This window comes from Rattus rattus, chromosome 1 (assembly GCF_011064425.1).
Source record: "Rattus rattus isolate New Zealand chromosome 1, Rrattus_CSIRO_v1, whole genome shotgun sequence".
NCBI classification, from domain to species: domain Eukaryota; kingdom Metazoa; phylum Chordata; class Mammalia; order Rodentia; family Muridae; genus Rattus; species Rattus rattus.
In genome coordinates this window covers 75,561,035-75,705,213 of record NC_046154.1, presented here as the reverse complement: position 1 = coordinate 75,705,213, position 144,179 = coordinate 75,561,035, and positions in this window count along the sequence as shown.

Genomic DNA, 144,179 nt, shown 5'->3' with positions numbered 1-144,179 from the left:
AGTCTCTTTAGACAATACCAAAAAATAGTCAAATTTTTTGCCAAAAAAAAAAAATAAAAAAAACAAAGAAACAAAACACATACTAAAATTCTTCCCCTTAAAAGCTTCCCCTTTGGCCAGATCCTCAAAGTTTAAATAAACTTCAGTAACATTGTCTTAATGCTTCTACTAGAGTGAAGCCCCAATTAAAGAATTCCACTGCTTTCCAAAGTCCAAAATTACGCCTTCCTCCAAACGAGGCCTATCACAGTAATATCACAGTTATTGTCTTAATTAGGTTTTCCATTATTGTGAAGAAATACCATGACAAAAGAGACTCTTATTAAAGAAAAACATTTTTCTGGGGTTAGATGACAATTTCTGTAGTCCATTCCATTATCATCATCACAGTTAGTAGCATGGTAGTTTGTAGACAAGCATGGTGCTGGTGGAGCATAGAGTTAGATCTCTTGATGTTAAGGCAGAGAGGCGGAAACTCCCTCCCACAGGCAGCCAAGAAGAAGTCTCTTCTGCACTGTGTGGATCCTGAGCATAGGACCTCAAAGCACACCCACAAAGTGACACACTTCCTCCAATAAGTCCACACCTAATAATGTAACTTCCAATTGGTCACATGTATTCAAATGCCACATTTTACTATTTTTATGTGACTGATATTAACAAAACATATGCTGGCCAAACAATCGTGTGATTTTATATGCCTTATAATTTTATCTTTTATCAACATGGTAGATTGGAACTATAAATGCAAAACTTTAAAAGTATGTATCTTTAGTAGAAATTCAAGAACACTTGAAAATATATAAATGTAAATTAAAACTGTTGGCTTTTACATGGGTCCTTTTGTTCAAGAGTATGTAGCAGTGAAGTGATGTTGCGAGTTTGGATGCCATTTGAACTGGATAACAGAGATTTCCTTCCTTATTTTTCCTACTAACAGATGGTCAGTATGAAGCTGTGGTCCAAATAATTTCTAGTAAACCATTACCTCCCTCAATCTGAATAAGATGCTTGAATAGACACTCGACTGACATGTCCATTCCCAGCAGAGAGACAAGTATGTGGCAAGGGCTCTTAGACTTATTCCTACTAGAACTCTGCATCTGAATGCTCATTCTTTAAATAATGGTTTCATTTTGACAGGTGCTAATAGCTTTAGGTGCATTACTAACACATGTACACTGGTTGGAGACAGGTAGACTGTAAGTGAACATTATCTCTTGTTAGTGATGGGATCAGTGAGAGTTTCTTCAACTAAGCTTCCAATCAATTGATGTTGGCAAAAGAGTAAAGGAGATGGATCCACTTTCAGAGTCAGCCATTCTCTCCTCGTTGACCTATATGTTAAATAGCGTTGAGATTGTCTGCACAATTAAAGACTTCAAAGATATATGATCAAGCTTTTGCTTTTAATGTATTGGTTTATAGATTAAACGGTTGCAATCTCATTTACTTGGGCCCAATTTTCTCATTTTATTTCAGTTCTTAAATGACTAAAAGAAAAGCTAAGAAGAAAGCAGTTTACCACATTAATGAAACACTTGCAATTTGATTTACCAGTATGATAGATGGAAGGAAGAGGCTATTACATCATGATGCATTTATCATCTTGCACAAATCCTCCCCTAAACAAAATTAACTCTGAACTATTTCCAGTGAGGTTTCTAAAATGACTAGCCTTGCCAACACAGGAATCTGATTCATAAATAACATTGGTAGAAAAAAGTCACCAAGTGCTATACAAACACAGCTTCAGGATTCACTGAAATGTGAAACACGCCATGAAATGGCACCCTCAGATGTGTAAGGCATTCATCTGCACAGCAGTGCTTACCTTATCATCAGAAGTGATCAGATTTTCAGATTACTTTTATATCTGAACATGAAAGGAATAAGAAACAAACAGGCATGTTAAACAGCAGCCAAGTTAGAGTTCCTGCTACCATCTTATTATATTTAAGAATGTTCATGATCGACACGCATGAGAGTAAGAACAGCCCTTGCATTCCCATCTAATGTTCATTATAAGGAAAGATTTAGCAAGCTGCAATTGGCATATGATCCTTTTCTTCCTGATAATCAATAAATCTTCTCCACTTTAGCATCACTGGATATAGAATCATTATACAAACACACCTGTCACTGTCTATAAAAGTGTCTCCAGAATATGTCCTGTAAAGAGGGGGGACCTACCCTAAGTGTAGATAGGACAAAGTCTGCATGCACAACTGAGTAAAAGGAGAAAGCAGGCTTAGTGCCATCACATATCTGTCTGTCTTTCTAAGTTCTGAATGCAACGTGACTGGGACTATTCATCTTGCCACAATGTCTCTCTTTTCACGATAGATTCTATTTTCTCTAAAGCTAAGCTAAAAATAAATGCTGCCAAGTTACTTCTTGTCAACCATGTGATCAAATCAAGGGAAAAAGTAACTAATTCATCAAACAAGGAAGAGAAACTTATAGACCACACTAGAAGGAATGTTTTCATAGCTAAAGGTGAGTCCGAAGGGTAGTTCACACAAGACAGAAGGAAGAAGACATAAAGATATGTGCCCTGTGAAGGGGATTGGTTATAAGGTAGAGCCAAAGGATGTTAAAATGATGCTAGAATCCAAAGAACAACTGACATTATGCTACAGAATTTAATTCTGAGAACCACAGGACCATAGAGACAAACTTTAAAAATTAAGATGATGTTAAGATTGAAGCTTAAACAAACTACTGAAAATTATGATAGAGCTCAAACTGCTGCTATTCATGGGAATACTACTAAAGAATAATTTAATCTATATATTTGACTTCTAAATTTGCTCAAGGGTTAAAAAAATCTGCATAGACTCCTCACAGGCCAAATTTCACCTGTATGTGTATTTGTGCGTAGCTATCTAGGAAGATGGAAGTACAGAATCTGTTTACTAGTTCAAAATTGCAGATTGTCTGGGAGAGACAAATAATTAAACAGAGAATTATCATGGGGATGAAGTAATTGTCTTAAGGCAAGTAATATAAAATCAGAAAATAAATTAGCATATTTGCATATTGGCAGCGTTTTGTGAACTGATACAAAACTGGAGGATATTCCCAAATTTAAAATGTCAAGAAACAGTATTTATAAAAACATTTAAAAAAAGTCCTTTTTAAGATGCCAGTGCAGAATTTATTCTTAAAAATCTATTATTATTCTTGTAGCAGAGGGTATCTTCTTTGAAGTAATATGCATAATAGATTGAAGAAAATTTAAGAAAATAATTTCTTGAATATTTCAGTTATATAATTTTCCCCCTGATTTAAAATAATCAGTAGCTTTAGAGGGCTATGGGCACCATAGGGAGGAAAATAAGAAGATATAAAATTATGTGCTTAATCCAGTGATGAGAGATTTATTGTTTAGGTCATCAGCAAGTGAGGAGACAGTTTGGGACCTCCAAAGATTCTAGCCTTGGAAGGAGGCTTTCAGGCCTGTAACTTTTTATTCCCCTTTTACACCATGAAAAGAAAATATACCATTGCCTGAAAGCAATGGCATATATGAGGATGCAATAAAAGTAAGAAAATGGTTATGAGAATGAATAGGAAACTGTTACTGATAGAGGTGGCAAGAAGTGGCAGTCACGAAGATGGGAGAGACCTGGGATAAGGGAGGCACCCGAGAGTAGAAGGGTGCCTATTAGAACAATAGACCTTAACTGTCACTCGCAGGATTGGGGATATGGAACCTGAAGAAGCCACCTCCTGTAGCCAGGCAGAAATCCCAGTGGATTGATAGGGACATCACAACCAACACCACCCCCTCACACACAACACACACACACACACACACACACACACACTGCCTTTGACACGCACACGCACTTTACGCACACACACACACACACACACACACACACACACACACACACACACACACACACACACACACACAATTTTTAACCCAAAATATATCCTGTCTACAAGAAATACAGAGACGAGTTCGACCAGAGACTATGGGAATGGCCAAGCAATAACCAGCTCAACCTGAGACCCATCCCATGGACAAACACCAATCCATGACACTATTAATGATACTCAGTTATACTTGCAGTCAGGAGTCTGGCATGGCTGTTTTTTGAAAGGTTCCACCCAGCAGCTGACTCAAATGGATGCAGAGATCCACAGACAAACAGCGGACAGAACTAAGGAACTCTTATAGAAGGGTTGAGGGAAGGATTGCAGGCCCTGAAGGAGACAGAAACTTCACAGGAAGACCAACAGAATCAACTAACATGAACTCTTGGGGCTATCAGAGACTGAAATACCAACCAGAGTACATATGGTCTGGACCTAGTCCCATTTCCCCTACAAGTGCAGCTTGGTCATCATGTGGGGCCCAAACAACTGGAGCAGGGATTATTCCAAAAGCATTTGCTGCCTGTCGGGTATGATCTTCCAGCTGAGTTGCCCTGTCTGATCTCAGTGGGAAAAGATGCGCCTAGTCCTGCAGAAACTTGATGTGCTAGGGTGGGGGTAAACCTCACTCCAACTCGAGGGGCCTCCCCGCACTCTCAAAGGAGAAGGGGCAGGGGAAAGAATTTTCCGGAGAGGAGACAAGGAGGGTAGCAGTGTTCAGATATTAAGTGCATAAATAAAAAAATAACAAAATAAAAGGAAAGAAAATAAAAGCAAGAAGAGGCATGTAAACACTACAGGTGGGCCAAATGAACTAACCACTTTCTAGTCTTAATCCAGTCTTATAATATGTGGGTTTTAACCATATGTGGGGCTGAAGAGACTTAACCACCTTTTTCAGAAATTGACTCTAGTTTCTTTCTTTTTTTTCCAAAGCTTTCTTCTCATTTCTTTTTTTTTATTTTTTTATTGGATTTTTTTTAATTTACATTTCCCAGTTTCCCATTCATGAACCCCCTATAACATATACCCCGCCCACTTCTTCTATAAGGTTGCCCCCCCCAAACAACCACCATTCCCTGCCTCCATTCCTTGGCATTCCCCTACACTGGGGGGTCCAGCTTTGGCAGGACCAAGGGCTTCTCCCATCCTCTGCTACCTATGCAGCTGGATCCATGGGTCAGTCCATGTGTACTTTTTGGGTGGTGGTTTAATCTCTGGAAGCTCTGATTGGTTGGTATTGTTCTTATGCAGTTACATATCCCTTCAGCTCCTTCAATTCTTTCTCTAAGTCTTCCGATGGGGACCCTGTTCTCAGTTCGATGGTTGGCTATTAGCATTCACCTCTGTATTTGTCAGGCTCTGGCAGAGCCTCTCTGGAAACAGATATATCAGTCTCCTGTCAGCATGCACTTCTTGGCATCAGCAATATTGTCTCGATTTGGTGCCTGTATGAATATGAGCTGAATCCCCAGGTGGGGCTTCAGTCTCTACTCCAAACTTTGTCTCCATTTCTTCTCCTAGGAATACTTTTGTTCCCCTTTTAAGAACTGACACATCCACACTTTGGTCCTCCCACTTCTTGAGCTTCATGTGGTCTGTGGATTGCGTTTTCGGCAACTCGAACTTTTGGGCTAATATCCACTTATCAGTGAGTTTGTTCTTTTGTGTTTGGGTTAACTCACTCAGGAAGATATTTTCTGGCTCCATTCAATTCCCTAAGAATGTCATGAAGTCATTGTTTTTAATAGCTGAGTAGTATTTCATTGTGTAGATGTGCCACGTTTTCTGCATCCATTCCTCTGTTGAAGCACATCTGGGTTCTTTCCAACTTTTGGTCATTATAGATAAGTCTGTTAGGAAGATAGTGCGCATATATCCTTGTCATATGTTGGAGCATCTTTTGTGTATATGTCCAGGAGTGGTCTAGCTGGGTCCCTGGTAGTACTAGGTCCAGTTTTCTGAGGAAATGCCAGTCTGATTTCCAGAGAAGTTGTACCAGTTTGCAATTCCAACAACAATGGAGGGGTGTTCCTCTTTCTTAACATACTTGCCAGCATCATTGTCACCTGAGATTTCCATCTTAGCCATTCTGACGGGTGTGAGGTGGAATCTTAGGGTTGTTTTGATTTGCATTTCCCTGATGACTAAGGATGTTGAACATTTCTTTAGGTGTTTCTCAGACATTCAATATTCCTCAGCTAAGAATCCTTTGTTTAGCTCTGTATCCCATTTTTTAATATGGTTATTTGATTGTCTGGAGTATAACATAAGGTTTTATATATATTGGATATTAGCCTTCTATCAGATGTACGATTGTTAAAGATCTTTTCCCAATCTGTTGGTTGCTATTTTGTCCTAATTATAGTGTTCTGTGCCTTACAGAATCTTTGCAGTTTTATGAGGTCCTATTTGTCGATACTTCGATACTTTTTTATAATAAATATATTGTTTTCAGAATGAAAAATTTTCATTATGTTCTTAAATATCTTATATAGAGAAATTTAAGACAAGTTATTTAAAATAACTATTTAATTCCAGAATATCATAAAAAGATGTGGGTTTGGGGATGGTATGAAGAACAATATATAGATATCAAAGATGTCTGTCCTCTTGTATCTTCTTTAATTATAGAAACATAATTAACAAGTTTAATGAACTAAAACAAAACTTGTATACATATATTAAAGGATATTTGGTAGGACCTCTCTGAGGATATTATATTCACAGCAGGAACTTAAATGATAATGAATACTGGGATGACTGTCAAAATTCATACTTATGAGCACTTTTAAGGTAGGAATCCCTTGCCGATAAATTCTTAGTTATTAACTTTAACAGTTTAACATTATTTATGCTATGTTTTAAAATAAGGTTAGTTATTCTGATTGTTGACATATAGACAAAAAAAAAAAAGAAACCTATCCTCTCCAACTTTTTCTCATAAGGTTTTGAAAGACTATGATAGTTAACACTTGAATTAACAATTTTACATGTGATGATATTGATTTATATCCCTAATATCTTAAAACAATTCGGGTGTAACATAATGGCATCTATAAAAGGTCAATTTCTGAACACGTGTCTCCAGTGGTGTTTTGTTCAGGAAGATTTCCCGAGTGCCCAAGTGTTTGAGGATTTTTCCCACTTTCTTTTCTATTAATTTCAATGTATATGGTTTTATATGGAGGTCCTTGACCCACTTAGACTTAAGCTTTGTACAGGGTGATAAGAATGTGTCAATTTGCATTCTTCTACATGCTGACCTCCAGTTGAACCAGCACCATATGTTAAAATGCTATATTTTTTCCGCTGGATGGTTTTAGCTCCTTTGTCAAAGATCAAGTGATGATAGTTAAGTGGGTTCATTTCTGGGTCTTCAATTCTATTCCATTGATTCACTTGCCTCTTTCTGTTCTAATACCATGCAGTTTTTATCACTATTGCTCTGTAATATACCTTGAAGTCAGGGATGGTGATTCCCCCAGAAGTTCTTTTATTGTTGAAGATACTTTTTGCTATCCAGGGTTTTTTGTTATACCAAATGAATATGCACATTTCTCTTCCTACCTCTATGAAGAATTGAGTTGGAATTTTGATGTAGATTGCATTGAATCTGTACATTGCTTTTGGCAAAATGGCCATTTTTACTATATTAATCCTGCCAATCCATGAGCATGGGAGATCCTTTCATCTTCTGAGTTCTTCGATTTCTTTCTTCAGCGACTTGAGGTTCATGCCATACAGATCTTTCACTTGCTTGGTTAGAGTCCATAGAAGTATTTTATGTTATTTTTTGACTATTGTCAATGGTGTCATTTCTCAAAAATTCTTTCTCAGCTTTTTATCCTTTGAGTAGAGGAAGCTTCCTGATTTGTTTGAGTTAATTTTATGCCCAGCCAAATTGCTGAACTTGTTTATCAGGCCTAGTAGCTCTCTGGTGGAACTAAGTAAGGGTCACTTAAGTATACTATCATATCATCTGCAAATAGTGATATTTTCACTTTTCCCCTTCCAATTTGTATCCCTTTGACATCCTTTCTGACATCTTTCTGATCCTTTCAATATAGTACTGACTTCGAGTACTATATTAAATAAGTAAGAAGAGAGTGGGGAGCCTTGACTAATCTGATTTTAGTGGGATTACTTCAAGTGTCTCTCCATTTAGTTTGATGTTGGCTACTTGTCTGCTGTATATTGGATTTACTATGTGTAGTTATGTGCCTTGAGTTCTTGATCTTTCCAAGACTTTTCACATGAAGAGGTGTTGAAGTTTGTCAAATGCTTTCTCAGCATCTAAGGAGATGATCATGTGGTTTTATTCTTTGAGTTCATTTACATAGTGTATTCCATTGATGAATATCCATCTATTGAACCATCCCTGCATGTCTGGGATGAAGTCTACTTGATAATGGTAGATAATCATTTTAATATGTTCTTGGATGTGTTTTGCATGAATTTTATTGAGTATTTTTGTGTTGATATTCATAAGGAAAATCATAAGGAAAAGAGTCTGAAGTCCTCTTTCTTTGTTGGGTCTTTGCGTGGTTTAGGAATAAGTGTAATTGTGGCTTCATAGAAGGAATAGTATAGTGTTACTCTTTGTTTCTATTTTGCAGAATACTTTGGACCATACTGGTATTAGGTCTTCTATGAAGGTCTGATAGAAATCTCCACTAAATCCGTCTGTTCCTGGGCTTTATTGTCTGGGAGATTTTAATAACTGCTGATTTAACTTTGGTACTTTGTATCTGTCTAGAAAGTTATCCATTTCCTCCAGATTTTCCAGTTATGTTGAAAATAGGCTTTTGTAGTAGGATTTGATGATTTTTTTTAATATCCTCAGATTCTGTTGTTATGTCTCCCTTTTCATTTCTTATTTTGTTAATTCAGATAATCTCTCTGTGTCCTTTAGTTAGTCTGGCTAAGGGTTCATCTATCTTGTTGATTTTCTCAAAGAACTAGCTCCTGGTTTTGTTGATTATTCCTATAGTTCTTTTTATTTCTACTTGGTTGATACCAGCCCTGAGTTTGATCATTTCCTCCTGTCTACTCCTTTGGTTGTATTTGCTTCTTTTTGTTCTCAAGCTCTTAGTTGTGCTATCAAGCTGCTCATGTATGCTTTTTCCAGTTTCTTTTTGGAGGCACTCGGAACTATGAGTTTTCCTCTTAGCACTGCTTTCATTGTACCCCATAACTTTGGGTATGTTTTGTGCCATCATTTTCATTAAATTCTAAAAAGTCTTTTATTTCTTTCTTTATATCTTCCTTGACCAAGTTATTATTGCGTAGAACACTGTTCAACTTCCATTTCTATGTGGGCTTTCTGTTGTGATTTTTTTGTTTGTTTGTTTTGTTTTGTTTTGTTATTGATGACCGGCCTTAGTCCATGGTGATCTGCTAGGATGCATGGAATTATTTCATTCTTCTTATATTTATTGAGACTCATTTTTCGACTGATAATATGCTCAATGTTGGAGAAGTTACAATGAGATGCTGAGAAGAAGGTATATTCTTTGGTTTTCAGATGAAATGTTTTATAAATATCTGTTAAATTCATTTGGTTTCTAACTTGTGTTAGTTTCTCTATGTCTGTGTTTATTTTCAGTTTCAGTAATCTATCCATTGATGTGAGTGGGTGTTGAAGCCTCCCACTATTATTGTGTGGGATGTGTGTGTGCTTTGAGCTTTAGTAAGCATTCTTTTATGAATGCAGGTGCTTTTGCATTTAGACCATAGATATTCAGGATTGAGAATTCATCTTGGTGAATTTTTACTTTGAGGAATATGCAATGTCCTTCCTTATGTTTTTTGTTAACTTTTGGTTGAAAGTCGATTTTACTCAATGTTAGAATGGCTACTCTATCCTGTTTCTTTGGACCATTTGCTTGGAAATTTGTTTTCCAGTCTTTTACTCTCAAGTAGTGTCTGTTCACTGAGGTGTGTTTCCTGTATGCAGGAAAATACTGGGCCCTCTTTTTTATCCAGTCTAGTAGTCTATGTCTTTTAATTGGGGAATTGAGTCCATTGGTGTTAAGAGATATTAAGAAATAGTGATTGTTGTTTCCTGATAATTTTGTTGTTAGAGGTGGAATTAAGTTTGCATGTCTCTCTTCTTTTGGGTTTCTTGCAAGAAGATTACTTTCATGCTTTTTCTAAGGTGTAATTTTCCTCCTTGTTTTGGAGTTTTCCATCTGTTATCCTTTGTAGTGCTGGATTTGGGGAAATATCTGTTGTCAACTTTGTTTTGACATGCAATACCTTATTTCTCCATATATGTTAATTGAGAGTTTTCCTGGCAATAGTAGCCTGGGCTGGCATTTGTGGTTTCTTAGGATATGTATGACATCTCCCCAGTATCTTCTGAATTTCATAGTTTTGCATGAGAAGTCTGGTGTAATCCCGATAAGTCTGCCTTTATATGTTACTTGATCTTTTTTCCTTACTGCTTTTAATATTTTTTCTTTGTTTTGTGAATTTGGTGTTTTGAGTGTTTGGTGTTTTGACTATTATGTGATGGGAGGAATTTTTTTCTGGTCCAATCTATTTTGAGTTCTGTAGGCTTCTTTTATGTTTATGGGCATCTTTTTATTTAAGTTGGAGAAGTTTTATTCTATACTTTTGTTGGAGATATTTACTAGCTCTTTAATTTGGGAATCTTTACTCTCTTCTATACCTAATATCCTTAGGTTTGATCTTCTCATTGTGTTCTGAATATCATGGATGTTTTTGGTTAGAAAAATTGCATGTTTTACATTTTGTTTTCCAGTTGTGTCAATGTTTTCTATGGTATCTTATGTCTCTGAGATTCTCGCTTCTATCTCTTGTATTCTGTTGGAGATGTTTCTGTCTATGACTCCTGACCTCTTTCTTAGGTTTTTCATCTCCAGGGTTGTCTCCCTTTGTGATTTCTTTATTGTTTCTATTTTCATTTTTAGATCCTGGATAGTTTTGTTTAGTTCATTCACCTATTTGGTTGTATTTTCCTGTAATTCTTTAAGGGATATTTTTGTTGTTTGATATATTTGTTGTTTTCTCTTTAAGGGCTTCTTCCCTTTTACCTGTCCTCTAGTATATTTCTTTAAGGGAGTTATTTATGTCCTTCCTACAGTTTTCTATCATTATTATGAGATGTGATTTTAAATCTGAATCTTCTTTTCCAGTGTGTTGGGGTATCCAGATCTTGCAGTAGTGGGAGAACTGGGTTCTGATGATGCCAAGTTGCCATGGTTTATCCCCCTTCCCTGTTTCCCCTTTATAAGCCCCCTATCCCCTCCTCTCCCCTGTCTGTAGGAGGGTGCTCCCCAGCGGCCCACCTATTCCTGTCTCAGCAGCCTTGTCTTCCTCTATCCTGTGTCATCATGCCTCCACAGTGCCAAAAGCATCCCCTCCTAGTTATGCCAGATAAAGCTATCCTCTGCTATATATCGTGCTGGAGCCATGGGTACCCCCTGTGTATGCTTGGGTTGTTGCTGTAGTCCCTGGGAGTTTTGGGGGTTCCGGTTGGTTAATATTCTTGTTCTTCCTATAAGGTTGAAAATCCCTCAGCTCCTACTGTCCTTGTCCTAACTTCCCTATTACAGTCCCTATGTTCAGCCCCTATGTTTTTGGCTGTGTATATCAGTATCTGTATTGGTATAGCTCTGGCAGAACCTCTCAGGGGACAGCTATACCTGGCTCCTGTAAGTAAGCACTTTTTGGCACCAGCAATGGTGTCTGGATTTGGTGTCTGCAGATGGGGTAGTCCCTTGGTGGTGTGGTCTCTGGATGTCCTTTCCTTCAGTTTCTGCTCCACTCTTTGTCCCTGCATTTCCTTTCCACAGGAGGAATTATGGATTAATATATTTGAGGTGGTAGGTGGCCTTATCCCTCAATTGGGGTCCATGCCTATGCACTCAATATGGTCTCTCAATATGCTGCATAAAATTTAGCTTGCTTATTTATCATTTTCATAATATCTAGTCCATTATTCAATTTCAAAAAGATGAACTACCTGCCAGTCACAGAAAGTACTGATTTATGTATATTTACATTTAATATACCTGCAGTACTTAACATAAACTATATTTGTAATAAACTGGGAAACTGAGGCTAAGACCTGCTCCATTTTATGGAATAATACATAGCAAGTGCATGCATTAATATGACTCTCTTGTTCACTTTGTCTTTCATTAGCCTACCTTGTAATTGCTTCATTCACAGAATAATGGTGACAGAAACTCCCTAAATCATTTTTATCATATCTATAGCTTAAGATTTTTTCCATCTCCTTGACATTTTTCAAAATGTACATTTTTAACCATTTCTCACTCTATCTTTAATAAGCTCTAACACTAAAGATGTAAAATCTATTCAAACTTCATTGTATACATCACAATGTTTTTCCCATTAAGAGGGACAATCTAAAAAGTTTGGACTCAAGTTCAGTCATGACAGTAGCTCTCAACCTTTCTAATGCTGCAACCTTTTAATAGAGCTCCTTATGTTTATCATAAAATTATTTTTGTTGCTAATCCATAGTTGTAATTTGTTACATTATGAGTCATAATATAAGTATTGGACAAGCATCCCTGTAAAATTTTGAGAACCACTGAGCTATCTATGACTTACAGAAAAAAGAATGCGAGGTGTTTATAGATTTAAGTTGATTTTTTTCTTATTAAGTGAATATCTGAGTACTGAGTGATGCAAAAACCAACATAGATGCTCAGATAATACTTGGCATAGCTGATATATGTAAAATTTCATTATACTGAAAACAGGCACATGAACAAATCTATTGGCACAGAAGTTTCTGAGAAGTGCATGCATTCTTCATGGTAGCATGTTACTTAAATGACTGACCATAAGAGTGATGGTCAAGAACACTGAGGAACACTACTGTAATTTGTGACTCAGTAGGGCTGATCCTTCACCTTCATTTCAAACCTAGGAATATGAGTCACAATGGTTTAATTAAAAGGCTAGCAGTCATTTGCTAGCTCTTTTGTCTCTTATCTTCCTACCGTTGGTTCTCTACCATGAGGGAAAAATTATTTCTGATGGTCTTAGGAAATGAGATATCACTTAGTAGCAAAATTACAGTTATGAAGTCATAACAGAAATAAATTGATGATTGAGGTTTCAAAATCTGACAGAAATGTGTGTTTTCTATGGTCATCACCCACGGGTTAAGAACTGCTGCTTTCTATAGTACATTTTACTGTGTGGCCTAATAGATCTATCTGCCATCTAATACAAAGGTTATTTGCAAATGTAGATATGGCGCCAAATCAATCAGGTGTAAGACAATTAAAGAATCCCTCAGTAAAGGGGAACAACTATGAAACCAGAACGAATGTAGTCATTAAATCTAAGCTTGATTCCAAAAGAAAAGATTGTTTTCACCAAGAAAAAGATGATATACTTTTAAGGTATATGAGGTAGAGATAGATATGAACATCATGTCAAAAAGGTAACCAAACATCACAGTTTTTTATCATAAATGCATTGACAAATTATCAATAGTGAATTGGCATATCTGTCATCTAGAATTATAAAGGGAGAATTTGAAGCTGAGAAAGACTCATGAAAGTCATACTTGTGAAAATCCTGGCATTCTAGTCATAGATTAGTGTTTCAGTGTGTCTAATCGTGCTGCCAAAGCCTGATTTAAGATTCCGTGTATCGAGAAGAGACTGCTCTCTGCACACATTACTGATTCCAGAGGAAAACACCAAAACCCATCTGGAACCCTGGTGCATAGAGGCTCCCGGAAGGAGCGGCACAGATCTTCCTGGTTGCTGCCACCGTGGAGAGCCCGTGGGCAGCACCCCGCGAGCAAACTTGAGCCTTGGGTCCACAGGTAAGACCAACTTTTCTGCTGCAAGAAAGCGGCCTGGTGATCTCGGGACACACGGAGGCAGAATTCCTCTAGGACCTGGCACGTCCTGTGTTTACCGGAAGTCCCACACCCGAGGAGCCCGGCCTGCAGCAGCTCTCTGCTCCCAGAACCCGTGGGAGAGAGACCTCACAGCCTGGTCAGGTGGGCACTCCTGAGGCTGCAGAGCGGAAGAGACCACCAACACTGCCCACCCCTGCCCATATCCCTGGCCCAAGAGGAAACTGTATAAGGCCTCTGGGCTCCCTTGGGAGAGGGCCCAGGAGCGGCAGGACCCCTGCCTGAGACACCGCCGGAACCTGAAGGAAACAGACCTGATAAACAGTTCTCTGCACCCAAATCCCGTGGGAGGGAGAGCTAAACCTTCAGAGAGGCAGACACGCCTTCGAAACCAGAAGAGACTGCTCTCTGCACACATTACTGATTTCAGAGGAAAACACCAAAACCCATCTGGAACCCTGGTGCACGGAGGCTCCCGGAAGGGGCGGCGCAGATCTTCCTGGTTGCTGCCACCGCGGAGAGCCCGTGGGCAGCACCCCGCGAGCAAACTTGAGCCTCGGGACCACTGGTAAGACCAACTTTCCTGATGCAAGTGACCTGCCTGGTGAACTCAAGACACAGGCCCACAGGAACAGCTGAAGACCTATAGAGGGGAAAAACTACACGCACGAAAGCAGAACACTCTGTCCCCATAACTGGCTGAAAGAAAACAGTAAAACAGGTCTACAGCACTCCTGACACACAGGCTTATAGGACAGTCTAGCCACTGTCAGAAATAGCAGAACAAAGTAACACTAGAGAAAATCTGATGGCGAGAGGCAAGCGCAGGAACCCAAGCAACAGAAACCAAGACTACATGACATCATCGGAACCCAATTCTCCCACCAAAACAAACATGGAATATCCAAACACACCAGAAAAGCAAGATCTACTTTCAAAATCATATTTGACCATGATGCTGGAGGACTTCAAGAAAGACGTGAAGAACTCCCTTAGAGAACAAGTAGAAACCTACAGAGAGGAATCGCAAAAATGCCTGAAAGAATTCCAGGAAAACATAAATAAACAAGTAGAAGCCCATAGAGAGGAGACACAAAAATCCCTGAAAGAATTCCAGGAAAACACAATCAAACAGTTGAAGGAATTAAAAATGGAAATAGAAGCAATCAAGAAAGAACACATGGAAACAACCCTGGATATAGAAAACCAAAAGAAGAGACAAGGAGCTGTAGATAAAAGCTTCACCAACAGAATACAAGAGATGGAAGAGAGAATCTCAGGAGCAGAAGATTCCATAGAAATCATTGACTCAACTGTCAAAGATAATGTAAAGCGGAAAAACCTACTGGTCCAAAACATACAGGAAATCCAGGACTCAATGAGAAGATCAAACCTAAGGATAATAGGTATAGAAGAGAGTGAAGACTCCCAGCTCAAAGGACCAGTAAATATCTTCAACAAAATCATAGAAGAAAACTTCCCTAACCTAAAAAAAGGGATACCCATAGGCATACAAGAAGCCTACAGAACTCCAAATATATTGGACCAGAAAAGAAACACCTCCCGTCACATAATAGTCAAAACACCAAACGCACAAAATAAAGAAAGAATATTAAAAGCAGTAAGGGAAAAAGGTCAAGTAACATATAAAGGCAGACCTATCAGAATCACACCAGACTTCTCGCCAGAAATTATGAAGGCCAGAAGATCCTGGACTGATGTCATACAGACCCTAAGAGAACACAAATGCCAGCCCAGGCTACTGTATCCTGCAAAACTCTCAATTAACATAGATGGAGAAACCAATATATTCCATGACAAAACCAAATTTACACAATATCTTTCTACAAATCCAGCACTACAAAGGATAATAAATGGTAAAGCCCAACATAAGGAGGCAAGCTATACCCTAGAAGAAGCAAGAAACCAATTGTCTTGGCAACAAAACAAAGAGAAGAAAAGCACACAAACATAACCTCACATCCAAATATGAATGTAACAGGAAGCAATAATCACTATTCCTTAATATCTCTCAACATCAATGGCCTCAACTCCCCAATAAAAAGACATAGATTAACAAACTGGATACGCAACGAGGACCCTGCATTCTGCTGCCTACAGGAAACACACCTCAGAGACAAAGACAGACACTACCTCAGAGTGAAAGGCTGGAAAACAACTTTCCAGGCAAATGGTCGGAAGAAGCAAGCTGGAGTACCCATTCTAATATCAAATAAAATCAATTTTCAACTAAAAGTCATCAAAAAAGATAAAGAAGGACACTTTATATTCATCAAAGGAAAAATCCACCAAGATGAACTCTCAATCCTAAATATCTATGCCCCAAATACAAGGGCACCTACATACGTAAAAGAAACCTTACTAAAGCTCAAAACACACATTGCACCTCACACAATAATAGTAGGAGATTTCAACACCCCACTCTCATCAATGGACAGATCATGGAAACAGAAATTAAGCAGAGACGTAGACAGACTAAGAGAAGTCATGAGCCAAATGGACTTAACGGATATTTATAGAACATTCTACCCTAATGCAAAAGGATATACCTTCTTCTCAGCTCCTCATGGTACTTTCTCCAAAATTGACCATATAATTGGTCAAAAAACGGGCCTCAACAGGTACACCACGGCCTAAAGCTGGTCTTCAATAACAATAAGGGAAGAATGCTCACATATACGTGGAAATTGAACAATGCTCTACTCAATGATAACCTGGTCAAGGAAGAAATAAAGAAAGAAATAAAAAACTTTTTAGAATTTAATGAAAATGAAGGAACAACATACCCAAACTTATGGGACACAATGAAAGCTGTGCTAAGAGGAAAACTCATAGTGCTGAGTGCCTGCAGAAAGAAACAGGAAAGAGCATATGTCAGCAGCAGCTTGACAGCACACCTAAAAGCTCTAGAACAAAAAAAGCAAATACACCCAGGAGGAGTAGAAGGCAGGAAATAATCAAACTCAGAGCTGAAATCAACCAAGTAGAAACAAAAAGGACCATAGAAAAGAATCAACAGAACCAAAAGTTGGTTCTTTGAGAAAATCAACAAGATAGATAAACCCCTAGCCAGACTAACGAGAGGACACAGAGAGTGTGTCCAAATTAACAAAATCAGAAATGAAAAGGGAGACATAACTACAGATTCAGAGGAAATTCAAAAAATCATCAGATCTTACTATAAAAGCCTATATTCGACAAAACTAGAAAATCTACAGGAAATGGACAATTACCTAGACAGATACCAGGTACCGAAGTTAAATCAGGAACGGATAAACCAGTTAAACAACCCCATAACTCCTAAGGAAATAGAAGCAGTCATTAAAGGTCTCCCAACCAAAAAGAGCCCAGGTCCAGACGGGTTTAGTGCAGAATTCTATCAGACCTTCATAGAAGACCTCATACCAATATTATCCAAACTATTCCACAAAATTGAAACGGATGGAGCACTACCGAATTCCTTCTATGAAGCCACAATTACTCTTATACCTAAACCACACAAAGACCCAACAAAGAAAGAGCACTTCAGACCAATTTCCCTTATGAACATCGGACTTAAAAATACTCAATAAAATTCTGGCAAACCAATCCAAGAGCACATCAAACAATCATCCACCATGATCAAGTAGGCTTCATCCCAGGCATGCAGGGGATTGTTTAATATCGGAAAACCATCAACGTGATCCATTATATAAACAAACTGAAAGAACAAAACCACATGATCATTTCATTAGATGCTGAGAAAGCATTTGACAAAATTCAACACCCCTTCATGATAAAAGTCTTGGAAAGAATAGGAATTCAAGGCCCATACCTAAACATAGTAAAAGCCATATACAGCAAACCAGTGGCTAACATTAAACTAAATGGAGAGAAACTTGAAGCCATCCCACTAAAATCAGGGACTAGACAAGGATGCCCACTCTCTCCCTACTTATTCAATATAGTTTTTGAAGTTCTAGCCAGAGCAATCAGACAACAAAAGGATGTCAAGGGGATACAGATCGGAAAAGAAGTCAAAATATCACTATTTGCAGATGATATGATAGTATATTTAAGTGATCCCAAAAGTTCCACCAGAGAACTACTAAAGCTGATAAACACCTTCAGCAAAGTGGCTGGGTATAAAATTAACTCAAATAAATCAGTAGCCTTCCTCTACACAAAAGAGAAACAGGCCGAGAAAGAAATTAGGGAAACGACACCCTTCATAATAGACCCAAATAATATAAAGTACCTCGGTGTGACTTTAACCAAGCAAGTAAAAGATCTGTACAATAAGAACTTCAAGACACTGAAGAAAGAAATTGAAGAAGACCTCAGAGGATGGAAAGACCTCCCATGCTCTTGGATTGGCAGGATTAATACAGTAAAAACGGCCATTTTACCAAAAGCGATCTACAGATTCAATGCAATCCCCATCAAAATACCAATCCAATTCTTCAAAGAGTTAGACAGAACAATTTGCAAATTCATCTGAATAACAAAAAACCCAGGATAGCTAAAACTATCCTCAACAATAAAAAAGGACTTCAGGGGAATCACTATCCCTGAACTCAAGCAGTATTACAGAGCAATAGTGATAAAAACTGCATGGTATTGGTACAGAGACAGACAGATAGACCAATGGAACACAATTGAAGACCCAGAAATGAACCCATACACCTATGGTCACTTGATTTTTGACAAAGGAGCCAAAACCATCCCATGGAAAAAAGATAGCATTTTCAGCAAATGGTGCTGGTTCAACTGGAGGTCAACATGTAGAAGAATGCAGATCGATCCATGCTTATCACCCTGTACAAAGCTTAAGTTCAAGTGGATCAAGGACCTCCACATCAAACCAGATACACTCAAACTAATAGAAGAAAAACTAGGGAAGCATCTGGAACACATGGGCACTGGAAAAAATTTCCTGAACAAAACCCCAGTGGCTTATGCTCTAAGATCAAGAATCGAAAAATGGGATCTCATAAAACTGCAAAGCTTCTGTAAGGCAAAGGACACTGTGGTTAGGACAAAACGGCAACCAACAGATTGGGAAAAGATCTTTACTAATCCTACAACAGATAGAGGCCTTATATCCAAAATATACAAAGAACTCAAGAAGTTAGACCGCAGGGAAACAAATAACCCTATTAAAAATGGGGTTCAGAGCTAAACAAAAGAATTCACAGCTGAGGAATGCGAATGGCTGAGAAACACCTAAAGAAATGTTCAACATCTTTAGTCATCAGGGAAATGCAAATCAAAACAACCCTGAGATTTCACCTCACACCAGTGAGAATGGCTAAGATCAAAAACTCAGGTGACAGCAAATGCTGGCGAGGATGTGGAGAAAGAGGAACACTCCTCCATTGTTGGTGGGGTTGCAGACTGGTACAACCATTCTGGAAATCAGTCTGGAGGTTCCTCAGAAAATTGGACATTGAACTGCCTGAGGATCCAGCTATACCTCTCTTGGCATATACCCAAAAGATGCCCCAACATATAAAAGACACGTGCTCCACTATGTTCATCGCAGCCTTTATTTATAATAGCCAGAAGCTGGAAAGAACCCAGATGCCCTTCAACAGAGGAATGGATACAGAAAATGTGGTACAACTACACAATGGAATATTACTCAGCTATCAAAAACAACGAGTTTATGAAATTTGTAGGCAAATGGTTGGAACTGGAAAATATCATCCTGAGTGAGCTAACCCAATCACAGAAAGACATACATGGTATGCACTCATTGATACGTGGCTATTAGCCCAAATGCTTGAATTACCCTAGATGCCTAGAACAAATGAAACTCAAGACGGATGATCAAAATGTGAATGCTTCACTCCTTCTTTAAAAGGGGAATAAGAATACCCTTGGCAGGGAAAAGAGAGGCAAAGATTAAAACAGAGACTGAAGGGACACCCATTCAGAGCCTGTCCCCATGTGGCCCATATATATACAGCCACCCAATTAGACAAGATGGATGAAGCAAAGAAGTGCAGAAGTGTAGATCGCTCCTGAGAGACACAGCCAGAATACAGCAAATACAGAGGCGAATGCCAGCAGCAAACCACTGAACTGAGAATAGGACCCCCATTGAAGGAATCAGAGAAAGAACTGGAAGAGCTTGAAGGGCCGAGACCCCATATGTACAACAATGCCAAGCAACCAGAGCTTCCAGGGACTAAGCCACTACCTAAAAGACTATACATGGACTGACCCTGGACTCTGACCTCATAGGTAGCAATGAATATCCTAGTAAGAGCACCAGTGGAAGGGGAAGCCCTGGGTCCTGCTAAGACTGAACCCCAGTGAACTAGACTGTTGGGGAGGGCGGCAATGGGGAGGTGGGGAGGGAACACCCATAAGGAAGGGGAGCGGGGAGGGGATGTTTGCCCAGAAACCGGGAAAGGGAATAACACTCGAAATGTATATAAGAAATATTCAAGTTAATAAAAAAAAAAGATTCCGTGTATCGTATTTTACAGCATTAGGTAACTGGGGATCACATGTCTTCTCTTATTCTAGAAACCAGGGACAATGGTGAATATATTAATAGTCGTGAAATCTTGAATATTTTTAAGATAAGTGTAAAAATAACTGTTGTAAAGGTGAGGTAAAGTGAGAATAAAATTCTTTATTTAAAAATATATTTATTATTCATGTATCATTATAATTAGGGCTTAAATGTGCATTCTAGAATAGTCCATAGCAACTGAGCACTTTTGTATAAGATTCACACAGAACTAATTCGATCCTGAAAATGAATCTATTTTACTGAAACTGGAAATGATATATTTAAATGTACCTAAAATTCTAGTGTGCTGCACTTTTTGTTTAATACCTTGACACAATATGCTTGAACTAATCTTTCCTAAACTGATTATAATTTCAGTGACATCAGCACATTTGTCATGTACTTCATTGTGAAATGAATATAATATATATTTGTATTTATATACTTATCAAAGTGAATTTTAACAAGGGCTGCCTTGTGAAGTAAATGTACATATATATTTGTTAATTAATATATATATATATGAATGAGTACAGGCTAAATCTCACTATGTTTCATTAAAACCATTAAATAGATTATTTCAATTACTACGGTTCCTTCAGATTGTGCTCCTCTCAGAAGACTTTTATATACCTCGATATCTTCAAGTATAAACGTAGCTAGTAAGAACATCTCATCCTTAACAATATTCTAATTTTTGTTAAATCATATATGTATGGTTTAGAGCATGCTCAGAACACAGAGAGCAATAAAAGTGATGGTTGCCTCTACTTTCATTCCTAAATCCTCTTCGGTGTCCTGAAAAATCCTTAAAGCTCTCAATTTCATCTAATACTTGGGTATGAAGATTCTGAGTACCCTACAATAAAAGGGAAAATTGTTAATCTTTCAAAAGGAGGTGTTAAAGAAAGTGGAAAAACTTTCATTCTCAGAATGAAGGACTTCAAATGGGAAAACTTAGATTATATTCAGCTGAACAATCTGAATATAATCTTTTGGAGAGGTACGGTTGCATTATGATTAAATGCAATTGACACAATAGCACATTCCTAAGCTTTTAACAAAAGGGTTTATTAGATGACTTCCCCATGACAGTATTGTATGAATTAAAATAAATCTGTGATGGATATTTCACAATCAAGTTTGCAGTTCAAATGTCTTTGCCCTATTTAACCACTACTACTCCTAGCCTGCCTTCCCTACTTTGATGTACTTACTCTACTTAGAATAGATTCCAATCACATGGCTTGAAGTAGAAACATAGTTCTACTTTGGAGGGTCTTTGTGTGGTTTAGGTATAAGCATAATTGTGGCTTCAAAGAACAAATTAACTAGTGTTCCTTCTGTTTATATTTTGTGCAATAGTTTGAAGAGACTTGGTATTAGGTCTTCTTTGAAGCTCTGATATAATTCTGTAGTAAACCCATCTTGCCCTGGGTCTTCCTTGGTTGGGAGAGTTTTAACAACTGCTTCTACTTTTTTTCACAGGTTATGGGACTATTTAGATAGTATAACTGATCCTGATTTAACTTTGGTGCCTGGTATGTGTCTAAAAATTGGCAATTTCCTCCAGATTTCCAGTTTTGTTGAGTATATGCTTTTGTAGTAGGATCTGGGGTTTATTTGAATTTCCTCAGTTTCTGTTGTTGTATCTCCCTTTTCATTTCTGATTTTGTTAATATGATACTGTCTCTGTGCTCTCTGGTTAGTCTGGACAAGGACACATGCTTCACTATGTTCATAACAGCCTTATTTATAACAGCCAGAGATGGAAAGAACCCAGATATCCTTCAACAGAGCAATGGATACAGAAAATGTGGTACATTTGTACAATGGAGAAAAACACAGCTATTAAAAACAATTACTGCATCCAATTTTTAGGCAAATGGATGGAAGTAGGAAATATCATCCCGAAGGTGGTAATAAAGTCACAGAAGAACACATGTGGTATGCACTCACTGATAAGTGTATATTAGCCCAAAACATGGAATAACTAAGAAAAAAAATCACAAATCATATGAAGTTCAAGAAGAAGGAACACCAAAATGTAAATGCTTCTTTCCTTCTTAGAAGGGAGAACAAAATACTCAAGGAAGGAAATACAGGGACAAAGAGTCAAGGAAAGACTGAATAAAATGTCATCCAGAGACTGCCCCACCTTGGGATCCATCCCATATGCAGCCACCAAATTCAGTCACTATTGCTGATGCCAAGTGCCAAGCAGACAGGAGCCAGATATGGGTGTCTCCTGAGAGGCTCTGTCATAACCCTACTGATACAGATGAGGATGCTTGCAGCTAACCATTGGACTGAACAAGGGGACCCCAGTGAACAAGTTAGAGAAAAGACTGAAGTAGCCAAAGGGGTTTACAACCCCATAGGAAAAGCAACAATATCAATCACCAGACCCTACCAGAGCTTCTAGGGACTAAACCACCAAACAATGAGTACACATGGAGGGACCTATGGCTTCAACTGCATATGTACCAGAGGATGGCATTGTCCAGCATCAATAGGAGGAAAAGCCCTTGGTCCTGTGAAGGCTTGTTTCCCCAATGTACGGGAATGCCAGAGCGTTGAGGTGGGAGTGGGTAGGTGGAAGTAGGAGCATCCTCATAGAAGCAAGGTGAGGGGGGTGAGGGAGGGGGATTGGCTAACATTTGAAATGTAAATGCATAAAATATCCAAAAAATTTAAAAAGTTGTGTTGGTAACCTTGGTGATTTATTATAGTGTAACAGCTATCCATTCTCTCCTAGGACTTCAGAAGCTTGTCTTGAAGAGTTTTACAGGAGATACTAATTTTCTTTGAAATATTAGTTATTCATTTTTCAAAAGCTCTGGCATCATTTCTAATAAGATGTAACTGAACTAAATAAGTAAGCTATTTGATTAGCAAATGTTAATTTACTAAAAATGTGTTCTGTTATTCTTTGCAGACAGGGAGGCAAGACACTGATTATTTTCAACGCTCATTACTTGACGCTATCTTCCTCCTCTTCCTCCCCCTTCCTCCTCCTTCACTAATATTCCTATGCCTATGTTTCTGCTATAAAAATAACCTCACTAAAAGGATTAATGAGCTTCTTGCATAAGGCAATTAGATCCAGAAGTCAAATCGACACAAGAATAATTTTTTCCCAACTATGTAACCTTTGATTTAGGAGAAACTTCAGGGGAACTAGAGGCCTGATAGGTTACAGGTGCCCTGATGAGTAGGCTGAGATATGTACTGTGAGAAGGGTCCTGTGGAACAGACCTAACAGGCCAAGATGGAGACATGTCTGTGAGACAGGCAAAGTAGAAAAGAGGATCGAAAATTGGAATGAGGAAACAAACAAAAAAACCAACCAACCACACAAACAAAGAAACACCCCAAATTCTTGTTGAGCAAAGACAACACATAATGCATGGTAAAACTGACAGAATGGGAGAATATCACAAGAATAGAAATTAACAATTCTATAAAGCACAGCTTTTTTCCAGGCCAATCTCACTTTAATTTCTGCAAAATATGAGTCTGATTTCAGATTGTCATCAGCATTGCACTTTTCTTTAATGTTCTGTGAGGTAAACGAGGACAACAGCAATATCCTATATTGTTTCGGGAGACCTTGGATTCCCCTGATCAACAATGAAAGGTAGGTTTCCTATGATAGTGTTATTGTTAGAATAAACATGACTCTTGGGGAAAGAATTACCATCCAAAGGGGTAATTTAGTCATCCCCTTCTCTCTCTCTCTCTCTCTCTCTCTCTCTCTCTCTCTCTCTCTCTCTCTCTCTCTTTCTCTCTCTCTCTCTCTCGGTGTGTTTTGTGTCTGAGTATCACATATTTACATATGCTTAATATTATAAAAACTATACATAAATTTGTAAGTCAACATAAAATAGTATGCTCCCATATATTTCTTCATACATCCTCAGTGTTGTATATCTCTCCATTCCCCTTTGTATTACCTACCATATCATCTGAAGGTAGTAGGTAAGATGACAAAGAGGAAAGCAATCAATAGTCATAACAAGCTGTAAAGCCTATGAATCACAACCATGACTACTCCAGCAAGTTATTTCCAATAGTATAATAGTTAACAGTTGGGTAATTGAACACTTAACATTCTATCAATAAGAGGGTATTCATGCCTGGTTCTATACAACTAGTCATCTCATAGACCCTTATTAGAAGGTACTAATCTTATTTTACCCAAACTAGTATAATTTCTAATTGTATTACAAATACTTATCTACATACACAAAGATAAGAGTAGCTCTCATATCTCATTAAAGTTGCTTCTTTTGAGCAGACTGAAATCATTCCTGGAATCTGCAGGTGGTCAAGATGTGGAAAATAATTCATTACGGGGTACCCAGACAAAGTTGATATATCTATGATACATATAGTATACTTGATGCTCAGGAAGCAATGTGAACTAGCAGGCAGAAGGATTGAAAGGGTCAGAATAACAGAAAATCTGCTATCAGATAGATCCTTCCAGATATAATAGGCAAGCTCTACCCAAAAAGACTTATGTAATGACAGAACTAACTAATATGTCAATATAGATGGGGGAAATCACACATTGTCCTATACCTAGATACAGAGCTACAAGACATTAAGGGCTAATGAAGGAGAGAAAATTATTCTCTATGAAAGAGCCCCCTATCTGTTAATCATTTCATACTGATCAAAGCTAAACATACATATATGCTTCACTAAGTGGACTCAGCAGGAATATGGTGTGTGCACGGTTATGTGGGTAGGTTTGTGTGTGTGTGTGTGTGTGTGTGTGTGTGTGTGTGTGTGAGTTTATGGGTGTATGTGTTTGTGTGTGTATGTGTGTGTGTGCATTTATGTGAGTAAAACAATGATAAATAATGGAAGATAATAAATTTGAGAGGGGGGGTTGGGGATTTAGCTCAGTGTTAGAGCGCTTGCCTAGGAAGCGCAAGGCCCTGGGTTCGGTTCCCAGCTCCGAAAAAAAAGGAACCAAAAAAAAAATAATAAATAAATTTGAGAGGGAATGGTAGGCACAGAAAACATCAGAGTAGGGAGGGAGATATACACATGATGTGAATGCAGTTGTCAGGTATGTAAGTATAAAGAGAGAAAGAAAGTGAAGTAGGACAAAGAAAAACACACCTGTGCCTGTTCTTAAGTTTCTCAACAATCATTTACATAGTGGCATAATTCATTCATGTGCAAAAAACCACTTTTTGTATTTGATGTGCTATTGAATCAAGTTAATTAATTGAATATAATTAATCACTTAAATCAAGTTAATCAGATGGAATTTTTGTTTATCTAAAGCGTATCTTTATAACTTCCAAATATATATACATATATATATGTATATACATACACATATATGTGTGTATATATTGTTTTTATTAGAAATACACTTGAAAATTAGCTTTATGAAAGTTAAAACCAATGCGAAGAACAAATGACAGCAAAAAAAGCATCTCTCAAGTTTGTGTCGCTGCAAAATGAGGCAAACAAGAGGTCCAGTTAGATCAATCAAATCAAGCATTATTGTATTAATTATTGGGCTTTGTGAGGGGAGCAGAAGACAAAGTGGTCAGCTGTAAACAATAATGCCTGTAAGGGAGAGAGAGCTAAGCAGGTCCTTCCTGCACAGTGCATGCAGTGATAATAGATGGAGGGTAGTAACAGAAGCTGAAAGATGCAATGATTGCTTAAAGAGGTGGGTCAGGAAAAGATTTACAGGACACTTGGTGCCTCCGGGCATTAGCATCGTGGGCATAATTGGAAAAAATGGGTTTCAGGATCCACTGCAGCAAAGAGAAGGACAAAGACACAATCTAAAGGTCATAGGGAGACTTCATTTGGCTTAGAACCACATAAACAATTTGATACCAGGTAAAATATGGATCTTGAACTCGTGAAAGTAAATTATGTGGCAGTTTTATGTTCCATGGCAAATTTATTCTATGACAAAGTATCATTCTTTTTCCAAAATTGGCATGGATATTGTCATTACAAATGCATAAAATATGAGATTTGTCTTGTGTGCTATATCATGCATGCTATCCCAAGCCAGGGAAAGCTGAGGCATAAGGATGACCACAATTTTGAGGTCAACTTGGATCATATAGTAAATTCTAGACCATAGAAGTACATACTCAATCGAAACCAAAACAAACACTGAGAAAACTTATGTCTATTTGAATATTTAACATACATTGACAACCAAAAGATAAGTGTTAAAAATCCCAGGTATTTTTCCCCAAATCTAAGAAAGCATTTGCTTAAATAATATTTAGCATTGACAAAAGACAACCCATTACCTTAAAAAGAAAATAGCTACATAGTCATTCTCTTCTGACATTCTTCTCACTATTTGTTTTCCTTTAGACTTTCAGACCATCCCTTGTATAAATCAGTTCTTTGATGTGCTGTTTTTAACATGCTTTAACTGAATTGATTGTTATTTCTCCCTAAGAGCTTTTTTCTAGGCATTTGGGTAAGTCAGTACATTGTCTTGGACCTTATACATTTTTTTGCTATATTAACTTATTGTATAGTTTGTTTTCCTCACATATGCTAATATCTCCATGAGATTAGTTTCATATTTCACTGTTGTGGATCTGTGTGTCACAGAAGCAAGTCTTTTTAGGGTAAAGCCACTAGAGAGATGGTGTTGTGTTGCATGCCCAGATCTCTTACATTTTTTATGAGGAAATGTTACCATCAGTCCACAGGGCTTCCCTTCTAGTTAGGGAAAGAGTGGGAATAAAAATGTAGCCCTTGATAAGTCATGATGGACAGTGGGTAAGGACTCATCACAGGTATCTCTTGTCTTGGCTGTTCACCTAGGAATTTAAATACTCTACTATCTTCATTTTCTGGGTGGGTTAGTAACCTTAAGCATAGTCAGACATGTTTGAGCACACCCTTACTTCCATCTCTGTGGGAAGGGTGGGCTGAGGCAAGTGGACCTCTGTGGGTTTGAGACCAGCCTGGTCTACAGAACAAGCTTCAGGACGGGAGGCTGGATAGAGAGATCTTGGATCAAAACAAAGAAAGCAATCAAGCAAACAACAATAAATGAATAAATAAATAAATAAATAAATAAATAAATAAATAAATAACCTACACCCTGAGGTGAGTCAGAAGCAGTTCTGTAATTCCAACCCTGTAATGTGTATGTAGCTCCTGGGATAAGATCTGCAAGCCCCCTTGCTCAGCTCCTGCAGTCTGAATAACTTGTGCTTCTCTAGTTTCCTCTCTCCCCTTTTCCGTCCTCCTTGGATAGGTCTGTTCCTTCCTTAATTATTTCAGTATTTAATTTTATCATTCTCTCCTTTAGTTCTCCATACACCTTTTGACATTAGCTGCAGGGTATGTAATTTTAAAACTGAAATATCACAGATGCTTTATCGTGGAAAAGCTCCCTGTGGCTCGCTATGTCTATGGAGAGTATTAGCAAGAGTAGAAACCAGTACCAGATCGGTAATTAAGAATTAATACTTGAAGCCTGCCATTTATGTCTTCAGGCGTAGTTTAATAACATTTATTTCTGGAGAAAAAGTTATGCATTCTGGATATATCCAAAGGCTTTCCAGACACAAACAACAAACATTCTTAAGGCAATAGCGGAAGAAAACAACAACAACAACAGCAATGTAACTATAACTAAAGGTGGAATCCTATTGCTACATCTTTAAACATGTATTGCTATACCTAAAAAATCTCCCACCTAATGAATAACTAATGATAACATGATAGAAGTTTAACTTTACAAAATATAGACTATTCAAATTGTTATTTTGAGATTTGTTCTATGATGAGTCCCAAACACTCATAACCCCTTTTTATGGCATCCAGTGTATACATCTGTGCCTTCATATTTATCTTAAAAGAGTTTCTATTTGTTTATTTATTTATTTATGTAAATTAACTTTCAACACTGTGCTGCCTAAGATTAAAAATAAAACTATAATTTATGTATGTATAACTTATCAGTTTGTCTGATATCTGTGAAATGTTTGAAGATATTTGTATAGAACAATATTCTAATAGGCATTTTCTAGATCACTGACTTTCTGATGGGACTTTTTTTTTTAAATCTCAGCACAACTTGCTTTATTTGGAAACATTTTTCTTTCATGGCACATGCTCTTGAGAGAGACATTTCTAAGGTTTCTAGAGTTCAGTAGTGCTACCAAGCCCCTCATATGGTGGGCAGTAGTCCAAATCATGATCCAGGGTCCCAGCGATGAGAGATGGAGATATAAATTTCATAGGTACTTTAGGGAAAATACCTTAAAATTTTCAGTTTATCCCTGGTTTAAAGTTTGTAATGACATTGGCCAACAAATATTTGGTACTCGCCTTGACTAGACAGAGGCAAGGAATGCCAGAAATGGACCTGACCTAGTACTTCCTTATCTTTTCTCTTAAAGGAGTATTCTTTTCATTCATGTGACTGATTCTTTGTGGCACCACCACACTTAGGCATAGAAAAGGGTCCACTCACTCATAGAAAAGTACCTCTCACTTCCTAGGCCTCTACACAGGAGGTAACCCTCTTGAGGGCAAGCAACTGTGTTCTTTCTCTCTTAAGTGCTCTATAAAACCATATGATCAGTCTTAATGATTTGTGAATTTCATTCTCTGAATGTGTGAGACAGGAACTCGAAGGGCACTAATTCTATGGAAGTTCTGTGTTGTAGTTAAAGAGTCTGGTAGCCCAACTCGTGAGCTTAAAGCTTGCACAAAGAGCAGAGAAAGGCTTCATTATTCTCAAAGAAACACCTCGAAATACCTGTATTAACAGTAGTATTGTTAAAAAGGGGAACTCTAGGTAGTTGTAATATTTAAGAGAAATAAAACGATGTGGCTCCTTCATAACTCTTTGTAGATTACAGATCATAAAAAATGACATGGTTTAACACAGTTTAAGAGAAATGCCAGTCAGGGAGAACACAAGACGTAATTTTAAAGGACTTTGCCTCATTCTGCAGAGGGCCCGAGAAGAGGGTGAGTAAGGCTTTGCTGAATATGCCAAGACAGTACTACATAATTTTTCCATTTATGAATAGAATTGGTATGATAAAAAACCACTATAAATTGATTATATCCAAAGGTATTTAGCAAATTTGCAGATGTCTGGTTGCAAAAACCCTAAGAAAAACTAAGAGAACAACAGTCATCAGTCTCCATCAGACTTCCTTTAAGCTGATATTTATCTTGAGTGAATAAATACTAATATATTTGCAAAATGTCCAGTGATTTATGTCTAGAAAATAAAGATGAAGAACCCTCAAACAGAACACTAGCAAGGTCACCATTAAAATTGTTATAAACTATGAGTAAGAGTTATGTCGTGGTGCACTTGACAGTAGTTCGTCCTTCCCATACTTATTATCAGAGGCTTGGGGTTCAGTGTTTGTATTTTGAGGGGGGAAAGCATAAAGGATCCACAGCCCTGCAAGAGGTAGTTTCAGGAAGGGGCTTCCCTAAGTAGGAAACAAGGGCCACAGTGGAACTACGGTGAGCTTTTTTCTCAGTAAGTTTGGATGAAACAGTAAGACTGGATTCATCCTACTCTGTCTTCCTACTATGATGCTTAAGCACCTTCCCTAGGCCTGTATATCAGCACATCACATGTATACATCCATTCTCAATGTCAAGACTACATGTTCCAGAATATGTGCCCTTCATTTATCAAATAGTCTATCCCAGGTGTAAGACTGAAGGGCAAAGCAAACCCAGTTCCCATTAGAGATTTAGGTTTGTACCTGGGTCAGGTGAAACATATGATATTTTTAAGATGCTAAATTCAGGTGAAACTGCTGCAATAACTTATAGTTACTTAGAGAAAAAGAAAAATATCAGATAACTCCACAGGCTTGGAATTGAAAAGTGTTCAAAATTACAAATATTAGCAGATGAGGGCAGATATGACCATTGCCTGGGGAAGTGTAGAAATGGTTAAAGGGACGCAAGTCACAGCAAACTCCCATTCAGAAACTTGCCTTTCCAAATGAGAAACATGCAAAGAACATGAATTTTTAAAAGTTAAAAATCCTCTTAATAATGACAATAATATTAATTACTATTAAACATGGAATATAAAGATGTTAGTCACAACATTATTTATAATAAAATGTTGGGAAAGTATAAAAATAGAATATTGTTGTTAAGTAAATTGTTAAGGCCTAGATAAAATATTAAGGCCCAGATGGAATGTTAAGGCCTAGGTAACCATTACCTGGATAGCCTGCCATTATAAGGAAACTTTCTCACATGTTGCTGCTGTTACTAGGAAACATTCTAATGCCAAGTGTGGTTACATCTGTTATGTTCTGTGATCCTGGAAACCAACGATGATAGAAGTCATTAGAACTGTTCTATAAGGTTACCTACAATAAGCTTGGTCCTAAATGAACCACCCAGTAGCACTTCCTGTATATGTATGTAAGCTGCAACTAGGACAGAACCCAGCATTTGCAAGAGACATGCATGGATATAAGAATCTATTTGGAATAAGACTTCTATTTTGAATAGTGGTCCAGTGATTTAAGATCTCCATGGAAACTTACATCCTACTGGGTAAATGGCATTCTGGTTGGCTAGCTAAGGCAAGAATGTTAGACAAGTCCCATCCTGATAGAAAAGTTAGGACATGAATATGAGACAAGGCAGGTCCCCTGCACCAGTTGAATACCCCCAAAGGATACATGTAAAACAAAGACATGTCCCTAAGGAAATCCCCTATCCCTAAATCCTGATTGCTGAAACAATGTGGCCCAGATATTTGTGGATTTAGGGCTTAAATTCCCTATGGATTCTTAACTAAGGTCATGGTTCAGTTCCCAAATCTAAACCATGGTCCTGGTCAACCAGCTCTGAGTCATATGCTCAATAAATGATCCCAGACTGACTGATATCAGAGTTTATGTGGCTTGTGAGGCATTTCCTGGATCCTTATACTTGCATTTCATTCAATACCAGTAAATGCTGAATTAAATATATTAAACTAATTAAAAATAATATGCAAAATATAAAATAAAACCCACTCTTTAGTAAAATATAATGTATAACACAAGCAATGGTAGATTAACCTTTAATCCTAGTACTCAGTAGACATAGGCCAGCATATCTCTGAATAAGAAGCCAGCCTGGTCTTCAGAGTTTCATGATGACCAGGGGTACATACACCAAGAAATGCTATTTTGTAAGCAACAACATCAAAAAGGTAAATAATAGTTTCATAGAGAAATAGAGAATATTGATTTGAAAGTCTGAAAGTACGAATACTTCATTGAGTATACTGTGGTATTATGCTATAATATTTTAGACATGGTGAATAACGAATGTCAATAGATATGTTAATTAGATTCCTTTAGTATAGATAGTAACCCATAAGAATATAAAACAATTTTATCCATTTAGAAATAAAATTTAAAGAAACAGGGAACAGAAAGAAAAATAAAACTGTAATACTTAAATGGTAAAAAATTGAATGAACTTTTGGGGGGATTTATTTTCTGCTAATACTTCTCTCTCTTGTATTGTGTTTTCTGCATTGGCCATAGCAAATCAGAAGTGTTATTTTCACTGTTTTGAGTATTGTGTTCAATTGAGTGAACAGGTGAAAAAACAGGAATAGTGAAGAAACTGAACTGGTTTTTCAAGTGCTGGGAGTAAAAGCAGCTTTCCAGATTTTGCAGTAGTCACATGTACAGGAATTCAGGAAAGCCTGGCTGATGAAGGGAAAGAGTGGAGCATGACTTCCTATGAAGAGATAGTTCCAGTAACCACAGCATCCTAGGCTTTCTTGGAAAACAAATTCCTACAAGCAGTGGAACTCAGTAGATCCTGTCAATTATTTCGAATCTATGAGATAGAGCGGATTAGCTTTTGGAAGGTATTGAATGTAGAACTCTAAGGCTTCAACCCCAAAGCAGTCTGAAACTATGGTTAGCACCTGGACAAACTAGGAAAGATGCACATCAAAATGAAGAAGCTGTGGAAACTTCAAGAATATTCCATACCCATTTCTTCTATAACCAACTAGTATGTCTTGTTAAACTAGCACATCATTCATAATCCATTGTAATTTGAGGGTATAAAAGAGATGTTCTATGCAATAACTCAAATTTCATATCATCTAGCTATAAATATAAAAAAGTTTGTTGTAGTTCAAAGAAATGTCTCTTAAGACCACTGGATGCTCTTAGGATCTGGACTTGGTTCTCACCATCCACATGATGTCTTTCAATCAATCACCTGTAACTCCAGTTTCAGGGGACCTACTGTCAGTTTCTGGCTTCCTCCAGCACAAGATACACATGTGATTCACCTATATGTGTCATCAACACATAGTACACGTGGAGTACAAAAAATAAAATAAAACAAATATAGGTAAATGAAAGTACAATGTGTTCATCCATCCATATTAACTCAAAAGCAGATGAAAAATTGTGCTTGTCTATAGAATACACACACACACACACTCACACACACACACACACACACACATATATATATGTATAATGTAAGATATATAAAAATACATAGCTGTCGAAACTTAGAGATCATACATAGATATGACTAGATTACATGTGTCTTCTGATGGTGTGGGAAGAAGACACACATATACACAGAGATAAAACAGCAAGTGTCCAGTCTATATGAATTAAGTGAACGTTCTTATGAGAAGGGTGAGCATAGACAGCAAATCTGAAAAAACCTTGTGATTTTACTTAGTAGCTTCTAAAATTACAAAAAATTTAACTTCCAAAGTTTTTTACATAGTCTATAATATTTCATTATAGTATCCCAAATTTAGACATATAGAAGCAGGCATACTTTTATCTATTTCACACACCAGGGCAGAAGATGCTATGAATTGTAATTTAGCGAGTTCCCGAGGCTCCTGGTACCGTTCATCAATTTCCCTTTTCTCTAGGTGGAGGCTGTGCTTCTAGACTGGAGTGCCAATATATTGCTGATGTTTGCTTGACAGATGGTTGTCCAGCACACAGGAAACACTCAATAAATCATTAATGCAGAAATTGAAAGCAGCTTAAAGTTAACTAGCTTTCCTGGAGTTTACAAGAAAGAAAACCTTTTTTCTTTTTTTTTTCCAGAGCAGCTGCATGGGTGTTTTGTGTTACCATTGTTAGTCACTCCTCCATAGTAGAGGATAGACCACCAATGATGAAAAAGTTGCACCATTATTCTAAAGCAGAAACTCTTAAGTGGACATTAAAGAATCTGTAATGTAATGAGATTCACCACAACATGGGTAAGATTAAAGTCTGAGAAGCACTTTGATGGGCAGTTATTTTCTAGCAGACAATGAAGTAGAAAATCTCTGAGCCCAGTTGCTAATATTTCTATTGAAATATGTGCATTGCACTTCTATGACAGATACTGTCTGGTATACCAACACCTAACCCAGAAACATAAATCTTCTGTTCTATGCCTGTAGGAAATACAGAAACAGTCTACTATTGAAGTGTATTAAATGACATAATTTTTGCTTGGCGATAACACATAATTAAAACGCATGTGATTACTTTTAGTTATTGGAACACAATGAAATTCTACTCATAAAGTAACCATAAAGACTTGGAAAAAACTTTCAGGACCAAGTCAGAAAAAAAATCTGTCACTCACATTCTATTACTCTACTTAAATTGTTTAGAGAACGAAAAACATTATGATATCAGTTTTTCCTTTTTTTTCCTCAACGTATTGAAATTCTGAAAGGAAAAAAATACTTTCTAGACTGGGGGGCAGGAGGGAGAGGAGCACAGGCCTGTTGGCCAGCTATGTTTTACTGAAACATTTTTTTTAAAAGATTTATTGTTGTTCTGAGTAAGATTGGGAGTTCTTCCTCATTGCTGCTTTTGCCTGCCTATGTTTCAGAATTCTCAGCAACTGGGAGTTCTCCTTCCCACATGGAGATATCTTTGGAACTGCTTGGTTTATTTTATATGTGTTTTACATAATCATCTCTGTCCTGGTCAACACATTGCAGAGTTTCAGTACTACACCTTTCCAACTTCAATACTAGACAACCACATGGCTGAATCAGAAATTTCTGGTAAAATACAGATGTCAACAAATATACTAATTCCTATGCTTTCAAAAACAAGGAATTATTTCTTTGCTGTACTACAAATTTTTATGTGGATTTTGTTGTCAAGGTGGCTAGAATTAAACATTTTTTGAATGGAAGCATGAAGATTGTAATTTTGGTATAATAAATAGAATTATTAATTTTCCTGATTCACAAATTTAAAATCTACTTTTCTGTTACTGTTTAGTGCATAAGCACAGTAGAGAGAATGGTGGCCTGAAAAAAAGGCTAGTCCATGATTGTTTCACAACAGAAAGAGCTGTGTACATGATCTGCAGCAGCCTTAAGAGTATGAAATACACATTAAGTACAATTAATAACCAATGCACTTAACAGTTAATTATATCATAAAATCTATGTTTGAATTATAAACATATCTCTAGGTGTCAAATAGTCATTTCAGTTCATAAAGAAGCAAGTGGCTACACCTAATCCACAAGAATAGAGTTTGTCACCAAATTATTTATTATTAAAACTTTAGCATGTGAAATACCATCTCTAATATGATTCAATTATTAATACTGGGTTTTTCACAACAAAATAAGAATGTAGTGAGTACAGCTCTATTTTTCTTCAAATAAGTTCCAGATATCTTTGCATGATTTAGTGGAAGATTTGTACCTAGAGCATAAATTTCACTGTCATTTATTGGGTCTCTACAGTTTGGATTTATAAATTCTATGTGCATCAAGGTACAACTTTATCAAGTTTGAAAGGCCAAGTTTGAATTTTGCCCAACTATATATTAGACTTCATCTTTTAGGATTTCAATTTCTTTTTTTTTGCTAAGGATATACAATTATAATTTTAATAAAGTTTATTAAATAAAATATTTTATTTAATTGTATTTATTACATAAATTAATAAAGACATCTTATAAAAGCAATATAGTTTTTAATGTAGCCATGAAATATTCCTTTCCATAATCACAGTAAAAAGAAAAGTATAAACCATCGGCACAAATTATAAAAATTATGATTCTGTTTATTATGGAATACTTCTAGGAATGTATATCAATCCAGCTATTATGCTTTTGCTTGTAATCATCTTAAATAAAATGGTATTAACAAATAGAATTATCTGTTTAACTCACTACATGTATGAAGATCACAAGGTGTTTCTTTCCTTTGCAAGGCACAAGACAAGCAATAAACTTCTGATGTGGAAATAATAAAAGAAAGAAAGGAAGGAAGGAAGGTAGGAAGGAAGGAAGGAAGGAAGGAAGGAAGAAGGGGAGAGTTAGGTTTATAAACTATTCTGCTAAAAGCTTTATGTAAAGGACAAAATAATAGCATAGCGATACCAAGAATGCATAAGGAGGTATAAATTTTTGTTTGTATCATAAACACAATGCATGTGCTTAGAAGCAAACATGACAGGGACAGCATTTTTGTGTGGAGAAACCAAAGGAGGGTGTAAAACGTGCTTAGGTTTGTTTTTCCAAAGCACTGGTTTCATGTAAGCACTTCAGTAAAGGGCCAAACAGGGTGAATAGATGTCAGATCAGGAAGAGTAGATCGTTGGAAATATTTGTTAGTTATCACTGTTTGCTTTTATAAAAGCACTAGCTCCTCATTTGGAATTTTCAAGCAATAGCCCTTTCCAGTCTATACTATTTTAAAGAGAATGAGGACATCCTGAGATTTGCAGGCAAATGGATGGAACGAGAAAATATTCTGAGTGGGGTAACTCAGACCCTAAAGGATATGCATAGTATGTACTAATTAATACATGGATATTAGCCAAAAAGAAAAAAAGAGTAAAGAATACCCAAGATACAGTCCACAAAACTCCAAAAGGTAAACAAGATGAAGGGACCAAGTGAGGACACTTCAATCATATTTGGGAGGGAGAAGAAAGCAATCACAAGGTGGAGGGAGGGAGAGATACGGGTAGGAAAGGAGAAAAGGAGGGAAAGAGGGGAACATGATCAGGTATTAGGTAAAGAAAAAGGACTGAAGCCCTGAAGGCCAACAGAAAGAATGGAAACAGGCAACCTCAGGAGGTAGGAGCTAGGGGGACTCCCCAGTATGTACCAGAGGCCTGGGCAATGATAGACTCTCCGGACCCAAAGGAAGGGACCTTTGATGAAGTGTCCTATAATTTGGAGAAGGAACTTGTAGAGTCCACCTCCAGTAGACAAATGGGGTATCGAGTGGAAAGATGATGTTGCCATTCCACAGTCAAAAACACTAACCCAGGATAGTTCTTGTCTAAAAGAACTGTATGGACAAAAATGAAGAAGAGCCCGAGGGAAAGGAGGTCCAGTGACAAGCCAAAGTGGGATCCAGCTCAAGGGGAGGCCCCAAGGCCTGACACTATTACTGACATTATGGAGTGCTCACAACAAGGGACCTGTCATGACCGCCTTCTGAAAAACCCAACAAGCAGCTGAAAGAGTCAGATGTAGATATTTACACCCAACCAATGGACAGAATCTGCTGACCCCTGTGGTTGAATTAGGGAAAAGCTGGAAGAAGCTGAGGAGTAGGACAGCCCTGAAGGAGGAGTAGCAGTCTCAATTATCCTGGACCCTTCAGATCTCTCAGACGCTGGATCACCAACCAGGCCACATACACCAGCTGATATGAACCCCCGACAACATATACAGCAGAGGACTGCCTGGTCTGAGTTCAGTCAGAGAAGATCAACTAACCCCAAAGAGACTGGAGGTCCCAGGGACCTGACAGGTCTGGTTGGGTAGAGACTTCCTCGTGGACACAGGAGGGGTGGGGATGAGGTATGGGTTGGAGAACAATCAGAGGGTAGACAGGGAGAGTGTAAAAATAAATGAATGAATGAATGAATGAATGGTATGTACAAAAAATTAGAGGAAAGTAAGACTAATTGTATGGAAGTTACTCAACTATTTCTCATGAGTTAGATCAAATGCAATACAAAAAAGAAATGAAGCTGACTTGTTTTGACAAAATAATATAACTTGGAATATCATTGACAATGTTCATTAAGGAAATGACATACGCCAACTATTACTGCTATACTTGGGTACCATAATTAATTAAAACCAATTAAATGACAAGAAGAATCAATGGTCAAGGGTGAGGTAAGAAACATACATGGTAAAAGTAAAATAATGACCTCAGTTTGAATTCAATTGTATATGTGCTACCCAGAGAACACTTTTCAGTTAAGAGTTATTAGACACATGTCACCCATCAAAGAGAACTTGTAACCTAGACTCTGCAGCTATTAGTAAACACATAGATTTTTCAATGAGTTATAATAGGATTAAAATTTTCATGAGGATGAAACCTAAGAAATACACACAAATATGGTTGTGAACACTCCACATTTTAGAGAATGGAAAAAAATACATCCTTTCTGATTTCTCTGTTAAAACCAATATTGTAAAACAAATTGTAGCTAATTAAGACTTCTATTCTAATAAAACTGGTTAAATTAAAATATAGTTTGATTAAAAAGTATATTTGTAACAGAATTTAAAAGGTTTCTTTTATTATTTCTTCCTGAGTACAAATATGTATCTATCTGCATCTTCCATGTAGGTCCATGGAAGTCATATAGAGTGTAACAGAAATCTCTGGAGCTGGAGTTACCTATAGTTGCTAACTTCCTTGCCATAGCTGTTGGGACACCAATCCAAGGCCTTTTCGGTCAGTACGTGGTCTTAAGCCTTTAGCCACCGCTTCAGCCCCTAGTGCAGCAGTTTTTGTCTCCTTTTAAAATTTACTTTTCATAAATTAATTTTTGATGAAAATAGCTAACATATTTATAGCATGTTCTCTTTTATTAAGCCAAGACCATAACCTATAGTTACTGATAGATCTATGAGTTCGATGTAAAAAAAAGATCAAAAGGGAAATATTTTTGAGTAAAAATATTTATAAAATGTATGTCTTATGAAACAGAGAAAAAATTGCATCGTGCTTATTAAAAAAAATAAAAAAAGAAGTAACGCTGCTTCAGTCCGCAGCTCGCTAATCCTCACATGTTTGGAATTGGGTCCTTGGAGAGGCCCTGTATGATCATCATTGTTCTCACCTGACTTGAACGTGCACATCATGAACAGACCATCAGGAGTTGTTAGTCATAAACTTAAATATAGCTCCAGGCTGACAACACACGGACTACCAGGAATGACTACAACAAGGATGCTTAATAGGGCCCTTTGCATTAGCATCTTTCTTGGAAACAACTCTGTGATCTTACAAGTCTTATTGCAAACCCTTGCTTTTAGGTTCTCTGTATTTGGTAGAGACTGACCCAGCTGGGGACCTATCCCATATACCGACACCAAACCCAGACACTACTGCGGATGCTAAGAAGTGCATGCTGACAGGAGCCTAGTAAAGCTGTCTCCTGAGAGGCTTTGCCAGAGCCTGACAAATACAGAGGCAGATGCTCATAGCCAACCATTCAACTGAGCATGGGGTCTCCAAGTGAGAAGTTAGAGAAAGCACTGAAGGAGGTGAAGGGGTTTGTAACCCCATAGGAATAACAGCAATATCAATCAACTGGAACCCCCAGAGCTCCCAGGGACTAAACTACCAATCAAGAGTACACATGGAGCATCCCATGGATCCACCCGCATATGGAGCAAAGGATGACCTTGTCTGGCATCGATGGGGGGAGAGGACTTTGGTTCTGCGAAGGCTCAATGCCTCAGTGTAGGGGAACACCAAGGTGGGGAAGCAGGAGTGAATGGGTGGGTGTGGGGGCAACCTCATAGAACAGAGGGAGAGGGGATGAGTTAGGAGGCTTTTCCAGAGGGGAAACTGGGAAAGGGGATAACATTTGAAATGTAAATAAATAAAATATCCAATTAAAAAAATACTAGAACAAGGCTAGACATTGTGGTGAGAATAAAGGTGCTGTGTTCATTGTGATTATATCGGCATGCAGTTTTAATTTTAATTTGTAGAATGCTTAAACTCTTCAGAATTTTCTTTTCCTTCCTTCATTCTTTCCTTCGTTTTTATTTTAAACAATAATTCCATGAAATTGTGTTTGGGAAGTAGACTGAACAAAAATATTCCTTAATTATAAGAAACGAAATATTACAATTATAGATTAAAGTCACTATTGTGACAAATCAACACGAGGCAAGTGTTTTAATAAAAATGGTAGGGACAGCAGCACTTCAGGATTCACAGCTCAAGCATCTCTTTTCCACAGCATTGCTAACTGTGTCACAGACATTTGGTGGGCTAAAAGTTAGTAGTACACAACAAAGGGGTAGGAAGAGAAAAGGTTTCAGTTTCCCAAACTTTGACCAGCTTGCTCTTACCTGTTTCATATTTTATAGAATGATCTGATTTTTGTGTTTAGATTTGCTCTAGATGTTATAGCTTCTGACAGTTTTCTTCTCTGCTAGAAATGGTTGGGCTATAATATTGTTTTTGAAGTCTATTGGATACAATATGCCAAGAAGATAGACAGCTTTGCTTTAAGTTTAGAACTTGTTTTTATCAATACTTAGTAAATGCATGTACTTGGGGTAAAATAAAAGAGCTAGGTAATACTAAATCACTTCTTACAAAAGTACACTAATCTTAGCTGATACCAAAACTACAGAGCACTGCATTTGTAAATGAAAAGTAGAATTAGAACACTGTTTTGTAAGAGATCATGATGAACAGTCCATTCCATTTTCAGCTTCTGCTTGTGCTCAGATTGGGAGGACACCTTCACTTTGACAATTTGATAATAGCTCGTGGGAATCCCTAATCAATCCAAACACTTTTTTTTCTTTGTGAACTTTCCTTCCCATGTAAAAGTAGACTCAGTAACATTCATTGACAGTTGATCCTTAGTTTCACAAGTTTTGTTTTAAATATGTAATATTCTCATTATCTGCATTTTGGGCTATGCAGTCCACTTTATTTTTAATATTTGAAGGGCATTGTCCTCTATATAGGCTCATCGTATATTCTTAATCCATTTCCTCTATCAATGACTTTGGATAGCTCTTTGAATTTGAGGGGTTACAAGAGTGGTATTCAGAAACCCTCATTTTCAACATGTATTTTCTGGTCATATATATTAGCAAAATACTCCACATCACTGAGTAAACTCAGGGCTTGAATTGTTTCATTTTTCCAGGTTGGTAAGTTCAGAGCTGAGATGATATTTTTAATAAAAGCAATCTATATTCTGAAGCATATGAATAAATGATAAAAGGGCACATGCAGCCAACATACGTGGTCCAATAAGTGGCAATATACTTGAAAGACACCTACTAAAATTTTGTAATTGTAAGAATATAATTATCTCTGTACTTAATATAGCTTAGGGGAAAGGGGGAGAAGAGTCAAGGCAGGAAATGAAGACAGCTGATTCTTTGGAGTAAGTTATTTTCATTTATTTATTTTATGATGCCATCTGTGAAGTAATAAAAATTCATAGTAATGGAAATGGTACTTTAAGTGTCTGAAGAGTGCTTCTTTAAATGCATAAAGTAAAATTTTAAAACAAAAACCAATAGCCCATTTTCAAGGGCAAATGTGTTTATGGACAAGTCCACAAAGACATTCATGCATTACTTAAGGCTAAACCAGTCAAGACGACTTTCTGGCATCCAAAGAAGCTGCTCGGGAGCTGCAGCTCTCAAGGAAGTATCTTGGAAGAAGCATCAAGCGAACTCCTGCTCATCTAGTCATGTGTCACTCCAAATGTGCTGAAAGGAATACCCCTAGGGCTCTCCTGCTGCTTTTCTCTTGCCACTAGAGATGATGGAGGACACACCAGAGCACCTTCTAAAAGACCTGTCAGTTTCTCTGCGCAGGTGTTGGAAGGGGGAATGAATGTAAGACAAGATGCAGCTTTCTAGACTAAACGTCCCTTAGAGAACACCAGATCAAAAAGTAGCCTTGTCCGTTCCGTCCCCTTACGCTAGGATGTAGTTGATAACTGATACAATCCTCCTAGTCATAAATCTATGAGATTTCAATTCCCTGAAGCTCAACCTACTATGATCATACTTCAAAGCAACCCTACACAAAGAGTTTGTTGGTAGAGGAAAAAGCAACAGCAGACTGGAGAAGTGAAGCCATAAAGGGAGGCAACAGATATAAACTGGCATCACAGTCGGCTAGGTTTGTTAGTGAATGAACATGGATGGGTAAAATCCTTATGAAAAATGAGTTGGAGGAAGAAGGTGGCACAGAGAAAATAAGTTTCCTTATTTTCCAAAGTACCTGGGTTTAGATCTTAGCACCAACAAAATGGCTCACAACAACTTGTGACTCCAGCTACAGAATGCTAATGCCCTTTCTGGCCTCCTTGCACACTTCATTTATGTGAGCCCACACACAACATACACATAACTTAAATGAATATAAATAAATATTTTAAAGGTAAGTTATATGATAGATTCCTAATATAATTATGAAATAAGACTATGCAAGTTTTACATTACTATGGAGACAATATAGTAGATGAAATTTAAGATTATTGTGGTTTCTATTTACTTAAAATGAATTTTTGATTGAATCAGGAATGTGATCCTATTGATCCTAATAAAAATGTGATAACTCTTCAGATTATAAAAAGTAATTTGATGCAGCACTATTATTCATTGCATGAAAATAAATATTTTTAACCTAGAATTATCCTGTAGGTTTGTGCTGCTATCTTTTCACAATAAACCACCAACAACTGGCATCTCTCTTCCTTTTGAAATATTTTACAATTCTGTTTCTGTCGAGAGACAAATAGTCATTTTACAGCAAAACTTTCCAGAAAGTCTTACAAGGTTTTACCCTTAGGATCTAAGAGGCTACTTTCGTAACCCACTCTTCCTTTCCCACAAGGCTTGAGTGATTGCATGTCTGTGGCTATTAGGGAATGCTAGCAGATGTGTATGACAGAGCTATTTATCTTAGAGAGCTCTATTACTAGGATGCGGTGTAAAATACGTGCAACCTACAGTTTTCTAATAGTCACCATGTATAACATTGTGTGAATTTTGAGAAGCTATTGAATGCATAACAGAGACATATTTAAGGGAAACTACAACATTTTCACAACAAAATGCTAAATTCAATACAGCGTGAAAAGTGTACTTGTAACTCCATTGTTTTAAACAGAAGGGATTTCACTGTCATATTTACTAGATGGCCCCATGAAAGTATTTCTAAGCCTATAAATTCTCTAATATATGCTCTGGAACTTAAAATCACCATATATTTCAATGTACTTCAAAAATACACAGCATCCAATTTATCTCTTGAATATAGACTTTAAAATGTCATTGAAGTAACAAAGATGTCTCAAAATAGCTTCCAGGACAGCAAATCTAGAAGCTGAGTATGGTACTTTTCTGTGGTCACTTTTTTTTTCTTGTAGATTAAAAGATCTCCTTTTAAGGAATTTTAAATAAACTGTCCATGGGTAAAGCCCTGTGTATACATCATCTTGTCCAATTAACAACACCTCCAGAGACAACAGATTCAAAATAGCCAAGCTGACAAGGCATTTTCTTTTCTAATGCAGTGAGCTAGCACTATGCATGGTGAGTAAGAATAGAGATACTTAGAGAAACATAGGCAAAATGACTACTGGATGTATTTTGAGGTTTTGCTCAATTATTTTCTGTTTAAAACAGGGTTTCGGGGTTGGGGATTTAGCTCAGTGGTAGAGCGCTTGCCTAGGAAGCGCAAGGCCCTGGGTTCGGTCCCCCGAAAAAAAAAAACAGAAAAAAAAAAAAAAAAAAAAAAAAAACAGGGTTTCCTTTCAATGAAGTTTAATTTGGTCCACGTATCTTGTAAAAGTTGAATATTATTTGATTTCTGACTTTCTTTTTCTTTCACTAAAATGCTATACAAAATATTTGAAGTATTCTTGGGCAGATTATACATATATGATATATAATACTATATTCATTCACAAATAAACTACAATTTAATTAAAAATTCTATGAATGTGAGTTTGTGTGTGTGTGTGTGTGTGTGTGTGTGTGTGTGTGTGTTTACCCATGTCAACCATGTAGTCCATAGGTTGGACTCAGAGTCAGATGTTATGTTCACATATTTTTTATTTTATTTTTATTGGATATTTTATGTATTTACATTGCAAATGCTATCCCCTTTCCCACCTCTCCCATAAGACGAGGCCACTCTATAGGCTTGGAACTTGGGGACTTAGACTACTTTGGAAGATAACCAGAATTCTGTCTCTTGGTTCTCTTTTTAGGATTATAGGCATTCATTGTCTTTAAACTATTTTGGTTGCTGATAGAGGATCTGAAGTTAGCTTTTTACTTAACCTCCATAGCCATTATCCATCACAGTTTGTTTGTTTGTTTGTCTGTTTTTGTCAAAGGAAGAGATCAAACTGGATTTATGAAGACTTAACCCAGAAATGCTAAACTTGGGAACAGAATAAGTAAACTATTTTTGAGCAAGTTGATGAAATAGAGCTAGAAGTAGAAAAGTACAACAGAAACACTGAAAATGGGGTCACAGAATGGAAGTGGGCTCATGAAATGCTTTAGAGAACCTGAGTGTTTTTAGGAGAGTTCTGTGTGTTCCTTCCAAACCATAGTTTTTATGAACTATTCTCCATATTTTTCTTTTTCTCCCTGTCTGACATCTGCATGCCATGGGACTGAGGTTCTAAAAATGGAAAAATCAAGAGTGGGGAAGTATGGGTGTCAAGCTGAGGAAAGCAACCTGTAGCACAAAGTGTTTGACAAGAAAGATGTTAACACATTCTTTTATCATGCTGTGCAAATACTGGAGTGTATTTGATCAATCAGCTTGTTTCTCACTAATGTATTTGCCCCGTGTATATTTTTCATGGAGAATGGTATGTTTGTTATAATCTTAGTTTATATACTGGATTATTTAACTAAGTAGTTCCTACTTTGAAATAATGTGCCAGGGTGCCACAACTGTCCAATTATTGTGTTATTAGCGAAGTCCAAATACAGCTCTGACAGTTATTGTTTAACATCTCCTTCAAAACTATTATGATCTCCTAGTTCCTCTCTGTATTGTTCACTCATAATTCTAGAATATTTATTGAGGTTGCTCACACCATGATTTTCATTACTCTTCCTTGTTTACATTCTGAATATTGTCTGTAGTGGGGATCTCTTTTATCATGAACCCATTTTTTCCCACTCCATTCTTTAGCTCATAAATATCACAGCTATGTTTATCTTCATCAAATTCTTTTGGAAATATTCTATATGTGTCAAAGGAGAAAAAGTTCGAGTTGTATCCTGTTTCTAGTTTAAAGAACTTTAACCAATGTTTTGAAATTGCCCTCGAACTAAATAATTTTATTGGACTGTAAAACTTATATCATCAAGGGCTAAGAGAATGTGGATCATTCCATCTATAGATATTAATAACATATTTTGGACTCCTCGTCCCATGTTGTTTTCTACAAAAGCTTGAATGTTCAAGTTTAGCAAGAAAGAATCAGAGCCAGTTGCTGGGGGGAAAGCCTGCTAGCTCAGAGAGGCAAAGAAAACACCAAGCTGACCCTTCTCCTGGACAACAGAAGTCCCAAAAGGGAAATCTCTCTTTCATCCCACTTTCTCCAAATCTCTCAAATGTAATGTCCCTTCATTCTAATTCTACTTCCTGGTCTTCTCTCTAACCATCCTAGTCAACTTGTTGCTTGCCCCACCTCTGGACCTATGGTTGACTTTATTTAATCCTGTTTACAATAAAAATAAAGCTCTTAGATTAAAGTTGTGTGCTAGAGCTGAGCCACACCAAAACTAGAAACAGATTTTTCCAGTAAATATCATAATCTCATGGTTTACAGTGTAAACAAATGTCCTGCAACAGTCCTTACTTATAATGGTGCTTCCATTTACCAAAGCTAGTGGTAGTAGTAGTTGTTTATGGAATTGTAAACCTATTGATAACCATAAATATTCCACTCATAGCAAACCCTGAGTTCTGCTTCATAAGTGCAGATTTTATGGCAAGATACAATGGGGTGGAGTTAACCAAGTCTACATTTATACATTAAGATTTCCTGGAAGGGGTTGGGGATTTAGCTCAGTGGTAGAGCGCTTGCCTAGCAAGCACAAGGCCCTGGGTTTGGTCCTCAGCTCCCAGGGGAAAAAAAAAACATTTCCTGGATTGTGACTTTTTGTTTGGTGTCTTCACTAGTGTGTAGGTAAAATATGAGACCTGGTCTTATTCTTCTTAGGTAAGATTCATGCAAAAACTTCTGCACTACATTTGAAAGATTGTTCAGACATGTCACTAAGCAGATGTTTATTCTCTTATTTGTTTCAAAATAATACTATAGTTTGAGCTTTGAACTACTTAGGAAGCAGATAATTACTATATACAAAATCTTTTGGACAAGGGCAAGTGATAATATGATTCATACTATTGGATAGAAGCTAATACCAAATTGTAGCCTTAAAGCATATAGTTAGTGCCACTTATTCCTAAGATTTTCTTGTACCCAAACACTGTGTTTTCTCCCCCCAGATTCTAATGTACTTCTGTTCCAGAGGATTTATAGATAAGAATACAGAGAGTATAGGGGAAAATGAATTTCAAACATAATCCATGGATGAATTTTTCATTTTTCACTTTATTCAACACATTCATTTTGATCTTTAGCAATGGCATATAGATAAAAGTATAGTGTTCTTTTACTCTATTAAAATAGATATTATAAGAATGAACAAATAAAATATTAGACCTTAATATAAACTGTTATATTATATTCTTATATTAAATGTTCATATATATGTTTCTATTTGTATATATTTGTGTGAATCATGTTCATACATAGCACACATGTTTCAGAAGAAAATTGAAGAAAATGGATTGAAATGAAAGGACATTAGTATAGCATTGTGCAATTATATAATTATGATTTTGTTACTTGTACATATTGTCATCTAAATTTAACCTCTGTTTCTCTGCCTCTGTCTCTGTCTCTCTCTGTCTCTCTGTCCATGTCTCTGTTTCTATCTCTGTCTCTCTCTCTCGTTGTGTGTGTGTGTGTGTGTGTAAAACTTTTATTGGCAATAAAACTAACAATTCTATTTACAAGTGACTGGATATTTGGAGATGCCACCAAACAACAGAGGATTTGTTTTCCCTACATTCACAAATGATAAAATGCGTATAAAATATATTCTGCTCCCAACAGTTGTATCCTTATGCAGATAGAAATATATGATAAAAGATTGTTTCAGCACTGGCATATTAATATGGGAGTCCCAGGCAGAAATGACACTGTCTTTTCTATTCCATTATTAAATGTCACAGACACCTCTTTAGTTAGAAACATGAAGTCCTTCATCCTTTCTGTTTAGGCCTTCAAAGGTGATGCTCACTCCAGCCACAGCTTCGCATTCTTTTGTCCTCAAGGTGAAAAACTGAAAATTTGGGGTAAATTCATTTCATATTATTTCTTCTTTATTGCTTCCACCTTGTGATTTAACGCTTATTATTAGAAAACTCACTATTAGAGCTTAAGTGGACTTATTTCCTTTTCACTTATCAATCTTACATGGTCTTTACCTTTATAAAATGCACCAGTGATATCAAAAGAGTTTTCTCTACTGAAGCTTGCTTTCCAAAGCAATTTTTTTATGTTACACCAAATGCCAATACAAGTTATAATTTCTTCTGAAAGTTGTTTAAGTGGTTTTGATTCAGATTTTACTCTATTATTGACCTAAACTCTTTCTTGCAATATGTTTTATTGTGTCCTTTAGGTTCAAACACATAGCATAGGTATGCAGTGCCCACACAGGCACACTACACCACACACACGCGCGCGCACACACACACACATACACACACACACACACACACACACACACATGCCCACATAATCATAAAGATTAGCTTTCTGAGACAAACAATAAAATGAGAAACTAAAGAAATCTCATTTCCAGACATTAAGCAAATAGATATTTTAGACACCCAAATCTAAAAGTCCACACAGTGAAAGCACGTCTATTTCCAGATCTATTCTTTGTCATTACAGACACTGAAAATGGAATACAAAAACTTTCCTTTGTTCATGAAAAGAGCTTGAAAATTATTATCAAAAAATTACAGAAAGATGCTACTTCCAGTGCCAGTACTGGGGCTGACACTAGCCTGATTGTTTCCTCTGACCAAGAAATTAGGGTTCATTATATTGGAATGTTTAGATTCCTGCACAGAACAAGTCAAATCTACCTAATATTCATAATTTAAGTAATTCAACTTCATTCTAGTATACTGGCCCACTGCATTTTCAAGTCAGCAACACTAAGTTCCCAAGGAACGGGTACAAAGGAACCTTTACTTAATAGTGGGGAAAGCTATGGCATTGAGAAACCAGTTTTGATATTTTTAAAGATACTATAGCCTTGGTTATTCTTTCACAAAACCGGCTCTATCATAGAGAAGTTTGTGGAGAGTTGAGTGTCTGATAGGCCCAGGCTAGCAAACACATAATCTCTCTTGGGTTCTGACAACATTTTGCTTATTAAAACAGTGTATTATTTTGTAATTTCAGCTATCCAGCAACTGGATATGTTGTCAGGCTAGCCACAAATTTCTTCTAGCAAGTATACAAATTCAAAGCTGAAAGAGAGAAGTCTACTTTTGTCTTACTGCATTTACATGTTTTTATGTCTTTGGAGGCCATGGTATTTTAAGAAAATGTTTGTTACTTTAAAAATAAATTGGAGTTCACTCATCCCATATTAATATGTATACAACACAATCATTATACCTAAGGCTCAGGACATGTCTAGGAGAGGGAACAGAAAGAATGCAGAGTTAGAAGACCAGGGTCTCTTTTCTGAGATTATGCCTTCATATACTATAGGACAGCTCTACACATAAGAGCTCAAAATATAGTTGCATAAACCAAACCAAGAAAATACCAACAACATTGACATCCCAACATGGATTGGGTCAATTTTACACAGTCCTACCCATAGTGAAGAGCCAGAGAAACTTAACATCTGCTGAGAGAGAGAAAATTTGCTATCCACAGGCGGGAGCCTCCTAACTACTGTGTGTATATCAAGTAGCCATCCCTGAGAACATATACATATGGGCAATATTATATGGATTCAGAGGTGTTTGTGTGTGTGTGTGTGTGTGTGTGTGTGTGTGTGTGTGTGTGTGTGTGTGTGTTGTAACAATAACAATTAAAGAGAACCCATGAATTTGAAGGGGAGCAGGAATGGTGCTACTGGGATGGTCATTGAGTCAGGCGACAAAATCCTTAAAACTCCCTTCCTGGTCTCCCATCTACAAAGTCCCCAGATTTAGTCCCCCCTCCTTTGCCTCTAAGAGGGTGCTCCCCACTCGCCCACTCCTGTCTCACTTTTCTAGCATTCCCCTTTCTAAGGCACCAAGTCTCCGCAGGACCGAGTGCCTCCCCTCCCACAGATGCCAGAAAATGCCCAACTCTGCTACATATGTAATAGGAGCCATGGACCCACCCATGTATACTCTTCAATTGATGGTTTAGTCTTTGGGAGCTCCGAAAGGTCTGGTTAGTTGATACTGCTGTTCTTATGGGATTGCAATCTCCTCCAGCTCCTTCAGCCTTTTCCCTAACTTGTATTAATGTCCACGATCTCAGTCCAATGGTTGGCACCTGTCTTCGTCAGGTGCTGGCAAAGCCTCTCAGAGGACAGCCATATCAGACTCCTATCTACTAGCATATTTACCCACACCACTGTGCTAGTATCAAGCCAAAGTGTCACACAAATGACTAAGGTACAAATTTAAATACTTTCAGAAATAAAGCTTATTAATCAAAATGTCCCGAAACAATCTTATATTAGAACTTGTGGGGGGAAAATCCTTCAGTTATCTTTCTTTATCTCTGATGTAACGCTAGCAGTTTACCAAACCTTGACATATGTTGTGCAGATGGATTCTCTGCTAAATAATCTCTGCAGCCATGCATGCAGACCCACAGTCAAGGTAATTTATGACAGGAATATTTCAAACAGTCCATCCTCAATTCCATCCAAGCTCTACAAACACTGTCACTGTGAGATCAAATGCAGAAGCTGTCTTCATGCCTGCATGTTCTTGCAAGAGTTTCCTTGGCCTATGTCTGTTTACAGACTGTCTTCCCAGAGAAAGATGTAGGAGATGAAATTATGTGTCCTGAAATCATTGGCATTAATTGTTCACTTCTTTCTGTCTACAGTGTCACCAAATTAACTATTGAAGGCAGAGAGACCTGTTGAGTTTGATATACCTCATTAAGGTGAAAATTGAAGAAAGTCCTTATAGACTATACCAAAAGTTATCAGTAGAGATTCCCCCCTCATTTTCCCCTGGATTTTCATTAATCAATGTTATTTCTAATTTAATTCTATATTTTAAAGTTGATCTCATCATTTTACATGAAAAAAGTCACAAATTACTTCTAGATTCTGTTTTATAATAAGTTACTACACTACAAGGAGATCTATTGTATCATTGACATGTAATTTTTATTTCATCAACCTTGTTTTAATCTTTCATAGCTAATAACTGCCAGTACACAAAGGTAGCAAAAACCAGAAGAGAACATGAGTCTTTAGATGTGGGCAAATAGCAACATCTCAATGCATACTCTAGATGAAGTAGGACCTGTGAACTACTGTGAGTTACCAGACAATAGTGCTTAAGAATCCATGCCAAATGTGCTTATGCTATTCATTTCACAGTTGATTATTCCTGCACAGAAAACAATCTAAGCATACGTCATTATAGACACAGATGATGTAATCCATTCTATGACCTTAGTAGCTTTCTAAAGAGTCAAAACTTTCTAAACCATTGAAGAAGCCAAATTCTAGTCCCATTCATTGACGCTGCAATCTTACTTACATTCCAAGCAAACATTATGTATGTAATTCCTTTCTTATACTTTTTTATACTTGACTCTTACATCTTGGAGGAAAAGTCTATGTTTAATGGCTCTGGATTCCTCATTTGTCATGAGGAACAATGAATGGTAGATATGAGTTAGTTTTTAGAATCATAGAATATGAGTAAATGTATTAAAAGAAATAACAACCTAATTAATTACATATTTGATTATTTTTTTAAGTTTTAAGGACCAGATACAGTGAGCATGTTCAACACTATCACCGAAAATGTATCTTTTCTCAATATGAGGACAATTGGTTTTGGCCAACAACTCTACAGAGAAGTTATATATGGAAGAGTATCATGTATACTAAGGTCATTTTTTCATTAGTTTAGATGCCAATTTTCCTGTTTTATCAGTGGATATTATTCCAGTTCAGGTGACATATGAAATACAAAATTCTGCAGACATACATAGGCACTAACAAAGTTGCCAGTATGATTTAAAACCTTAAGGATGAGCAATACAAGTATCTCAAAGGAATCGAAGTGAACAAAGAGAAATCATTTGACAAACTGAATTAAAGAATCAGAAAAACAAATTAGAAAAACACAGAAATCATTTATACAAACTAATTTCTAAGTTTTCCATGTAAACTAATTTCTAGACTTCGGCACTAAAGTTGTAGTGTGTTTTCCACTCACAAAGATGGGATTTTTGGAAGTACCTTAAATAGCCATACTGCAATTGTTCTTTGGATATACTGGTTAGTATAGCTTTAATTTTGTATATTACTGTTTTCTGGTATTATTCAGAAACTCTGAAATGTTTATGAACTATGTGACACTACTTATGATTTCCTATATTTTTTAGACATGAGTAAACCGAAGCTGGAATTGACCTGGTACCAATGCTTCTGTCCCATCTCCATGAGTGAGCTACAACAGCTACACAATTCTTATCCTGTGTTACTTACACATGCTATTTATATCTTATGTGCACATTCTCACTTGTATCCCCATTGAAAACTCAAACAACTTAGACTTGTGTCTTGATAAAAGAACCTTATTTTTCTTTCATGGATTATATTATTAAGTATGAGTTAACATTACATTACTGTGTGTCACAGAAACTCACATACCACAGGCCTTCATTAGAAAACATAGAAGCCTGGATTTGACATTTCTCAATAAAAGTATTGAATGACTTCCAAGGAAAACATTCTGAAATTTAAGCAAGGTATATTCTTTCTAAAATTAAGAAGGAAATTGACTATATTTATAAAAACAGTCTTCATATCTTTTATATTTCATAATTATAAAAGCACACCACAAAGAACACATTCCAAATGGTTTGAAGTGAATTACAATGTACAAGAAATAAAGATAAATTTCATAGTAATTGATAATAATATGATCAGCACTGGTTTTTATTTAGTTAAAAATGTTTATTTTTTATTGATCACTATAAACCATCCATTTAAATAATAACAGGTACTGTTTTGCTGGAAAATGCTTGTACACAGAAGGTGTGGCTTTCAGAAGCCAACTCTATGAGACTATGTATTGAAGTGACTGGAATTTCACATTTCCCACAGAGTAAACCCCTCAAGGACACTTATCTGGTTCATACAGAACTTAAGAGAGCAGCAGACAAGTATGATATGAGATCCAACTCCAATTATCTGTGCTACAGCTGAGGAGAGGATGCCTTGTGATATATCTGTGTGTGTCCAGGAAATATAACATGTTCTAGGGCTTCGTAATACAAAGAAGAGAAAAATTTTAGAAGCACAGGTAAGCAGTGGGCATACATAATTTTAAAAGTTGCTTTATATTAACCTTTGACAGTTTTAGTCAATTGTTTTTGCTTTTACAAGAGAAAGCTCATAACCAAGTAATTTTCTAGTGCTCACATGGACATATTGCTTACTTCACACCACTAACTGCCCATCTGCTATGTTAGTAGAAATTTTGTTATTTCAAAGCCAGGTATTGAACACCAGGGCCATAAATGTGGTATGTTACCCTGACCTAAAAATATTCTTTCATAATGATTAAACATGGAAAAATCTTATGATAAACAAAATTAAAGAGCCCAATATTGTTTTTAACCAGGAAAATCTTGTCATTAATAGCAGAGACAAAAATGGATTAAAAATTAACCTCAGCCAAACTATAAAATTACAGAAATGATAATTGTATATTATTGTACTGTATAAAAACAGGCCTTTCAAATGTCCATCATTTTCATTTAATTATAGATCTAAATATTTTTAAATATAAGATGAGCTTATATTTGTATACAATTATTTGAACATTTTCCTTTCATCGGTGACAATTTTCTCTGCATTAAAAAATACACATTTCAATAACAATTTTAAAAAAATGAAAAACATTGTATGAGTTCATTTAACTTTATCTGTGTGAGTGCTTTACCTGCATGATTTTATGTATGGCATATATATGTTTTATATCTCATAGGTCAGAAAAGGGCATCAGATGCCTTAGAAGTGAAGTTATAGTTCTCAAATGAGTTGCGAGCTCCCATATGTGTGCTGGGTACCTAATCCAGGGTTTCTGCAAGAACAAATGCTCTTGTGAGCATCGTTCCAGGCTCCAAGGATTTTCCTATCGAAAGCTATGTAATGTTTGTTAGCTGTAGGCATCTTTATGAAAATGCTGTATCATGATTCTGTGTGAAACAGAGAATTTCTGGTCATTTAGCTTTCTTTTCTATATCAGTACTCACTCTGAGCGGTTCAGTATGGTAACCAACTTATTACTGTATGTTTGCAAACCCCAAAACACCAATGCATATAAATTGTTAGCAGAACTTTCTGGAAATACCTTCCAAATTACATTCATATCCCTGGCATGATCCTTCTGATTTCTACCAGTGTACTTCCCTTAATTTCTATTATCTCTGGGCACAGAATCTATCAATATCATGTGTGCGAATACCAGCTCAATAAAAACCACTTCAAATGACTTTAATAATTTTTAATTGGCATTGTTCCTTTGTACAAAAGTAGTTAATGGTTTATATTCTGAAACCAAAAAATTTAGGAAATAAAATACATTCATGGATCTAATTTATTAACATTAGATGCTCATTCACTAAAGCAGTGGAAATGAATACCTTGTGTGTGTTGCATGCAGGCAGCACTGGGTACAGTAGGGAACAAGTGCCTCGAGGGAGGTGGTAGGAGTGAGGTAGAAAAAGAAAGTGCACTAGGGAAAGAGCAGAAAGGATTTGGGAAAAAAAAACACATGTGCAATTTTCCTTATTCAGTAAAATTTCAATATATATGAGTTTAAAATTATGTCATCTTTTATTCCTTCAATATAATATATTTTGCATTTCTGCTTATTTTAATAAATCCCCATGTATTTTTGTCTTGATATTGTATGACTAGAATATGAGTGCCCATATTCTATTGCCATCTTGATTCTAGAAAAGTAACTGCCTAGTCTTATCAAGCTAAGTAGAAGTTATTAAACTAGTTTTTTATATAAACAAATATAAAATCTATGGTTAATGTGAAAAGTCAAACAGTGATACATTCATGTTAATAGTAAGCTTTCATATAGTAACAAGAATATTCAAGATATTTGTAAAAAATAAGCAACTTAATCTATACTCACTAACCATGTAATGATTCCCCTTTATTGCTCTTTCGGTTTGCATACAAAATAGCTATGGGAAGTGCACACTGATCCTCTATTTCAAATCATAATTTCCAAAGATTTATTTGTTATGAAGACATATTAGCACAAATGCTCGAATTACCCTAGAGGCACAGAACACATGAAACTCAAGAAGGATGACCAAAATGCGAATGCTTCACTCCTTCTTTAAAAGGGGAAAAAGAATATACTTGGGAGGGAATAGGGAGGCAAAGTGTAGAACAGAAGCAGAAGGAACACCCATTCACAGCCTGCCCCACATGTGGCCCATACATATACAGCCACCCAATTAGATAAGATAGATGAAGCAAAGAAGTGCAGGCTGACAGGACCTGGATGTAGATCTCTCCTGAGAGACACAGCCAGAATACAGCAAATACATTGTCGAATGTCAGCAGCAAACCACTGAACTGAGAATGGGACCCCCGTTGAAGGAATCAGAGAAATGACTGGAAGAGCTTGAAGGGGCTCAAGACCCCATATGAACAACAATGCCAACCAACCAGAGCTTCCAGGGACTAAGCCACTACCCAAAGACTATACATGGACTGACCCTGGGCTCCAACCGCATAGGTAGCAATGAATATCCTAGTAAGAGCACCAGTGGAAGGGGAAGCCCTTGGTTCTGCCAAGACTGAACCCCCAGTGAATAGATTGTTGGGGGAGGGCGGTAATCGGGGGTAGTATGGGGAGGGGAATACCCATATAGAAGGGGAGGGGGAGGAGTTAGGGGGATGTTGGCCTGGAAACCGGGAAGGGGAATAACAATTGAAATGTAAATAAGAAATACCCAAGTTAATAAAGATGGAGAAAAAAAGACATGAACAATGACCTATTTCAGTTGGGTTTAGGCAATTAGATAATTGCAAATGTTTCAGTCACAGATATTCAGTACAAATAATTAATATGACAAATAAGCAAAGAAACAAGAAGCTGCTTCTTTTGAAATATTCTTTTCTATAATATACTTTCAGCTCTGTCAGATGCGTCTGGATTCAAAGGAAGCAAAGCACTGTAATGTCTTTAAAATAAGTGTATTTATAATGAATTATGAAAAAATTTTCATTACAAGTATATTTCTCACCTTCGATTTTCTATATATGAGGATTATGATTATAAACAATATTTATAACAATCTTTCGGGAGTTTGGGATATTAAGTATTTTACTGACTTTACTACATTAATCACAGTAAGCATGCACTGAATTAGGCATCCTGCAATCCTGTGACTTTGACTGCCAGGAACTAGTATAAAAGCCCATTAGTTTATGCCAATCAGGAGAATAATTTGAGTATTATGTTTTAGACAATATCTTAGGAAACAAAGTGACAATTAATGACAAAAATCATTATGAAAGATAATAATGTCAACACAACAAAACACTGAGAACAAAAACAAATCCTATAAGCCATTCTGTTTAGTGAATGCTTACTTCACACCACATAGTAATACTTAATAACTTCACATTTTAAATATTACAGATACATGCTACATTTAAATACAGTGTGCACAATATCTCACACAATACATAAAGATCTGGAGGACTGAAAGCCCATGAAAAATGAATAATAGAGCTACTTTTTATTTGTTATTAAGAAAAAGCATCAGTGTTAATACCCATGATTCAGCATTTTGTCGACTTGTCATATGATAACATTTAACTCTTCGTTCACTGAATAAACAAAGTGCTTCTAATTCTTTCTGTTTCTGATATATAATTGAGAAGTATGCAATCATTTATTTTATAAAAGATGATAGTTTATTTTTACAATGTTGGTATTTTCAAAAATATATCGACAATCTATAACACACATATATGACATCAAGTGACATTTATATGTTATATATATATGCATATAAGTAACAAAATGTTCACAGTTGCAAAAGTTATAGAATTTAAGTGTGCTAACAAGGCCAAAGGAAGTATATGCATATTAAAGATGCTAAACATTTTTTATTATTTAAAGTATGCATTATTAAGCAACATATGGAGTGTTACCAATTAGAAACCTTCTAATAGGCATTCTAGAGGCACTAAACTAATTAACATCAAGGATAGGATGTGCTGTGTAGTTGGGCGATATGGAGTGGTATGTTAAAAATGTGAAATTAGACAGAGTGCTGTGGTATGTAAGCCAGTGGCACTAATACTAGATGCAATCATTGTCTTTCAAATTTAGAAATGAGGTTGAATATAGGAGTCTAGGTGCAAGAAAAACATATAACTGCATATCACATTGTTAATAACTCTATATTCACATTGAGAATGAGTTCCTCTATTGCAATGCATTGTTCTTACATTTTAATTCTGAGCCCAACCAAAAACTAATTTTCTTTTTATGAGGTAATTCATAATTTCAAATTTAGGTAACAGATGAGAGTGACTTAATGTACATTGAAAAAAATGTTTCATATTTATTCACATATGTGGCTAAATTTGGTAATGGGCTGACTTTCAAAATGGGAGGACTTTGAGGAATAGTGACTTTATCAGAGCACTGTTTACTCTACAGCAGCATATGCTAGCCTTTGTTTATCTCACAATTATTCCCACTGTAATTTAATGCTTTCATAATCAAAAGATTGTTAAACAATTTTTATATTATAGTAAGAAATTGAATTATAGTTCTCTAGCTAGGATGAAAAACAAATCCACGTCCTCTTCACTCTGCCCGACATTTTTCAATCCATGGTCGATGGATCACTACACAGATGTTGTATCTCCTTTAGGGCAGTATTCTGTACAAGGATGAGGTTTAAAAAAAGAGAACTCTGCCAGTAATTGTGCTTCTATGCAAAAGAATATTGATCAAATCCCTGCTTCACTCTAAAACAATATGTGCAAAGTTATCAGTATTTAAGCCTCAAATAGACCCCCATTGTTAAAAGAAGGAAGCTGAAAAAGCTAGGTTTCTCTTTGGTCATACTCATAGAAAAGGTATTCTTTTTTCTCCCTAATTTTCTATTTTTTCTTTCTTTTTTTATTAGATATATTTCTTTACTTTCATTTCAAATGTTATTCCCTTTCCCGGTTTCCTGTCCATAAGCCCCCATTCCCTACCCCTACCCCATATGGATATTCCCCACATCCATCCCCCTTACTGCTTCTCCCCATATTCCCCTGTACTGGTCCAACCTTGGCAGGACCAAGGGCTTCCACTTCCACTAGCCCAACAAGGCTATTCTCTGCTACATATGCAGTTGGGGCCCTGGGTCAGTCCATGTATAGTCTTTTGGTAGTGGTTTGATTCCTGGAAGTTCTGGTTGGTTGGCATTGTTGTTCTTATGGGGTGGCAAGTTCCTTCACCTCTTTTAATACTTCTTCTAATTCCCTTCAAGGGGTCCTGTTCTCAGTTCAGTGGTTTGCTGTTAGCATTGACCTCTGTATTGGACATTCTCTGGATGTGTCTCTCAGGAGAGATCTATATCCGGTCTCTTTTAGCACAGATTTTCTAGCTTTATCAATCTTATCTAGTTTTGGTGGCTGTATATATGTGGGCCACATGTGGGACAGCCTCTGAACGGCCGTTCCGTGAGTTGCTGCTCTAAAGTTTGTTTCTATATCCCTTCCTATGGATATTTCCCTCTTTTAAGAAGGATTGGGAGTATCCTCATTTTGGTCATCCTTCTTCTTGAGCTCCTGTAGTCTGTGGATTGCATCTTGGGTAGTTCCAGGTTTTGGTCTAATATCCACTTATCAATAAGAGCATACCAAGTGTGCTTTTCTGTGATTGAGTAACCTCACTCAGGATGATATTTTCTAGTTCATTTCTTTTGCTATGAATTTCATGAAGTCACTGTTTTTGATAGCTGAGTAGTTCTCCACTGTGTAGATGTACCACATTTTTTGAATCCATTCCTCTGTTGAAGGGCATCTGGGTTCTTTCCAGCTTCTGGCTATTATAAATAAGGCTGCTAAGAACATAGTGGAGCATATATCTTTGTTGTATGTTAGAACATCTTTTGGGTATAAGCCCACGAGGGGTATAGCTGGGTCCTCAGGCAGTCCTCCAGACTGATTTCCAGAACGGTTGTACAAGTTTGCAATCCCACTAACAATGGAGGAGTGTTCCTCTTTCTCTACATCCTTGCTAGCATCTGCTGTCACCTGAGTTTTTGATCTTAGCCATTCTGACTGGTGTGAGGTGGAATCTCAGGGTTGTTTTGATTTGCATTTCCCTCATGACTAAGATGTTGAACATTCCTCTAGGTGCTTTTGGCCATTAGATAATCCTCAGCTAAAAATGTTTTGTTTAGCTCAGTACCCTATTTTAAATAGGGTTATTTGGCTCTCTGGAGTCTAAGTTCTTGAGTTCTTTGTATATTTTGAATAATAGTCGTCTATCAGATGTAGGATTGGTAAAGATATTTTCCCAATCTGTTGGTTTCTGTTTTGTCCTAATGACAGTGTCTTTTGCCTTACAGAAGCTTTGCAGTTTTATGAGGGCCCATTTGTTGATTCTTGATCTTGGAGCATAGGCCATTGGTGTTAAGGAAATTTTCCCCAGTGCCTATGTGTTCGAGACTCTTCCCCACTTTTTCTTCTATTAGTATGAATATAACTGGTTTGATGTGGAGGTCCTTGATCCACATGGACTTAAGCTTTGTACATGGTGATAAGAGTGGATCAATTTGCATTCTTTTACATGCTGACCTCCAGTTCAACCAGTACCATTTTTGAAAATCCTATCTTTCTTCCATTGGATGGTTTTAGTTACTTTGTCAAAGATCAAGTGACCATAGGTGGGTGGATACATTTCTGGGTCTTCAATTCTATTCCACTGGTCTATCTGCCTGTCTCTGTACCAATACCATACAGTTTTTTATCACTATTGCTCTGTAATACTACTTGAAGTCAGGGATGGTGATTTCCCCAGAAGTTCTTTTATTGTTGAGTATAGTTTTCACTATCCTGGGTTTTTTGTTATTCCAATAGAATTTGCAAATTGCTCTTTTTTTCTATAAAGAATTAAGTAGGAATTTTTATGGGGATTGCATTGAATCTGTAGATTGCTTTTTGCAAAATGGCCATCTTTACTATATTAATCCTGCCAATCCATGAGCATGGAAGATCTTTCCATCTTCTGAGATCTTCCTCAATTTTCTAACAGGAATGAGAGAAGCCCAAAGGACAAGAGGCTCAGTATGCCAGAGGCAACTGAGAAACAAATACAAGTCTTAGGGAACAGAGCAAAAAAGGAAATGGACCAGTGTGCAAATGAGTCATCATCTGAGAATCAGAACATTCTTCCTTTCCAAACAAGGGTTCATTTACTATTCACCAAGATCAAACAAACAAACATAAAAACAAAAGACCCTAAGTCTTTTTTTTTTAAGTATTGCCAAATAGTTTATTCTTTTCAAAATTTGTGTCTTCCTCTAAGGTAACACAAAATTATGTGGGAAATGCATTGTTTTGTCCCAGAAATTCCAGTTTCAGTGTTTAATCCTCAGAACTCCTCCAAATATACAACAAAAAGGATACAAGTTAGGGAATTCTTTGTTACAGTATTAATACCTATAAAAATTAGCAAACTAAATGCTGATTCAGGAATGCTTAATTGTTTCACAGTTATGATTGGTAGCTTGGGATTTCTAGCCATTATTGTTTTATTGCAGCAATCCGGAGGAGGGCAGACATGGAGGGTTTACATAGCAGCCTACATCTAGGCATTTGGTGTACTAGGGCCAGCAAGGCTAAGCTTCATGCCATCTCTCAAAATGCTAGTACGTACTAAGAGAGAGAATCAGTGTGATCCACTGACCAGTCATGTTCACATGTATGTCTTATAGTAGGTGGCATATACCTTTAATCCCAGCATAGTGGAGATAGGGCTGGAGGATCTCTGTGAGCTCCAGGGCAGCCTGCTCTACACAACAAGTTCAGTTGAGACCTTGTCTCAAAAGTGGAAGGGGGAGATGTGTTACTGACTTTAAATAATACTGAGGCATGTTACTGAAAATCCCTAAATCTTAAGATGAACATTCAAATAAAATAAAACCAAAGCAGGTAACTGTGGCAGTACTCTTGTTCACAAAATCTCGTTCCCACTATATATAGCACATATTCAGTCATATTTATCTGCATGCATAACTCAAGGATTAAGAATTTAATCAGTGTCTAGTTCTAGTGTTTTGTTTTTCTATCACTTGTCTAAATACCTGTCACAAAATGACCAGAACATTTTTAACAGTATGTTCCTTCTGTTCTCCAATAATTGGGGTCAGTAGAACAAAGCATTATGATAAAGATAAGAGAGCGCTCAGTTGGTTATTTGCCACAGAAGCATAGTGATACGAGCTTCATTCCTAGAACCTATGTAAACATAAATACCTGGTTTGGTAACTGAAGCTGTATGTATTTGTTATCCTTGTACTATGGAGATAGGGAGAATTGGCTCCCTGCAGATTGCCTCCAGACTATATTGGGTGACAAGGAATCTTGCCTCAAAAATAAGACTGTAATCTCTGGTTTACAATGCATATATTTACATGTACCTGCACAGATGCTCACACACCCAAGTACACACATATAAGCACTCACTTATAGTCATATACATAGAACAAAATATATAAAATGAAAATAGTTAGATTTCAAAATTTATTAAAATATAAATATTCTCATCTGCCAACTAAAATCTATCCTACTAGCAAAGAAAATATAATTACACACACACACATATCATATACATATGTGTGTGTGTGTGATTGAATTGATTGACACTTACACCATGAATTTACCCCAAATTTTATAAATTGAAGCTAAAAATTGTTATAAGTCAAAAAAACACTTCCTATCACACATTTTTCTGTAGTAAAAATACATTTATCTAGACTTATTTACTATTGCCATGACCTCTGGTCTTGTTTGATTTTGAAGAAATGTAAAATTACATGTCAAGAACCAGACCATATGAATGATATTAGAAGACGGCAGTGAGTGATGGCTTCTGCAAAGAGAGCCATTAACATAGTGAAAGGTCATAGAGGATGCTGTATTAACATCACTCCACAGGGAATCCAATGGACACAGAATACAATAGTTATACTCGGCAGAGGAACAGAAAGGGGGGCAATTAAATCTCCTGTTCCTTTTAATTCTAAAAGATAATCTTTCATTCTCTAGTAAATTTGCACTTCCTTTACCATCTCTCTAATGATTAACCTCTCTATTTTTTGGCTCAATATTTTCTTTCTGGCTAAATAATTTTCTCCATTGCAGACTAGGCAAAGTAAACCCCTTCAGTGTGACCTTGAATTTGCTCAGCATCCCTCATCTACCTTAGTGTCGAAGTTGGCCATAATCTTGTATCTTATCCCTGAGAAAGAGACCTTCAGGGAAAATGATGGATTTTGCTCTTGTCTAGCTTTCTTTTGTTTCCATGGCTTCTGCGTTATCGGTATGTCTGATAAAGGCAACACTCCTTGGATATCAAATTAATGAAGAAGGGAGTAGGTTTTATTTTTGTTTGAGGTCAGAATCAATATTTACTTTTGTGTAATGAAAGAAAACAACCCTCCTGGCTAGATGAGGATTGATAAGACTTTTTTGGACATATTTTTGATCTTTATGATCCATAATTAAGAAAAATTAGTTATTCAGAAATTTCTAGATGTTGTTCATTTGGATAAAATGAGCTAGAGAGAAAAGTAAAAAAATCCCTAGAACAGTAGTAACTGCCACTTGTTCTTGCTTCCAAGGTTATTATGGTTGAAGCAAATTTGGTGCCTCAAAATTTAATTTCTGAAAGTGTAGAAAAAAATTGCAAGAATCCTAGCTCCAGAAAACTCACTTCCCTTTAAAATACTGGAATGTGTTTTGTTTACAGGGGAAGAACAGGACCTGTGCTTTTGTTGAAATTACTGTTCAGATAAATCAAAGGAGGCGTAATGTTAGAATACTGTTCCAAACCTTTGTATTTAGTGAATTAGAGAAGGCATATTGAAGGCTGAAATGCTAGATATGTTAAATACCACCATCAAACCTACATTAATTGCAGTCTGGGTAACTGAACATTAATCTAGTGATTGTCATGAAACTATGTGTGTGAAGCATCCCCGAGGCAGAAGGAACATTAAAGCCACTGAAAGAATGCAGTGTTTATTTGGACTGGCTATTTACTTTCAGAGTCTGTCAACGCACATTTATCTGCCCTATTTTCAGTTCTGTGTTTCATTTTGAAAACAAAAAGGACATGATAATTTAATTATAATTATCCCCAAGAGATTGAGGCATTTGAATATTTAGTCCCTTTGGGGAACTTTAGGAGTGTAGCATTTTAGGAATAAGCATGCCACTGGGATATAGCTTCAAGCTTTCAAAGCCTCACCCTACATTTAGTTTGCATACTCTGTGTCGTATTTGCTATGTAAAATATGATCCCTTTTATCCTTGCCTCTGCTGCTATACCTTCCACTTGGTGTTTTACCTCCCAACCATGATGGACCCTTATCCGTCTAGATCTGTAAACAGAAATGAGTGGTTTATTCTGTAAGCTTCCTAGTTCATGTCATTTTATCATAGCAACAGAAAGGTGACTAATACATTGCATAATTTTTAAAGCAATAAGCACATTAAATTATAATGCTAATGTATATCCATTATATAAATTATACCTATTTCATAGACTATTTTATATGAATATACAAAGATGTATATGATATGTTACATGACAGAAGAAGACTAGAGAGCATTCAGAGAAATGTCATTAAATATAGGCTTTCTTGCAGAAAAAAATTTCAATGAGTTTCGTTTGGTTGATTTGGTTTGGTTTTACTTAACTTTGTCTTAAGTAGAAGAAGACACTCTGATACTATATTTTTGAGGTAGTTTTATGTTGTGTGCTGATTTCACTGGTGACTTTATGAAATTCATGATGCTGAGTAAGGAACTTTGTACACACACACACACACACACACACACACACATGCACACACACACACAAACATTCAAGTCATGACCTGTGTGTTCATTTCTGAGTCTTCAAAACAGGAAAATTGATAACAATTCCAACAGTTTAAGTACTTAAAACACCGAAATATCCCCTTTCTAAAGAGAAATTGGTGTTACTTTGAGAAAAGAGTTAAACATGAGAGAAAGATAAACTGGTTCTACAGCCCTCAAATGTATGATATAGTGGCCTCTCAATATAAAGCATTCCCACTAGGTGCTTCTTAAAATGGTTGACTGTATTTATCCATTTAGAGTTACTGCATTTGTACTAATTGGTGGAAAAAATGTTTAAGAAAGATAAAAGGAACAAGTAACAATCTGAAATAACATTCTTTCTTAAAGCATTAGTTTAAAAAATAGAACCTGGTACTAGTGTCATATGAAATGAGCTCTTTATTATAGTTTCTCTCTTAGCAATGGACCTATGAATTCACCCAGAACAATTCTGGCCCTTGATTGAAGGAATAGTGCAATAAAATATCACTTCCAAATCATTTTGCCTCTTGTTAAGGCCTTGAAAGTTTAGAAAATATGCTCTCAGCAGATAGTGTTTTGCATAGATAATAAAGATGTTTGCATCTCCAGAATCTTTTAATTGCTCGAGAACTCATCAGAAAAAAAAATTATAGATGGCTGGTGGCAAAATCCTGCTCCTCACCTTTTAAGGTGTCTTACTAGAGTATGCTTTCTATTTCAGTTCTCCCCGATTTCAGAAGAGCTCAACTAGCTGGCCAAACAGAGTGTTTGGTATTGAAGAGAATATTTAATTTTCAACTAAGAATGAAATTCAAATCACAAAATAGGGCTGAGTATTTCCATTTGTTCTTTCAGACTCAGTTGTCAATTGTGCCTTATATTTCATAACTGAAAAGACCATATACGAATATACATTTTTAATAATCCCATTCTGTCCACAAATAATTTACCCAACTAAATTACAATGTATTTTAATATCACTGAGCTTTAACCAAGTTAAAAACAGTCAAATCCTTCATCAGAAATGTGTCAATGGCTTTAGAAACATCTCGACAATATGTGAAACTGGATGAATTCAGTGAAGTTTCACTGAAGGTGCTATGTATTAAGTTGCAGAAAGCTTTTCAAAATTATGAATTACAAAGCACATGAGAAATGAAGAGTGTGGCAATTTCACATGCATATCAATTCTGAGAATTCTGTTGAATTCTTAGAGAAGAGTAGTAGGGGTATAAGAAGGATAATGATGGGTTTGGATGTCTACAGGGGTCATCCAAACTCCCTCACTGTGATTGCCAACATTTCAAATTATTTTCTTCAGTTGGCTCAGCCAGCTCTCTGATTGGTTTGTGTCCTCTGAGGCAGTATTATGGAAGCCTGAATAGCACTAACGAGGCGGATGCTTGGAATCCTCATCCAACATTTCTTTTTTCAATTTTGTATAAAAAAATTCTCTGCTAGAACTTCAAACCCAACAGCTTGAGATCTCTGTCATTTTTCTTTTTTTGTTTCACTGCTTTTATTTCTTTTTTTATAAAATAATTAAATTTAAACCACCTTTTCAAGAAAGCTAAGTTACATGCAATGATTTTGTAAGAAGTGGACAGAGTTTTTCTTGTCATATTTTTACTTAACATTTATAATTTTATGACCCATTGAGACAGCAGACAGACATCTATAGTCAGCCAACAAACATGAAGGGACACTGAGAAAATGGAAAATCATTTTGCAAAATGATGTCATATACATTTTGACATATACATATACATATTTGATTTACTATATCAAAACCAATATTATTTTGTATCTACTATGTGGCTCTTACAAATGGTACGTCTTTCTTCTTTTCCTTCTCTGTATCCTTCCTCTGGACAAATGCGCAGACATAGAGCTATCCTGTTCTAGACTTTGAGTTGTCAAACTGAAAACTGTCCTCAATTTTTTTCTTTGTCTATTCTTAAATATTTTTCTTAAGACTATGACCCCAAGAGAGGATCCTGATTTCCATAATTAACATGATAACCCCGCGGGAGCAACCAAAAATTTCTGAAGGCACTGTATTAGTTACATCTGTTTCTTCCGAGCCCCATTTTGCTGAAAGGCTATAAACTGAGGATAGAGACTGCCTTTCCTTCCTGATTCTCTTATCCCTTTTCTTCTTCTGGACTCTTGCTTTCACAGTTACTCTTCAGAATGTGGTTCCCTTCAGAGGCCAAGTGCCTCAGTATAAACATTGTCTTAATAAAACCACATGGGACGGTGTGGGGGGAATAACATTTGAAATCTAAATACATAAAATATCCAAGAAAAATATAATAAAAAAATAAAAGGTGATGAACCTCATTTTCCTCCTCCTTTAAATTTTTTTGTAAACATCACACATTCTTTCCTGTTGGAAATTGATGCCCTTGTGTTTCATTTGTCAAGTTTTTGAAGGCACTAACGAATAAGACATTCCCACTTCATAACGCAATGTTAATGCTGAATTGGAAGCACACTTAGGTGTTTTTGAAGAACACGTCTTGTAGTATTTATTGCTAATACTCCAGTTTGCATGTGTGTTTCTGTGTCTGTAGGTGAAGTGTTTTTGTTAACATTTGCAGTTTTTAGTATGTCCACAATTTATGTCAATGGTTTTGACTTAAATTCTTCATTCCCAACATCAGTGTTATAGTTCAGTAACACATTGTTTTAAAGTATCTTAATTCTAGTTAGATGTGTGCTGATTTTGTCAGCATGGACCAAACCAAATAGAGAAGAAGCATATATAAGGGGCAGTTTACAGGAAGATCCCACACAGCATCTTTATTAAGATGTCCCTTCACCTAATAACTACACCAAATGTTTGGGTCTAAAGGCAAGTGCTCAGTAGTAACAAAGCAGCCAAGAATTATAATACCACAATAACATTTTCTATATTAATATTAATTATATTTTCAATGTAGTTCTATGACGTAGAAGATACTCAGTAAATTTCAAAACTACAATGAATAAAACTAACTTCATCAATGCTTAAATAAATCATAGCAACACAAAGCAATAAATGGCCTGTATGAATGTAGACAACATTTTTATGAAGTTTAAGGTAAAAGATGAATGTTGAAACTTTTGGCTGGGTTGGAATATTCAAGTTTTTGGTCTGGGGGTATGTTTCCACAACTTTTACAAATGTTGTATAAACAACTAGAGATGTTTTCTGATGTTAAACATAAAACATACTTCCATTGGAAAAATATTAGTTATGTTGTGAATGGAACCCTGTGTCTGGAAAACTCAGCACTTGGGAAAAAGCAAAGGGGGAAGGGTAGATTCGAGGACAGCCTGCAACACCTTGTTGAACCATATATAGTTCTATAGAGAAAAATTGATTCTCTTGCCACTTAGGTTTTAAAGATTTGTCTTACAAAACCAATTTTAAATGATTCCATGAAGGACACATGTGGAGTTCTACAGAGTACATATTTGGAAAATATTCTTATGTCATTGCTAATGCAGCATCTCACTATTTGATTATATTTTTCTGATTTATATTTTCATTAATTAGTGTGTTATACATGACTTGTTTTGTTTAGTTCATTTATTTAGTTCACTTAATTAGTAAAATTTAGCACTTCGAAGATGAATAAATTCTGTGCCTATGTTATTTTTATCCTTGAATTTCAAACATATAATTATTACTAATTAGTAATTCTTTTGAATATTTTGGCTATTTATTTAAAATGGGTTTATTACTTAAAGTAAAAAAAAAGTGATCAAAATTCTTTCTTTTATTGCTTGGGTTTAAATGAGTTTCCCATGACTTTTTTCTCTTTTTTGAGGAAAAAATCCTTAGTTCATACATTTCAGCAATCACAAAAAATTCTAAATACATATTTTGATTGCAAATGTGTTTATTGTAATAATATTTAATATATTATTATACAAATAAAGAGTAAAACATGGTATACTTACCATCCCATTTTATTCTGCATTTTAAGTTTTGTGATTTTTATGGATTTGAATTTTCTATATATTCCTTAATAGTTTAGTTTGCCTAATTTTTTTACATTAAGCACGATTATTTCATGTTAAAAAGTCAAGAATTACAAAGACCAATTTATTCAATCAATAGCAGATTATTAGTGAAACATTCCAACTTCATAGTGTTTTTTGTTGTTTTGATGTTTCTGGATTTCTATTATGTTAGATTAATGTACAACATAAAAGACAATGTTTGATTTAGTGAATTCATGAAGGTAAGGGAAAATGCCTTGGGTCTACATACAAACAATTATTAATTTGTTTCATTAACTATTGGGAAGCTCAATGTCGTGCAGTGTAATGCCTCTGTATATTAAAAAGTCCAGGTTGCTGGTCATATATAAATGGGTAGTCCTTGAGAGATTATGTATGGAACACTATTTCAATATTAGCCAGCATATTTTATAATGAAATTTAAAATTAGAAGGTAATTGGTGATATTATTCATGCCTGGTTCTTGTCTGATACAGGAAAGCAAATGGTAGAAAAAGAGAACTGCCAAACATCTGGCCTTATGCTCACCACTTGAGCTCCAGAATTTCATAAAATGTCTTAAATGTGAAAAAATTTTTTGTATTAAACTCTTCTATTAACTATCTATTATACTTTACAGGTAACATGAGGTTAAGAACATCCTAAAAGTATACACGTGTGTATGAACTTAATGAGTTATTGATCATAAAATTTTAATGTGAAAGACCCATAAGGAAGCCACTGAAAGGACAAGTGGAAATATCCTAGTATTAGACAGACTCGTGTCTTGTGTTCAATGTATGAGACATATTCCTTTAATGGTTAAAACAGCTTGGTACATTCCCAGTTCTCAGGACCTATCTATGTTTGTTTTCAAATACACATAATTATAGTAGCTGCTCTAACTAGAAAGAGAGCTGTAATTGCACGTTAGGTTCTACTAGAAAGTTTCAATTATTGCCTGTCACCTGGTAATGTACTAAAAATCTTCTGTTTTTCTTCTAAAAAACACAGACTTTTGGGGATGCCAGAGAATTTTCTTCTCCTGCCTCAAAATTCATGTCCTGATCATAATCATGTCTTGTCTGGGAAATAGATATGCCGGTGCTCTACAAGGAAATCCAGGAATGAAAGTCATTGCCAAGGCTATGCAAGGGATAGAATTGGCTCAGGTATGATGTAGATTTAATGAAATACATGAATCTAAGTATATTGCAATTCTTGATTTGCTCTTTGGACTTTTAAACTCATATAGAGCATGGAAAGAATATTGCTTACAAAGATTGCTTTAAAAGGGTTCCTGTCTTTATGGTTAGGCTTCAAACGGATGGCAGGTAAACTTGGAAAATAGTCATTTGCTCCCTTTCATCAAATCCATGTTATCCCAAGGGCTTGGAGAACAGATGGAGATAATTTGCATACTTGATGACTATATTCCTTAATTGCATTTTCCTGAACACATACCCTATTGTACTTACAATCTATTAGATACTTCTTTTAATTTCACCTTGAAAAAATATACACAACATATAAATAGTTGCATTTTATATGCATTGGAATTCTCTGCAAAATCTAGCTCTTGGCACATTGGCATATGCCAATGAAACCAATTATTGTGGTATGACCTCAAGTATCTTGTCACTCTTATTTAATAAATTGAGTTAGTAATACAACATTAAGAAAGACCTCATAGTATATCTTATATAAAGATTAATGTAGTATTGTAGCAATTGTGACAGCTCCATATTTAAATGTTTACATTTTTGCAAAATTGGTCTTCAATGGGAAGAGGTAAGGAGTTTAGGGGACAGAGTTTTAAGGTGCAGCATGACGAGTGGTACAAGCAGAGCATAACACTGTCTGATATATACATCTCTACGCTTCTGTCAAAACTGTACAACATTATAGCATAAACTCGGTCTAATGGCTATTCATTTTTATCACCTTGACAATATCAGAAATGAACTACAATCCACAATTAGAGGGCACTCCTCTGACCCAGATCTTGTGCCTGGAGTTTCTCACCTGGATCTTGGCATGGAGTTCTTAGGGTACAGTGGCTATAACAAGATTAGTCTCAGGCAAGATAGTACACACCTTTAATCCAAGGAGACTGAAGCAAGAAAATCTTTCATTTCAAGGTCAGCCTGGGATACAGCTGGTCCCAGATCGAGTTCTGGTGGTGTACACCTTTAATCTGGGCCACACCTTCTTCTGGAGGCCTACATAAGGACATTGGAAGAAGGAAGATTCACTCTTCTTCAACTGCTTGCACTTACTTGACAGCAAATGTGTTAGAACTACCTCTACAGAAGACCAACTGAAACAACCAGCCTCCTGGGACTGAGCAACTTCTAGCTTCTTGGACTTCCCATCCACAACTGCCCATAGTTGGATTAGTTAGACTACAGACTGTGAATCATCACTATAAATTACCTAAATATAGACAAACATTCCATAAGTTCTGTGACTCTAGAGAAACCTAAGCAGAAAGATTTATCACCTTATGCTTCTCCTTTCTGGAATTTTATCAATCTTGAGTTTGTGTAGGTCTTTACTTACTGTCACAGTATCTGCAAATTCATGTGTATTGGTCCTCTTGTGAGATGAAGATGTCATTTTCTTTGAGTCATCCTCAACCTCTGTCTCTTGCAATCTTTACATCTCTCCAGAAAAATATTCCGGAGTCATTTGGGGACGGTGGCTGTGTTGGTTTGAATCAGAATGGATGACATAGGCTAATATATTTGAATATTTGGTTATTGGTTGGTGGGACCGTTTGGGAAAGATTAGGAAGTCAGACTTGGAAGTTTCAAAAGCCCACACCATTCCCATAGTCCTGTAACACACCATTTCCCTTACTCCAGATTCACCCTCAACCCCTGTCTAGTCTCTAGGATGTAGAGAGATTCCACTGACTCTTTGGTTCACATCTTTCTTGGGAGATTGTGGGTGTGTGTGTGTGTGTGTGTGTGTGTGTGTGTGTGTGTGTGTGTGTGTGTGTGTGTAAAATACTATAACATATTGTGACCATAAAAGAAACAGAGGGGGTAAAGAAAGATATTTGTTTCTTTCTGTGTTTGTTTGTTTGTTTAGGTTGTTGTGTTTTGCTTTATTTCATTATTTCCTTGTTTTGTTGTTGTTTGTTTTTGACTATTTGAGAGGGGGAGAGTGGGGGACATGGAGAGAGAGGGAGAAATAAAGGATGAAGTTTGAGGGTTCAGAGTTTGGGAGAATTATGTTCACTCTGAGATCATAAGATTCAGCATCATCCCTTTTTGCCTTTAATCTTCTGGAACCATAAGTCCTGAAATTAAGTTATTTCTTCATTTATAAGTTGCATTGGTGATAGAGTCTCTTCACAGCAATAATAAAGTAACTGACTTAGGTCATATTTAATGTATGAATCCTCTATTGTGCTGGATTTATGTCCATTTTTGGATATTATGATGTATTTATTTTGTATAGTCAAAATTCATTTGCCATAGGGATCATCCTTAAGATGAGGATAAAGTATCTCAAGGGATAAACATGTGAGAGAGAAGGCATGACATAGTTTATTAAACAGAGATGTGCTTTTTTTGTTGTTGTTTGTAGCAATTTATACAACCTTTATAATTAATTCTGTGCCTTGATATAAGAAACATGACAGGAACAGAAGCACCTTATTTCCTGCTTTCATCCAATATATTCTGATCATGGTTTCTCCAACCTTTTCTGTTCAAACGTCCTCCCAAACTCCAAACACTCAAACTTCATTCTCTCTGTCTCTCTGTCTCTCTGTCTCTCTGTCTCTGTCTGTCTGTCTGTCTCTCTCTCTCTCAAATAAAGAGGCAAAAACAAACAACGACAAAACAAAGAAACAATGAAATAAAGCAAAAATGCAACAAACTAAACAAACAAATAAACAAATATCTTTCTTTACCACCATGTTTCTCCTAGGATCACAATCTGCTGTAGTATTTTACCACACACACACACACACACACACACACACACACACACACACACACACACACACACGTGTGCACCCCTCCCAAGGAAAATGTGAAACAAATCATTCCAGAGTTGAAGGAAATTCTGATTCTGATATACAGATTAAGCAGGTTTAGGAACAAGGCAAATGGACAAAATCTTTTCTTAAAAAGGATGTTTTAAAAGAATTTATGCATTCTTACAACATTTTTAAAAGAAACTTTGATTTTTACAAGTGTTTTGGCAAACATATTTAATCTCTAAACTTGGGAGGCAGAGGCAGGCAATATTCCTGGGCTCCTAGCCAACCTGGTTTAAACAGTGAGTTCCAGCAGAGCCAAAGATACTCGGTGAAACCTCATCTTACCTGACATCTATATTCTTTCTCTCTGTGTATCTTTGTGACTCTGGCTCTGGCTCTGGCTCTGGCTCTTTGGCTCTGTATCTCCAATTGTATGTCTCTCTCTCTCCTCTCAGATACATCTGTCTGTCTCTCAGTCTGTTTCTGTATCTCTCCCAAATAATTTGTTATTGACATTTATATTATTTTTTACTATGCTCTCAGTCACATAAAAATAGTAGGTAACTGTGTATTTTATATTCTTCCATGAGACATAAAGTTGTTTTAATGTTAGCTACTATTTTCTCTAATATGAGCCAGTATATTATCTTGCATTTAGAAAACTCCATAAATGTTCTCTTAAATCCATGGAGCTAATGTACATATTATGGTAGATAATTTATAGAAAGTTATTTTTATTTAGAAATAACTAATTAATTTTAGCTCTTCAGAATTAGAAGTTCCAGCTACTAAGACAAGAGAAAAAATGTAAAAGTTATAAAAGTTGAAAAGTAAAAATAGACCATATAATAAATAAATGAGTTCTGAAAGGCTTCAGCGTATACAATCAATATAAAAAAACAAAAACAAAAACAAAAAAACAAAAAAAAAAACCAAAAACAAAAAAAACACTTTTATCTCTAAGAAAAAATGAACAGAAAAAAATGAACTGTGAATCAATATAAAAAAGAATCAAATACTCAAATATGTAATATCAGACTTTTATACTGAAGATTATAAGTTACAATTTCAGAAAAAAATCTAACTACAGAAAACATATTATGTTCAAAGAAATGAAAAAAAAATCACCTACAGGGTTTTATACTAAAATTTTCTACTATATTACATTAAAATTAGCAAACAAACTCTAGACTTTTTCATAGAATTGCCAAGTATAGACATATAAATTTCAGTTTTAAAAGTAAACAAATTTAGAAAACTATTTGGATTTTATTTGTAAAGTATGCAGCTCAAAAGCCTTGAAGTTAAATGTGATAAGGATAAAACCACCTGAGAAGAGCTGTCGGGAAGACTTAGCCTGGAGAGTACTTTCCATCCAGGATACAAGAGCTAAGTCTGGGTCTAGCAACCGCACACAAAGCCAGAGTCAGCTATGTACCTCTGTAATAACATTAAGGAATTTTCTAAGAAGAATAACTGGGGTTGCTGGCCAGACAGCCTATCTGACAGATTCATCCCATATTCCCTGAGAGTCTATATTAAAAATAGGTATGAAGATGTGGAGAGATGGCTCAGGGAAGAGCTATTGCTGCTCTTAAACAGGACCCAGATTTGGTTTCCAGTAACTAAGTGACAGCTTTACAAACACTTCTAACTCCTGATCCAGGAGGACCTGAGGCCATCCACTGACATCTGTGGGCAGTGCGTAAATGTGGTGCAGAGACATATCAAGGAAAACCACATATGCCCATAAAATAAAAATAAAATTAATCTTAAAATATAATAATGTAGAGAAGGAGTTAAAGGAGACTCCTTATTTCAATGCCAGGCCAATGAGCTTATGTGAACAGACCAATTCCCCTCAAAAAATACAAATAGAAGTAGACAAAAATATTAGAACAGATATAATGCAAAACGAAACATCCAAATATACAAGTTGGTACAAAATATTCTGTATTATTAACTATTAAATAAACATAAATTAAAGCTATGATTGATTTGTCACTTCAACTCAGGCTGGTAAAATAAGGGTTAGTGATCAGGGAAAAATATAATGAAATCCTGATGGCCTGGAACTCTTAGACACTGCCAACTGTCTATACAAAATGACACAAACATTTTGGAGAAATTTTGCGGTTTAATTAACTTCTAAAACACACCTATCAGGGGGCTGAAGCGATGGCTCAGCAGTTAAAGAGCACTGGTTGCCCTTCCAGAGGTCCTGAGTTCAAATCCCAGCAACCACATGGTGGCTCACACCATCTGTAATGGGATCTGATGACCTCTTCTGGTGTGTATGAAGACAGCTGCAGTATACTCATACATAAAATAAATAAATTAAAAAAACATATCTATCAGGAATACTATACATTCTAATGCTAGATATGCTCCCAAGTGAAATAAAGAAGGAAGCCGTGATGAATCTCGTCAGTGAACTATCATAGCATCCTCAGTGATGTTAGCCAAAATCTGAGCCCCAGGTGTCCTTGAAGAAGTCAATGGATACACAAATTTCACATGGCAATACGTAGTGTGTCATACAATAAGGGTTATTATATGCAATTCAAAGAAATCTGTTCTATACAAACACCATCTTGGGCCTTGATAGTAATGCTGATGCCTAAAAGAAGTCAAGCAAAGTTAGCATATACTTCCTAATATCATTTGTTGGACTTGTAGAGAATGCAAAGAATTCTATTGAACAAAAGCAGTTTGACTGAAAAGGAGTTGAAAAGAAAGGGCGCTCTTAAAGGGTACAAATAAAACTGTGAGGTTAATGTGTGTTTTCATTACCTCCAATGGGGCATGGCTTTCCTATTGAGTACATTAATTATAGACACAAAAGTGCCAATGAATTATTTATTATTTATACTGTGGGAAGTCTACAAAACTGACCATCTATGACTATAGGACTACAGGTTGATAACATGCCACCTTCTCAAAATAACCAAGGGCGAATGAAATCAAGGCTCTGTTTATTATTTGTAAATTAACTCACCGGTTGATAGTTAATTTAAACACTAAGACTTTGCTGCACTGAACCAAAGGTTAAAGAAACTAATGAAATAGATTCAGAAAGCCAAGGGTTGAAGGTTATATATGTCAGAAAGTCTGACAAAGAGACAGTAGAAAAGGAGAACCATCTAGGGCATATAGCATCTGTGTCACTCCCTTTCAATCTGCATCCTTTTCCAAAAGGATTATAGCAGTTTCGGGGAAACTAGAGCAAAGAGGGCCTAACTGCTAGTTCAAAACAATTTTACAAAAATCAATTTTTAAAGTGTCTTTTAAATCCTATGTAAATTTCATTGCAGCTAAAACTGAAGACTGAAATATTGACAGTGTCTGTTCATGTCCTAGGGATAGGTACAACGGGAGTCATGACAATTGTTTTTAGATAAATCTACATATAACTAATCAGGTCTCAAAAGGAATACATAATACAATTCATGTGCTCTAGATTATTAAACAACATAGCTTTACACCTTTGAATTGCAACCACATAGAAAGAACAACATCAGCTGGCTGGACTACCCAGCGCTCCCAGGGATTAGAACATGAACCAAGGAGTGGACAGGAAAGGATTCATGGCTTTAGATACACAGGTAGCAGAGGATAGCCTTGTCTGACAATAATAGAGGAGGCCCTTGATCCTGTGGATGTCTGATGCCCCAGAGAAGGGGATGCTGGAGGGGTGGAGCATAGTAGAATGAAGACATATGCAACAAACAGGAACTAAGCATAGATTTTGTATTTTTATTCTTTTGATATGCAGTATTTTATTATTATATGATAAACTTTTTGATATTTTGATATTATTGGCAAAATATGTGCAATGTAATTTGATTATACTTAGCCTTGTTTCTCCCATAACTCCTACCAGTTATTCATCTACTAACCTTTTCAGACTTATTATCTTTTTTTAAAGTTTTATTTCTTATAACCAACTGAGATCAAATGTGCCATCCATATACACAGGTGTAGGGCATCCACTGGAATATGTTCCACCTACCAGAAACCATACTCTTAATTAAAATTGCCTCTTTCTTTCTCTATAAACCATCAGCCTTCAATAACTCCTTAGCTAGGGGCATGGATTCATGAACCCCATCCCTCTCCATAGAGGAATGTGGACTGCCTTGACCTTGTGCTGGCAATAGCGGCCACTGGGAGTTCATGAGTACAGCCTTTTCATGGCGAGAAGACACTGTTTCCTTGCAGCCATCCCTTATCATTGTCTCTAAGAATCATTTTGTCTCTTCTTCTGGGATTGCCCGGATGTTTTGAAGTGGGGGTTATAGTATAGATATGCCATTTTTCACGGAGCATTTAAACTGAAACTCATGGGGAAATGAGTTTAGAGAGTGCATGAACTCCACAGAAAGTATTCCCAGAATTTGAGCATTAGTTCCTCTCTGCTTTCACTGCTGACAACTGCACAAATATCTTCTCAGAAGTCTAAGGGCAGCACTACCCTGAGAACTGACACATTTATTTGAGGACAACTTGATATTATGTCCATTTAGCAGAATAATTTCGAAAATATGATATGCAGTCTTTTTACATGGTTCTTGTCATGGGAGATGAGCCGCAGCTTCCAGACAGGGAGGTGATTATGAAAGCAATGATCTGGACTCAGCAGTGGACTCCTTTGCTATGCTTGGTAAATAAGGTTTATTAAATAGCCTTTCAATTAAGGTATTTAAATTTATGCCACGGTCTTGGGGATAGAGCTAAGTGGAAATTAGAGAGAGTATCTACTTACTCGTGTAACAGAAATATATGCATCTGTACACTGTACTGCACACTCCACAGGTAGATAGAATGCTAGGGGTGGCAGTTGGTCACAGCTATAAGAGCAAACATAAAGCCCCATGTACAAATTGTCACCATGCTTATTTGGGAGGTAAAGAAAGGGATAATCAAGGTGGAAAGGAGAGGGAGAGGGACAATGCTAGAAAGGACAGTGAGAGAAAGTCAAATAAATGAAGGAAGAGGAGAGATTTTTTTTTTCTAAGTAGAAAGTTTAAAATGTAAGTCAACAGCCTCTCCATTAGGACTTCCCTGTTCACAGCCTGAGGCAGTTCGGTCTCCACCCCTCATTACATGATATGTACAGCTTTACTCAGCTCTTGTCAAAATTCCCAGTCAACTCACTCTTGTTGTGGACATTGTTTATTTCTTATTGGTTTTTCTTTCCTTTATTTGTGAAACTGTCCAGTCTCCATTAAGCACTGACCACAGAAGCTAGAGCTTCTGAGTCTGAACTACTGTCTTCCCATATTCAATGCTAAGAGATTTTCTGTTAGAACAATTTTTATGTGTCTATTACTAAACTTCTTTTCATTTGATTGCGACACATTTTATTAGCCACAGGTTATCTTCAGTAATAAGATTATAGTTGCTCATTGTTCCGAGTTTTTATCTGTGATTTCCAAACTGTGAACCACAAAAGCACTTTTTTACAGATTCCCATACTCACCATGATAAGATTATCCACAGTCTGGCGACAATTGCCTGATGAAATATGATAGGCTCTCAAATATGTATGACTGTCCCACATACATAGACTTTCTTTTTAGAAAGCTGTATTTATAGCATTACATAGACACTAGTGCTAATTCATTAAGTGATTTACTTGCTTGCTCCTAACTCAAACTCCATAATCCTATTTGCTCCCAACTTGACCAGTCTTCCACCTTTGAACACATATTCTGCCATGTAAGTCTGTTCTACATCCCTAATATTTTTCATTTTTATCCCCAGAATCAGGTCTTTCCATCAAACTTCTCAATTAATATTGGGGTGAATCACATAGTGTGTAGCATAAAGCAAATATTTTTTAATAGTTTGTACACATCCGCCCATTTTAATAGTTTGTGCATGTCTGCACAGAGGCAAAAATTTAACGTGGAAACACACATAAAGTACATCGTAGAAGTCGGACATGTGAGGAACCTGAAGTCATCATTGAACCTACTTTATATTTTGTTGATATTTATATTTGTGCTCTTGTATCCCCTTTAAACTCTAAGCTCTGGATCAGGAGGGGCCTCCTGTGAATAACTATGTAGGTTGAGTACATGGGCAGATTTAGACATTGTATTTCCACTGTACATTGGAGGAGCACACTTGGGCATGTACTTTAACCATCTCTGTCTTCTAGTATTTTATTGAAAGTACTCTCTGTGAGAGCAAATGCATGGACATTTTCAATTGACATCACTGGAAACAACTGTTGTTCTTAGTAAATAGTTAATGGATGCTAGGAAAGGAAGATTTGGGAGCACTGCTACAAATACGGTGATGCACATCATATGACTAAGACATTTGTGTAGGCACTGAAGAGGAGACAGTAAACGTGAAAGTATCTTTTTATATTGGAGCTCGCAACTAAATTGAATAGGGATAAAAACATATCTACTTTAAATCTGGAGATGGATGGGAAATCATCTGACTAAGGGACAATAGTAGTCTCCAAATTAGCTCAAATAAAATCCCTGTTGAAAATATAATGGCCCATGTGGGAAAGGTTGACTAAAGGAAAGAAGTGCCTTGGTTTATAAACAAGGAGACAAACAGTGTTTTGTTTCTTAGTGGATCAATAATGTTTGGAGGCTTGTTTCTCATAGCAGGCTTAACTTTTATGAACACAATTCTTTCATGGTGTTTCTATATTAAGCCGTCTTAGCAAAGAAAATCTTTTGGACCATGAACATAGGTCTATTTCAATATATGATTATTGTTTTTGGAAAAGAATTCTCTCCTTTCTTAGTTATTAATAAAAATGAAATAACTTAATTTAAATGTTTTAAACAATGCAACATTATTAATATTCTGTTATTATAATTTATTTTTATTTTTGACCTTTTGTATTAATACATCTAAAAAAACAAACAATAATTACAATAAACTATGAAGTTTTTCCTTCCTAGAATACATTAATAACATACTGTAGATGAGATAAAACATCTCTTATAAGAATTAAAATATAACATCCTATACATGCTAAATATAACATATATTTTCTATACACACTTAGCATAATTAATATAAGCTCTTCTATTTGCAAATTGACATTAGTTTTTGAGGCAAGTTGCCAATGAAAGTTGACATTCAATTCATAATTTGTTATTTATAAACTCTTACTGTTATATATGGTTATATACATTCAATTAAAATGTAATTTCAATATATCGTCGATTCCATCAGGCAGAGATGACTGATTAATACTGAAGGCCTAGCAAGTGTAGCATGTGGTAGGTGATCATAGGAATGGTAGGCTGTGAAGAAGCACATACTTAGATAGAACTCAGAAAACATTTGTTAAATGTTCGAATGATGCGACAATAAATGGAAGAGCAAATCACATCATAGGAATGTCCTTAGAGTTTAACGGGCTTTGGTGCATACATGAGACCATGAACACATAGAGAGAGGAGCAAGTAAGAGGAAGCAAGCAATAGACAAAGAAGTAAAGCATCCCCAATTCAATAAGGGAGAAGCCAGATGGAGTCAAAGAAGCCTTCAAGGATAACGTGATGTATGAGATCTTTGGAAGAATTAGATTTTGGTGCATAATTTAGGACAATTCAATGATAGAATATTTGATAAAAATTTGGGAATTTACACACACACAGACACGCACATACACACATACACACACACACACAGTTACATACACACACACACACACACACACACACACACACACACACACACACACACACACCAACCAGAGAATGAGTGAAAACGCCCTGTGTTGTTTCTGTTTGTTTCCTGAGCATTCTTCTTTTTATTCCTAACATTTAACCCTGCTGGTGTCAATGCAGTCCTAAACAGCAGCTCAACAAACAGCTTCAGTTTGGCATGTAAGTAAAATATACACTAGGCATATAAAATTTGGAAATGTACTCAAATTTTTTAAGCACAGTGTTCTCTTTACAATGTAATACCAAGAGTTAACTCATCTTGTTCATTTAAAATGTACATGGAAAATACATAAGCAATAATAGTCTAAAACAAGGATCATCGTCATCATCATCATCATCATCATCATCATCAGGAAATACTCCTCTTGCTTCAAGTACTTGTATAGAAGTTAATGCCATTTTAAAACGTATCTCTCCTGACACTAACTACCAGTGGATTTAGCCTGAATGCTCATTAGCTACCTGTGTACTCTATAGAGAAATACTATCAGGAAAAGAAGATTTTGAAGACTAAAATATAACATCAAACTTATTAGAAAACTGAATATTTTAAAGTCTCTAATGAAGAGATATTTCATAAATTAAAAGATGTCTCATTATGCATTACCGTAATTGCCATTGTTAATGACAGATATATAGCGGTATCCCTAGTTAGACGTGATAACATTTGTAATATCAGAAATGAGGAATTTTCCTCCATAAGGACTACCTTTCATAGTATCTGAATGTGTTGTACACAGTGCCAAGGGAGTTGAACAATCAATAGTCCTAACTCACCTTGAAGTCTATGACCCACAAGTCTGGCAAGACTGAAAAGTTAAGTTCAATGAGGACATAGTGGCATTTTATCTTGGGGATAATCAGCAACTGGGGACTCATGCCTGATTCTGTAAATCTAGTCATTTTCTTGTATCTGGAGAGGATATAGACGCAGGAGGAGAACCCACTGCTGGTTTTGTCCTCAAACAATATATTGTACTTCTAGTCTAAATATTTACCCTTACAGCTACGTGTAAGTGCAGCTCTTGCTGGATTTCAAAGAAGATTATTTCTGTATCAGAGGGAGACTTGGAGAGTGTACTGGCTGGTTTTGTGTGTCAACTTGACACAAGCTGTAATTATCACAGAGAAAGGAGTCTCAGTTGAGGAAATGCCTCCATGAGATCCAGATATAAAGTATTTTCTCAATTAGTAATGAACGAGGGAGGGCCCAGCCCATTGTAGGTAGTGTCATCCCTGTGCTGATGTTCCTGGCTTCTATAAGAAAGCAAGCTAAGCAAGCCAGGGGAAGCAAAACAGTAAGTAACATCCCTCCATGACCCCTGCATCAGCTCCTGCTTCCTGCCCTGCTTGAGTTCCAGTCCTGACTTCCTTTGGTGATGAACAGCAACAACAATGTGGGAGTCTAAGCTGAATAAACCCTTTTCTCCCCAACTTGCTTCTTGGTCATGATATTTGTGTAGGAATAGAAACCCTGACTAAGACAGAGAGGAATCAACTGCTTAAAAGAAAGGAATAAATGATAGGAATTCAAACCCCAGACAGTAAAACTACAGTTTAATCCTATGCCAAAGGCCCAGGAAACATCATAGACAAGGTGACGAAAAGACTGTAAGAATCAGAGGACCTGAATAACTGCTGGGAAATAGTGTGCTCCAGACACAAATTGAAATATATATATATAGGAATATATATAAACACCATGAGGGTTATATAGCAACACCATGGGGTTCCATGAGGTTCCGTGCCATTTGATTGTAGAAAATTGCACTAAGCTCTAACTCGACTGGAAGAGTTACAGGCAATAAATGATTACTGATGGAAGGAGATTTGGATTTTTCCAGACACATTCTGATACCTTTCTAATCTCAGTAAGTGGAATCTGTAGGCTATGTGTGTGTGAATGTATGTATGTATGTATATATGTATATATGTATGTATACATATTTATGGAACAAGAATAAGAAATAAGAGATCATGAACTGAGATAATGGGGGCATTAGAGGATTGAATAGGAGAGAGAGAATGGAGAAATTCTGAAAAATAAGAAATAAAAAATTAACATTATTTTCTTCAGAGCACTTATAGAAAAGATACAACAATATCAACCAGCCAGATCCCCAAGATCTCTCAGGGACTAAACCACCAACCAAAGAGTACACATGGAGCGACCCATGGCTCCATTCACATTTGTAGCAGAGGATGGGCCTAGTTGGGCATCAGTGAGAGGAGAGGCCCTTGGTTCTATCAAGGCTCAATGCCTTATTGTAAAGGAATGTCATGGCTGGAGGGTAGGAGGGAGTGAGTGGGTGGTGAGGGAGCACCTCAGAGAAGCAAGGGTTGGGATATTGGGTTTCTGGAAGGAAACCAGGAAATGTGATAACATTTAAAATGTAAATTAAAAATTCAATTAAAAACAAAGAAAAAACTTTTCTATAAACAAATAATTTCAAAATTTTAATACAAAATTTATAAACAAAATTTTCAAAGAAAATTTTAATACAGTAAGATGCAAATATCAACTCAATATATCCTCTTCTCAATCTGGTTTTATTTAATCAGAAAAGGAAAAGTTACCCATCTAATAGATATATCAAGAGAAAGGTATGGACACTTAGAAGTTGGACATGAAGCTAACTACAGGAATAAACTATAGGAATCCACCTGAAATCTAATTACCAACCCAAATTACCATTATAGCAGTATTTTCCTTTAAAACTTCCTGATTTCTTTTTTAAAATATTATAATCTGTCTCGTGATCAATACTAATATTAGGGAAATATTTTTTCTTTCTAATTGTATGATATACACATACAACTTTGTGTACATCTATTAACACAAATGCAATTGTCTTCTATACTGGAGAAAGGTAATGAAGATCATGGCTACCTGTGAATTCATGTAATTTTAGTAGCCAGCATCAGAAACTATTGCCAACATAGTACATTGTTTCAGGTTAGAAGTTAAGTGTTGAATATTCTCTGTATGTATATACAGAATTTGTCTGTTTATGACACTGTGGTTCTTGATTGTTTGGGGTCATTGTAAAAATAAAGGCACCATAAATCTAACAGATTTGCTTCAAAGAATATAGCTGAGAAGGGAAAATCAATTCTCCACAGCTACCAAACCTACCACACTCTACTTAAGTGGAAGTACATTGTGTCAACTTGAGGATGACTGTAGCTTCACTACTATATGAAGTTAATATTTTCTGTTTTGAGATATTCATTTTATAAGAGGTGAGAAGGGAAGATTGCAATAAAAGAGATTATTAAAAGTGAAAAAAGAAAGTCATTTTCTTCAAGGTTCAGGTTTGCCCTAATCAAATACATGTCATGTGTGGTTTTTGACTTTGCTATCATTTATATAATAAAATCTAAATTAACCTCAATAATTTTATAAGGCAGCTGAACATTTTCTACATCTTGGATTCCTGCCAAGCCAAAATGTACTGTAACTGAACTTTGCAATGTGAAGAGGCACAGGATGTCTTTCTAAGGTTTTGATTACTATAAGTTCATTCTGGAGTCTTAAGTTAGTCTGTTTTCAAACATCACTCCAAAAAATAGTGACCAAGAGACCATTAATCAGTATTCCTCCTTTTATCTTAATCTCAAATCTGTAGTCTTTTGATCAATCAACAAACATTTACTGAACATTTACCATTTCAGTAATACAGAAAATAAATCTAAACCCAAAGAAAAGTTAAGTAAATACTTTAGTTTTAACCCACGTATGGAAATGTAGAACATATAATGCTCATTTCCCCAAATATTTCTGCAGACATAAAAAGGGAGACATACTAGACTTTGTTTATATGTTATAATTTGTATACTTATCTATATAGAGATGTATATTATATGTCTAAAATATGTAATTACATATATTCATTTGCTTGTAATAGATTATTAAACACATCACCATTCATTAGCTATACATTGTAACAAATAGCATATAACTAAAATGTATAACTTACAACAAATGTTTTCTGAAAATATTTTATCTTACTTCAGCATAGCATTCCTAATTTTTGTGCCACAAAATTATTTTTGAGTTGAATGTGATTGAATTGTATTTTTTCAAATGCCATTAGGAGTTACTAATTCCCTTTTGCCATTATCAAGTGAATTACAATTAAGAGGAAAAATACAATTTGTTAAATATCACTTATTCATGTTTTCTTTTTTGAACAATAAATGCCACACATGTAAAATGCTAGGTTCTTTGACATATAAATTGGCCTTAACAATGTTTCTGAAATTCCAGTACATAAAACTTTGGGTTGGTCCCTGCAATTCAAAAATGCGAAGCAAGTAAATCAAAGACATAGCTAAATAGAGGGCTGAAAATTAAGAGGTTGAATTTCTCTATGTGTTCTCCTCTTTCATAGTGAAATGTTCAGGACACATATATAGAGACTGCTGAATACAAATACACTTTCTTTCTGAGAAGTGTTCATTAAATTACTTAACTCAAGGTGGAGAAATTATTAGAATTGGAAGAATTGTTGGTGGCAAGGAGGAAACACAATGCAATGACTCATAGTAATGGGGGACATGGAGCCAGACCCTTCTTTCTTCTGCAGTCAGGCAATGCCTCCTATGGAGGGATTAAGACACCAACCCAGCAACACAACCTTGCAATTACAGTTAGTCCTACTTGTAGAATATTATAGAACCAGACACTAGCAGAATCATCAGCAAAGTGACCAGAGAGACTTTATCTAGTAACTAATGGAGGAGATGCAGAGTCCCAGAGTCAAGCATTATAGGTGGAGCACAGGAGTCCTGTGAAGGACAGGGCAGAAATTTGGAGGAACAAGAGGAGTCAGGGACACATCAGGAGAACACAGCTCACAGAATCATCTGACCCAGACACATGGGGCTCAAAGAATTCAGTTAGCTTGTAGAGGTCTGACCTAGGACCTGTGCATTTATATTATTACAAAGTAGCTTAATGTTCTTGTGGGAATCCTAGTAATGGCAATAGGGGCTGCCCCTGATTCTTCGCTTACTTTTGGGATCATTTTTCTCCTACTGTGTTATCTTTTTCAGCCTTCACGTGATGGTCTATGCCTATTCTTACTGTAGTTTGTTATGCTGCATTTGGTAGATGTCACTGGGATGATTACTGGTTTCTGAGAGGGAATGAAGGGGAGGGGGTGCATCTGTGGGAGAAGGGATGTGGGAAGAGGAGACTGGGAAAAAAGGAGGGATGGGAAGCTGCGGTCAGAATGCCATATAGGAGAAAAGAAAGGGAAGGACAGAAGCCAGGTGAGTGAAGGAGAGGAAAGGGAGCAGAAAAGATGGGAGAGGAGGGGAGGGGAGAGGAGGACAAAAACATTCATATGGAATGGCCAGATGTTACAAGATCCGAGTAGCAAAGCATGGAGTCATGTAGAATATGTAAGAGCCCATAATCCAGTCTATGCTAAGATTAGGTTTCCATACAATGTCTTTTAAAATAATGAACCTGTCCTTCACCATAATTTATCTGCTTATTCTTCATCATAGCTTCCCTCCTGCCTGTGTCATGAGCTCCCATGTTGAAGCTCTGGGTGTTGAATTCACAGGAACAGAATTGTGCTGTCAGGGGTTGAGTTTGTGACAGGAAATGTGCAGATGTTTAAAAATCAAACAGGAATAATTTCAGATTCTGAAAGGATATGTTTCAAAATTCTCACTAGAAAGAAATGATAAACAATGATTGATATATTAAGTAGCCTAATTGACCCATAACAGAATACCTACCAAATCATCACAAAACAAAACAAAAACAAATAATCAACAGAATATATATATATACTCTTACTTTGAAGCTGTGTGAAGCTTTGTGACAGTTTCAACCAATAAGCATAAGAAAAATAAATTTGGGTGGCTTTAAATGACATTAGGGAATGTGTAAAGTGTCTGCTTCCAACTTCCTATGTGTTGAGTCTGCTAAGATTCACAGGCGCCAGACAGAGTCACAGAGCAGACTTTTTTTTTTCAGTTTTCTTTATTTTTATTTTTTCATTTTATTTTTATTTTTTATTAATCATTCCGTTCATTTACATCTCAATGATATCCTACTTCCCAGTTACCCCTCTACCACCACCCCATCCCACACACCCATACTCTCCTGCCCTGCAGTTCTAGCATCCCCTTATGCTGGTGCATCAAAGCTCCATGGGACCTAGGTCCTCCCATCCTGTTGCTGTCAGGCAAGGCCATACTCGGCTATGTATTAATCTGGAGCCATGGATCCCTCCACGTACACTCCTTGGTTGGTAGTGTAGATTCTGGGAAAACTGGGTGGTCAGAACAACGTATGTTGTTCTTCCAGTGGGGTTGCAATCCCCTTTGGTTCCTCTAGTCCTTCCACCAGCTCCCCTACCAGGTTCCTTGAGCTCAGTCTGATGGTTGGCTCCAAGCATCCACATCTGCATTAAACAGTTGCTGTCTGGACTTCCTCAGGAACTGCAACATTAGATTCCTGTCAGCTGGCACCTCTTGACCACAGCCAAAGTGCTGGACTGGTTCTATAGACATGATTGATTCCCAGGTGGGGCATTCCCTCGTTGGCCCTTCCTTGGGTTGCTGTTCCATGTTTGATCCCTGTTCTTCCTTTGGACAGGAACATTTCTGGATTAAAAATTTTGAGATAGTTTCTTACTCCTTGGAGGCCATGTAGGCCATGAGGTCCAACACCCCATCCCAGCCCAGCAAGGATCTGAGAGCAAGAGAGAGGCCCTCAGTTGCTGAGGAGTCCCCATCCCAACTCAGCCCCCAACACTGAGCATCTCCCTCACAATTCCATCCCAGACCCCCATAATAACAGGAAGGGCCTAGGGAGCCCTCCCTTCTCTCTTGAATACCATCAATAAAGCTCTCTGAACCCACAAAATTTTTTTTGAGATGGGTGGGAGGCCCCATCCCTCCACCAGGTGCAGTGCCTATCTGAGTTCTTTCCAGCTTCTGGCCATTATAAATAAGGTGGCTATGAAGTGGTGCATGTGTCCTTGTTATAGGTTGGAGCATCTTTTGGGTATATGCCCAGGAGCTGGGTCCTCAGGTAGAACTATCCAATTTTTTCAGGAACAGCCAGACTGATTTCCAGAATGGCTTTTACCAGCTTGCAGTCCCACCAGCAGTGGAGGAGTGTTCCTCTTTCTCCACATCCTTGCCAACATCTGCTGTCACCTGAGTTTTTGATCTTAACCATTCTGACTGGTGTGAGGTGGGATCTCAGTGTCGTTTTGATTTGCATTTCTCTGATGACAAAGCATGTTGAACAATCCTTTAAATGCTTCTCAGCCATTTGAGATTCCTCGGATGAGAATTCTCTATTTAGCTCTGAGCAAACTTTCAATCCAAAATCCCAGGCCAACAGCCATCAGCTGTCAGAGAGTAATTGAGAAAGCCTCAGGACTAACAGAAGCCCCTTCAGGTGCCTACGTCTGCTCCATGAGAATCTCCGAGGTAACACCTCCTAACCAATCGTTCCATGCTCAGGAATCTGAGAAGTCTGAAGTGTTATGCTTCTTGGCTGTCTACTTTTATATCACCTTGACACAAACTAGAGTCACAGGACAGGACAGAGCCGCAGTTGAGAAAATGCCTCCTTAAGATTGAGATGTGGGGAAGCCTGCAGGACATTTTCTGAACTGGTGAGTGATATGTATGGTGTGGGGCAGCCAATTGTGAGTGCGGAAGGCAATGGGCATCTAGTGCTGTGCTCTGTAAGAAACCAGGCTGAGCAGACAAGCAAGAACAGAACAGTATGCATACCATGACATGGATTTGCCTCAGCTCCTGCTTCTATTTCCCTGCTCTATTTGAGTTCTAGGTCTAACTTCCTTTAGTTTTGGACTATCAGTGTGGAGCCATAAGTCAAATAAATCTATTATTCCCCCTACTTGCTTTTGATCATGGTGTTTATAAAACTAGTAATCAAAAAATTAAGACAAAGGCACAGCAAAATAAATAAATAAATAAATAAATAAATAAATAAATAAATAAATGAAACAAGAAATCCACAAAACCAAATAAACAAAAAATAAACCAAAAACAAAAACATAAAAAAGAAATTAAGGAAAAAAACCAATAAAACAACCCACAGCTTCTAAGATTTTGTTTTTCTTATATTTTCACTGAAAAAGGCTAGTTAAAATATATTTCTGTATTATTTGACTGAATAAATATATTCACATACATATATACATATATATGTGTGTGTTGTAGATATTTATATACATATATACATATATATGTGTGTGTTGTAGATATTTATAGATACATAAATATAGATATCTTGATGCATATTTAGATGTTATCTTAATGTGAAGTTACTACAAATACTGATATATACAAATAAATAAATTGAACAATTTTGTCCCTTTCATCTGGTTTACCACTACTCAGAGTAAGGTTGGAGCTAAACTTTTGAGTGCAAAGGGGAAATACTCGAATGAGAGACAATGCTTATCCCTCAAATTGTATTTCTCCCACTAAGGTCAAAGGAAGATCAAAATTTCAATTAGCAAGTAGATTTTTATCTTTGTCATATATGCTGCTGACTGATGATGTGTGCAGAAGACTTGGCCTGCACATTCATGATGGTCAATAATTAAGATGCTTGTAACAATTAAGTTTTCCCACTTAATTCTAGGTTTAAATGCCAGGGAAAATAGCCTTTTAAATAATATATTGTTAAAAAATGAAAATCTCCAAGAAAATGGCAATTACTTGAGTAATGGTAGTTCGCAAAAGTCACCTTTTTCAGAGAGTAGCTTATTTTTTTATTGACAAGACAATAAAAGGAGGACAATTCATTGAATGATATATTCCCAAAGGTAAATGCAATAATATTTGCAGAGAATGATGTTGGTATTATTCTTCCCAAAACTAAGGAGATATTCATTTGTTATACAAGTTGGCCAAGATACTCGACAACACAGAATATAATACCATTTTGCCAAACACTCAGGCCTGTCTATGTATCAGTCTGTCTGTCTGTTTGCCTATCCACCTTTGTGTCTATCTATCTTCTCCGTCTCTCTGCGTGTGGTAAATGGGTGTGTGCCCATCTGGAGACATACATGAGAGGCAAGAGGTTGACATCAACTCATTTCCTGAGTCCTGCTCTAACTTAGGCTTTGAGGTGATTTCAGTCAACCTGGATCTTCCCACTTGAACTAGAATACCAATCAGTGAGCTTTAGGAATCCACTTATTTCTGTGACTGAGCACATGAGTGGACATTCTGCAAGTCCTAATTTTTACATGGGTGATGAGGATCTGAACTCAGATCCTCATGCTTAATCAGAGGGCACTATACTCATTGTGTCATCTCCCGTGTTCATCTGCCTTTTTAAAAAATTATGGACTTTGAGACCAGGACACCATCCATGTTAAGCAAGGTACTTAATCATAACACTGACCCCAACACTGTTTCTTAGTTTTTAAGAAGAATATTAAAGGATGAAAATAGAACTTTAAAATAAATCAACCTTAATTATGCAGTCACAGTAATATCATTATTTTGGAGATTAAAGAAAAGTTGTTATTTCTATTAAACATAAAAGAAAGCCTCTATTTTAGAAACATGGAAGAAAATGTAGTCTTCATAGCATGCACTGAAGAAGGCCAATTTCAAGGCATACATATGACTCCCTTTGATGCGTATAAATTCTTGTTGTAGGCTGGCAAGTCATTTATGTGCACATTTAAGCACAAGTAACTAAAAAAAAACACCTATAAGGTTTTGTTGGCCAAAATGTGGTCAGCGATATTTTGAACCTTTTCCCTGGCGATCAGCAACATGAACTACATAATGAAATGTCTTTGTTTAATATTTGAGCAAGCTCTTTCATTATTCTTGGTGGCTGTTCCAGTTTGTCAAATAGCCAAGGCATTATCTATTTTTTATTATTGCCAGGCTAATGGCCATTTCTCTGTGTTGTAACATCTCCACCAGTTGGCAACTGAAAAAACAAAGGCTTAAAAATGATACAGACCATTAGTTTTCTATTTAGAGGAACCCTCTACTTGGTGACAATCAGTATGATGGAAGACTTTTGATTATTTGCCAGTATTTTCATTATGATTAGAGTAGAAGATTCTACAATGACATTTTTTGACTGCCAGATGTAAGAAGCAAAAAATACAATTGTACATATTCTTCTGAAGAGAAACCCAGACCACTTTTTCTCCTGTTTATGTAGTCTCAAGTACATGTGTTTGCTATGGATGGTACCATTTTCTTAGGAAATGACTAATTAAAATTTTCTACTGCCAAAAACCAATGACTTTGTTCTCTGAGAACTTAGCAGAAAGTCCAAACACACAATAACATCTATTCTTTACATTTCATATATCCCCTGCTGAAGATACCATGCATTTTGGACTTAAAACTTGGAGGTTTTGAGCTGGATCTGACCCAAAGCCTATTCTCTGAGGACTAACTTTCATATTACTGGAAGGTGATATGCAAGCTGCTAACGGCAGAGAGTAATCAACATCCCCACATAACTGTGAAAACTCTGAGCCACAACAGTGACCAGCATGGCAAGATACTACTGAAGATGTGATAGTGGCTCCTATATCCTGGTAGCAACCAATAGCTGTCTAAGTGACTCAAACCTCACTTAACAGGAAGGAAATCATGCATGATGTTCTCAACCTAGCCAAGAACATAACTTACTTAAGACTAAATCAATATAATTCTTAACTGTGTTATAATGCCTACCCTTATATCCCCAGATTAATTAGCTCTCATTCCTTATCAAAGAAGCTTCCTTTTGAACCAGAAGGAAGCAATTATTGGGTAGGCAGACCCAAGTGCTACACCATCATAACCCCAGTACCTAAGACCAAGGGAACATTGCAAAAGAAGGGGAGGAAATATTGTAAGATTCAGAGGACCAGGAAGTCTGGAGTGAGATTGTACCTAACAGATCTGACAGGGAAGATACACCTATGAAATCTCAACAACAGAGATGCAGAACCAAGACCTGAATGGTCTGAACACTAACTGACATACAAATATAGATTTAGGAAATCAATATTGCTTCACATCTAGATGAAGAGCTATAAGCAATTAACAACTACCAAGAGAGGAAGAATTAATTTTTGTCAGCAAAGAACATCCTGATTCCTCATCAAACACCTTCAGATCTAGAAACATACATTCAAACAAAAATGAATAGATCAGATTATTGTATTTATATGTTTATTCATTAATATGGATATGCAACAGCAATTGCTAATGAAGAAGATCTCTGGGAAGCAGGGAGAATGTGGGAGGGGTAGGAGGGAAGAGCAGAAGGTGATGATGATGAAATAATATTTTAGTTAAGCAAAAATACTAGAAACAGATTCATCCCTTACATTTGAGACATGTATTCATGAATACTGAGGAGATTAGTCTTCTCAAGATGAGGAGCTGCTTACTGAAACTAAGGGAAGGCATGATACTCAGTGTCTAGTAGAATCTATGGCATGTTCAATCAATGTTATTAGATCATATGGTAAATTTATTCATTTATACCCAAAGAGGTTACAAATACAGTAGCTTAGACCAAGGTTAGCTGCACAATAGGAAACTTCCTGTCTCCTATCATTTGCTTATGTTTGCCTGAAGCTACTGGGTTACTTTGCTGGCTTCAACTACATCTTTCAGTGGTGAGATAATAGTCATCCAAGTGAGGGGTTCCATGGAAAGACTGGTCCAGGAACAAACTAGGTGCAGCCTTCAAGGCAAAAACTACCTGACAAAGAGGCTAAGAGGCAAGCTCACAGGAGAAACATTGCATGTATTATATCCTGTCACATAGAATAATCACAGAGAAAAGAAAAAGACATCCTGATCAATGTGCAACAAAGACATTTTGGGTAATATCGGAGTTGTGCATCTTAATCACAGTATTGCCGTAGTGTGACAGCACAGCTCTCCCCACCATTTTTTGTGTTCCTTTCTATTACAATAGTTATGGGATCTGAGTGTAGAACCTCCTAACCTCAGCACTGTTTTCATGCCCTATGCAGACTGAACTGGGTGGCAGTTGGTTATGTGCCAATCTCAATCACCCAATGAAACAGTCGGAGCAGGATGAGATTAATTGCATAACTAATTAAAAACCAATTAAATTGGTAAGATGGTAATGGTCATATATGCTCACGGTATGTCCTAATTTGCCTCTCTATTGCTTTGATAAAACACTGACCAAAAAAACTTCAGTAGAAGGCTAATTGGCTTACATGTCTATTTTACAGTCGATCATAAAGTGAAACCAAGGCAGAAAGTCAAGCACGGCAGAAACCTGGAGGCAGAAACTGAAGCAGAAACTGTGGAGGGAAGCTGCTTACTACTGAGACCGTGGAAGAACACTGCTTACTGCTCACACCATGGAGGAACAGTGCTTACTCTGAGACCATGAGGAAAGCTGCTTACTGCAGATATCATGGAGGAACATTGGAAACAGATGATACCATGGAAGAATAGTAATTCCTACTGAGACCATAGAAGCACATTACTTATTGGTGAGACCATGGAGGAACCGTGTTTAGTGCAGAGATCACGGAGGGACAATCCTTAGTGCAGAGACCATGAATGAACACTACTTACCATGGGAGAATGCTGCTTACTGTAGAGACTATGGAGGAATGTTACTACTGGTTTTCTAATGTGCTCACATTCAGCCACTTTTTTTTTTTTGGAGGACAGCTTCTTCATTAGAAGGAAGGAAGACATTTATACCATAGGGAGAATGGTCAGTTGGGCTCAAGTGTGTGATTTGTTTCTTCGTTTGTTTGTTTTTGTTTTGGCAAGAACATGTAGAATGCTTCATTTACATGCTCAGAAGGGGGAAAGTAATTCCTTTGTTTTAAAGATCATCTTATTATACATGCATATAATATACATATGTATATACATATATGCTGCACAATGTAGATGGCTCATCTACATCTGCTTAGGAATGGTGTCATACCCAATGGACTGGAACCTCATACATGAATCAGCAATCAAGAAAATACTCCACAGGCATGCCCCTCGGGGAATCTGATAGAAGAGAATGTGATATTCATAAACTGTTGTAATAGAAAATAACACAGAAATTACTTGAGGAACCAACAGACAAAGAATGTGGATATGAATCAAGTGATTAGATGACAAATCAGAATTTGCTTCTGTTAAAATCTGCCATGATAAACTTGATCCCCTGTCTTCCTACCTGATGAACTGGATGTGTAAAACCAATGCTAATCTGTCTTGTTTTATGTCTGGAGTTAGTCTAAGAGGGTGAACAAAATAAACATAAAGTGAGCTATTGTAGATCTCTGCTTAGAATATCTTTTTTTATTGGTTTCCTATGCATATTCTGAGGGGCAAGTGAGTCTTTTGAAGTTGAAAGATGTTGAAATGTGTTGCCACCAATCTAAAACGTGAGAAATCCTGACAGTGGATTGTTATAACTTTTAAGAACAGAGTGATATAGACATTCAGGAGATGGATTTGCTGAAATATTGCAGATTTATGACTGTTAATAATGTGTTTATATTGCCATGAAACTGGATGTAATTTATGTAAGCAATCAGGGTGCTTTTACATGTAGAATTTCATTAGCAATGCTAGTAAAATCAACAATAAAGCAAAAATGATTTTTCTTCACAATTGACAAATTGAAGGGTCTCACAGTAGCCATGTTCATTAGGACACTTACATTTACATATTTCTATACTAAATTTACATGATGCTTACAAAATGTAATAAAGCATTGTAGTTTCTCAGAGGTCATCTTTCTTGAGCTGTCTCTCCGTTTCTCTCTGTCTTTGGCTCTGTGTCTATCTATGATTTTCTCTCTCTCTCCTCTATCCCTCTTTCCAAGACATCTGTCATGCTAAGAAAAATAATCTGTGGGTAAAAATTATAACAACGGGTAAAATAAGTAAATGCATTTCTAGTTTATCTCTTTTTACTAAATTAATCATATGCTCTATACTATATGATGAAGCATCAATGGCTACAAATAAAAGGTGAAATATTCAACTTTAAGTCACCAGTGTTTAACTTATTTATCCTTATCTCTGTGTGTCTTCAGGGTAGCTAACAGTCTTTTCATTGCTTACCAATATATTGCCATAACTGATCATTTACGTGAATGCAATCTTAATGTTGAATGCAGAGACATTTTCTGTTTTTTAATTTTTTATTAGATATATTTCTTTACTTACATTTCAAATGTTATTCCCCTTCCTGCTTTCCTGCCCATAAGCCTTCTTTCCCTCCCCTCGCCCTCCCCCAAAAAGGTATTCCCCCTATACATCACCCTTAGAGACATTTTCTGAAAGGTTAGTGTTCCATTCAATAGTTCCTTAGACTTTACCATCCCTCCATATAGGGGTTTCTGTGTTTTCCCAACTTTATGGCTATCTCAGTCTAGTTTTGGGGATGATATTAATACTTTAACAGTCCTTAAGACCATCATATTATGATGACTACCAACTCACAGCCTTTATGGTTCTTTTGCAATATATAGTAATTTTGACCAAATTAATAAAAGTTTGTATCTACAACAGTTTCTCAGTAAGCATACCTTTTCAAATGAGAAATATTTTATTTTGATCACAAATATGGTTCACATTAACTACCTTTTCCAGAAATTGTTCTTATTGTCCTAATTTCCAGCATGGGAATCTACTGTGTCTTCCCATTCATCCAGATATGTTTTATTGTAAGCCATCACAAATCCAGGTATGACCCACTCTGTGATGCTAAAAATTCAGGTATGACCTTATGACATCACACGACAAGATATGACAGTGTCTGATCACACATATCTACCTCTGGTCTAGCCTTTGGTCACACTGACCAACATTAAACACACACACACACACACACACACACACACACACACACACACACACACACACACACACACAAGAACATTAGGGACATCTCGACTTTATTCCCTTGCTCAAGGGAGCTGAGAGGATCTTTATATGTTCCATATGATCTACTCTACTTAGTCACATTTTCCGTAAGTCCTTTGTGGTCTACAGGCCTCACATTAAAGATATCTCTTTTAATTATAGAAGTATCAAGATAAAATCATGATAGAAATCTAATCATCTAAAAATCTAATTTAGCAAAATTACTAGGCAGTAGTGCATTCGAGTGTTAATGAAATAATCATAAACATAGCTAAAGAGAAGCTTAGTAGACTTGTATTTCCTAGGAAAGCTAGATCTGGAATGAGGACAAGTATGAGAAGAACAGAATACCAGGGCCAAATTCGAGTTTTATGCAGACCAAGGACCACTGAAGTCTTCTATCATTCTCTGCAATCTGGTCCCGGTTGGGCTTTTCTTTTCACAGGCTAGCAGTAAAAATTTATATAAGGTTTTAGCACAGATCTCAGGTTGTTTTATTTTCATCAAGAGCTAAAGAGTGCTTTGATGAGGTACTTCTAAAAGAGTCTTCCAAATTTAAATTCTGTTTTTCATCTGAGACATGCTTTTTCCTTAAATAGTAGCCTTGGTTTCTTATGTGAGCCAAAGTCCTGCATTAACTCTTTTTATTCAGGCTTATTATGCAAGCTGAAGCCATATATTCTTTACTTTTCTTTTCATAGGACTATGAGCTTCAAAGCTGAGATATTTTGCTTCATAAAGTTTTTTCTGTGTATGAATAAGGACCTGAGTTTAACCCTTATAAATCATATAGAAATGTTAAGCATATTGTTGTGTGGTTGTAATCTCGGCCTAGATAGGCAGATATAGATATAGTTGAGCCTCTGAACCTCTCTAAACATACCAGCTTACTGTGAAATCTTGTCTCAAAGAGTGGACAACACTTGTGAAACAACCTTTAGTTGATCTCTAGAATCACATACAAATATGCACATACATGTACTTTAAATACATATACTATAGACACAAGTGTTCTCACTTATACATATAATACATAAATATATAAATTGTTTTTTAAATAAATTTGGATTCTTCCTGTATCTGTTGCTATACGTATTTAATCTCAGCTGTATAGGATGATGAAGAATGATGACTGAAAGTATGTTTAAAGCCTGCCTGTGTAATCTAGCAAGACATTGTTGCAATTGAGGAGAGAGGATTTGGAAAGTTACTCATTGAAAGGAGCTTGCCTTGCCTAGCATTCATGAAGCTGTGGGTTACATTTCAATAACCTACTTCCTAAAAATGTGGACAATAAAGCTATCTGTGAAACAAGGCAGGATTTACCTAGAACTAAATTGTTGTATGCTGTCTTCAGATTTCCACATAACAGAAGGGGGAAAATTGAGCCCCTGGTAAAGTAATTAACAGGAAGCAGATTATGCTTTCAGGTAGGAAGCACCTTCTGGGTGTGGTGCTATCTTGCCCATGATTATGAATCTGTACTAATAGCCTGGTCCTTTGGCAGCAATTTAGAAAAGAAAGTAAAATTTTAAATATGATCTTTTGATGCTCTTTTTAATTCTGAGGCATTTATGGGAACATTACTTACAGCATCCATATGGTTATTTTCCTAAACAAGCTACAGCCTCTGCTATTAAAATAAAAATAGCCTTAAAGAGTTGTTCAAAGAGATCAAACTAAAGGTTTCTTATAAACGTGAGACATATTTTTGAAGGAAACTCCATGTCCATATAACACACATTTTCTGATATTTAGACAATAGCAAACACATCTCAGTGAGTGACATTTATCATTGGGGTGACCATTGCTGCTATGTCCAGCAACATCACTAGATGAATTACTAAGGTGCAGTATTAGAACTAGCATAAACTTCAAATAATTATTTATATGTGAAAAAGTACAACATAACTTTCTAGAAAAACAATGTAAATACGCAGAAAAATTATTACTCAGTAAATACAAAGAACATTTTGCAGAATATATATATATATATATATCACTAATCAAATCAAATGTTCAGTTTTGTATGAAATACTTTTAGTTGTATTTGCATAATAAGGGTAAAACTCTATATTAAACTTTAAGCAAATGGGCTGAAACGGATGAACCTTCTAGAACCCAGTAAATTGATTAGCTAGCTGATCTTTAAATTTTGGTGATAAGCATGCTGCTCTGCAGAATCCATATATTTGGTAAGTAAAGCCCTCTCTAGACAATGTTCAGTTGAAATAAAGTTGAAAAGGTGTTTAAATGTTTCAATATAACTCCATTGCATTACAGACATGATGCCTTTCATATAATATTCAAGCATCTAACTGAAATCTAGAATCTAGTGAGAAATAAAATAATTTGAAAAAATCTATGGTATAAGAAACTGAAAATACAAAGCAAACTATTTTTGAATCCTGCCATAAATGAAGAAGAATTTGAAGAATGAGAATGCATTTGATAAAAGAAGGTATACAGACGTTGGGCATGAGACTTTAAACACTGAGTACATCTTGCATTCCTGCGAGCCTCCATATACTGGGTCTATGGTAGCAACCTACAGAATTCATCTCACTCATTAGACATAATGAAGAGGTAGTGGCATCCTTCATGTATGACAGGAGAGGCACATGTCAAGAAAGTTTCAGTCCCTTGCTTGAAATTACTTAAGTCATGAAATGAAGATGAAAATTGAAGTCACAGATGCAAGTGTAGGGGATCTCCTATTGACCTGTAGTGTTTATTGATGGAAGATGAAGTACACTTAGAAGAAGAAAGTAAAGGATGTATTGCCATTGGAAATTAGAAGAGTCTCAATCAAGCATAGTCTTAAAGGGCTGTGCAAACTGTAAAGCATGGAAAAACAGTCATTTTGCTGGGTCTATTTTTTCTCACATCTTCAAAAATAGAAATCAGTTGAACATTTTGCTGAAACAAACTTCATTTTGTTCATATCTCTATATGTCTACTATGCATCTAGTGTTGGGGACTGATGCCTGATCTAACTGTGACCTCACTTGACCAATGGAACCATAAATAGACATTTAAATATAAAATATAAATAGAAATTTGAGAACTCCTGCTCAATGGAAATTATCTTTTCTCATGCATCTAAGATTTCCTTAATAGTGACCCAATGAATAAGCCCAGATAAACTTACAGAAAACATGTACCACAATCCTTCCATACTTATAATCTACATCTATCAAATTCTCGCATTTTTCCTGTCTAGGGGAGTCACCTGTACCGGTTAAGGAAAACATCCTGAAAAGTTGCCTAGCTCAACTTGCCACTTGATGTTGATAAAAATGTAGCTAAGAAGTGATTTCTGATTTAAGCTATGATTCAGAAATTATCTTTTTCTATAAGGCGGTGATGGTAAATCCTTTGGCTTTGTAAACCATATGGTTTCTGTTGTTATTGATCATGTCTGTCACTGTAGCACACAGGTAACAACAGTCGGTTATAACTTGGAAGTTATGTGTCCTGAGACATTTACTTACAAAACAGACAGCTCAAGGAATGAACAGGAAATGTCTGAGTCTGGTCCATGAACAATAGTTTGCCAACCCTTGTTTTAAGCCAATGATGAAAGTTAGGAAGTCAGTTCTACCATTAAATTGGCATTATGTTAACCAATTACAGTGGGTCAGAAAAATACCATGTCATCTTTTACTATAATCATGTCTGATCATCATAATGAAGAACTATAATAAATGTCTTATGTTTTATACACTTACTTTGAAGTAAACGTGCCTGTTTGAAATTTTGGTTATCATATAATAACCGTATTAGTCAGAACATGATTGCTGCTTCATCCAGAATCACATTCCTGGTCCTAAGAAATGAAGTCTCATGCATGCCTGTGCTACTTACACATGTGTGAACAACAAAAACTAAAACAAAACCTTAGTTTTTTCTTTAAATGGTCCTTATGTTGGGCTATGTAGAAGAAAAGGCCTTCCAGAAACTGCCCCACCTCGGGCTCCATCCCATCTGCAGACACAAAACCAAGACCCTATTGCTGATGCCAAGAAGCCCTTGCTAAAAGGAGCATGGTATGGCTATCCCCTGAAAGTCGCTGCCACAGCCTAATCAATACAGATGTTGATGCTCACAGCGAACTGTCGGGCTAAGCACGTAGACCCCAATGGAGGAGTTAGGGGAAGGACTGAAAAAGCTGAAGGGGTTTGTATCTCCATAGGACGAATAACAATATCAACCAAACAGACCCCCCAGAGCTCCCAGGGACTAGACCTGGGACACGAGGGGGCACCCATGATTCCAGATGCATATGTAGAAGAGAATGGCCTTTTTGGGCATCAATGGAAGGAGAGGCCCTTGGTCTTGGGAAGGATCTATGCCCGAGTGTAGGGGAATGCCAGGGCAGGGAAACAGGAGTGGGTAGGTGTGCATGGGAGCACCCTCAAAGAAACAGGGGGAGGGAGGATGGGATAGGAAGTTTCTGGAGGGGAAACCAGGAAAGGGGATAATATTTGAAATGTAAATAAATAAAATATCCAATAAAAAAGAATATAAGACTATCTACCCAAATATGCTATTTTAATATGCATAATATATTTAAAGATACTGTTACTAAGTGAATGAAACATACAGCTGCGATCATAAACAGGTGTGGAGAGTGTGGTTAGTTGCAAAGAGCTGGAAATGTAAAGTAGAGAGTACAAAGTGCTTAGTAAAGTGTGTAGTGTAAACTGGGTAACACTGGAGATTGGAGATAACTATAACACAGGCAAAGTATTGGTATGTGTTAAAGACTAATTTAAGACCTTCTAATCAACTCTAGTTATTTATATAGCATATGGGCTAAAAAATTTAAAGAATAAAGGCAATTATGAACATTCTAAAAGCAATCCATTGTCAGGAGAAATCAAGAAAAAACTAAGATATATATTCTGCGTCTATGTATAGTCAGGAGTGGTTACATGAATTTATACTAAAACTTTAGGAAGTAGGCTGACTATAAATAAAAAAAGACAAGCCAAGGATAGGCATCTGTTATATCCTGTCATCTCAGAACAGGAGTTCACGTCTGACTTTGAAACACACAAGATTTTGTTTTTAGTGCTTTGGTTTTTTATTGGCTAGTTTGTTTTTACATTTCAAATGTTATGCCCTTTCCTGTTTTCTCCTCTGCAACCCTCTTATCCCACCGTCGCTCTGCTTCTATGAGGGAGCTCCCCCACCCATCACTGACTGCCCTAGTGTTTCCCGACATTGGGGCATTGAGCCTCCAGAGGACCAAGGGCCTCCCCTCCCATTGATGCCAGATAAGGCCATCCTCTGCTACTTATGTAGTTGGAGCCATGGGTCCCTCCAAGTGTACTCTTTCGTTAGTGGTTTAGTCCCTGGGAGCTCTAGGGGCATTCGGTTGGTTGATATTGTTGTTCTTCCTATGGGGATGCAAACCCCCTCAGCTACCTCAGTTCTTTCTCCAACTCCTCCATTAGGGTTCCTGTGCTCAGTCTGATGTGTCATAGGCTGACATTTTAGTGACACTGTCTTTTGCAAGCAAATAGATTGAAAATTAAGTTTTTACATATTTCAGTTACAAATAGTACATGAATAAAACTATTAGTAAAATAAAAGAAAGAAAGAAAGTTCCTTATTTATAAATTACCTAAGCTTTAAGAATAACATTGCTATTTTCCTGCTGATGGGGAAAGACTATAAAATGAAACATATCATAAAATATTTTATATTAATTATGGACTCTTTAATGTGTATATGTTTAATATGCCTATTCTAATAAATAGTCTATTTAGACATTAATATCTTCATTAGATTGATTTTTTATTTTTAATTCATATCACTGGAAAGTCCATATTACAAGATGATTGAATAGGTCGTGAAGTGTCTAATGGATTCTGTGGTTGTTTATAGTCTGAATAGTCTCAAAATTAAAAGGACAAGAAAGGAGAAAATATAATTTTGTCATGATATTGTATTCATAGTTATTTGTAGAAAATTTGTTAGGAAATAAGGTAAAATGATATTGACACCAGGTTATAGCATTTTTCTGCTATAACTTTAAAAGGTTCTAACTTTTCAACTATGAACTAATAGTGCATAAGGATATAATATGAGGTATTAGAAAATACTCTTCCATCAAACTCACTTTTTCATTCAGGTGTCATAATCTGCATGACTTTTATCTTTTTTATAATGCAATGGCCATTTCCTGTCTCAATGTATGTAGCTCTTGTACCCTTGACTGTGTCTTGCTGGTTTTAATCCTTTCTCTACCATTTACTCCCATCTTCTATTCAAAATATAGTTTCAATTTGTGAACAAGAAACTCAAATTGAACCACCTTTCCACAAAATGCACAAGAAAGAAACAGAGGTTTGATTAGGTCCGTTTATTCAGGTAGATATTTTCAAGTGCAGCCTTATTAAAATGCCAAGTTCAAAAGGCTCCTGTGGTATGCAATTACAACACCCTGCCTTCTACTCTTCGAATGTTGGTAGTATCTCCCAGTGTCACAACCGGTGCTTATGAAGTTGTGGCTGTCCTCTTGACACAAAACCACTTCAGAAAATAACAACGTTGAGAAGAAATATAGTTACCCTAAACTTTAAAGGATGATTTTTGAACATCTAGTCAATCTATCTAAGAAGCAAATACTCCTTCCACACTGCCTGGGACAAGACCCAGGTCACAAATCTACTCATTAAAATGCCCTTAGGAAACTAAGAACTGTTCAAACAATAGTTTAGGCAAGAAATCTACAGTGTCTAACAAATGTGAACATTCAGACTTGTCTGAGATGGTAAATATACTCCCCCTGCCTTGAAGGATTGTAGTTGGCATCATTCAACCCCTTTCAAGGAAAGGCCTAATTCCAATGAAAGTGTTTTCATCTTCCTTATACTATTTCTTCCGTGTTTATAGGATGATAAACTGCATACAGTTAAGTAATGTGATCTCAGCACTATTTATCCACGCACAAATCTCAGAGTGATGTTCTGTACAAAGCCTAAGAACTGCAGTCTCCTAAAAGACATCATAATTTCCTGAGACTTCTAAAACACCGTCAACCAACTGGTCTCAGGTTGAGTTTTACACAAATATATTTACAAATCTGCAACAATTATCTGAAAAACACAAAAATGACATGTGTTTTATAAAATGTAAATATTAAAAAGCATCTATGAAACAGAAAGGCTTGCTATTTATTAATTTTCTAGTGTTCAGTGACATTATATTCATCATTTGTACAAAACTGAAATTGCACTGACCAACAAGAAAACAGTTAATGCATGCAATGTAAGATCCATGTGCTAACTGTGGTTAGTAAGATGGGAAAATATCAAGTATTAGTTATGTAGTTTTGAGGTTGAACAGCCGTTCCTTATGTGAGTGGGAGTACCTAATCATATGTGTGTGAGTGAGAGTTTGGTATATGGACCACTGGGTATTCTTCCTGTAGTTGAGTGAATGTTCTGTATGTGAATGAATATTTTGTTTCAAATAAAAATGATTTACACACATAAATAGGGATAATTTTATAATTACATTTAACAATTTCAAATCTTTTTTTTGTCCTTCCCAATTATCTAGCTGCATTTAAAAAAGTGATAGCACAGACTCTTTTTGACTTGGAAATCTTTTGTTCCTCTACAGAGTTCATGTTACATCAGATGAATAAAAATAGGATGTGGCAGCTGATGGATTCCAGGGCAATGGGCTCAAGTCAAGGAAACACAATTTGAAAATTGTATTTTAAAGAGTTTGAAAGCAAAGTAAATGAGCCCTGTGGTAGATATTTTTTGCTTCCTATAATTTTTTGCAAAGCAATTTTTATCTGTCAGAGACGGTTGTAGCAGATACAGAGAAAATCTAATTTGAATAAGATGTAAAATGCAGAACTGCCACATATAACCAAAATAAGAACCTGTCCTCCATACTAACATGTGATTTGATCTTCAGCTCACAGGGAAGCATTTCAAGTACAATAATGAGAATTAAATCTACAGTGAAGGTTTTGTTTTTAGTATAAAATATTGTATTTCGTGCATAATGAATACATCGTAAATGTATTAATCAAATTTTTGATCTAATATCTTGAAAGGCAAAACAAACCATAACAGTATTAAGATATAAATTCGAGACCTATATTTAAACTTTTAAAATATGTATGATTTTAATTAACATAAAACATAAATTTAAGAATACCATACATGTTTATGGGAAGTACAATTCTAAAGAGCAACTTCCCATAAGCCACTGGTTCTTCCTTGGAAGATTATGTTTCTGTGAGAACAGTGGTTCATATAATAAATGAAGACGAAACCTACTTTCCCATTCGAGTTTTTCAAAATGAGCAAATGCTACTCAGTACTCATTAATTCAATGGTTTTAGTCTCATTTTGTTTTCAGTGTGTTTTCTAGGTAATGTTTGATACATCATGGGTTAATGCACATGCCAAAACATCCATCCATTTAAGGCAGAACACCCAATGCTTTTATGACATTCAAGGTTTTTTTGTCATAATCACAATCAATTTTCATTGTTTCTGTATTCCCAGATATAAGTTCTATATCATTTACCATCGCTGCTCCTCCCCCTACAGCTAATTATAAAGAGAATACTATTAGTTTAGTCTCTGTCAGCATTTACCTGTTCTCTACATTTCGCACAGATAAGTGTCCCTATGCAATATTTCTTATGACTGGCTTCCTCTAAAGCTCTACCCACTTTATAGGTATAACATCTAGTTTTTTTTTATTAATTTGTTGAAAAAATTATCATACATTTCCTCTTCCCCTTTTAAATTGTGCATCTGTGAACAGTTATGATCATTTTTGGTAGATATGTTTCACTTCCCACAGAATATCTTAATGTTTTTCTATCCTATGTTTTTCAAGTCACTTCAATTCTCTTACTCGTTTAACAAAATGTTTCCAACTGATAGTACTATATTTCTTTTCTGTGATTTCTGAAAGACATTATTTCACATGGCAGCTTTTGCTTTCTGCTTCATAAATCCTCTGAGTATTTGAACTCACATAAGTAATGGTTTGCTTCCTGTTTCTCTGGGAGAGCTTGTTTTTAAGAGTCAGTAAATTATGTAAACTGCTATTCAACCTAGCATTTCTCTGGAAGCAGAAGTATTACACTATTTAAAATTCTAGTACATGCTTAAGAGAACTGAGGGAATATGATGCCTCATGTGAATCCTCTGAAGTCTCTCTTGCTTAGCTTCTAATAAGCGTCATTCTCACACAGAGCATTCAGTGGAAATGTTTCTGTCGCTCCTCTGTTTCAATTCAGTAGAAATGAAAAGTGCCTGATGTCACTGTCAAACACACTCAGGAAGGTTTGATGAGCAAACCCGAAGGAAACGCTCTTTTCCTAGAATTGCTATGATAATTGGCACAATCTGTGTGCAGATGTTTTCTTTTAATTTTCAATTCTGATGTTCAGAGATGGACTTCTCTGCCTCAGTCAGTGTACTCACCATGGAGCAGTGCCACACCAGGAACTTCTGACATACGTGAAAGTTCAAGAATGTCCTTCTGGACAAAACCTAAATATGGCCAGGCCTTTCTTCGTTTCCTCACGTTTCTGAGTCTTGATAATTTCATATCACCACTCCACAGGACATATTAAATTTTAAATATTTATTGAATAAATAAAGCAATTTATTGTGAAGACAGATCATACAATCCCACAAAAAAATTGGATAAGCATCATGATAGAAATTGGGACTTCTCACATCACAAATTATGTGAGGTATACATGTTATTGGGACATAAATGGTTAGGGGAAAAAAAGATGAGAATTAACCCTTATTGACTGAGGCTAAGTTAGTTAATCTGAAATGGTAGAAAAAAAGTCTTAAGAGAAATGTTCTCATTAGACTTTGAATGCACAGTATTGTATTTTGAAGGTGATAAAATTCACACTGCTTTGTCCACTACAAAGTAGCTTAGTGAATTGGTTGAGATATGGAAGTTTCCTTTATACAAAGAACACTAAGGAGAAAATAATGCACCGACTCGCAACAGAAATGTTGATTCTGGTTCATGAGTGAACCCAAGTGGTCCACAATGAATTCTCTCATAGAAGACATGATTGGACATACTAACATACCTTAAATGTTGAAACAACTGGTATTCTCATGTTGAGGTACTTTATTAAGATTAGAGAATATCCTGGCTAGTCTTATGTCAACTTGACACTCAAATTAGAGCTATATCAAAGACAGGGGCTTTACTTGAGAAATATTTCCTTATGATCCGGCTGTAAGGAATATTATTTTTTATAAAATTTATCTATTGATTCACTATACAATCCATTATCAGCCTTTCCTCTTTCCTTCCAGTATCTGTTCAAGCAAGTCCTTGCCCCATATTCCACCTTCCCCTTGTGAAAAGTGGAAGCTTTTCTCTGGCTTTGAATGCCACCAGAATCATCACCACCATCACCCTACCCCTCCCCACTCCTCACCTTTCCCCACCTCCCTCCTCCACAATCAAGTAATTGCAGGACTAGGCTCATTTTCTCCCACTGAAGCTAGATAAGGCACACAGGATCTACAGGCAAGAAGGCAACAGGCTCAGGGTTAACCCCTGCTCCAGTTTTTGGGAGACCCCTATGAAGACAAAGCTACTCATCTGCTACATATGTGCAGGGGGCCTAGGGCCAGCCCATGCTTGCTATTTGGTTGGTGATTCAGTATCTCGGAGCCCCAAAGAGTCCAGGGTGTTAACTCTGTTGGTCAACCCTTGGAGTCTCTGTTGTCTTCAGATCCCTCAGTCTTTCCTCCATCCCTTCCGAAGACGCCCAGAGCTCACCTATGAACAAAGCCTTCGACCCAAAAATATTTCCTGCTTACAAGATGTCCAGGAACAAAGACACAGTAGAAACTGAGGAAATTGTCAACCAATGACTGTCCCAAAGTGAGACCCATCCAATGGGTAAATCCAGTCTCTGACACTCTTAAGGATACTTGCTGAGAGACACAGCCAGAATACAGCAAATACATAGGCGAATGCCAGCAGCAAATCACTGAACTGAGAACGAGACCCCCGTTGAAGGAATCAGAGAAAGGACTGAAAGAGCTTGAAGGGACTTGAGACCCCATATGTACAACAATGCCAAGCAACCAGAGCTTCCAGGACTAAGCCACTATACAAAGACTATACATGGACTGACCCTGGGCTCCAACCTCATAGGTAGCAATGAATAGCCTAGTAAGAGCACCAGTGGAAGGGGAAGCCCTTGGTCCTGCCAAGGCTGAACCCCCAGTGAACGTGATTGTTTTGGGGAGGGCGGTAATGGGAGGAGGGTGGGGAGGGGAACACCTATACAGAAGGGGAGGGGAGGGGTTAGGGGGATGTTGTCCCGGAAACGGGGAAGGGGAATAACAATCGAAATGTAAATAAGAAATACTCAAGTTAGTAAAGATGGAAAAATAAACAAATATTACAGCGATGAAGTAGCAACAAAAATAATTTCATGGTTGGGGGTCACCACAGCATAAGGAACTGAATCAGAGGGTTGTAGCCTTAGGGAGGCTGAGATGCAGAAAGGTCAGGTCACTAAGCACACAGAACTCGTTCTGGGCTGCAGCTTATGTTCTTGTCTTTATGTTGTCCTCTGGAGATGTAATGGTTCAAAGTAAAGACCTGGCTGTTATAATGGAACACTTTGCCTATACAGTGTTATTAATTGGCTAGTACATGTAACTTCTACCATTTTAGTCAATTAACAAACAAATGACATTTGTAAATGTAACTTTCATTCAACAGATGTAATTGTCTCCCAGGCTCACTGCTGAATAAACTCACCCTCTCTAGTTCTTCCCGAAAACAAAAAATATGACTCCACGCTGCCCGATACTCTCTGGCCCCAGCAGTCTCGCCGCCTCCTTGGCCTCCAAGCACCCACACTACCACTGGCAAGGCACTGGAGGTCAGGTCAGCCTGACCTGTTCTCAGTCCTACAGACTCTCTGACCCCAGAGTTCTGAAATCTCTCCGCCTGGCTCACCAAGTTCCCATGGTGGGTAGCTGCCACGACAGCCACACGTTTCCAAAATTTTGTATCTGGCTAGGGTGCCCCACCAACATGCCTTTCTCTGTAACTTAGTCGAGATGCAGCGTAAAGGAAAACACCACACAGACTTAGTTTAGATAACAAAACAAAAAAAAGCATATTTGCTTATATTTGCAGACAGGAACCTAGCATAAATCTCGTCTATGACGCTGGACCCAAGAGGTAAAACTATACAGAGAGTTACAGCCAAACATTAGAGGGAATATTCTTAATCAGTGATTGACTGGGGAAGGCTCAGTCCATTGTGTGCATGTAGTCATGTGCTCGATAAGAAAGCGAGGCAGTAGAAGGAAGTCAGTAAACATCCCTTCTCCACAGCCTCTGCATCAGCTCCTGACTCCAGGTTTCTGCCCTGCTTCAGTTCCTGTACTGACTTCCTTTGTGATGAATGTAATGTGGAAGTATAATGTGAACAAACCCTTTCCTCTCCAACTTGATTTTTGGTCATGGTGTTTCTTGCAGCAATAGAAACCCTAAGTAAGACACAGAGTTTAGAGTGCTTACTGTTCATGAAAAGAACCACTCACAGTGTCAGCTCACTGGTGCAGCAGTTCACAACCACCTGTATGTCCAAGGGAAGTCCTCTGGACTTTTCAGTTACCTGAACTCATGTGCTCATACCCGCAAGTCCATAGCAACAAAGATCAATTACAGAAAAAGGTAATGTGTGAGTATAGCCACAAATATTATAGTTATTTATACAAAATATATTGTGCTTCTAGTTGAGATCTCAACCAGCTTTTACCTGGCAGTGTAATTATAATTATGTCAAATATTATAGATTAATAATTATAATGTAACATTCTATATTTAGCTTTATTCCCCCACCAGAACTTACTTCTCAAGAGATTTGTTAAGTGCCCATGTTTCCATTTCCCTAATTGTAATTGAAAAATCTGTCACAAGCCACAAAGGTTTCTACAGCTCTACAGTTAATGCTCCTAACACATGACATTCACAGTCCAGAGAAGGATGGTATGTACCCTGTAGTTTGAGGTCTCAGTAGATAGATGTGCAATCAGAATGGTTATCTTTGCCTCTGTGGTTGATTGGAAATGAAAATATATACACTTGGTATGATATGCCCTGGAGGTGGCTGCTATTTGATGGTTAGATTTAAGCAGAATATGATGATAACAGAAAGCTTTTCTACACATGATGCTGCAAAACAGACACTTCCCCAACACTTTCCTGCTGGGAAATTCTTCCAGCCAAAGAAGAGGAAGGATCTGTTTGAACAGGTTTCATTTAAATTAACACTCGCTCACAGTTTTACTTATTTTGTATTTCAATAACCAATGCCTCTGATAAACAGTCGATTGCAAATATAACCAATGAAGAATGAGGCTCCAATCAATGCCTTTGAAAAAATTTTTATCCCCAGTCAGTTCATTCCATGCTGAAGGGGAAATGAGGCTTGGTTTTCTGTAACCTTCATCCTATTCTGTGATGCATCTTGGAAAAAAAAAAGAATAGTTACTGATTTTAAAGTTTTAAAAATAATTCAGGGAGCAGATTAACATCTCTTTATAGCTCCATATATTTTCTGTCATTTCATTTTCTGAAATTCATTTTTATCTCAGTATCTTTGGGAGCTAGTGAGGAACAGAGGGAAGGCAGGGTAATCATCAAGGAACAAAAAGGAAATGTGAGCTGTGGTGACCAAATGTGTCAGGATGCACTGGGTAATGTTACCTAGGATATCCTCCATTGGAACATATTATCACACCCATCACAGATGCTGGTATAGGAACAAAGACCAACACAGATTAAAGTGACTCCACTTATGTTAAAGATTGCTACAGATACCTCAGTTATAATAAAATACCCTTGAAAATATCAAGGCAGTATCTTTGTTTTAAAAACAACTTAAAAATCTCTTAATTTTTTGAAATGTCTTGAGTAGAAGAAACATTTTAATTGTATAAGATACCATATGGCCTAAAGAAATCCAGCATCTGAAATATATTCTCTTCTCAGAATGTAAATCTTTATTTAGATTTGAAATTACTTTTATTCTTTGCTAAAGAAGAAACCTAATAGCTTTAGACATATTTGAAGAGTCAATTATATCATATGCACACAGGAAGTAACTAGAGATAAAATTGTGTATATTTAGTAAATATAAATAGTAACTACTATTAAAACTTCAAGCAAAATTCATATTATATTTGATATAATTTTAAGGCAGAGATGAAGGAATAATTGAATTATTGGGACACACAGGGTGCTAGAAAACAGCACCCCATTCCTCTTCTTTCTCGAGATCACATACAAGAATGGGGTTGTTGTAAAGATTTCTTGTTCCAGAATTCCAGGAAGTGACTATTGGAAGAACTAAAGCATAGCTCGATTATAAAGAAAGAAAGTGGAAAATAGAGCCAGGTTTTGGAAAAGAGACTTCCTTATGTAGGAGAGCATTTAGTGCATCCCAAGTAGAGTTCTGAATGGCAACATTAAGACAGCAAAGAGCCTCCTCATCTCCATGTATGTGGAGTCCTTGGACCATTGTTATTGTTGGGATTTTGTTGTTGCTGCTGCTGCTGCTGTTGTTTTTGTTGAGAGCCTAGACATTAACAGCTAAGGCATCTCTTCAGCCTAGATTTTAGGAAGTTTTAATAGAAGAGATTCATTTGTAATTCAGGCTGCAGACGTTCTCCTACAATTGAAAACCTTTGGTTTATTTCTTCTTTTTCTTTCCAATGAAACCGAGTAAAGTTGATGTGCAGTACAGGCTTGCTGATAACCTGGAACTTTCTGAATGACTGCTTGCTATGATTCCAGCAGGGTTAGTCGTCGCCCTGCAAAATGACTTCTATGGATGATCACAGGTTAAACACATTGAAAAGGCTTTAATTCTATGATGAAATTTCATCAATTTCATTCTCATTTTCATTTTGAAATGTCATGAATTGAGCTCATTAACAGATACATGTCCTGAATACACAATGCACCACTTTCCTCCCTTCCTTTGATGCCCTTAAGACTCACCTCTGGGGACAGTGCAAGAAGAGAATGTCTAATTTTCTCATTAAAGAGAACATAGGTGAAAATGATAATGGGTTTTCAACTAAGTATGCATAGCATTTCAATACAGCAAGGCAAAGCCATTAAAATTACTGTAAAATATTCATTTGAGCAACCAACTTTTAGACATATTCATGGCATTGCCCTCTAGGTACGTCTGTGATCTACTATAAAACACTGGAGCAGATAAAGGATGTAATGGAAGTCTGTAAAATCACTCTTTTAATATCACACATCTGCCTAATTGAATGAAAGGCACGTGTATTGCACCTGGCATATGCCAGGAGAGTAGAGTATCCTTATGGTGGATAGAATATGTCCTTCTTTGTTAAAGGCAGGAAAGCATGCAGGACAAAAGCAAAATATTTTAATCCTTGGAAGCTACAAGTCAATGTTTCATTGTGTGTTGAAAAAATATACTTATTAAGTTTCATTGTTTAAAAATTAGTTTGATCTTTTAAGAGTCTGCATGGACTATAGAAATACACCAGTGAAATTTGGTAGAAACTAACCAAATATTCCTCAGGACAAGTCTATCATGGGATGCTCTAAGGCAGAAAAGGATAAAAAGAAGCAGCAGTCTTCCTTCCACTGACTTCTGCTGGGATTCTCAATGTATATGGCTTTCTCAAGTGACTGTCAAGGATTCTAACATCTCGTTTAACATCACACCTCAGGTACTATACCCTTGACCTTTAACTATTTATTTAAATCGTAAAATACAACTATAACAATTTCTGAATTAAAAGCAAACATGATCATGTAAGATACAGAAGTTTCTCTAAATTTCACAGGTACCAGGCCATTTCCCAGAAGTTTGGAACAATGTGCTTCCGGTTTAATTTACTAGATCTCTTTATATTAAAATAACTGTCTACAAACTTTAGCAGTGGAATCAAAACTTATTTGAAACAAATGTTTGCGTAGTGTTCAGAACCTTTCTCATGAATCCAGTTCTCTCAGTTTCTAAACTAATCTTTCATTAAAATTCAACGTTTTAGGTGATAGGAATTTACAGTAATTAACATCACTGATCTAGGGTCTCAACAAATCCTCTATTACAACAATTGTGTGATTTAAGGAAAACAATTCATTTTCTGCTCTATGTTCAAATCTTATCATTTGTAGATAGGTAATAATAGTACAGTCTCCGTTTATGTTAGGCACCTACACTAATTAGCTCAGTGTCTACTGAAATTCATATTTTGTAATGTTAGGAGCCTCCCTGGAAGGTGAACTTTCTGTTTCTCTTTTACATATTCTGACTTCTATTTCCACAGCGTGGAGATCCTTATGATTAATCTAGAATGTATTCTTTCATTTTCTCTGTATATTCAGGCTTAGTCGTGACAGAAGTAGCTAATGAGGACATTACATGAAAGGCACATGTCCTTCCCTCCTAGGAGACATTCTTGCTCCTGATGGATAAACTGAAAACTTTGTGCCTCTACTCATCTTTTGCCCTTTCATTTAATATAAAGGTGTCTGTTAGAAATTATGTTTCACAGAGAAATTTATAACTAGTTTCTCTCTCTCTCTCTCAGATATTCTCATATTCAGATAGGATAAGTAGAACATGGTGAATTTCACTGAATGATAAGAATGCACACTTCCCTGGGCTTCTCAGATCATTTTGTGCAGGGGAAGTCTTGCAGAAGGAACTGAAGATGAGTAGGTCAGCAACCTGGGCTCACACGGTTACTTCCTCCATTCTATGATCAGATTATATTCAACTTCTGATTTCCAACCAATAATAACATTACACTTAAAGTCTACAACCAAGACATAAGGGCTATGTGATTGTATGCACATATGTGTGTGTATGTACGTACATGTATATGTGTCTGTGTGCATGTATATGCAGGTGTGTGCCTTGCACATGTATGTACATGTATACATGTCTCTGCATATGTGTTCATCTATTCATGTGTTTGTATTTGTGAATATATGAATATATGTGTGTGCATGTGTGTGAGTATGTGTGTGTGTGTATATATTTGTGCACACATTTGTGGACCTCTAGCTTTCTGCACCTTTCTTTATTTTATATTTTTCTTTATATACCAGTACTATTTTTTTAAAAAATATAAAAGCTTCTCCATTTTACTTTATGCCACATGTTTGTTTGACTATATACTTATTAACATATGAAGATAATTATATATGTACACAGACACACACGTATATAGGGATTTAGTAATATTTAATATATGTATGCCTTAGGTTTGAACATAAATATCACTATATCCACATATATATGTGGATGTACACATATTTAATTATCGCCCTATGTTAATAAATATTTTACTTTAACTCACTTAAATAATACTTTCCAGATAATCAGCTATGCTCTCAGTGTTCGCAATATGCTCTTGCACTGTGATAGGTAGTATGAGCATATCAAAAAGGATTGTACACAGGCATATACTCATCTACATATGAGCATGCAACAGAAATGTTTTAAATAAAAAAGTCTTTGTTATAATAAAAGCAGAAGTATTGCTTGTTTAGATTAAGATTTAGGTTTGTTGATTTAAGACAGGAAACACAACACCATTTTCCCCCTAGATCTCAGCTATCCTGTAAGATTTTGTTTGTTGCAGTAGACTCTGCAAGGTTTTCTGGTTCTTTTTGTTCCCCGTGCATGTGATCTTGCTGCTATAGCTGCATGCTCACAGACTAGCTTTGATCTCTTTACTGATAACCCTTATGGGAAGTTTTCAGGATGCTTCTACTGTCTGTCAATATTTCCATGCTTGATCAAGTTACAAATGACTATTCACTTCTCATTTTGTGTTCAGTTTTACTTATTATAAATCTATGATGTGCCAGTCACTGTCATAGCTGTTGAGCCTTCAGCCATCTGCAACAATGAAAATGAGTTTGTCCTAAAGAAAGACATTCACAAAGTTCAATCTTTTCAACAATGTAAATAATCTTGAATGTGACAATTGGAACTGGCAATTTATCTTGTGTATTCTTGATTATATATCTTCATTCTTTAGTCCTATGCCTTGTTAGTTTGGCATTCTGTACTCCTTATCTTTGTAACCTTATCGTCCTATTCTTAGAGATGACCTGATGACCCCAAACTGATTTTGAACTCACTATTTAATCAAGATCCTGAACTCGTGATCCTCCTGCCTCCACTACCCTAGCACTGGTATTACAGGAATGCAATGTAGACATTAAAACACATGACTAGTTTTTAATATGGTTCTGGTGTCAAAATTTAGGTTTGGACATAATAGGTCAGCATAACAGCAATGAGAATAACCTGTGTTAAAAATATTAATTATCTTTAAAGAAGGTTTAATATTTGCTGTATACATGTTTCAAAACAAATAATCAAATCATAATAAGCATTTGATTTTTACTTATTATATAATTATTTTTTAATATGTTACTTTAATTATACCTATGAGTGGGAAGGTGTGTACATGCAAATACATATACTTGCTGATGGAGACCAGAAAAGGGTATGAAATTCTCTGATTCTTGGTTGTGAACCGATTGATGTGGGTCCTGGGAATTGAACATGGGTACTCTAAAAGATCAGATAATTCTGTAAGATATCCCACTAGCCCAAATAATTACATATCCTGTACCATGGGTTATAATGATATCAGTATAAATAAAAAATTACACTGTATATGTAGAATGATTTTATTGATATCTATATCAACCATTGTGTTTAATTATAACAATATGGGTTGAAAATGCTACATTATTTTTTTCTATTGTCACTGAACCTAATTATACTTCCCTTCAGAATTCTGAAAGAATTATTCATAATAAATGGTAAATTTAGTTAAAGACATTGTTAGAGACATTTAATATCGTTAAAAATTTGTCTGATGCTCAGTGAGAATCTGTAGGAAAGAAGGTAATTGCACACTAGAAAACATGATCTGAGGTACCCCAGCATAAAACAAAGCTTAGTTATGGAACCACTCTGAGAATGATAAAACATTTAGAATATTCAGAATGCAATATAATGAAGATGTGTCTAGTCCTTAACATCAGAGGTTAGGAGTTCCTAGAGAAAAAGCCTTTGCCTGGCATCACACAATCACCCCTACTCCAGAAAGTGTCCTGTATTTTGACTCTACCAATTCAGAATTCATTTTTCAGAACACTGTTCTGAATGTAAACTATTATTACACCTAAACTAATTCAACTGTCATGGTTTAATTTATTAACACATTGTTTTCCCAAGCAAATTTCATATGCCTTGATCCTTTCAAGTACATAAGATGCAAATATCACCATTGAAAATAAACTCCATTCATGGGATTTAAAAAGAATTAAAATGATGTATCAGAATATAAATTCTGATATTCAAATAGGAGGGACATTGTTATTTTGTTCTTACTGGTAGTTTTGATAATTGCTGTTTATATAACATGTGTGTTAAATGTGACCACCACAGTTCCAGAAATGGCTTAGAATCTGCCCCATATAGTGGTCACTAACTGGAAAGGAGCTATGAGTGTGTATATGTATATGTGTATGTCTTTGTGCATGTGTATATAATGTTTGTTATGTATAAGTATAAGAATATGTATGTGATGTATATGCCTTGTATGCACAAGTCCACATCAATTGTGCAGATACATAATTTTGTTTATATACATTGTGCATTTATATGTATACCTTTAAATAATAATGTAAAAGGAAAGTACTAAAATTAGTATTCTGGTGAATAATTAATGAATCAACACCTGGCAGTGACTATAAACAAGTCAGTGCACTGATGACTATAGATATATGCCAGGACTGAATTAAATATTTGCAGAAGGAAAGAGCATTTAGCTTAGATGGTACTGATCTCTAAGCACACTTTAGATATCAATAGCTACTACCCCCTTTTGTTTAGTTTCACACGCTGCACTTGCAATAGAACAATATATAAGAACAAATCCTGCAGCTGAGTTTCATGGCCTTAAGAGACATGCTAAGATGGGCGGCAGCCAAGGTCCCTTGAGCTTTGCTTAGAGGCAGTCTCCAAGCCTCATCCAATTACCAAGTGTTACGGAGATTCTTATATAGTACACCCCATCATCAAGAGAAAAAGCTGAGAGAAAAACAGAGTTTCAAACCTTTGAGATTATATTATCTTTCTTACAGTACTTAAAAAATAGACACAGTCTTGATTAAATTTTAGACTCCATAGATGCGCAAATTTAGACCAAGCTAGTTACCATCCATACATATGTAACGAGTTCTGCTCTTATACTAAAATTGTTGAATCCTTTGAGATATTCAGAAGTAAATTGACTATGATATAAAAGCTCTTCCTCATTAAATTTTGAACAAACCTGTTTAACACTTACGAAAGGTCAGGATTACAATTTAAAACATAGCTCAAAGTAATTTGCAGCTGAACATTTTCAAATTTTCTAGAACAAGGTAAGCATTCCATTGCATTTTTCATAAAATAAAGAATATTTTCAAAGTATATTTTAATCAACTGAAACACTTGAGTTTTATGATCATAAACACCTAAATATATTGGACTTGTGGACTGATGAGAAGGTTGAATGAGTAAGATTACTTGTAGGGTTGGGATTTAGCTCAGTGGAGCGCTTGCCTAGGGAAGAAGGCCCTGGGTTAGGTCCCCAGCTCGAAAAAAAGAACCAAAAAAAAAAAAAAAAAAAAAAAAAAAATTCTTGTGCTATAGTCATTTAAAAAAGCAGATATAGTCTCTTTTCTTGTATCAGTAGATTAGTGGGAAGAGGCAGCAGATTGCTAGGTATTTTATATTATTTGTGACTACTGTGAAGGGTGTCATTTGATGTGACTCTATTCAATCAAGTGAAGACTTGTATGAAAAAAAAACTTCAAGTCTCTGAAGAAAGAAACTGAAGATCTCAGAAGATGGAAAGACCACCCATGCTCATGGATTGGCAAGATTATTATCGTAAAATGGACATCTTGCTGAAATCAATCTACAGATTCAATGCAATACCTATTAGAATTCCAACTCAATTCTTCATAGAATTAGAAAGAACAATTTGCAAATTCATTTGGAATAACAAAAAACCCAGGATAGCTAAAACTATTCTCATCAATGAAAGGACTTCTGGGGAAATTACCATCCAAAACCTCAAGCTGTATTATAGAGCAATAGAGATAAAAAAAACAAAAACCTGTATTGTATTGGTACAGGGACAAGGGGACAAGCAAGGAGATCAATGGAATAGACTTAAAGAATCAGGGATGAACCCACGCAACTATGGTTGTTTGATTTTGACAAAGGAGCTAAAGCCATCCAGTGGGAAAAAGGCAGCATTTTCAACAAATGGTGATGGTTCAACTGGTGGTCATGATGGAGAAGAATGCAAATTGATCCATTCTTATCACTGTGTACAAGATCGAGTCCAAGTGGTTCAAGGACCTCCACATACTAATAGAAGAGAAAGTGGGGAAGAACCTTGAACAAATGGGCACAAGGGAAAATTTCCTGAACACCAATGGCTTATGCTCTAAGATCGGGAATCAACAAATGGGACCTCATGAAATTGCAAAGCTTCTGAAAGGCAAAGGACACTCTCAGTAGGATAAAATGGCAAACAACAGATTGGGAAAAGACTTTTACCAATCCTACACGTGATAGAGGGCTAATATTCAATATAAACAAAAAACTCAGGATGTTCAATTCCAGAGAATCAAATAACCCTTTTAAAAATGGGCTGTAGAGCTAAACAAAGAATTCTCAACTGAGGAATAGCAAATGGCAGTGAAGCACCTAAAGAAATGTTCAATATCCTTAGTCACCAGGGAAATGCAAATCAAAACAACCCTGAGATTCCACTTCATATCAGTCAGAATGGCTAAAGTCAAAAACTCAGGTGATAACAGAGGCTGGTGAACATGTAGAGAAAAGGAACACTCCTGCATTTTTGGTAGGATTGCAAGCGGGTACAACCGCTATGGGAAACAGTCTGGGGATTCCTCAGAAAATGGACATAGTACTACCTGAGGACCCAGCTATACCATTCCTGGGCATACACCCTAGAGATGCTCCACTATGTTCATAGCAGCCTTATTTATAACAGCCAGAAGCTGGAAAGTATCCAGATGTCCTTCAACAGAGGAATGTAGTATATTTTTGTGATACAGAAAATGAGGTATATTTATACAATGGAGTACTACTCAGCTATTAAAAACAACGAGTTCATTAAATTCATAGGCAAATGGATGGAACTAGAAACTATTATCCTGTGTGAGGTGACCCAAGCACAAAACACACACACACACACACACACACACACACACACACACACACACACACACACACACACACACACATGATATGCAGTCACTGATTAGTGGATATTAGCCCACAAGCTAGTAATACCCAAGATACAATTACAGACCACATGGAGCTCCAGAAGAAGAAAGACCAAAGTGTGGATGCTTCAGTACTTCTTAGAAGAAAATACACACAGGAGAAAATAAAGAGAAAGTGTGGAACAGAGACTGAACAAAAGGTCATCCAGAAACTGCCACACATGGGGATCCATCCCACATGCAGTCAGTAAACCCAGTCACTATTGGTGATGCCAGAGGTACATGCTGACAGGAGCCTGATATAACAGTCTCCTGAGAGGCAAATACAGAGGAAGATGCTTGTAGCCAACCACTGGACTGAGAATAGGGTCCCCAATGGAGGAGTTAGAGAAAGTACTGAGGTAGCTGAGGGCACTTGCAACTGCTTAGTAAGAACAATATCAACCACTCAAACATCTCAAAGCTCCCAGTGACTAAAGCACCAAATAAAGAGTACATGACCCTCCAGTGTAGGAGAATGTCAGGGTGGGGAGGTCGGAAGGGGTGGGTGGTTGGGTGGGGAAACACCCTCATAGAAGACAAGGGACAGGTATGGGATAGGGGGGTTATGTAAAGAAACCAGAAAAGGGGATAAAATTTGAAATGTAAATAAAATATATATCCAATAAAAATTAATACAAAAAAAGTGTACATATAGAGTGACCAATTGCTCCAGCCACATATGTAGCAGAAGACGGCTTTGTGGGGCATCAATGGGAGGAGAGACCCTTGGTCCTGTTGAGGCTCCATGCCCCCAGTATAGGTGAATGCTAGGGCAGGAAGCCAGGAGTGGGTGGGTGAGTTGGGGAGCACTTGCATGGAGGCAGCAGGTGGGGTTGGGATTGGGGTTTCCCGAGGGGAATCTAGGAAGCAGGATAATATTTTAAATGCAGATAAAGAAAATATCCAATTAGAAAAAAAAGAAGACCTTGATAGGGCCATGAGCTTCTAGTTCAGTGAGAGAGGCTGTCTCAGTGCAGTATAATTGTACAGGAAGATTTCTTATGCATTCTTCTGGTTTTAGGCTTATGGATCAAAGGAATGTACACCGTTACATTCAAGTACAAATATGCTACAACACACAGTAGTGACACCCAATAAAAATACGAGTGAAACATGTAATTTTTAGTAAAAGCTTCTAAAAGAGTTCTGATTGCAGGATTTGGGAATCTGATAATTTTTGACATCTGTTGATTAGTTTATGAAACCACCCATGGGATGACTACAACTATATAATCTTATGTATCTTAGCTTGAATTATGGCTTCCTCAAATATTTGCCAAAATGACTTAATTAAGTTAGTAATTGATTGTGTAAAATATTGTTATTATTTTTATATTAAAGAGTACATGAATTCCCTGAGTCATTTTGGCAACTTAGGTTGTTATCTGGTTAAGTGGGAAATAAAATGTATTATTTTAAGAATGAATGTTTTGCTCATGATTTATTATTTTTATGTGGACTATGATTAAAATAAGTTGGAATAAAAAGAGGTAATTTAGTTGTGTTATTGTTTCAGGCCCATCAATACATTGAAAGGTGAAATGTCTATGAAGATAAGAACAATGATAATAATTTTCTATTTATTCTCAAATCACAGAACATATCGATGTACTCTATGGACTTGTTAATATATGTTGAATGAGAATAAACACTTATTTTCCCATTACTGTTTTATCTAATGTCTGCTAAGTCAGAACTCCTTCCCACATCTATTGTTGCAGTGATTGTAATCTGTGAATTACTTTCTGCATTATAGAAGTCTCATTATTTTTAAATTACTCATTTGGGACAGAGATTAAGGCACAGTTGACACAGGTGAGTTTGAAATGTGTCTTTAGTGTGATATTTTATGTATAATCATTAAATAAAAAAAAGCATACAGGATAAAAGTGCCTATCTCTGGCCGGGACTCTTTAGTCTGGTTTATAATTCTTAATTTCCTCTATGATATGAAAAGTTAAATTTTGGTTTATATGTTTGTTTCTTTTTGAATGATTGGTAGGACTCTGCCTAGATCCACAAATCTTGTAATTTAGATCATGATAGAATTGGTTCTCATTTTGTGGCATCTCAGTCCAGCTTCTTCTTTTGTGCTTATTATGGTCCAAGACCATAAAACTAGCTGTACTGGACACTGCCAACTTCTGATAACCTAAGCTTATTACAGTCAAGTCAATGACCTGCTATTTTTTCACTTGAACACATGTCTTGCTTATTCACATGCATACATAATTGAGTCTAATGTCAATAAAAGTAAAAGTGATATAGACTTTTTTTATTTTTTGAGATTAAAATATAACTATTTTATTTTATTTTTTTCTTTTCTCTCTCCAAACTCTCCTATGTGCTGTCCTTGCTCTCTTTTAAATCCATACCCCTTTTTAGTGTTTAATATTACCATTACCCAGAAGGTAATTTGCTCTTCTGATTGAGCCTCCCCTCTCAATGGCTGTTTTGTTTTGTTTTGTTCAGATACTGTCTGCTATAATGTTTGAAAACTGTTGATAGACTATGTCCCTCAAATTAGGTATTAATGGAATGAAATTAGGTATGAAGTAAGTAAAAACATAAGTAACAATGAAAACTTCAGTACCTTACATGAATTTTATTTAACAATTTTACAACATAATTTTGTGGAATACAATACCATAACCAACTTCAAAAGAACTCTTTTATTTATTTATTTATTTATTTATTTATTTATTTATTTATTTATTTATTTATTTTTGGAGCCTGGGACCGAACCCAGGGCCTTGCGCTTCCTAGGCAAGCGCTCTACCACTGAGCTAAATCCCCAACCCCCAAGAACTCTTTTTTTTAAAGAACTATTTAGAGAGTAAAAGATGGAGTGGTGAGTTTTGTTTATTCAGTTTAAGAATTGAGTATGTAAAAGATGAAACCATCATACTAGCTCCAGGGAAAAAGTCATGCTTATATCATGCAATAACTTATCTTAAGGGATGTGTTATACTGATCATGTTTTTAACTTCATCAATATATGTGGAATATTTAAGCATAATGTGCTTATTGATTATTTAGAATTTTCACATGATGAACTCTGATCTAATTTACTTCCCAGTCCTACCAGATTCACCTTGACCCTTGTGACCTTCCCAAAACAAAAGAAATATAAAAAAGGAAGAAAAATGTCTAATTTGTGTTTTCTTTACACTTACTGGATCATGAGAAATGTACTAATGGGCAGCCCTTCAAAGAAAACAAAGCCCTACTCCAACCCCCTCAAAAGCAGCCATAATAGATACACAATAACAGCCCTACCACAATTCATAAGAGTTCACCTGCTTCCTGTCTAGGTTTCTATGAGGTGAGTTGTCACATTAATGTTTCAATTATTGACTGGATTATCATTTACAAATAAGTACTATATTACCTTCAAAAATGTTATAAAATAGTAATGATAAATTTTAAGTCTTCAAAAATATAAGATACTGGTTCATATTGTTAACTACTCAACCCGACAGTCATCAAAAACTGCCTTCTGTTTTTTGTTTCAGAAATGCAGACAAAAGTCTGCTTTTTTGTGTGTGTGAAACACAAGAGGTATGAACAAATCTATACTTTGCAAATTTCTAAGTAAATGTTCATTACAAATAAAGTACAATACTTAAAAGCTTAAGATCCTTAGGATGATAATGATATGAAAGAGGAGGTGGATGGGAGATTTCTACAAGAGGCTTTGTTATTCCAGTTATTGAAAAATTAGGTGAGTGAATGTTGGCAGTAAGGACAGGCTTCGGAGTAAAGTGCCTTTGAACTGAGCAATTTATCACTGCTATGTTTAATCTGTCTTCTCTAAAGCAACAAAAGAGCAACTGCTTCAAGTTGGTAGGTTAAAATCTTTTTACGTGTGTGTGTGTGTGTGTGTGTGTGTGTGTGTGTGTGTGTGTGTGTGTGTGAGAGAGAGAGAGAGAGAGAGAGAGAGAGAGAGAGAGAGAGAGAGAGAGAGTATTTCATTCATCCAAACTCAGAAACCTACACATATGATAAGATGCATTGGGAACAATTAGGACTAGAGGCTGGAAGAAACTCAGTATGTAGATGGAAACATTTTGTTGGTGTTAGTTTGTTTCAGTCTTAATTTCTCTGGAAAATGAAAAATGCAAGGCAATATTGAAATCTAGATTTATTAAGTACTTCCTGATCCTTTAATTCATTTATTTATTATTTATGCACATCATTTCTTTTTATTAGCACATTCTATACAATATCCTCATTAATGGCAAATTAGTAATACAATAAGTTTTATATTTCCACTCCTATAATTCTAGTCATTGGCAGGCTCTGCGTATGAATATATGCTCTGTTGGGGTGCTGGGATGTGTCCATCGGCCTCAAGAAGGCTCAGTCAAGGAGATTTGACTTCTTTTATTATTGGATATTTTTTATTTACATTTCAAATGTTATTCCCTTTCCTGGTTTCCCAGCCATAAGCCCATCACTATCCCCTTCTTCTGTGAGGGTGTTCCCCCTCCCCAACCACCCAACTCTTTCCACCCACTTCTGATATTCCCCTGCACTGGGGGTTTCTAGCCTTGGCAGGATCAAGGGCTTCTCCCATTGGTGCCCAACAAGGCCATCCTCTGCTACATATGCAGCTGGAGCCATGGGTCAGTCCATGTATAGTCTTTGGCTAGTAGTTTAGTCCCTGGAAGCTCTGGTTGGTTGGTATTGTTCTTATGGAGTTTCAAACCTGACTTCTTAATCTTGAGGTTGTGACTTGTCAAGTGGAGTCCCTGAAACACCATAGTCTGATAGAAGAAGTTAACTTGTGCTCGGAAACAAAGTACAATGGAACTAATGTGGGGGAGTGACTTCTTCACCTCTGCTCAATAATGTTTTATCTGGATTCAATTAGGGAAGTACTACCCAGTAGAAAGGGTAAGGGAGTCCTATGTACAACATTTCTGTATCTCAACATATAATTTGATACAGGATACAAAACCATATGATGTATTAGATATTCTTTCAATATTATCTACAGTCAAATATTTATTTTATAACTATGCCAAATGCTTAATCCAAAGTACCTTGAATAAAATATCTTCTATATATGCATGCAGTTTAAAATACCACCAACTATTTAAGATATTAACACAACAGCTCGGATTACCCAAGATACAACCCACAGACCACATGAAGCTCAAGAAGAAAGACAACCAAAATATGGATGCTTCAGTTTTTCTTAGAAGGAGGAACAAGAATATTCATAGGAGAGGATATGGAGACAATGTTTGGAACAGAGACTAAAAGAATGGCCATTCAGAGCCTTCCCCATCTGGGGGCCTAACCCATATACATACAGCCTCCAATCCCAGACAGTATTGCCGATGCCAAAAAGTTCATGCTGACAGGAGCCTGATATAGTTGTCTCCTTAGAGGCTCTTCAAGAGCATGACAAATACAGAGGTGAATGCTCTTAGCCAACCATTGAACTGAGAACAGGGTTCCCATTGGAAGAGTTAGAGAAAGGATTGAAGGAGTTAAAGGGGTTTGCAACCCCATAAGAACAACAATACTAATCAATCAGATCTCCCAGGAACTAAACCACTACACAAAAGTTACAGATGGACAGACCTATGGCTCCAGTTGCATATGTAGCAGAGGATGGCCTTGTTGGGCACCAATGGGAGGATAAGCCCTTGTTTCTGACAAGGCTAGACCCCCCTCCAGTGTAGAGGATGTCAGGGTGGGGAGGTGGGAAGTGAGGGGTGGGTGGTTGGGTGGGAATAGGGGGTAACATTTGAAATGTAAATAAAAATATCCAATACAAAAGATATTCATAAAAGAAATTGCAACAAAATGCCATGATTTAAACAAAATGTTCAAATAAACATTAAGAAATTTCCAGAGAAAGGTTGATGATTTACTTGATTAGTTCTGACCTTGGACCTTAGGTGGCTTGACCAGTGCCGAACACCATTCTCAGCTTCTTTAAGCTTGAATTAAAATTTTCTGAGTGTGATAAATTGCACTGATTGTATACTAGATATCAGTTGTCACCACAGTTTCCAACTTCCTTATAACGTCATCTTTATGTTAATCCCATCATCATGGCAGATAACAATTGTCATGATGACTGTAATAGTCATAAAAAGAATGAAAAGGGATGTTATTCAAATCCATTCTCAGAAATATATCCCTTGCCTTATACTGGAATTTTTATTTCTTTTGTTCATTATTATCAAAATATTGATCTCCAAATGACAAGAGATTTTTTCTGAGTTTATCTCACCACTTTTGTTTTGGCCATGAATAATATTCCTATTGTTGAATCATTACTGGTTTATGCCATTCATCTACGTGACTATAAAAGAGAAAAAATTTCTAGGTTGGAAATTATGCATAAGAGTTGAGTAGGAGTAGGGTAAACATACTAATAAAAATATTTATTTCTTCATTTGTCTCAGTGAAATTTAAAACCTGGCACTTATCCCAAATGCTTACCAAACAAAAGAATCATGAACCAGAGTGTTTGGTTAACTTTCTTTCTGAGAAGAGTACTATGGTACTGAACTTCTATTTTCAGTTGATGACCTAAGTACATCTGCAGATCTTTAAAAAATGCACAATAGTAAACAGAATGTTCTGGATATTGCTGCATACAAATCACAAATCAGAATTCATATGAAATGCTGAAATACTACTAACATTTCAACAGAGGCAAGGGGTCAAACTTTCTATTTCTTTCTGCAAAATAGTCTGGATATTTTGATAGAAGTGTATACAAAGAATAACTTAACTGGTCTGGTTTGCTATTTTTTGTACTGAAATGTTCTGATGGAGGTACTGGTGCAGACATCAGCTCATATATCAGGGCTACTGAAGAGTGAGAACTGCAGACATTTGCTATGGTGACTACAAAGATTGGGAAGTTGAGGCCACATAACAGTACGTCCTAATATTGAAAAAAAAATTTTCTTCCATCAACTTAAAATGACAGGTTCTGATAATATAAATTATAAAACATAAATTCATATTTCTAGTACTTTATCATTGATTTGCCTGTTTCAAAAAATAGCCTTGTTATATAAATTATATTCAAACCATATCTATAATATCTAACATTTTTAGGTTTAGAGTCAAACAAACCAAAAAGGAAGTAATCTTCAGCTTATAAAGTATAATGGTTAGCATTAAGATCATGAACTGTCAATGTAGTTAGGAAGGAAGAAGAATTAACTGGTTTCAATTTTAAGTGACAAATTATCTCAGCATAGGAAGTCAAATAATCATGTAAAACTTTAATGATACATTTTACTATTAAAAATATGAGTAATCTTTGACTAGAAATGTTAGGCCAATTGTTGAGAAACAAATGTTGGATCTTGGTTGTTTGATATTGAAAATATCTTCTAACATTGTGATGGTTTTTTCTAACTCAGTTGACCCCTCTTTCTCATATCACATGGCTGTTATCCTAATGCTTGCTGAGAGATGTTTCCAGAAAGTATTTCTTGCTTACAGAGATATTTTAGCAAGTTCTTTGTCCTTTGGTAACCAGAGTATACTCACAGAATGTGCAGCTATCTTACGTGCATCATAGATGACAAACAAGGAAGAATATAACTAGGTGACAAAAGCAGTGTAGGGGAATGCTATAGGAATAAATGCATACATATTCTAATTCTGGTAATCTTTGAATTGTGTCTCATTTGTCAATGTCTATGCTTATGTTATTCACAATAAGCCTATAGGAAGATGAGCTTAGATTGTGCTCAGTGTGCTCGTGTCCTTTCACAAGGTGAGTACCAGGTCTGCCCTCACAGAGAAAATACTCTTGTGATGAAAGTAGACACCTGGAGGTGATGCTTCCCTGTCATTGAGGAGATCGTTTGTCAAATAATAAAATTCTTTTGTATGAAAGGCATACAGTAACAAAAGTTATATTTATATGTGAGAATGCAAAAGAAGTTCATGAACACCATCTTGTCACCCAATTAAATAGATTACAGAGCCCTGCCCTGCCCTGCAAAGTTGATGGGGGTATAATCCTGTTTTAAGATATACAGTCACTTGAAATATGTTCAATCAGCCATAGGAAACGCATTTATATGGAAACATAGTTTAAATGAGATATTGGAAGGTGACTTAACAAGTGACTTAGTTTGAGATAGGCCAAAACATAGCCTGAAATAAACACAATGGTAGATGTATTCTTCCATGGTGAATTTCATTCATGCATGAAACATTATTAAAGTGGATTCAATAAGAGCTCATCCTACCGTACAATAAAGAGTATTTCATCATAAACTTTTATGGAACTGAATAAATGTGTAAAGTGTTCCTCTTATCCAGTGATTGGGAATAATTTTCTGATAAGTTATGTAATTCAAAATGTTTAGAGTCCAGAATGTTTATACACATACACACACACATGCACACATACACAGAGTGAGTTTTAGAAAACAGTGACCTTCACCCAGTACTTCTATTCTTGCTGATATTGAAAGAAAATCAGGGTGAATTATCTTTGCATTTATACTATGATTGCTTGCTCAGTGACCTACATTCTATAAAACTGCGTCTTTACATGACAGATTCTCACTGTATTTCCATCCCCTACTTTTATTATATATTAACTACTGAACAGACCAAGTGATAAAAATCTCAGAAAAAATCTCTGAATATTTTTATAAAATATATATATATATAATATTTAGACATAATTTGTTATGCTGACTGTAAATAAAGCCTATGTCATGTTCATACTGTTTCAGTAAACACTGTCCTGATAATACTACTTCCCCCACAATTTCCCAAGTTTATCAGGAGGAAATAGGAAAGATACCATCAGGACAAACCTCAAATGAATTGATAATGCTCAGTGGTTGAAAATACAATGAGATGTCCATCTATTGAAAATAGAGTTAGAAAAAAAACCCATTAAGATAAAGTATCTAATTTGAAAACAGAAGCAGATAGGGGAAATCACATTATTGGGTGGTTATAAGCTAAAGTATAAAATCCATTAAAAACAATTACTATATTTGTTTTCAACAGTTTGGAAAGTGCCTGTAAATCAAGGCAAACCAGAAACAATGGTTCCTGGAAAAAAATTCTCAAAATTTTAAGTCAGAATTATTTAAGTGAGAAAAGCCTTTAAAGCCAAGAATTTGGTGTGTGTGTGTGTGTGTGTGTGTGTGTGTGTGTGTGTGTGTGTGTGTGTGCATGTGTTTCTCAGGGAATTTTAAGACCTCATAGATTTCTAAATGTCAATGAAAGGAAAATACATTAAGTAGTATGAAACTGATTATTTATTAGAGGGCAACAAATAGATTTAAGACATTTAAGAAATAACTTGTGATATTAAATTGGAAAAAATTAAGAAGAGTTTGACTTTCTATATTATAATTTAAATGTCAAATTATACTTATGCTTCTTACCAGCTGAATTAATATTCACAACCCAAGTAGTAGACATTTGCATATATTAAACTGATCTGAAATTATAGAGATGAAAATTATGTTTTTCAATAAAATGAGTTTATTGTATAAGTGTTTCACTTATTTTCTTCCTTAAAATACTAATAAGAAGAGAAAATGTATTCTAGGTTGAATAATTTCACTTTACACATAATTGATTTAGGGTTCTGATACAAGAGAAAACCTTCAGTATTTCTAGGTTCAACAATTACATTGGCAAAAGTGTTTGTCACTGTAGCAGCTTTTAAAGCAATATATTGTTAAAGTACTGGGCTAAATAGTGCCATATTCAGAGGTGCCTGTAGAAATATCAGGTCTAACTTGTATGGATATGTACAAGTGTATATTAATACATCTCTGTGTGTGATCGTGTACCTGTACAGATGTGCAAGAAGTGGAGACACATGTGTGTGAATCTCAGAGGTCAATCTCAGATGTCATCTTCCAGAAGGGTGACTACGTTCCCTCACATAGGAGCTTTCATTGGCCTAGAGCTCAACAATTAGGTTAGATTGGCTGGCAAAGTAACATGGAGGAACTGATTGCTCCAGTCTCTCCAGAACTGAGTTCATAAACATGGTTACATGAATACTGAGGATCTAAAATATGTCTTCACTGTTAAGAGTCAAATAAGTGCTTTATCCTCTGTGCTGCCTTCTTGGCCTATGGGGTATAACTTTTAGATTCTGAAATCCAAAATATTTTGTTAGACAAATATTCATATGTTTACATGTGTGTGTGTGTGTGTGTGTGTGTGTGTGTGTGTGTGTGTGTGTGTGTGTGCAGGCTATGTACCTATTCTAATGGGTATTTGATTACTCTCATATTTAATTAAAATACATAATTTATTTTGTTGCTGAAAGACCATATTATATGTGTTCCAACTTCATCTAAGCTCTTTATCTTCCCATTCAATAGAAATTGGAAAGAATATCTGAAGCATAATGACAAAGTACAAACGAAGCTAATACCACTATCAGGAAGAAAAGTATGGTCAATAAGTTTTGCTAAACCAAAGGAAAACCAAATAAAACTAGTATCTGTCTACCAGATTGACTAAAAACTACACTTTGAATGACAAGAATATATCCTGTCATGAGTGAAAGTTGTAACTATAAATTTTTCATCCTGTTTTCTGAACACTACATGAGACCAAATGCCACTGTTTTTATTCATTTTGGTCATTTGTCTCTTTTATAAAAGGATAGGGCATTTTCTCTGGTAGAAGTGAATCATAATTGTTCTTCTCTATGACTTCAGTGTCTTTACACATTATTATTAAAGAGCTTACTTGTTTACATTGATCTTTTGCTTACTAATGCATTCCTTATTTTGTAAACCTTTGTATGGGGAAGGGATTGGCAGGTATAATTAAATGTGGGCTTTAAGATAAGGTCACAATACTCTTACCTAATGAAGTTCAATCTCCTAAGCATGTAAAGACAGAGCTTTCTCTGGCCTGAGCAAAAGAGATGTGACAGGAGAAAAGAAATTAAAGTATGAGTGTTCTGGAGAGAGGGCTTATCTATTAAGAGCTGAATGTTCTTCAAGATGATCTAGGTTTAATTCTCAGAAACTACCTGGAAGCTCACTGTAAATCCAGATATAGTACTGATGATGGCCTGTTTTTGGGTGTTTAAAGACTTGCCTGAAAATACAAGTAAAACACCCTCTCACCTAAAATAAAATAAATAAAATAGGATTGTTATCTTGTTCAGTTGTGTTATTTAGAAGGTGTAGGGGACAGTGAAAGGAAGAACATTTGAGATATTATAAAGGTGAGAAGCTGGATTCAGTTACTACTTTTATACCCTGCTACTTTCTATAGAGTGTCTATCAATGCCAAAAATTTCTGGAAGAGTAGTCTTTAGGATTTCTTGTAAATAGGGCCATATGTTCTTTAAGTAAATAATCTAATCCATCACTTTCCTGTTTCTATCTCTTTTATTTATGTCTTATCTTTCCCTGATTTTGCTCGTATTCATAAACTTTATCTCATTTTCATATGATGTTGGTTATAGGATTTTTATGTCTAGTCTTTACTATCCTGTGGTATTTTTCTTCTGTTTTCATTTTTTTTTCATGTTTTTCTCATAAGGATGAATTGCTGGACTCTGTTAAATCTTTTCATAGGATCATATAATTTCTCTATTATAGTATGTTTCATAGTGCATTCCATGTATTGTTTGAATGTGTTACACCATTTTGAATTCCTTTAATGAAAGCACCTTAATCATGATGGAAATTATTTTGATATTCTTTTGAATTATACTTGCAAGATCCCCATTGAGAACTGATTTTGAAGAATTACATAAAATAATTTGTAGTAAGGGAAATACAATCTAAGATCCCATATCAAGTGTAAACAATGCACAAATAAGATGGCAAAAACCTGTTTATCTACATTTCAGTGCAGCAAGTTGAAATATCTGCATGCAAACTTAGAATTGAGCCTTTTGCCATTTTTATGATTCCTCAAGTAAGGGTAATAATTTGAAGTTTGAAATTACTCCAGTCATCAAAAATTCAAATAGTGTCTATTCTCATAATGTTTGCCTTTAGAAAGTATTGAAAGTCATAGTAAAATTAACCCTGATAATAGGAGAGGGACTGCATTTACTTTTATTGCTTATATCTACCTGCTGTCATGGGTATACTTATAGTGTATTTTATACACTCATAATAAATGGGTCCAGAGTAGTGTAGCCTTGGTTATTTTGCATATGTTACCAAAATTATTGGCCATACTATAGTAGAATAATCCATGGCCATGTCAACATTCTTAAAGCTTCACATTTAAGAGTTTGACTTGGAAGATAGAACAATTAGACTCTAGGTAAGATCACTGAGTGCCAACATTAGCAGAAAATAATCCCCTCCAATGTTATCAGTAAAAGTCTATCTCCAGGCAGATAAACAAAAATGCAGCCATCTGTAAAACTGTCAAACAAGTTTGAATATCTCTGTAGAAAACATGATTGAAGTATTTGAAGATGAACCATTTTCTCTCAAATGACATTCTTTTTCCAAAAAAGACTCATTGATCAGTGAAATCAAATTGAACCCATACATTCATCTACACACCTATGAACACCTGATGTTTTATAAAGAAGCCAGAAATACACACTGGAAAAATGACAGTATTTTTGACAAATGATTCTGGTCAAACTGGATAGCTACGTGTAGAAGAATTCAAATAGATCCATACTTATTATTCTGCAGAAAACTCAAATCCCTTTGGATCAAAGATTTCAATATAAAACTAGAAAGACTAAATATGACAGAAGAAAAGGTAAAGCATGGTTTTGAATGCATAGGCACAGGAAAAGACTTTCAGAATAGAACAGTGTCAACACAGAAATTAAGATTAACAATACACAGAACCTCATGAAACTGAAAAGTTTCTGTATGGCAAAGGACGCCGTCATTCCTCAAAAGAGGCAGTCCACAGAATAGGAAACATTTTATAAACAACAGTTTTGATAGAATGCTATGAAACAAAATAATGCACATAGAAACATGGGTACAGATCTAAAGAGAATTGCCAAGATCAAAACAAAATTGCTAGGAAACAAATAAAAAATGTTCAACTGCATTAGGAAGCAGAAAAATGCAAATCAAGTTATTTTGAGATTTCATATTACTCATGACAGAATGGCTACGATCAATATCATAAATGGTGGCTCATTCCTTCAAGGGTTTAGAGTAAGCAGAATACTCACCCATTTCCTGTGAGAAAGTAAATATGTGTGCCCTCTACGGAGATCAGTGAGGCTGTTACTTGGGAAGATAGAAATCCATTTACCTCATGATCACCTATACCACTGTTGGACAAATATCTGAAGGATGCTTCATCTTACTACATAGATACTTGCTCAACCATGGCCATTTTTGCTCTATTCATAATAGCTAGAAGTTGGTAAAACCTAGATGTCCCTTATAAAAAGGATGTTTGGAGAACATTTGGAATATTTACACAACTGAATTTTACTTAGCTATTACATATAAAATCATTGAATTTGCAGGTAAGTTGATAAAATTAGAAAAAAATCATCCTGAGTAAAGTAACCTAGACAGAAAAAGTCAAATATGGTACATATGGGATAATAGCTGGTCAAAGGTAACAAAGCTACAACCCATACACCCACAGAAACTAGATATAGAATAAAGGGCTAGGGCAAGAAAGAAATATTCCTAACAAAGGGAAATAGAATAAGTATGGGTGAATGGAGTGAGGGCTCTAACGGGAGGATCAAATGGGGAGGGGGTAAAATAAGGTCACATGGGAACAAATATGGAGAGAAAGAGAGATATAAGTAAGGGGTCATTTTAGTGGTAATATAAAAACCTAATACAGTAAAAGCTTTTTAAATTTTGTAGTATATGTGTATGTGTATATGTGTCATCAGAATATGAGTTCAAAGGATGTCTTGGGAATTTCCTTGTCTCATAAGGATGTATCAAGGCTTTTCATATATACAAGGTTATTTTGTTGTTTTAATTTAGAACACAGCAGCATTGAACGTGGGTGAGCAAGTGTCTCTGTGGTAGGATGAAGAATCCTTCGAATACATGCCCAAAGGTGGTATAGCTGGATACTGAGGTAGAACAATTGCTGTCTTCTGAGGATTTTGTTTCTCTCTTTTTATGATACCAGTTCAATGGATACATGCTATGACTTCCAGTGATGTCGCCGATGGTCTGATAGTTCTACGTGATCAACCTGATCAAGTTATAAGGTGCAAGCTATTAGAAAACATTGCTCCATGCCCCTCTCTCCAGATTTCTGCCTTGGATGAGTTCCTATCCTGACTTTCTTTTAGGATGAAGGTTGAAATGGAAGTCTTAACAGAATAAACTTTTTTCTCCACATGCTCCTTTAGGTCCTAGTGTTTGATCAGTGCCCCAGTTATCTTAATTCATTCAAACTACCTAGCATGAAGGTATGCACTTATACACATTATCCTTGAATGACGTTCTCTATGCCAGAAAGCATTTCCTCAACAAGGAAAGCAAGTTCCTTAGCAAAAGTGTATTGGGAGCTTGAGATGTCCACTTCTCTAAAATTTTGCTTTTGTTTATCTACAAATATACACACTGTCAATACATACTTCTTATTATGTCTATGTGTTCATTAGTTAATCAGTAACCCCATTCTTTACAAGTATTGGTAGTATTATCAGTACATGACTAAGTGTTATGGCCTAATGAAGGCTTTATCACCCTCCTTGTCGTGATTGGAATGTGGCTTATGAAACGAAGTGACAAATATCTGCTTGCATGCTTCTTTCTGTGAGTTCTACTCTGTGGATGTGGAAGCATCGAAGACATGGAAATATGGCATTTCCAAAAGGCCTTTCACAGTGGAAGGCTCCTCTGTTGCAGCTGTCATTTCCTGTGGCCGAATTCCAAAGCAAGTAGGGCAAGAGCGGACCTGCATGGAGGGACGCAGTGATCCAGAACATCAGGCAGGTAGCAGCACTTCCAAGTGTTCCAGAATATATGCAAAATATGGAAAATGGCAGGCTACGTTTGCCCTTTAAAATTGGAGGACCTACAGTAAAAAGAAAGTAATACATGCAAATCTCGTGAATTTATATTTCACCCTTTTTAACCAGCCGCACATTCTTCTTTTTTTTCCATGAGATAGTTCTCAATAGTCTGATAGCCAGGAAAATGAAGTAACTGCTCTAAAATATGTATAAGTTTGTATCTTCCAAAACCTTAAGCTTAATAGCAGGTTGCAGGTTCTGATATCGACATAGTGTGAAACAGCCACTGCTAATGAGTGAGGCCCATGTGCCAAGTTAGAGTTCAAGGATTCCAATTATATTACAGATGTGGTGCTTGCCAATGCCAAGAATTCAATTTCCAGTAATGATAAAGGAATATGTTCGAGTTTAGAGAGAATTTTTACAGACTAGAATTTTTAAAATTTCTTACCTTTACTCATTTTATAACTCTAATTGCTGTTCTCCTTTGGGCAGCAATATATAGCTATTGCTGTCACATAATAAATACAATCAACGATTCAGACAATATTGTGGGAATACCCATTTTTCACAAATATGATGCCTTTTTCCAAGTAAAGTTAACAATGAAAATTAGAACGGCACGAGTACAGTCCTAACGCCGCAGTTATGTACCACTGACGTCACAAGGCATTTGCTCACATTGACATGCAAAGTTAGCCATGTATTAAGTAATATTGTGTATTAAAAAACAAATGCAGAAATCAACATTTTCTTTTGGAGAGTGAGGCAGGTTTTCTCTGTGTAGCCCTAGCTGTCCTGAAACTTTTCTTTTAGAACAGGGAAGCCTCAAACTCAGAGATCCCCATTCCTCTGTCTCCCTCCGCTGTGGCTAAAGGTATGTGCCACCGTACTCTGCATCAACCTCCTGTTTGACCACTATCTTGATTGGGAATAAGCTTGGAAGTTCCAATGGCTTACCTTATTCATTTGTAGATTAAACATTGTACAGAATATACCTGAGTGTTTAAAGTTAATTAAATTATTCTTATAACAGTGAGGAGTATACAATAGTTATAGGAAGTAAATCTTTAATAAATCTTTGATGCTGTCATGTTATGGGTTATTATTAATTTATTAATTATTTTATAATATATAATTTTTATCTATTTGCTTAATGTATCTGTTTGCCAGCCTATATGTCTGTGTACCATGAATATGTTTGGTGCAGGCAGAGGTTAGAAACAGGACATCAGATCCACAGAAACTAGAGTTATATATAGCTTTTAGCTGTCATGTGAGTGCTGAGAATCATAATCAAGTCCTGTAGAAAATCAGCCATTGCAGATTTGTGGAGCTGGACATAAGGGCATTAGTTTCAGTCACTTATTGAGACCACTAGATTATTATGAAGCAAAATTTTGATCCCTTTAAAACTTAGAACCTCCAGATTTATAAAGAAGACATTGAATAAGCAATGTTCTATTTAATGTGTCTAATCTGTTGAGTGAAGGACATGTTTGAAAGGTACACTGGAAGTAAATAAACGCTAAACAGATCTCACGTTTTCCAAAACATTGCATTCTCACCCTGACAGTCTCATTAGGTAACTAAAGGGAGGGATGATCCTGAGGGCTGTTATCTTTTCAGGTCTTAAGAGGTGATTTTTGACAGTTGGATATAGAGTCCTTCAGGACTGAGCATACTCAAGGTAAAAGAATGTTACATCAAAAAGTGGATAATACGTTTACATGTGCATCTTATAATTTAATCCTCTCATTAATGATGCCTTACTTACTATTTATTAATATATGTTATTACTAACTAGATGTTTTACTACCCTTCATGTGTTAATATATACCTAATCTGATCTATTTTCCCATATATAGAAGTTTAAAGGGACAAACTATTTCAGATTGTGTTCTGCACATTATTTATGGTCTCAGAAGTTACACCAATTTTTTTCTCGTTTTATTTGGGTATTTTATGTATTTACATTTCAAATGTTATACCCTTTTACCAATCTTCCATTCTGCCTCCCCCTGCTTCCACCTCATTATCCTGGCATTCACCTACACTGTAGAAACAAAACTTCACAAAACCAAAGGCTTCTCCTCCTGTTCATGCATGACAAGGCCATCCTATGCTACATATGCTACTAGAGCCATAGGTCACTCCATATGTACTCTTTTGTTGGTTTAGTCCATGAGAACTCTGGGGTGTCTTGTTGGTTGATATTGTTGTTCATCCTGTTTGGTTGCAAACCCCCTCAGCTATGTCAGTCCTTTCTCTACCTCCTCCATTGGGTACTCTGTTCTCAGTCAAATAGTTGCCTTGAGCATCCACCTCTGTATTTGTCAGGCTCTGGCAGAGCCTCTCAGGAGTCTACCATATCAGGATCTTGTCACCATGCACCTCTTGGGATCACAAATAGTGACTGGGTTTGGTAACTACATGTGGGATGGATCCCCATGTGTGGAAGTTTCTAGATGGCCTTTCCTTTGGTCTCTGCTCCACATTTTGTCTAGGAATTTCCTAGTGTGGGTATTTTGTTCACCCTTCTAGGAAGTACTGACACACCTACACTTTGGTCTTTCTACAGGAGCTTCATGTGGTCTGAGGATTGTTTCTTGGGTAATCTGAACTTTTGGGCTAATATACATTTATCAGTGAGTGCATACCACGTGTGTAATTTTGTGACTGGGTTACCTCACTCAGAACGACATTTTCTAGTTCCATCCATTTGCCTAAGAATTTCATGATGTCATTATTTTTAATAGCTGAGTAATATTTATTTGTGTAAATGTACCACAATTTCTGTATCCATTATTATGTTGAAGGAAATCTGTGTTCTTTCCAGCTTCTGGCTATTAGAAATAAGCCTGCTATGAACATAGTGGAGCATGTGTCTTTGTTATATGTTGGAGCAGCGTTTGGATATGCCCAGGAGTGGTATAGCTAGGTCCCTGGTCCAATTTTTTGAGGAAACTCCAGACTCATTTCCAGAGTGGTTGCACCAGCTTACAACTCCCCCCAAAATGGAGGAGTGTTCTTCTTTCTCCACATCCTAGACAGCATCTGTTCTCACCTGAGTTTTTGATCTTAGTCATTCTGAAGGGTGGACTCTCAGGATTGTTTTGATTTGCATTTTCCTGATGAATAAGGATGCTGAACATTTCTTTAGGTTCTTTGGGGCCATTTGATATTTCTCAGTCGAGACTTCTTTGTTTAGCCCTGTACCCCATTTTTAATAAGGTTTTTTGATTCTCTGGAATCTAACTTCTTGAGTTCTTTGTATATATTGGATATTAGCCCTCTGAAAAAGCATTTGACAAAATTCAACACTGCTTCATGATGAAAGTCTTAGAAAAATCAGGAATTCAAGGTCCATGCTTCAACATGGTGAAAACAATATACAGAAAACCAGTAGTCAACATCAAACTAAATGAAGAAAAACTTGAAACGCTCTGATTAAAATCAGGGACTAGACAAGGCTGCCCACTTTCTCCCAGTCTATTCAATATAGTATTTGAAATCTTAACCAGAGCAATTATACAACAAAAGGAGGTCAAAAGGATACAAATTGGAAAGGAAAAAGTCAAAATGTCACTATTTGCAGAAGATATGCTAGTATACTTAAGTGACCCCAAAAATTCCACCAGGGAACTCCTAAACTTTATAAACAACTTCAGCAGAATGGGTGGATATAAAATTAACTCAAAAAAATCAGTGGCCTTGTTCTACTCAAAGAATAAACAGGCTGAGAAAGAAATTAGGGAAATTAAACCCTTGACAATATTCACAAATAATATAAAATACCTTGGCATGACTGTAACCAAGCAAGTGAACATTTCTTTAGGTGCTTCTCTGCCATTTGATATTCCTTAATCTAGAAGTCTTTTTTAAGCTCTGTACACCATTTTTAATAGGATAATTTGTTTCTCTGGAGTCTAATGTTCTGATTTCTTTGTATATATTAGATATTAGCCCTCTATGGAATGTAGGATTGCTAAAGATCTTTCCCCAATCTATTGTTTGCAGTTTTAAAAGTTTATAATCCTAAGTTTTTCTATTCTATTATGTCTGTGTCTACAACAGGCTAATCATTCAGTAGACAAAATTATTAATGAAATATTCAGAAAGATTATTGCAGTTTAAATGGAAATGATTTTAACTTGCATATTCAGTATCTCTATATTTGTGTCTTCATAATATAACATAATATATGTAATGTATGTATATATAATAAGGTAATAAGAATAGTAATCTTGAATAACTGAAATGTAAACATTCTTCAAGTAATGATTTATAAAATTCAAGTTACTAGATGAGAGAAATTATAAGTGTTTTATAAGAATATTTTGTGTTCTTTACATCAAACCAGACTCCCAAAATAAAGGCCTGTCACAATTTAACTTGCTAAATGATTTTCAGTCATTTATCTTGGAGACAACATGTGATATGACATGCAGATTAAGCCACTTAGGTGTTACATGCTTTTAGATATTAGTATTATCTACTCATAGCAATTTATGATTATTTCTCTATAATAAGCTGAATTTTCAGAATACAAATAGCCATCTGTTTGCATCTAGTTCAGAATGCAACTAGTTTTATTCTCCTTAGGATATGTATTGTACTTTACTTTTGAACAGTAATAATCACATAATCACTTATCAGTGTTTAGACATTATATTGAGTTCTGATTTTTCTTATTTTTTTATTCTACTTTTGTTGGTGGTGTTACAGGATCTGATGTATCTGAGATTATCCTCAATCTTAATGTTTAGCCATGGACAATTTATCCCTCAGCCTCTGCCACACAAATGCTGGGGTCACAGGCATATATTTCTTATTTTACACTACTTGAAAGTATTGTCATAGTGGATCAACTATTACACAGTTGAAAAAATTATATATATGAATTTTAAGAGAAAAATTAACTTAAATAAGGATGTCATGTTTGTTGAGGGGTGGGGGCTGTTGAATATTTGAGAACATTGTTCGGAATTTTGTTGAGAACTTAACATCAGGTATCATAGATTTTATCTACCTCTTGCCTCCCAGAATGCCAGGAATCATAAATCTTTAAATAAACATTCTGTCAGTAACATTTTTATTAATGTCATTTATACATTATTGTTCTACTTATGGAAAGTTTGTAACTGTAAATGGAGCTTAGATACACATAGCAAATCAGAAACATCAACAAAATTAAATATTATTCACAAATATATAGTACAATTAATATGTTATATACTTCTTTTTCATGTCATGTTATAAAAAAAGAAAAATAATTCTGTACATAGATATTTTTATGAAAAAAATAATCCATGGCAATCCTTTCAAATAAATACAAAATATATTAAAGTTAGACTAAAATAAATGCAGATGAGTTGCAACTTTGGGACACTTGCTGTAAAGGAAATGGAAATAATAACATACTGGGTGAGATAACAAAGTCACATAATGATATACATGATATTTACTCACTTATAACTGGATACTGGCCAGAAAGTATAGGATACCCATGCTATAATCCCCATACCCAAAGATGCTAAATAACAAGGAGGGCCCAAGAGAGGTTGCTTAGATCTTACTTAGAAAGGGAAATAAAATAGTCTTCAGAGGTGGATGATGGAAGATCCTGGGTGAGAGAAGGGATACAGAGGCTAGCTGTGGGGGAATCAGTAGTGTGGAGAGCCAAGGAAATAGGACCTGCAGAGTGAATAGGTACATGGTGGGTCTTGGGGTAGGGGCATTTCTAGAATATGCCAAAGAACTGGGATAAGAAGGCTCCAGGATGTCTATTAGGATAACTCTGGCTGAGACTTCCAACATTGGAGGATATGTAGCCTGAAGTGACCATCTTCAGAAGTCAGGCATACTCCCACTGAACGTATAAGGACACCAATCCATCAAAAAATAATTTTCCCTGCTTACATGAAATACAGTAACAAAGAGGGGGGAGAGAAAAAAGAGTATGGCCAAGCAACGATTTGCCCAAATTGAGATCCATCCCATAGGCAAAACCTTTCCCTGAGATGATTAATGATACTCTGCTATGTTTGCAGAGAGGAGCCTAGTATAATTGTCCTCCGAGAGGTTCCACTTAACAGCTGACAGAAAAAGATGCAGAGACCCATAGCTAAATATTAGAGCTTGGGGAGTCTTAAGGGCAATTCTGAGGGAAGGACTTAGGTATCTGGAGGGAATAAGATCTCCACAAAAAGACCAACAGAGTCAACTAATCTGCAAACTTTGGGGCTAACAGATTTGAACCACCAACCAAAAAGGATACATAGGCTTAACCTAGTCCCCTACCACACCCCTAACATATACATAAGTAAAGGATCCACAGCTTGGTCTTCATGTGGACCCCCAACAACTGGAGTTGGGACTGTACCTGATTATGCTGCCTACATATGGATCCTCTTCTCCTAATTGGTCTTTCTTGTCTGGCATCAGTGGGAGAAGTTGTGCCCATTCTGTAGTGACTTGATGTGTTAGGGTGGGTTGGTACCAGGAGATGAGGTTGTGGGTAAGGAGGAAAGGTCTATGTCAGGTGTGGATGAGTAAAGGTATGGGGTTGGAATCACGATTTAAAGTGAGTAAATCAATCAATCAATCAATCAATCAATAGAAAGAGTAAATGGATAATTAAACAGAATTAAAAATACTCAGTAGTTGCTTTAGGTTTGTAGAAGAATAATGGAAGTTGAACCTTTCCAATTGGTAGAAGGAAGCATAACTGTCAATCCCAGAGGGCTCTGAAATTTGGGCTGAAGCCCTACTCTCTGATATTTGTTAATAAGCCTTTTGGATACTTGTGCACTGTAAGGACAGAGTCTTATAATGCTTTATTCAAATAAATAAAATACTAGAAATTTTACAAGTTTTAAAAGATCTTTAACATAAAACTCTGAAAATATATATATATTTTTTGTTTCAATGGTGTTATCCTGGGCTTAGGACAGATCTGTTCAGGTGGTCATCTAGGAATAATTATTTGTCAGGCACCTGCTGAACCTCGGCTTTCAAACTCATGTCAAAGAAGGAGCATGTGTAGCAAATGGAGAGTGATTCTGTCTGTAGACTGTATCTGACTCTTTTCCATGGGAGAGGTTCTAAGATCCGGTATTGGCCATGGAGAGTTAGCTTGCGAAAGCTATTTTATGCACACAACATACATGCCTGCACTTATTTTCATTTTTATTTTACTCGTGTGTTAGATGTGTGGTTTCTTTTTATATTTGGTATTTAATCTTTAGGCTTCCTTTTCTCTCTATAACCATGTCCCAAAATGGTAGTTTCTTTTTGCTTTATATTGCCTTTTTTTTTTTATTTCCTTTCCCTTTTTGACATTCTAAACCCATAGATAACAATTGAGTCTCACTGCACATTCTTTCCAGCTCAAGGCAATCCTTCACTTTGATTATGAAAGAACTGGGGATATTCACAATTATGCACCTGGGTGAAAAATGGATGGTTGCAAGGCTGATGAAGTCTAACGTCAGATGCACCATGATCTGGCAGTCATTGGCCTGAGCATTGCTTCTTACTCTACAACTTACTTTGCAAAGTAATGGGAAATCCTTATCTTGCTCTGAAATTCAATCTCCACTTTCACAAAATGAAGAGAAATGCAGTTAAATTCCCTATTTCATTGGGGTTTCGTGCACTCATTTGGTCCTTCAATTACACATTTACTATTCAGCTATTGAGTGAGTGCGGCTTGCTGCACACCATGCTGTTTTGAGGCTCAAAACCTAAATCAAATATTGGTTAAAGCTCAGAAATTGGTGCGTAGCATTCTGTGTACAGGTTGGCGATTGTTCCTGCTAAATTGTCCCTGCGCCTGTGCAGAGGGCGCTGAAGAATCAGGTTTGTAATAATCCAGCGCTGACTACACTGGTGAATCTGCTCTGTGTTCCATTCGCGGTGATTCTTTTGCCACACAATGAGTTTTCTGGGTAGCTGTTTTGTGGAAGAGATGAATCAAGTTGTCAGGACTAGGTACTGGAGAGGCGCCACTGCATTTGATCCTTTTACTCCCTCCTGTCTTTTTCCCTTTCCATATTGAACATTCGCAGACACATCTACTCCGGCAGCTTCTCATCCAAATATCATAGAAAGAGCAATAAAAATAACCTCTCTTATCTCACTGTTAATGTGCACCTCTGACAGTTGTTCCTGCTTAAAGGAAATAAAAATAACCAGGGTCTAATTAGATGGAATACAGCCAGGAGGCAGACTCCACTTTGTACTGTCATTTGATAAAAGAAACCTCAAAGTGCTATCATGAAAATCTGTTATAATTGATCTTCATTACATACCTCTGTGCCAACACAGGTGTCAAAAGCAAAGTCAATCATTTCTATGTATTTTGGTTATGCCTGTGTGTAATAACTTTGAAGAGAACTTTAATCAATTTAGGAGATATTTGTTTATTTTATAAATAAACACATACAATATTAAAATAATGTTCTAATTTTGTAAATACGGTGATATTGGTTACTAGTAATCTGAATTGGAATATATGCCTACTTTCTAGTTTTATCTGGACAACAAATGGATTTTAATACAGACAACTATCTTGATGAGTTTTATTTTAATTTTGGAATTGAAATTTAAAAATATATAAGCTAAACATTTAAAATAGTTCTGAGGGGAATCTAGTCATATAAGGAATGGGTTCATTGCAACACACATACTTTCTAAATTTTTGTAACTAACTAGTATGTATTACCTATCCTTACAACATACAAGGTTTATGTTGTAGTTTGATGTCATTATGCAGATGAAGGCAGGTACAGGATAGAATGAGGCCTGTCACTGGGAGAGAAGGAAGGATGGACTATTGAAAAGTTTTAGAGAGGAAGAGACCAGAGCAAGAGGAGACGGAGCAGCTGAGAGAACATGGAGGCGAATATTAAGATTTCTTTCTGCACATTTACGGGTTATTATGACTATTCTTAAGGGATGGTTGTGTACAGGATTTTGTAAGTCTAGATGAGCAAGCTATATCTTATCTAGGTGGGTGGTTTTATATCATTTTCAATTAGTTGTCAGTTAATTGTGTGGATGTATTGTACATTGACCTTTTAACATATAAATCTGGCTGCTGGGTTACAGTCTATTGAGTTATTTCTTTATTACATTGTTGGAAGTGTGAACAGAGTCTGTGACAGGAAGCTGTGCTAGGCTATAGAATGCTTGGGGCTACCATTTGTGGGGCCAAGTTAGCATGGCCTGAGGAAATGTGATGGGAATCTCAGGCATGGTAACAACTGCCAAGGCTACAATGTGTGAGAGTGACTAACAGAAAAACACCAACAGAGAGAGGATCCGCGCAGAGTGGGAACTCAAGGAAACCAGGTCGAGCCCTTTTTCTAATTTCACCACAACATTATGTATCAAATAACAACAAGATCAAGAGTAATTTCTTTTTGTTTTGTTTTTTGAGATAGGGTTCCTCTGTGTAGCTTTGACTGTCTTTTAACTACCTCTGCAGACCAGGCTGACTTCAAACTCAGAGAAATAAATCAGTTTAAAAAGACAAAAACATGCAACTGAAATAGACAGTCCAATCACCAATTAAACATGATATATGTATTAAATGGTGTTGTTTCACTAAACTGGAAAAACAGCTACTCCGTCATATTTGTGCTAAAGCTAACAAGTGAATATGAAATATTTTGGATAAGTTTTATGAAATTTATTGCCATGTTTATCATTTTAGGTCAAGAATAAACATTCATGTTTATTATGTATGTGTATATCCTAAACAACACCTCTATTTTTGTCAGTTTGTGTTCTTAATTGAGAAGTGGTAAAAGTTCCATGATTGCTAATAATGTATGTCCTTCCTAGTTTCTTTGTGTCCACAGGCTGCCCAGATAGTTTTCTCTTCATACTCATCTGTTATTGATCCCAGGTATGGCCTACAGCTCTGAGAGGAGGTGCAGCAAAGAGGCAGAGTCTTTCTAGTAAAGATTGTACAGGTAGAAAGTTTTACAACAGCTGCAAGAATCTGTAATTAATCGTGTTGACAAGAAATGGAGAAAGTCATGTAGCCGCTGAGGGATAGTCATGACTTCCCTGTTGAAATACAAATAATTATGTATAAGTTGTGTTTGTTTAGGAAAAGGTAAATTGGAAATGAGAAAATGGACAGAGGTTCATTATAACAACCTCAGAAAAGAGTCTTCATCAAGGATATTATTAGAGTCAGAAAGGAAACTTCTAAATGATTCTTAACAGTAACAGTAAACATCTTGGTTAGCCCTCATTAGATAGGAAGGGAGACTAACAAAGTAGAGAAAATCACTGCTAGATATCAGTAGAGAAAATTACCAGATTTTGAATTTAGGTGAAAAAAAAACATGTTAAATGAAACTATGCAAGTAAGAGTAAGGAAGCCTGGGTGGGGGATATTGATCCTGAGTTTAGATTTATCTACAAAGCTTGAATTGATGCTACTACAAGCCACTGGCAAGGTCTAGATTTATTTGGAAATGCATTTTAAAAGATTTAGGACAGATTAATTGTTGAGGTACATATTTGATAGTAGTCTGTATAATGACAAAATAGTAACTGAGGGAAGTGATTTGAAACAGCTGCAAAGGACACATAACATCAACTTGTCATTAAATGTATGCAGTTAATTTTTATACTGAGAAAAAGTGTAATTTTGTATATGAGAGGTCAGAATGAATAATGTCTGGGTTCCATTCAATCACTGCAGCATTTCAGATTTATTCCAGGTTGTTTTTAAAATAAGGCCAATTACTGATTCTAAGATTGGGGAACGTGCTATAAGGTGTGCATACACATTAAGTCTGAAGTCAACCAAAATGACAAGCTGCAAATATTTACCTTATTTTTTGAACTCATTTTTTGAATGCCTAGCTAGCATTATAAATACCCCAAGCTCATAAAATTCACCAATATATTTACCTCTTCTGGAATTACAATGATTGTATGGAAATAGAGACATGAACACAGTAATTAAGATTTGCAAAAAGCAGTCATTTGCTTTTGTTGTCATCGTTTTCAGTTTATCACATACAATACACTGTGAATTCCTAATCAATTTTTGGAAACCTACACAATATGCTTGTACTTTATTTCTACATACAATTCATTTTTTAAAAACTTACTCTCATAATACACACTTAACATTTAACTTTTCCTTAAAAAAATTCCCTGAGGTAGACCAAATAATTTGTGCTAGCAAATAATAAAACAGTTCTCGCTACATTAGCCCTTTAGAGTTCAGCAGAGCAAAGCAACAGGCCCCAGAGAACCATTGAAAAGAATCAGACTTCTTCCTGCAGCCTCTACTGATTTGCACTCAAGCTGCTTGATCCCCAGAGAGTGGCCCAGCAGTTAGCTGGTGGCTTATGCCATTTATAGAAGCATATTGACAGAGCAACTCCTTCCCAGGACGATTTCATGCTGTGTCCACTCATAATATTTTCCTCGAGCTTTATGACAGTGTTATTAGAAACTTTTGGATCTAGATAAGCTACAGTGGAGTTTATGAGACAGCAAAAATAAAATGGCTTAAGCTATTTCGTGAGCCTGAGTTTTAGAGGGCACGATGGTGATAAGCTCTGCAGTTGTTTAATTCACAACATTAGTCACATTTCTTGTGTTCGTATAGCAGGTTGTGACATAAGTGACACATCGAGAAAAGACACGAATATCTAGTAACATATTTCTCTACAAGCTGATGAGAAACCTTACAAACACTGTGGGGGATACTTTAGTAAACTGTCAAGTAGGAGAGGGCGAAAGGGGGAAATATCAGTAGGCCGTATATTCAGGCGGCAGCTATGTCTAATGAATACCATTGTGCTCTATTTCATAAATTAGCAGTGTTCTCGATCGCTTAATAACCACACTCTTGTTTTAAGTAGAGAGTGTTTGCCATTTGGAAAAATATCACCGTGAAGAAGATAAAGCAGGCAAACCTGACATAGAGCAACCAGCAAAGTGGCTCCCTCAGCATGGCTTCCAACTTGAAATTTACTGCATCACGGATTGCATCATTATGGAGCATAGAGAAAACAATTAGTAAAAATGTCAAAGATATATTTTATTCTGAATGCGTGTACGATTTTTATTATAAAAGGTTTAATTATAAAACTACAATGTCATATTTTTCTCAGAAAAATTCAGTTATTTTAACAAAAACCTTGGTTCCTGTCCGACCCATGATCTTCCCAAACAATAAATGTTTAATGCCTCCTACCACTGATAGTAAATATAAAAGTATGAGCTACATTTATATAAACAAATTAAAAATCTAGAATTGTATTAGGGAAGTTGACTGACAATATACACATTTTATTGATAGATGTAATTATAGATTTTAAATGAATTATGGAAGTCCTCTTTCATCTGTCTGTAAATAGAGAAATAAAGGAGACAAAAATGTACGTCTGTACATTCATAAAGCAGGCACATTCAATTTTGTGTTGGAGACTCCGATCAGTTCACTAATGCACAATTTCAGAATGTAATTCCACACACAGTGGGTTTATTCCCCTGGAGAGATTAGCTACCAAGCTTCCCAGTTGGGCTGTGCAGAAAGCTAATGGAAAGTCTAGGCTATATAAGGTTCATTCTCTAGGAGAAGCAAAACAATAAGTAAAACAAAACAAAACTGAGAACAGAAAAAGTTCTTTCTAGTATTATCTAATTTAACCAGATAATTGGGGTTTTAAGGTATAATTGCTAATAGATTTTAATTAGTTTCTAAATTTTTATGATAATGAAGCATCTTGTGCATTATATAATTAAGACATTTTCACATGGGCCAAATCTACAATGTCATATCTAAGTAAAGTTCACAATTTTCTAAAGTCAAAGCCAGTTTCATATTTATTGAAATTCAGAAACAGACAGGATGTTGAGTGAACACTAACTTTTATCCTCTTCCTACTACAGAATATATCATCCTCACAAACTCAAACCTCAAGCCTACTTTGTGTCTTTTAGTTTTAGCTTTCTTACAAAGCCCAACGTAGGATATCTGCATCCAAAGGATTCTCAGGAGAATGCCATAAACTTAAGGAAACTCAGAGGAGATTTTTCAGGATGGGATCAACATGAAAACTTTCAGGAAACAAAGTCTGAAGACCTAACATCTTCCTGAAGCAGGAGAATAGTTTGATGGTTAGGGTGAGGTGTTCAGTGTTATCAGCCACGCCAGTCACTCAGCCTGCAAAGGCTCATCCTGAAGACAGAGATAAGATGCACCAAACAGGCGAGAGCTGATAACCCTTTTGAGTTTTTGAAAATAGTCAGAAATATCTGATTCATTTGCTGCATTTTGATTTTCCAATATTCGAAGTTCTTCACACAGATTTAG